Source organism: Lycorma delicatula, chromosome 6 (genome assembly GCF_047948215.1).
Source record: "Lycorma delicatula isolate Av1 chromosome 6, ASM4794821v1, whole genome shotgun sequence".
NCBI classification, from domain to species: Eukaryota; Metazoa; Arthropoda; class Insecta; order Hemiptera; family Fulgoridae; genus Lycorma; species Lycorma delicatula.
In genome coordinates this window covers 143,641,926-143,768,369 of record NC_134460.1, presented here as the reverse complement: position 1 = coordinate 143,768,369, position 126,444 = coordinate 143,641,926, and the positions used below count along the sequence as shown (strand labels likewise).

The 126,444-nt window shown below is 30.4% G+C and overlaps 1 protein-coding gene across 1 annotated transcript; it reads right to left on the bottom strand.

Moving 5' to 3' along the window:
* Positions 1-4,798: 4,798 nt before the first annotated feature.
* Positions 4,799-122,732, bottom strand: LOC142326317 (uncharacterized). The gene is made up of 19 exons (XM_075368720.1): positions 122,440-122,732; positions 113,101-113,214; positions 98,773-98,922; positions 94,127-96,877; positions 77,798-77,973; positions 71,153-71,262; positions 69,088-69,258; positions 63,267-63,373; positions 58,350-58,499; positions 54,722-54,818; positions 51,122-51,292; positions 49,947-50,080; positions 43,315-43,443; positions 37,089-37,228; positions 31,146-31,296; positions 22,790-23,049; positions 20,597-20,740; positions 19,437-19,632; positions 4,799-5,077 (listed from the first exon to the last, which is right to left on the bottom strand). Exons 1-19 carry the CDS (start codon positions 122,542-122,544, stop codon positions 4,958-4,960), a joined length of 5,376 nt encoding a protein of 1,791 aa, XP_075224835.1. The 5' UTR covers positions 122,545-122,732; the 3' UTR covers positions 4,799-4,957.
* Between the last annotated feature and the right edge of the window lie 3,712 nt (positions 122,733-126,444).

The following is a 126,444-nucleotide window of genomic DNA, read 5'->3' as shown; positions in this document are numbered from 1 at the left end:
AATATTCCATTTTTTATTTCATTTAATAATAATAATAATAATTAATATTAATAACACAGTGATACATAGATTTTCTCCTAAAACTGAGATGAGAACGGTTGTATAGAGTAAATCGCGAAGAGAAAAACCCCGTTTGAAAAAAGATTTTATCGGATAGTGTTAATTAGTTATTAACGATTAAAGTTAAGAATTTTTTGACTGTCAACCATATGATTTTTTGATATGTGTATTGGAATTTTATACAGAATATGAATTTCTGAAAATTATATAAAAAAAAAAAAGAAAACAAGAAGAATATTGATGTGTGAAAAATAAATAAATAAATCGAGAAAAAGTGAAATCGGGAAATACCTTCGAACAAGTGTTAACGATAAGCTACAAGGGTAATAAACAGCGGTTTGCTGTAGCATTGTTGTTACCTTTTATTGTAGGGATTACGGCGGCCCATGATTTGTTATAGAAATATCAAATCAATGTTGATAAAGTGTCAATTTAAAACGATGAAATTGGAATCATAAATCAAAATCATGAAATTGCTGTTTTTGAAAAGCCCGCCAAAACCTGCTTGACATGATAGTATATTCCATTGCACGATGGTTAGGCGGTTCAACTTGTCATTAAAACTTCTAAATATTTTTAAAACTCATGTTAAGTAAATCAAAATTCTGGTTAAAAAACATTAATATTCAATTTTAAAATATTATTTATAGTTTTTGTAAGTTTAACTTAAATAAGTTGTTTAAATATAATCATGAATAATTAATTATAGAAATAAACTGAAATCAAATCAATGACAATAAATTGTTAATTTGAAAGGAGGAAATTGAAAATATAAATCAAATTTATGAAATTGCTGCTTTTGAAAATCCCGCCCTAACCTGTTTGATAAAATAGTAGATTTCCTCGCACGGCGGCAATTCACGTGTAGGTGTAAGTTGTGTGCTGCCGCTGTCTCTCTTCTACTCGGACGCACGGGCCAATCGAGTGGAAGAGAGATAGATGCGGCACAAATCGACCGCTTAGGCCAATCGTGCCTCTCTTGCTCGTGCCGCGCTCTCACTCGTATGCTCGGCTCAGGCGGAACGGGACGATGAGTCATGCTTTTTCGTGCGTGCTGCCGGCGTTCATCGATTTATAAGACATTGTCACGTCAAAAAAATTCCTGTAATGAACACCCTAGATCCCCTGTTATTGTAGCTAAGTCTAGCGTTAAGGGAATTTTTGCCTGAAATAAGGGACATGTTCAGTGTTTAAAAGTTTAGCCTGGGATTAAATGAAATGTATAATAAGATTTTAATACTAATTTAATTTAATTTTTTTTTTTTAAATGCCTTATCTTCATTATCTTATGTTTCATTAGCTAATGTTAAAGTTCTACTTTAATCTTATTTTGCTGATACAGATAATACTGGGGAAAATTACAGCAGAAGAATAGAGTGAAATTAACCAGATTCTTTTTTTCTTCCCAAAAGTTGATGATTCCATAATATTAACAAATATCTATTCCTTTCTTATAATTACTCAGGGTAATAGGTATATTATAAGGTTTCTATGGCCTCGAATCCTTTGTAAGATTTGTGACTGATATGTATGTCTAGTTTTATTTAATCATTATAACTTTACTGAGGTGAGAATGTTTATAACTTATTTTTTCAACTATTGTTGTTAGTTTTATTAAAAAACTAATTAGTTTTTTTAATAAGCTTAAAGTCAAACACAAGTAAAATTCTCACGTGTAATGATTTACACATTTTGAATACCTCATAAATCCTATCAGATCTTAAAAGAAAGAAAAATAGTAATAAAAGCAATTAATTTAGTATACAATTATCGCAATAAATTAAACATGAGCATCCACATAGACAAAAGGCTACATAATCATAACCAACACTCATGTATTTGAAAGAAGAAACTTAAAAATTCTGAAAGGATAATTTGTTAAATTAAATTTACCTCTATTGCATTATTAGTCAGTAAAATATAGAACGTGTAGATTTCAATGATTTTAAATTATAATATATAACTTTTTTCACAGAAATTCCTAATCTCTTCACAATTTACTATTTATGCATAAAGAAAACCACATTCACTAGTCCTGTTTCTTCATAATGGAATTTCATTACATTATTAAAAACCATACAAACTTTTAAAATAATCAAATATAAAACTGTCAAAAGCAGATATATTTTTAAAAATTTTACAAAACAATAGCTTTTTCTATATGAAAATTTGTTACAGAAGGTTAAATGCATCCCTATTTGTGAGATTAGTTGAGAATCGATCAAAGATTTTAATGTTATCAGTTTTTTATTTTTCACCACAGCCACCAAGCTGTTGGGTTGTAATTAATTAGCATATCTTGACTGGAAATACATAGAACGTTAACACAGCTACAAAGAGGAACTCCTTTCCAAATAAAGCTAAATCTGGAGATTTCCATATTACTACATGACCAATCAATGACTCAATAAAATTTAATGTACACTTATACAGTAAAATAAAAATAAAAATAATATTAAAGAAACATTATAATTCAATAAAAATAAACAAAAAACACACTTTAAAACAAAAGAAAAAATAAATATATTATATAAAAATAACAACACACACACACGCACACACACACACACACACACTTTTATTTACATATAAACAATAAAACTTAATTTATAATCAGTCAATTATTCATAACACTCGCAAAAACACATTCCAACTTAAAGAGTAATAATTTAACATAAGTAGTAATTATATTACTTAAACTTTTTCTCCTAAAAAAAAAACTTTTTTTACACCTCTAAATATTGTAAACAAATTTTTAAACTTAAAGAAACTCTTATAATTTAAACTATAATAGTATCAATATGACAATAATAGTTGCTAATATTTCATTGAACATAAATCAAAGAATTTCATAATAAATTCTTTTCATGCTCAATATTTAATTTATTTGTACATACAATAAAAAATAATATTCTTCATCTTATCACAGTAATAAAGCGATTTCAATACAATTTTATAAAAAAATTATAAAAACAAAACAACAAATTATTATAGCTTACATTTTATTATGTGTTTTATTTATATTATATTTCTAATCAAAGTTTCATAATTAATCCTTCATGTGTTTCACAAGGTCATTTAAGTTAGTGTCTGTAAATCATCTAATAAATGTGTTAGTACACAATTAATTATTACATTTAAATACCTGGAGCCAAGCACACAGGAATTTATTTGTTTTTATATAAAAAGAAAAATGAAATACATGAATTATAGATAAAATATGTCTTTAAATTTTGGTAACAATGATTACAAGTAAATTACACTACAATTTATTATATAAAAGACCAATATTATCAATATTTTACACATATCAATTGTGTTATTTTACTATCCGTAAAATGTTTTTAATAACATTAACTAAATTACAACATATTACATGAAGGACTAGAATGAAATTCAAATACGGATCAAACATTGATATGGTAACTTTGCGCAACCAGAAATCACACAATTTAAAAAAAAAAATTAGAAATTTAAAAAATCTAACATACTACGATAATGTGCGAGATATAAAAAAAATCATTGCTAATAATAATTTTTTTCAGGGCTATAAAATGACTGAAAAAATTCACTGAATTTGAATATCACTGATAAAAAGCTTAACACTGTTACAAAAGGCACTTCCTCCAAATAACAGTACGTACTCAATATTCAATTACTTGTAAGTAATACTACTTTTAAAATGCAATATTGCAACAAAGAAAAGAGCAACTGGCTATATAGCGTATAACATAATGTAAGGTAAGAAGAGTAATAACAAGAAAATCAAGTTCACAAACTAACTACAATGTAAACGCGCCGATAATAATCAAGCAAAATTCATCACAGATATATTATGTATGTAAATTATATAAGATTCACGAATACAAGGTAATGGAACTCAATAACAATCTAAGATACCATTATATATAGTTAGGAAGAAATCCAATATTAGGTATTAATGCGATTCCATAATTCAAAGTATACCATAAGTCTTGCAGTAAGTAAAATTCTTACTCTTGGATTTTTTCATTTTCCAATTTATGCAATTTTAATACATAAATTACAATTTTATGAGTTTATCCATAAACTTTGCAGTATTTTTTTGTTATTAAATCTTCAATCACATTTTAATAAAATAATAATACATTTTTTTATAATTAATAATAAAGCTACATATTAAAATATGTTTTCAAACATATTAAAAAAATATATATATATAATAATTTCTTTTATATATATATATATATATATATATATATATATATATATATAAAATATATTCAAAAAATTTTATTTCTGTGATAAAATAGAGTTCACAAAATAACAATAATAATTAAAATAAATGACTTGCAGATAATTTTTTATCACAAATAAATTTCTGTGAAAAAATCCTGTTTTTTCTTAAAAATTCTATGGATTCATAAAAAAAAGAAAAAAGTTGTTTTCATAATTTAATGCAAACTTGGCAAACACATATTTTTTACACTGTAATTTATTGACCTAATAAATTAAAAAAGTATTATATTTATGTAAATGTTAATTAAAACTGAGTATCATAACACTAAAACAGAATCTAAGAAAATCAAAATATTTTCCTTGTAAATTATGGAATACCATTATCATGAATTCTTAATTATTAACTTCGTTTTAATAAAGACAATATTATTACTACTATTTTTTAGAAAATAAAATACAACAATAAATAACTATATGTACAAAATAAGGTCAAGTTATTATAAATTAGGAATATGCGATATCATGAAAGAATAAAATGAGTACAACTTTAATGTAACAAAAAACTTTGAATTTTTAACAGCCCAAAAATCATTTTCAAAAAATATGATAATATTGGTTTGGTTTTTCTTATGCTTTATGAATACTTAAAGGATTAATGATGACAGAAACAGAAACAAAATTAGTGGTGTATAATTCTTGAAATCATATTTCTTAAACTATTATCCTCATTTTCTTCATATGAAAAGTACTTACGTCTTTCTTTAGCATTCTGAAGTAGTGAATTCCAATGCTGATTTGTCTGCAACAAGATGACGTTAAACTTTAAAACATAATGTAACACAAAAAAATAAGATTTTAACCATGGAGTTGCATACAAATCATAAAAATGTGAATACACTGAATATAATATTTTGGTGAATATAATTCTAATCATTCAGTTCTTTTATTACAGTAATGAACCTAGACTTATAAATGGCTATGAAAATAGCACAATCTGTGTTTAATTACGAAGCTTAGATGCTTCGAAACAGCAACCCCTGATAATACTGGATTTACACCTCCTCACAATACAAATCTAGAATATTATAAAAAGCCTGAGTCAGAGTTTGTTTGTTTGTCCTGGATAATCTCACAAATAATTTAGTAAACTGTAATAAAATATCCCCATACTGTTTAAAGGTCCTTAATGAGAGTAACAGGTGACAAAACTTCCAAATTAGGCAGTTACATTAAGCTTACTTAATTTATTATACCTATAAATTTCTGTGTCAAATATAATACAATCATCTAAAATATAACATTAAAAAAAACCAGAACAAGTCTTCAAGGTATGGTACAAAAAGAGGTGGTTGTCAGTAGTTCAATCAATTTATTTTAAAAAAAATGAAGATTATTACTTACATAGTTTAACAGGGAAATTCTTAAGACTGTATCTGCAAGTGTTTTGTATGTGCACATATGAGTACATGGGTTGGATGACATATCTATACCATACTTAAATTTATCCCAAATGCGTGAAAATATATCCCACTAGATTCTGGCAACACGATCTGTGATAAGGTTTTAGAGCATCTAAATCAACAGGAAAGGGAAGGGCAAAAACTTTAAATTTTATAAAAACTCACTAAAAGTGACTACTTTTAACACAGGTTTAACACCTTCCGACTGGACTTAAATCATGACTTCCTGCCGGCCATCATAACATTATGTTTTAATCAGGTGTATAGCTGATAAAACTTGGAAGATGTTCATCCAGACGACTCAGTGCTAGTGAGTCGAAGCTTCGTCTTGTATGAGAATGAAGTTCACAGAGCCTTTGTTGAGTCGAGACACTGGATGTTCATTTAACATGTAAAGATAAATTTCTTCAACAATCTGTAAACCTTTTTTCAGAAAATCGCAAAAAATAGATTCACTTCAGGAAAACAGGGTAAATGTTTTATAGTTTCTCTAGGATTTTCTAGCTCTTTATGTTGTGTCTACCAATCTTTCCACTAATGTGAAACTTACACTCATCACCAAAAATTAGGTAATGAAAGAAACCATCTTCTAACTTTTCTTGTCCTATTTTTATATTCAGTTGTCCATCTACTACATTTCATTACTTTTGTTTAGTTCTTGTTTATGTTCATGTGGTAGTTCTTGTGTAGGACTTCATCCAATGCCATTCATTGTTTCTTCTAAATTTTTTTACTCTTGGCTAGAATCATTAGCAAATCATAGCATCATTATCTTTTCGGAGTAACAGTTGCACTGTTACTTCGGATCAAAATTGTTCTTTAACATCATTAACTGCTAGTTCTATGTAAAGATTAAAAGTAACGGGGATAGGGAACATCCTTATAGGACTCCCTTTTTTATTACAGCTTCTTTCTTATGTTCTTCAATTATTACTGTTTTTGTTTGGCTCCCGTAAATGTTAGTAACTGTTCTTCTATCTCTATACTTGAACCCTAAATTTTTTAAAATGCTGAACATTTTATTTCAGTCTACATTATCAAATGCCTTTTCTAAGTCTCTAAATACCATATATGTCTGTTTGTTTTTCTTTAATCTTCCTTCTACTATTAATCTGGGCGCTAAAATTGCTTCCCTTGTCCCAATACTTTTCCTGAAATCAAATTGGTCTTCTCCTAACATTTCTTCCACTTTCCTCTCAATTGTTCTGTACAGAATTCTAGTAAAAAATTTTCATGCACAAATAATTAAGCTAATTGTTTTGTATTCTTCACATTTATCTGCTCCTGCTTTTTTTGGTATCATTACAATAACACTCTTTTTGAAGCCTGACAGAACTTCCCCTTTTACGTAAATATTACATACCAGTTTGTATAATCCATCTATCACTTCCTCACCTGCACTGTGCAGTAATTCTGCAGATATCCCACCTATCCCAAGAGCCTTTCTCCCATTAAAATCCTTTAGTGCTCTATTAAATTCAGATCACAGTATTGCATCTCCCTTTTCAACTTCCTCTATACCATCAGTTTCTAATTCTTTTCCTCTGCGTAGCTCTTAAACATATTCCACTTACCTATCGACCTTTTCTTTCGTATTATTAATACCATCTTTATTTAATACATTATTACATTTTAACTTATGTACCATCAAATTCTCCTTAAGGTGTATGTTCTGTCTATTTCTTTGTTGTATGTACTGTCTTATATTTTATATTTATGATCATTGGTAAATGATCATTTCTCTTTCCACTTCTGAACACTTTTCTTCAATTGCTAATTGGCACTTCCTGTTTAAAGAATTTCTTAATTGTCGATAGGAATTCCTTCATCACTAGCATTCTTATACTTTCTGCACTCATCCATTAGCTGCAACATATTCTCTGTATCCAAGAAGGTGTTCTACCAGTTCTCTTTGTTCTGCCTAAGTTCACCTCTGCTGATTTAAGAATTTACATTTTACCATTTTTACATTCTTCTTCTTTTTTTTTTACTTTATCTTTATTAATTGAACCTCTTGCGATGTCCTCCTCAAAAATCTTCTTTGCACCTCTTCCTCAAGCTTCTCTAAATTCCACCGATTCATCTGACACCTTTTCATCAAGTTTTTAAACCCCAATCTACACTTCATTATCACAAAATTATGGTCAATATCAATGTCTGCTCCTGGATATCGTTTGTAGTCGACAAGTTGATTTCTAAATCTTTGCTTAACCATGATATAGTCTATCTAATACTTTGCAGTATCGCTTGGCTTCTTCCATGTGTATATTCTACTATTATGATTTTTAAAGTGGGTGTTGGCAATTATTAAATTATACTCTGTGCAAAACAAACTCAATAAGTCAGTCCCCTCTTTCACTTCTTTTGCCCAGCCCATACTCACTCACAATATTTCCTGCCTTGCCTTTTCCGATGCTTGCATTCCAATCTCCAACCATTATTATATTTTCATTCCCTTTTATGTATTTAAATGGGTTCATCAATTTCTTTGTATACACACTACCTCATCGTCCTGATGGGCACTTGTAGGCATACAGACGTTAACAATCGTCGGCTTACATTTTGATTTTATCCTGATTACAATGATTTTATCGCTAAGCTTTTTGAAATACTACTCTTTCCCTATCTTCTTGTTCATTATGAAACCTACTACAGCATATCCTTTATTTGTAGCTGAGTTAATTATTCTAAAATCACCTGACCAAAAGTTTTTTCCTCTTCCCACTGAACCTTGTTAATCCCTACATCTAATTTAACCTAACCATTTCCCTCTTTATATTTTATAACCTACCAAACCTTTTTTAGGCTTCTAACATTCCACACTCCCACTTGTAGAATGTTATTTTTTAATTTTTTGGTAGCCCCTTCCTTAGCAGTCCCCATCCAGAGATCCAAATGCAAGACTAGTTTACCTCTGGAATATTTTACCAAGGAGGTGCCTCCATCTTTGTTACATGAAAATACAGAGAGCTACATTTTCTTGGAAAAAAACCGGCTGTAGTTTTCCATTGCTTTCAGCTGTGCAGTAATCAGAAGATTGAGTGATATTGATATGGCTGTTTTAGTCTTCCTGATCTATACCCTTAACAGCTACTGAAAGAGCTGCTGCCCTCTTTCAGGAATCATTCCTTAGTCTGGCTCTCAACAGATATCACTCCAATATGGTTGCACCTTCAATCCAGCTACTCTGTAGTTTGAGCACACCCACCATCAGCAAGGTCTCATGATTTATAGAGGGAGTAATCACCTTTTAACTTATGAATATAATATTTACAAAAAAAAACAATAGTCACTTATTCTTAAAAAAATAACAATATCCACCTCTATCAAATCAGATAAGAGAACTGTTTTCATGTAACTCAATACAATGCTTCAACTTATGAGAAAGAGACTTGTTACACATCTTTAAATAAAACCACTAATAAACTAATAAATGAACCATTTTTAACAAATAAATGATTTAAAAGATCCCACTGATTTATTTAAAACACAAATTAAAGATTTAATTTTATAAAAATATACTGGGTGATCATTTGAAAAGTTACATTTATTATTCAACAGTTATCAGTCCCACTGTATTTCTGTTTGCAGGCATGTATATCATTCTCGGGGGAACCTTTTTAAAATTATTTTGAAAGGGGTGGAACACACCTTCTCCACTATACCTACCCCAATTCAAAAATCTTAAATGGCAATGTTAACATTTAATTACAATAATTGGCAACCCAAAAAAAAGATAATGAATTTTGGTGAAAAGAAAATAAAAATCTGCTCAGTAGGTGCGAAAAACCATTTCGGGTAGTACTTTTTTTAATTTAGGTCAAAAAAAAATAACTTACATGATATTACTTCTTAAACCATTTGAAATAATCAAAATCTGAGGATTAAAAATGTGAAAATTATTTTTTAGATTACCAACACAAAATTTTGCCCTTAAATGTTTTCTAATACATTATCAAAGGTTGAAACTTATTATTTTTAAATGAGACAGTTTAGCTTAACACCTCATCAGAAGGTCCTTTGAATGACAAATAATTTGGTATAAGTAAAATAAAACTTGGTTCAGTGGTATTGAAGTTATGATTAAAAATGTAGTTTTTTTAGGTTATGTTGGAATAGTTTTATTGACCCAAACCATTAGGTCTGAAATCACCTGTCCTTCTTAAAAATATAGGTTTCAGGTTTTCAGGTTCTCCAGCATTGAGAAAACGTAAAAGTAAACACCCTTATTCATCAGTACCCTTTATACATCAGTTAAACATACGAAAAATCAATAATACGGTTACTTACTCCTTTGCTGCAACATTGAAAAATTTATTACCAGATAAACTTAATGATTAAATAATTAAAAACTAATTCATAAATTAATAATTGTTAATAGTTATTTTTTGAAAAAAAAAAGCTTAAATCACTCATTAGCTTTGTTATGAAGGTTTTTAACAATAAGGGTGCTTAAGAAATAATAAATGAAACAGATTTTTTTTTTACCTCAATAAAATAAAAGTATCAATTTCATTTGTTCAAAATGATTCCCATTTTACTGTAAACAATAATAAAGTCTTTGTTGAAATTCACATCTTACTTATATTAAAGTTTCTTTTGTTAAATTTCTACATGCTCTTATAATTTTATTTTTCAATCCTTGTATGTTAGCAGAATTTCTTTATAAATTATTGATTTTAAATGATCCCACAAAAAAAATTCCAGTGGTGTACGATCAGCAGATCTTGCTGGTTACTCAACTATTCCTCTTCTACCTATTCAATGCTCAGCAAACATTTGGTCCAACCACTGTTGAACTGGAAGTGAACAGTGAGCAGGTACTCCATCTTGCTGAAAGTGAAGCGTGTATTCATTAAGTAACATGTTTACATTGTCATCTAACTGAATTTCTAAGGCATGGACTATTAGTGGGTGAATAACTTCATCCAGCAATTGCAAATACTTTTCACCTGTCAAATTCTCATTGATAAATACTGGATAAATTATGTTATCACTGTAAATCCCAGCCTACACATTTATTTTTTCAGGATGCTGCAGTTTCCAACATTGAAAACATTAGTATTTACATCGCTCCAGTATCAGGAGTTATGTTTATTAACAAAGCCATTTAGAAAGAAGATGAATTCATCAGAAAAATAAATATTTTTTTGTAAACACTGGATTGGTCTAATTGAATCATTTCTTCACAGAATTTAATCCTTCTGTCAGCATAATCCTCATTCAGTTCTTGATGTAATTGAATTTTATATGGAAAAACTTTATTCAGTTTTAATGTAATGAAAACAGATCCATATGAAATTCCAGTTTCACAGGATATTTTATAAACTGAGCTTTGGGGATTTGTTACTACATTTTCCAAGATTAGAACCAAAGTTGATTCATCTAAAACCTTTTACCCTGCACGTTTCTTATTCATGACAGATCCTGTTTCTTGTAATTTTTTTTACAAATATTACATTTTTATTTGGATGCAGTTCATTAAACACTTAAGCAGTTGTTCTAGCACATTTATTTTGTTTTCCATATGTAAAAATTAGTTCAGTCCTTTCTTCCAAATTGTAAGTCATTTTAGCAAGACAAATTTACTAAAGACAAACAATAAAAGGTCAAATGGTACATAACACAAACCAAATGCCAATTTTAACTGAAGAACACAACAATTTAAATAAAATATGATGATGAAATAAATACAATAAACACTTTTTGTCACTAATTGCATACAATATGAAAGAAAATAATTTTCAAAGATTTATCATAGAAACTAAGATTTCAGTAATTGGCAGAAAATTTTAACCTGTTATAACAAGGTAATAAATTTTTCAACATATTGCAAGCAAAAAAGTAGGTACCTTATTGTTGTTTTTCGTATATATAGAGTTATAATGCTGTGTTTACTAGTACGTTTTTTCAGTACTAGAGAAACCTAAAATCCATATTTTGAAGAAGAATGGACGATTTCAGACTTAATGCTTTGGGTCAGTAACTGTATCCCAACATAACTTAAAACAACCACATTTTTAAACATAACTACAATACTAATTAACCAACTTTTATTTTATTTTTACCAAACTACTTGTCATTCAAAGAGCCTTCCAATGACTTGACACAAGCTACATTCAATTTAAGAAAAAAAAAATGTCTACCCTTGAAAAGTTAGAAAACATTTAAGGGTGAAATTTTGTGGTTGTAATTTAAAAAATAATCTTTACAGTTTTAATCCACAGATTATGATTACTTTCAATGGTTTAAGAAGTAATATCACATAATTTTATAGTTATTTTTGTTGGAGCGAAATTTAAAAAAAAAGTACTATCCCAAATGGTTTTTCACACCTAGTGAGTGGATTTTAATTTTCTTTTCACCAAATTTATTCTTTTTTTGGGTTATCAATTAATGTGATTAAATGTTACTATTGCCATTTAATATTTCTGAGTTGGGGGAGGTGTAGCAGAGAGTGTTCCACCCCTTTGAAAATAATTTTAAAAAGGTTCCTCCCAGGGAATGGTATACATGCCTGCAAACAAACATACAACGGGACTGATAGCTGTTGAATAATAAATGTGGTAACTTTTCAAATGATTACCCGGTATTACTCTACTGATGAATTTTATTTTTAAATAATACTAAATTAAAAACAAAAACCTGAATTCTCTACACCTTAATTATTGTATATTTCCTCAAATAATTTTCATAATGCCTTTAAAATTATTATTTATTCTGCAATTATTTTCTTTATTTGGTATCTTCACGTATTTAATTTACTAGGGTCATTGAGATATAATCCAGAATTTGTTTACATAGCTTTATCGATATTAGATAAAATTACAGATAAATTCTCTTACGTTTTTAATCATTTCCTTCATCAAAAATAAATTTTATCCACCGGATAAGAAGCTTCGTGAGCCCCTCATCAAAAAAACATGATGGCTGTCCCAACAACCAATTGTGCACATAATGCTCAACTGTGGCAACATCTTTAAAGTTTTCCTTCCTAAAGCTTCTTTCAGCAAACCAAACACGTAGAAATCACACGGTGACAAGTCTGGACTGTATGGTGTGTGTTGAAGAGGTGTCCAATGAATTTTACTGAGTTTATTGCAAGTCTGCCCTGCTGTATGCGATCATGCATTGTCATGGGGAAGGATGTTGCAAATTGGTTGCTGGTGTCATTTGTTTCAATAAGCAGCCCCGACTTCATCCAACAACTGGCAGTAGTTTGCCACATTTACCATCCTTCATTCATGTAGGAAATCAATTAGCAGCACACCTTTTGAATCCTAAAAACAGTTCTCAGAACTTTTGCAGCTGACAAGCATTTCTTGGCCTTGATTAGTACCTCTTCCATACTTTTCCACTACTCCATACTTGTTCTCTTGCTTTTCAGGGTGTAGTGGTGGACCCATGTTTCATCGCAGGTCACAATATGGTCCAAAAATGCCTCTCCTTCTTCCTCAAAATGATTCAGAAGCCGCGGACAGATGTCTTTTTGGATATTTCTCAGTGCCTTATTGAGAAGACATGGAACCCATCTCGCCAACACTTTCCTGTATCCAAGAGTGTCTGACAATATTGTAAGCACACTCCCAACACTTATGCCGACCTCTGATACAATTTCAGCGATGGTCACTTTCCACAAGGTTAAGAACGGTATGAATATTGCCAACATTGACACTGATCCACAGACAACAATTGTGACTTTCTTTTTCTATTGCATCACAGCCACTTCAAAAAAAATTTGAAGAGAAGTTTTTGACACGGTAGCATTTCTACTCTGTGTAGCATTTCTTCCTGACACAATCGTGCCTGGAAGCAAGTCAAAATTTTAGAGGTTTTACACCTTCTTTGGCAAGAAATAGGATTGAATCTGTTGCATAACAGACAACGATAACTCTTGCTCAGACATTCTACTACTGACTTGGGAACATTACCTAAGGATTGGATGGCCAGTTGCTCCCCTCCACACATATTAACTAACTAACCGCAGTGTCCCATCACATTCTTTGCTCTTCCTCAGTCCATGCAGCAAAATTTCAGTTTATATTTGAATGACCCTTACAGTATTATTTTAAATATTATAAAATATAATAGTCTAATCATTCCTTTTTTTATTTTATGATTAAGTGACACTGCTATAATTTAAGTACATTTTGTGATGGTCTATGATCAATGTTTTACCACAGTTTCCCTTGATCTATTTAGGCCCATACTAGGACACTTCCATTTCGTCTGTGGCGTAGCAAATTATCCGTTTAGGAAACGATCTGTATAATGCAGGATTATTATGATCAGAATACAAAATGTATTACTTTATTTACAAGCATGGAAAAGTTATAATGGAACATTTTTCTATTTTATTTTCCATAATAATTTGTAAACATTTTATTTTATTTGATGTTAAATTTAATTACGATAAGTTCATTATTTTAGAATTTACTTAAAGTTTCATTTATTAAAATTTACTTTATTATCAGATTCTCTGTTGCATGTTTTTCTTGTTCAGATTTTTTTATGATATCAATTTAGTTTGTTTGTTTTTATATTTGTGATTATAATGTGAATTTTATATTATTACTCCATTATAAACATGTGTATTGTATAATTCATTCATAAAGTCATGCAACCCAAAACAGATACTAATCCTACACTTACAGGGTCAAAATGCTATGTCACGTGGCTCGTTATCCCTTCCTCTATCAGTTGCAGTTAAACCACTGGTTACAGGAAGATGGTGCTATATACTAATTTGATTAGCAAGTTTTTGCATGAATTTTTTTATGACTATGTAATATTTTTGATTTCATATAATGGTCTATGGCCTCCACAATTCTCAGATCTCTAATTATCAGATTTTTTTATTTGATAACCTAAGCACTTTGAATTAAAAGAAAATACTGAAGTACAGTAGGCTTAACAAAAGTTGCACTGAACATGAAGAAAAGAGTTGATGCCTGCATCAACATTCAAGGTGAACATTTTGAACATTTATTATGTTATCAAGTGAAAAAAAAGAGTAAAAATATAATTTGTTTTACACGTGGGTTCCATGACTTTAAGAACACTCTGAATAATTAGTAAATATATTTAGTATAATTTTATGTTGTCAGTGTCATGTATTAGCTTTACAATTATTCCTTTCATATTTTGAAGAGAAATTTCAAGGGTATAGTGGATAGCTCACAATTAACCCATCTTTCTGATCATGTACAGCTCCATTAAAAGAAAAATAAATTATTTAATGCTAGCATTTACCAAATTATTAACTTCTTCATTTTAGTTTTATTTAAAGTAACAATATTAATATTACTTTTTTTTTAACTAACAATATTTTTATTAAAACAATTAATAAATAAAATTAAAAAAATTGTATCATTTAAAAGAATATTAGTGCACATGTCTTTAATGTATGACACCATTGCATATTATTATGAAATTTAAATTTTATTTTAACAATTATTTGTATTTTTTATACAGCAAAAGTTCTATTATTTTATGGAACATTTTATATATTCTAAACACACTTGAGCACACACATATACAAACATTAATAAAGCAGTTTCAAAATGTTTTAAGCATTACCACCTTTTATTTGAAATAATAGTTGTGACAAGAAAATTATTATTTAAGAAATTAACAGTTTCATGACAACATAAGATGTCTTCATAGGTTTTTGTTTTCTTTACAATAAGAGTAACATTATGTGTAAAAAATATTACAATTCAAAATGACAATCACTGAGCAACAAATAAGTATCAATTTTTGCATTTAACATTAAATTGTATCAACAGAGACACAACATTGCTTGAAAAAGCTTACAGGGTAATGAAGTGTAGACGAAATATTATATTATAAGAATATAAATCAATTGATCATCTCTAGGACAGAAATTTCATTTGGAACAAAGGAAAAATAAGGTTTTATTAGTTACTTTTTGTTTTACAAGGATACATCTGTAATTCATTGCAGAAGGCCACTCTGAATAAGTTGATATCCTTCTACATCAGTGGAAAGCAAAAAGAAAACATTCTAAAAAGTAAAATATACTGAATTCTTTAACGTGACAATACACCAGCATGTAACTTTTTCTGGAGTGCCAACCATACACTTCTAACTTGATTCCAGCCAATTAATCTTTCTCAGGGACAAGTAAAGATGCAGAAAGCAGCAGAAGGAGCTTTCTAAGAATGGATTTCAGGCATGTTCCCAAAAAAATTATTCATTAAAGTGTGCAGCTACTGAAACTAAATGCTTTATATTAATAGGAAATAATAAATCAATAATAAAATAATAATAAATCGAAATCAAACCTCTTTGGCTAAACTCCAAATTTGTAAACTCGTGGGCTTGCCCACAACACAGGAAAGAAACATCCTAGAAAGTTCAAGTATGGAAAGTTCTTTTATTACTAACTATATCCCTTCTAGTAATAACCAGAGAAGTTCACCATTGGATTGGGGAGGTGGACAAATAAGAGAAACTTCTAAATCGGAGCGTCGGAATACACCCAAAAAACAAACAGTTAAAACAAAACAGTTCCACTACTTTGCGACATTAAACATTAATTCACTAATGAAAACAGGGAAACTCAAAAACCTCACAAACATACTAGAACACCAGAAAATAGTAATATTAGCATTACAAGAAATCAGAAATACCACACAAGAACACTACGAATCACAAGGGTTCAGAATCTACCAAGGAATTCCTGGCAAAAAAGTCATGAAAAATGTCCCGCAGTTTAGAACAGGTTTCATCGTCAAAAATACAATACTCGATTCAGTCATAGATTTTCAAGCGTACTCAGACCGAATCGCAACATTAACGATAAAATCAGCAAACAAATTCTACACACTAATCAACGCATATGCACCAACAAACATTAAAAACAGGACTAACCCTATGGAAGTGGAAAACTTCTGGAACCTATTGGACCAGATAACTACCAAAATAAACAAAAGGTATACCAAAATTCTATTAGGGGATTTCAATGCACAGTTGGGAAAGGAAAAGATACCAAGATATCATTGGTAAATGGCCTGTACAGAAAAGAACAAACGCAAATGGCCAAAGACTGGTGGATTACTGTAGAAATCACGACCTTTTATCTAAATTCACCAGACTACCCAGAAAAGCCAAAAGAATGAAAAACTGGAAAAGTCCCAACTGGAAACTAGGAGAGTTTCAACTCGACCATGTCTGTATGGAAAAAAATTCACACAAAGAGATCTACAATGTAAAAGTGATGAGAGGTTTGGAAGTAGACTCAGATCATTACTTAATCAAAATTAAAATCAAAATGACACCATGGAGAAAATCTGCAAGGGACAAAAGATTTAAAAAGCAATATGACCAGAATAAAATTACAGGAAATGTCACATACACCGAAAAAACAGACAAACTAGGGACTGAAAACAAACTAGAAGCCCTGGTGGAAAAACTAAAAGAAATAGCATCAGAAATTGCACCGCCAGATAAAAAAAGGAAACACCAGTGGTGGAACATTATCTATGATCAAGCACTGGCAAACAGACACAAGGCTTGGTTGATCTTCCAATCAAGAAAGACAGAAGAGACCCAACAAAAACTAAGAATGCAAAGAAGACTCGCACAAAAAATAATCCGAAATCAAAAGAGGGAATATCACAAGAAATTACTAGAACAGATTAAGGAAGACTTCCATAAAAATAATACAAGACAATATTACAAAAACTTTAAACTGAAGAACACTACATTTTATGCCCCAACACTAATGTTCTGAAATTCAGAAGGAAATCTGGCACACACTGATAAAGAAAATGCCAACATCATGAGAGAAAGCTTTAGAAAACTTCTGAATTGTGAAGAACCAAAAGAACTTCTGGAAATAAACACAAATACCCAGATTAAAACACCAAGAGAAAACATCCTTCCACCAACATTAGCAGAAGTAAAGATAGCTCTGAAGCAAATGAAAAACAACAAAGCAAGTGGAGAAAATTTCCTGACTGCAGAATTATGGAAGAACGCGTCAGAAAAAGTACACAGAAATCTCCACGAAGAAATGGTAAAAATATGGCACAAAGAGGAATTTCCGGAAGAATGGAAAACCAGAATAATCCACCCTTTACATAAAAAAGGTGATAAAACCAACCCTGACAACTATAGGAGAATTTCCTTACTAGATTGCACTTACAAAATTCTATCAAGAATAATTTACAACAGAATCAAAGAGCAACTGGAACAAGAACTAGGGGAATACCAAGGGGGATTTAGACCATGGCGAGGCTGCCCAGAACAAATTCTAAATTAAAAATTTATTATAAGGTATCATAAACTAAGGAATAAACAACTGGTAGTGACTTTTATTGATTTCAAGAAAGCATATGATTGTGTACATCGAGAATCCCTGCTAAAAATCCTGAGAAATTTAGGGCTTTACCCAAAACTAGTCAAAATCATCAGACTAACACTAACGGATACCAAATCCAAGGTTAAATTCAGGGGAGAAATATCTGATCCATTCGACATCAAAACAGGACTGAGACAAGGAGATGGACTGTCACCGCTTTTATTCAACTGTGCCCTTGAATTTATAATAAGGGATTGGAAAAAATTAAATAAAGACAACGTTAAAATTGGAAAAGGTATCTCAGTAAATTGCCTAGGCTTTGCGGACGATTTAGCCCTACTATCCCAAAATATAGAAGAGGCCAGATACCAACTGTCAACACTGGAAGAGATTGCAGGAAAAATCGGTCTAAAAATTTCATATGAAAAAACCAAAATTATGGTGAGAGACCCACTATGCATAAGCAAAGTAAAAATAAACAATAATGACATAGAACTAGTAGAAAACTTTAAATATTTGGGGGAAAACATCACGCACAACCTCCAAGAAAATCCAAACTGGAATGAAAGAATAAATAAACTCATCAAAGCCACAATAAAAACACAAAACATCTATAACAAAAAATGCATGTCCATTAACACAAAAATAAGACATTATAACTCAGTTATCCAACCAGAAATACTTTACGGATGCGAAACCATATTTGGACTGTACCAGACAAGGTTTACCGACAAACTGGAAAAGATTGAAAGACAGATTCTACGACGATGCATCGGGAAAAACATAAAAAAAGACGGGATTTAGAGAATTATTCCAAACAAAGAGATTTACAAATCTATCATCCCGATAACTAATAAATTTAGAAAGAAGAGAATTTCCTTTCTAGGACATATTTTCAGAATGGAAGAGACCAGACTTATCAGAAGGATAATCAAACTTTTCTGGAACAAGAAAAGCAGACCGAACTGGTTATACAAAGTACAGAAAGACATGGAGGAATTAGACAAAACCCGTGAAAACCTAAAAACGAAAAACCTAAAAGAAAGAACTTGCCAAAAAAAATGAACTAGTGATCCATTATGGTCTTAAAAGTAATAAAAAAAAAAAAAAAAAAAAATAGAAAATAATATTTTTTAATAAAGACATTTTTTGAAAATAATTATATTTTGCAACCCGTATGACAGTCACAAAAATCTTTTTAACTAAAAAAAAAGTTGCACAATAATTAATCAAAATGTCAGTCATAGGCAAGGGTTGAGGTTAGAGAATACAGCAAAAACAAATGAGTAAGAAATACAGAAAAACTAGTTTAACACAAACTACATGTCAAAGTGAATAAAATCTTGCTTAATAACTCAATAATAACTTACCTTGAAAACTTTAAAATAAGCACATATAATCAGTGAATGTCGTGCTCTGGTAACGGCAACATTCAATCTCTGTTCATCAGAAAGAAATCCAATACTTGATGACCGTACACAGGACATGATTATTACATCTTCTTCTCCTCCTTGATATCCATCGATTGTATTCACTCTAACTCTCTTAATCTTTGGATCATTACACCTGAACAATAAAATATGTTTTATTTTTATCAAAGGAAATGAAAATTACAAATTAACATACCTTTTATTAACAAAACCTTTATTTATGAATGATCTACAAACAGGTTATAATTGTATAAAAAATTTATTTAATTACTAATTGTGCTCACCCCCTCAACAACAAAAATTCTTTATCCAAACTTTAACAGAGTTTATGCCAACAAATTTTCTCCAAGTGATATCCCAATATTAATAATCAATTACACAACATATCTTTTTAAATTTATGGAAGTGAGATATCAAAACTGAGCTCTTGCAACACTTCTATAGTTAAAACTAATATGAGGTCTTGGAAGAAATAAACTTAGTTTCATCTTCTTTTTTACAAGAAGGTGATGGATGCATACTTCTGAAATGAATTGCTGGCTTCACCCTATCGTTTAAAATTGTACCATAATACTGCGCAGTGATAGTTTTTATTTTAAGAGAATGCTGAGGTAGTCAGGGAGCTATGAATCCCAGAAGAAGGTTACCGTAGTGTAGATAAGCTTGAATATCATATTTGCTCATTTTGACTAGGGTGAAATGAAGAATATTTTATAACAGATTGTAATAACTTGTGATGAAACTGTATAACAGTCTAAAATACCTGTCTCTTTCTATTACATACTGGTGAAGATGTTGTGGGATATTAAATAATCTTTCTCTGTGTTTGATCTGTAAAAGATAAAGAATCTATCTAGCACTATCCTTTGGTAAATCTGAGATGACATTTTTCTACTCTTCTGTAATTTTTCAAGTATTTCACAGGGTTTTGATATAATAATTTACCCAATTTTCTCAAATAAGTACTATTAGCATTACCTAGGACAACTAAGGAAACTGGATGTTACTCCCAAAATGTTTGCCTAAGGACATAGAAACTGAAAATTTAAACAGATTTTACATTCTTTTATACACATATGGTTTAATAAAAATTCACTTACCTTTCAGATAACTTATTGAATAACAATGTTCTCTGGTGCCTGTATGGTGTAATTATTCCCACTCGAAGATTATCACATTTACGATTATTTAGTATCGCCAACGTTATTTCTATAACTAAATTAGCTTCTCTTGTATTGCACTCTCTGATAAAAAAATTACAGCACATTAATAACATAATAAAATATTCTACACAAGATAATTAAAAAATTCCCTACATTCATCATGATTTGTTATCAAAAATGCATGAATGAAATTAGAATCCATGAATACAGAAATAAAAACAGTGTAGGAAGAAAAGAGTTTTGTATCATAATTATTCAATTATTCACATTTTTAAATAATAATGAGCATGTCTTCATTTTAAGAAAGCCAAGAAAAACTATAGGAATTGTTTTAAATATTTACGACAGCAGATAATTATTCCTAGATTTTTCAAATGAATTCAGGATGGTAGAATGGAAAATACATGATGGGCTAAAATCAATTTCCCTGTCATGCATATTTAATTTTTGTAACAAGTAGGAAATTTTCATTTTGAAGCCTGTAGTAATAAGCTAATATAATTAATATTCAACATTTGTTAACTTTGATTTTTGTAGCTTGAAAAAATGGTGTTTAAGAATAAAAAATTAAAACAAAAAAGAATGATATCTAAGGCTCCACTTTCTAAGGACTGTCAACATTGGGATAAGCTGAACTCACAATTTTGAAAGTACTGAAGAATAAGGTAGGTGTTTCACGGTCAGACATATCCAGAATGTTAACTGCTCTTTAGAAAATAAACTACTTGTTTTAGTACAGAGCTCTATAACATTAATTAGGCTAGAAGTTTATGAAGTCAAAGTGTTATCAGCAACCCACTGGGTTGGTCTAGTGGTGAACTCGTCATCACAAATCAGCTGATTTCAAAGTCAAGAGTTATAAGGTTCAAATCCTAGCAAAGGCAGTTACTTTTAAACGGATCTGAATACAAGATGGTGGATACCACACATCTCAGCAATGGTCAACCATAGACTGTACAAGACTACACATCATCTACATTCACACATATCATCCTCTGAAGTAATTCCTTATGGTGGTTCCAGAGGCTAAACAGAAAAAGAAAGTGTTATCAGCCAAGATTGTTTTATGCATTTTATGAATATAATTTTGACAGAAAGGTACAATTCTGTGAGGAATTTATTATTTGTTATAAAGCAGATTTGCATTTCTTAGCTGAATGGCATGATGTGATGAAGCTTGCGTCAAATTGTTAATTGATCTGATGAAAACCCTCACGTAATGACAGAAAAAACTTTTATGTATTGAAATTGTGTTTTCATGTGTGATATGGGATCAAAAAAGAAGTCTTGAGATTTTATTTTTTGACTAAAGGTATAACAAGAAATACATATCTTAAGATTTTATTCCTAAGCGATTAAACAATTTCGTGTTTGACATCGGCCATCCCTACGTCTGGCACCAAAATCTTCACTATAATGGGGCAGCTTCTTCACTATACTGTTCAAGTTTAAACTTGAGCCTAGTGCTGTCCAATATCTCGATTAAATATTATCTGTTCACTATCTGGGGATATCTTGATTAAACCTTTTCTGAATGGACAGGATACCAAGGTACAACCGAACAACAAATGTAATCATGTAATTTGGTGCCTTGCAATTTTCTGTTCTGGGAATTGTCAAAGTATTAATGATTTAGTTTTAGTATTTTCTTCAAATCCAAATAACTTGAACCGCCTGAACTGTCAATTAAAAACTCAGTTGGCTTCAAAACTAGTCAACTGGAACAAAACTTTATTAAATAAAATAATTCAATGGTTAAATGCTAAAATGAATACACAGTGACAGAAGAATAACACTGAACAATCTCTCTAATGAATATTAAATATACAACAAAAAAATCTATTAAATTTTTTTATCATTTACTGTTAATAATCAGAAAAACTGATTTTACCCTACACAGTTTAATTAAAACATACTATATAAGCAAGAAATAAAACTAAGATGCATTAAAATATGATTTAAATGAAAGTAAAATGCAAATAAAAATAGTTTAAACTTAATCAGATGTTCCATGATGTTCTACAGAAATGAATAAATTAAATTTAAAAAAATACACACACACACACATATATATATATATATATATATATAAAAAATATTATAATTAGAAATAAAATGTTTTTTACTTACTTGCTATTAGTATCTTCTGTAAAGTTATGATTAAGAACAAAATATGGTGCAAGTGAGTTACTTATTTTTGGTTCATAACATGTCTTCAGTAAACCGTTATAAAAGTATTTAGAAGGCCAACAAGCAATTGAAGAGTGCATTCTGTATTGAGTATCAAGTGTAATTACTGGAGATACTCTATTTGGTTTTTTACTACTTGATTCATAAAATGAGAATATACGATAAAATAATGAGTTGCCAAGACCTTTACGTTTTGAAAACTGAAAAAATAAAAAATAAATACATGTTAAAATAATGCAATAAGTTACTGACTGATTAACTGAATACATACAAGTCAGCATATACTACATATGTATGCATATGAATATATATGTGTATATATATATATATATACATACACAACAGCATAACGAAATTCAGCTTAAACCACCAAAGTACAGAATTAATAAGAGCTCTTACCTTATCTTATTACTTTTCTCTTTTCTCTCTTAGTGTTTTCGAGGGAATTACTCAACATCAGTTGATTAAAATTATAATCAAAAACCAATTACACATTAAAACATTCAAAAGATTCTATTATTAAACATGTTTGTGGCCAACGACTAAATGTTTTAATCCATAATTGGTCTTTAATTATAATTTTAATCAACTAATGATGAGGAATTCCCTTGAAAGCACTATTGATATGTAAAAAAAAGGAAAAAAATAAAGATAAGGCAAGAGCTCTTAATTCTGTACTCTGGTGGGTTACGCTGAATTTTGTTATGCTTTTGAATTAATTAGTAAGATATGGACAAAAAAGAATTTATTTTACTAAATATATATATAAATTAGAGCATAATATTTAGCTGACAAAAGTGTTATATATATATATATATTTAAAATAGACTTTCTTGAGGTACTCCATTTTAATTCAAAAAATGATCAGCACATTACTATTTTTGATTTTGGTTATATTTGGTATATGATAACTATTCCACCTTGTAGTGGCCAAAAAAATATTTTTTATATTTAAAAAAAACTTTTTAAAATTTTTGACCCTCGTGGAGAGGGTCAAAAAGGGCTTTTTGGAAAGAGTAAAGATGGAACTTCATCTTAGTGCACTCAAAACTCATTTTGTTACATAACCAAATCTTGTAATGTTTACTGAAATTATGTTTACAAATTTTATAATTTTGGGCCCAAAATAAATAATGAAGGGCTTAAGGTAACAGGCCTGTTTTGTACAATTTAACTCTTAGGTACTATTGCTACATATAAAAAAACCTGTACTGTTACTGAGTGTCCTTCATTAAAAAAAATGGCTGCCTAATCAGATTTTGAAAATGTCTCATTTTTGGGGACCAAAAGCCACATATGGGACAGGTGGCAAAAGTCTGAGATGCTTACAGCGTAAGTACTTTTTATATACTTTAAAACCATATAAAATTTATTTTGTTTCTCAAAGGGGTTGACGAGTAATGAAGCCATCAAAACTGGTAAAAACACTGTTCTTCTAACTGTAAACAACGTATCCCAAAATACTGATATTATATAATTTTTCCAGATTATAAAAATTACAACTAAACTCATTAGAATGAATAAAGGTAATTAGTAAACAGTCAATTAGTAAATGATAAATAGTTAGTAAACAGAATGATAAATAATAATTACAAAATGATAAACAATTCAAATACACTAACAAGTTGTTAAATTCACTTTTACCTTATTTTGCTCCTGCAAATGGGAGTTATGAATAAATCTTGCACTTTTTGATAACAAACTTAAATAACATAATTTAGTGCTCCTGCCATTTTTTTTTTATTGATTAGAACTGATGTCCTCATTTATCTTTGCTATAATGTGTCCTCTTCCAGAAGTAGATAGAAAAATCTCTGAAGAGATGAGAATCTTAAAAATATATTCCAGTTGAACCCATATTTTATTACCCTTCAATGATTTCTTGAATTAAGTATCAGGACCCTGCGAATGGAAAAAGTGTATTCAATATTCCTCTTCATTTTTATGTATTTTGATTTTAATGACTTCGCCTAACCACCACTTGCCATCATATTCACAGCAGACATAATCTTTACATTTTGGCTTTGGTAAACATATAAAGAAATCAGAAACACTAATGTACTTGTGTACCAACACTAACGTAAATGTTTCTGTTTCAGAGGTCGCCCGGACTTTCAGAATACATTTCTGACTTGGAACATAACTGTAAAAGGTTCTTATTTCTGGGACTGTTGTGATAATGTCATAATGAGAACTGAGGTATTCTTCAGTCTCTTGAACATCTTTATTAGAGCAGAAAATAAATGTTATATTTTTAATATTGTCTTTACAATAATTGTACATTTCAGAAGGTGTAACAATTTGACTGTTGACTGTCCTATGAAAGCTTGCTTTAATCACAATCCTTTTTACAGTTCCACCAATAGCATCACATGGTCCTTTTCCATGGTATGAGGCAAAAAAATGCCATTCAGCTGCAATTTCAAAATCTTCTTGATGGTAACACAAATTTATGATTTTTTTGTTCTTATACTGGGCTGAAGAGCCACCAGAAAAATAAAAAAAAACCTGTTTAAGTAGTGGTAACAGTGTTTTTACTTTATTTGTAACTTGCTTTTGGAAGCAGAATGATGTAGTAGTGACCTTCAAGTACTCACTAATCACTTAGTAGCTTTGGCTTTGTAATTTTCCTAACTTCATAATTTTTCCTTTTAGTGACAGCTAAATGGGTCAGAGCAACTTTTCCCATTATTATGAAAATATTTATTTAAATATTTGGTTTTATGAAAAGTACAGATATTTTTTGTTTCAGTACATCCACTTCTTAAAGATATCACTGTTATTTGCTGTTCAGTAAACTCTAAAATATTGTGCAATACTGAAGATCTATTCTAAGTCAATTTGTGACATACTGTTTCAGTGTGAAAGCCAATTGAACACTCCATAATCCGTTTTTATAAAATCCAAAGGTTCTTACAATAACAACAGTTAGTATAGACTTTAAAACTACCAACTGCATCTCACTTTGTCTTATCCCAGTTTCTCTACAGCTAAAATAAAAATTTCTCTAATTATTAAAATAAAAAATAAAAGATACTGCGTAAAAGAGAAGTTCACTGCTAATATAATTACTTTATAAACAAGTGTACATTACTTAACTTAAGTATTAACACTAGCAACAATACAACATAAAACATTGAAATCAAAACAGTAACTGAGCCTTCTACAATGTTTACAAAAATATTCATGTCCATGCATGTCTATTTACTTTTGTGTTTAAACATGAGTTTGTGTGTGTGTCATACTTTAAGTAACAAACTGTTTAGAATATTTTTAATATTTTTTTTAATACATAAAAAAATATTTTTTGGCCACTTCAAGGTGGGTAGTTACAATATACCAAACAAATATCATTAAAATCAAAAATAGTGATGCAATAAAATTTTTGAAAATTTGTTGAATTAAACTAGAATACCCCTCTCAGGAAATAGATAAAATTAGTTTAGAAAATAATAATAAATCAATTGAAGAATTAGACATCGATCATTTAAAATAAATAAAATAAATAAAAAATAAAATAAGATGTTAAATATGGAATGTGTTCCTAGTAATCACCTATTTCTAGGAATAATTATTATAGTTAAACCCTTGTCTTTGTAATAAATTCTATCAGTCTTTTTAAAACTCACTAAGTTAACATGTACATACATTTAACTTATAAAAATAATCATTAGCAGGTATACTAAATCATTTAAACTATTTAAAATATATTAAATAGAAACAATTAAAAGTTTTATTATAATTTTAAAATAAAAATAAAGATGTTTTTAAAAAAATGAATTGTTAAGAAAAAACCATAACTAGAGCAGTCAGTAGGACACTTCAGAATTAAATCAAAGAACATAATTTAATTTTGATGTTAATCGTTAGTGAAGTGAACTAAAATTTGGACATCTTAAAATTTGAGTTAAGGCAAATAACTTGGACTTCGGCACTGAATGTTGAATTGGACCTTCAACATGAAGAGAGTACAGGGACATCCCTCTACAATTGTATCAACCAGGACTAGTCTTCAGGAGTAGAGAAAATAATTCCTCATAGACATCCACCATCAACAACGGCAACGCAACAAAAAATTACCAGTGAAATTAAACATCATATGTCATGTGTGAAATAATAAAATTATTACTGTGTAGTAGAAGATTGATAATTAGCCATACAAGATTTAAAATTCATTATTTTGTCAATTTAAATCTGTATAATTTTTGTGTACGAAGAAATTAAAAATTTAATATTATTAATATGGCAACTCCCATGCTAAAGAAAGAGTATTTGACATGATAGCTGAGTTCACAGGTGATCCAACATTATTAAATATATTTATAACTTTATGTGATAAGCTAGTGGCAAAATTTTATGTAAATAACAATTCAGATCATTTTAAAGATGAATACTTGTTTTTGATAATATAGTCTAAGATAGAATCACCAGCGTTAGAATTAGTTATTAATTCAAATAATTATAAATGGGCCGATGTTAAGCAAAAGTTGAAAGAGATTGTTTTACTTTAAATTTAGAGATGGCAAAATTAAAACAAGAGTCAAATGAAACGCCATTCAATTTTTATGAAAAGATTCAAAAATTATTAAATTTTCAAATAGCCTATTTAAAAAACAGAGAACCTGTAATTGCAAATGTCTTATGAGAATATATTAAAAGATTACCATTAAGAGTAGTATTAAGAGAGTTGCAAGAAGTGTTATGTTCACTAATGCGTACTAAAAATCCAAATTCTCTTTTAATTTTGGTAGTAACAACAAAAATAGTGTCTGCAAAGAACACTTCATTGGAGCATTTCTTTACAATTTGGAACCCAAATAATTTTAGAAATAGTCAGAATCAAACATCACAATATCCTAATTTAAAGTAAAACTATATACCAAGAAATCCAAATTTCCTAAGATTACCTTATAGGAATCCCACACCTTTTGTTAGACCACAATTTAATTATGCACAACCAAATTATAATAAACAACTTCCCTACCAAAATCGAAGACCCCAATTCAAGCAGACACAAGAAATGCCAATGAGCATTACAACAAAAAATTCAGCAGAACCTCCAAATAAATATCCCAAATTGTATCAAATGTTGGGAAACAAAATTAAAAACAGACAGTACAATAAACTCTAGGAAATGAATAAAATTAGTTTAGAAGGTAATAATAAATCAATAGAAGAATTACACACCAGTCATTTTTTTAGGATAAATGAACATAGGAACCTTTTGCAATTAAGAATTTGTATTCAGAAGTAAATGAACTGCAAAATATTATAAACCCACGCACTAAGTTTAGGATATTAATCAATATTACTTGTTAAGAAAGTAATTGGATTTGAATACTATAAGCAATATTTAGGAGAAGAACCTTTCAAAGTAACCACAGCACATGGTACTTCAAAAGAAAAATTTTGTACACTAACTTCATTATTAGGTAATAAGAGTAGATATTATTTATTTGCTTTATATGAAGATTTTGACATGTTATTAGGATTAGATAATTTGAAAGAGATAAAAATGAAGTTAGATTTTGTAAATAATAAATTAACATATAAAAATGTAGAACTGCCGATATATTGCTTTAATACAAACAATGAAATGCAAACCGAAGGAACATCTGTTAGTAAAATTACAAGTTATATAGTGCAGGCACGCACAACTTGTAATATTAAATTTCATACAAGTAATATAAAAAACGGTGAAGAAATAATAGAATATAAAAATATAAATGGTCTTGAAATTCCACAATGTTTAGTTAAGGTCAAGAACAGTTAAGTCTACAGTAAAGTAATAAATCCTACATTAGTAAGTAAATAAAAAATTAATATGTAATAGACCAATTTTAGTAGAACTAATAAATAATTATAATTGTATACCTATGATGAATATTAATAATAATAAGAGGAATAATAAGAGTGGTAGTAATAATGATAAGAAGAAAAGGAATAGTAATAATTAAAAATATATATTATTATTATTATATAGTATATTATTAAAATTAAAATTAGTAATAAAAAAAATAATATTGATAGAAATAATAATAATAAAATGACAAACAGTACTAATAAGAATACTACTACTATTACTACTACTACTACTACTAATAATAATAATAATAATAATAATAATAATAATAACAAGAGAAATAATTGAAATAATGACAATGGTAATAATAAAATAAAAACAAAAATAAAAGTAAGATGAATAGTAATAATGGTAATAAGAATAAGAAAAATAGTAATTTTAATATGTTCAGTCAAATAAAAGAAGTAGATATATAAAAAATTAGAAGCACATGAATTAGAAAAAGAGAAGAAAAAAATATTAAAATACATACAGCAATAAGTTAGTTATTGATTTTAAAGGGCTTTTAAGATTATTAGGATACTACAGAAAAATTAATTTAAATAAGTTAATATATATAAACAGAATGATTCAGGAGGGAGGAAAGGGAAATAATAGGGAATTGATTCTAAAGTTTGAAGTAAGGGAAAAATTTGTACAAACAAATGTCCAAGAACAGTTTTTGTCAAGTTATAACTAGCAAAAAATTTCACCCAGATTTCAGTTGCCCTAGTGAAATGTCACTGAAATTTTTAAGGTGTTATATAAGAGATACACTTGATAACGTTTCTCATGTTTTTTGACCTAAAATTTGAAAAAAAAATTCCAGAACTGTATCTCTCATAGTTTCATATTTAACATAAAACAGATAGATTTGGCGATGAATTTGTAGAGAATTTAATTCTTAAAAAAATTATGTAATAAAAGTTTATGAAAAAAAAAATCAGTTTTATTATTAAAAATAAAACTTAACAGAAAAATGTTATGAATTTGAAAAATTAAAAAAATACTCACTTGGCTTATACTGTATTAATTTAATAAATTTTTGAAAATTCCACTACTGACATCGATGCACTTTTCAACTCGTTTCCTTAGATTTTCTGTAACCAACCTAATGTATCTTATAGAGATTATTTTGTTAAAAATTATTTTACCCAATTTCTTACCCTTCAGTATGAGAGCTCCCAAAATGATTTTATTTTTGTAATTTCAAATTTTCAATGCTCAAAACAAATTTTGTTTAAACAATAAGGTCACTAATATTTTTTGAAATTATTATTTTAATACTTTATTTTGGTGAGCATCTTAGCTTCAAAAATTAAAATTAAAAGATTTAAATACAATCAAACAAGTAAATCTATATTTAATAAAAGATTAATTTCTAAATCAATACCATAAAATGTATTACAATACAATTTTTTTTTTTATGTTAATGAAGAACTAACTAATGAAGAAAGAACATCTTTCAATTATTTTATCATAAATGCACTAGTGCTTAAAATGACTGAACTGAAAAATTAACTGCATAACTTGACCAGCATAGTAAGGAAAGTTGTGCATTTCATTACATTTTTTTTTATATTTTAAATTTTTATTACAATTGAATAAAATCTTAGTTGGATATTTATCAAAGGTTTTGATTCTAAAAAAAACTTTTTTTTAATTACTGGCCAAAATAGAAAGATTTGCTAATATATATTGCTCATATAACACAATGTCCAATGTCTGTTTCCTTTATAAATTAGTGCTGTTTTATTTTGGGGGTAATTCTTCAATTAAAAAAATCATAAAATTCTCTTTTAAAAAAAGATTTGAAATCTGATTATGAACAAGTAAGCTGAGAGGAAAATTAAATTCTCGACTAACAAAGCCTTTACATGATCCTGGGTGACCTCTGGTTCCATAATACATGAAATATACAACTAGACTAACTTCAAAACTATAAACCAAAATCATTGCAATACACAAAAATATTATAAAATATAATGTAGAGGAAAAGGACACATTTTGTTTGAAAATTGTGAAATTGAAGATCAGAAGTGATTATTTCTTTGTTCATTCAACATTTGCAGCAAATAAAAGCAAAGAATTTTCTTTATGTCTTATCTAACATTTTAAGTTTTATCAAATTTATTAAAAATCATACATATCTTAGTATATCATAAAAGGAATGATTAAAACTATCTATTGATAAATCAGGAGAAAAAAAAATAGAGCTAAGTAAGCTGAGGCTCCAAAAAAACAATGAATTTAAAAAAAAATAGACTAAAACCAACTGAAACGCCTATAAAATGAAATCTCTGCATTTAAAAAATTCACAATTTTTTTTTTTAAACTACTACAATATTTTTACAATTACCTTTAGGTATAAATAGTAAATGAACATCTTGCGTTAATATTATTACATTAACATAGATCAATAATAAATTTGCATGCAATAAACAAAACACTTACTTCACTAGTAACAGTAGCTGGAAGCTGTTTATGATCACCAACAAAAATAAATTTAGAAATTTTTAACTGTAATGGAATTAAAATCTCTGGCTCACAACATTGACCCGCTTCATCTACAATACAACATGTCAATTTTGGCTCATCTTCATCCCTGAAGAAAAAAATTTATTTTTTTAAATTCTATAATACAGACCACCTAGTAAAGAATATTGAGATAAGATATATCTTATCTGAATTTTAACATGAAAATACTTTCACGGGATCCTGCACCCTCAGTCATGATTGAAATTAAATTGCATATTAAAAATACTAAACTAAATTATGAACATAGTGTAATTTTTGTTAATGCACTGGCACTGTCTATGAAGTACTTTCACAATGAAATTGAGATAAGATACATAATACTATTCTGCACTAGGTGGTATTATAAAATTAAAAATATAATTTAACAATACTGAGGAATAACATGAATCTTAAAAACACTAATTTCAGTAAAATGCTTTGTTTGCGAGTTATGGCTAGTGAAAGATTTTGTCTGAATTTCAGCTACCCTGGTAAAATGAGGTCATACTGAAATTTTTAGGACATTAATTAAGAGGCAGAATTAGTGATTTCTTATGGTTTTTGACCTGAAAAATAGAATAAAATAGGTCCCAGAACCATATCTGCAGTAGTACTTTTTGAAAAATCTGGGATGAAGGTCAATAAATTGGTGTAAAAAACCCTGTTTTTCATGTTTGACGTATAGTAACTTTGTTAAATGGGCAACAAATGTAAAATTTTTAAGCAAAAGTTGTAGATAATTTAACTCAGAAAAAATTATATAGAATATATTGAATAAATTAAAAAAAAGTTAGAAAAATTCAAATTTTATTTAGAGACAGTACATTATGAAATTTGTCATAAAAGTACTTATTTAGTGTAAACAAAAACCAAATCCTTTTTTGGTGATGTGAAAAATTTGTAAAAACAAAATCTATTGTTAAAAATTAAAAAAACCTGGAAATTGCACAATTGGAAAATAAAAATTACTTACATAATAATTTTTTTATTAATAATAGAAATACAATAAATTATTTGAAAAATTATTTCAAAGTTGGCAATAAAATAACAACAGCTGATCAACAATGCGAAATACTTTACTAGCGTTTAAATCATTCTGTAAGGTACATTAAGTATTTTGGGTACTGTAAACTGTGCTGTCATTAGCGAAGGTTTTCTGTGAATTTTTGTTTGAACGGAATCAGTCTGCAATTGAAGTAATGTCATACTTATTTACAATAGAGGAATACGCTGATGTGATGTTCATTTTTTGCATTTGTAATGATAATGCTACAGATGGTGCAATAGAATGTGAAATACGTTTTCAGAGTCGCAGGATCCCAAATTAATAAGTACGACTTTCTGTATTGGTACCACCTACAAACGATCTATCCAACAAGATACTATTATTGATGAAATTATTATTGATGTTGTTCAGGCGTCAGTACATAACACCTTTCTAAGTAAATCTGAGTTTTGCATTTGATGGTTTGAAAGATACTTAAATAAAACAAGCTTTACCCTTATCATAAACAGCCAGTTCAACATCAACACCCAGGAGACTATCTGCTTCACTTGGTGGAATACAAATCGACAACTCTACAACTATGTTTTATTTAGTGACAAGGCAAATTTCATTCATGATAGCATCAACTTATGCTATCAATAATAGCATAAGTAAATCCTCAAAAAAAAAAAAAAAAATGGGCAGAAGCAAATCCTCATAAAACAGTTTAAGGCAATTTTTCAATACCTATTTAGTGTCAATGTATGGTACAGCCTGCTTCACAATCAAAATTTTAGTACACCCTCATTTCACCACGGTAGCTGAAATCCAAGCGAAATCTTTCACTAGCTGTAATTCATAAACGAAACATTTTAGGATATATGTTTATATAAACTTTTCCCATTATTTTCCTGACTAGAATAAGTTTTGAAAGTCCTAGGAGAACTTCTTGATATATCTTGTATATATATTTTATTTGCATATTTATATATTTAATTTAATAGAATTTAAATATATATTAATCATTTCTGGATACAAGATATATTCTGTTAAACACATCTGTATACATTTTTTAAGTTTTTTGAAATTAGTATGAAAACAGGAAAACAAAGTTAGTGGAAATTGTGATAAAACACAAACACAATAATAGGATTACATAGTGACATCCAAACTAATATTACATTGCTAATCTATGCAAAAGTTTGGTGGTAACAAGTAGGAGGCGATATTAGCAGAATTACTGAATAATTTAAATTATACGTATTTCTCAAATCTGAATCTCTTATTTAAATTTTACCCATTTAATAAGTATATTTTATTGTTGTTTTTTTTTCTATATAAGGGATTTAATTAAATCAGTTGCAATTGATTTCTATGCTTGACAATTTTTTATACTTCAAAATGATGGCCAGAGCAAATAGATCAACGGAATAGTTTATTTCAATGACTGAGACAGTAAATCAACACAACATGCAAATAATATTTTTATTATTTTTTATAAAAAAAAAAATTTAATGAAGCAGATATATCGGTGAAAGTACTTAACAAAGATAATAAATAAAAATAGTAACTCCCAAAAAAATAAATAACTTTTAATAAAATAACATTGGTCTACAAGAATTTTGTTACACATTTTTTGATGCTGAATCCAAATACAACCTCAAAATTTGTTCTAAGCACTTCATTCTTTTTTTTATTTGCCCCTCATAAAAAATTAAAATTGTTATTACAATTTATTTTTTCTATTACGACTAAATACTGGTAAAGATTTGTTAAGAGTAAACATTTATATTAATAACGAAATATTAATGAAGATATTTATAAATGACTTAGAACGGAATAATTTTGAGGAGTGATCAGTATGACTAATGCTGTATTATCATTGAATGACTTCAATACTAACTGTTTACTATGAATCATTCTTTCTAGGAAAAAGAAATTTATCACAGCAATATGATTTCATTGGTAGCCTTTATTAATGATATCATAATTGATATAGTCATTCAATCACTTTGTCTACCATGCAATAACCCAAACTAGAATCAATTTCCATTATGAGTTTAGTCTTTTGTTTTATTTCAACTTTTGCTGATACAGGCTCTTTAAAATTACAGATTCTTTAAAAATGCTTTGTTTTGTATAAATTAGGCTAATAATTTTTGCTAGGTATGTGATGTATAAAATTTTTAATTTCAATGAAGAAATATTACTCCTTCGGTTAAAAAAAAATCAATGTCTCTATTTTGTGTTTAACATCTACTGTAATTATTGTGTAACTTCACTAAGCAGCTGGCAAAGTGGGAAGCAGCAACATATGCGTTTTGCTGTTCTTATGATAAGCAGAGAGCCAAAGGACCAATCAACAGACAATTATTTATTTATATCACAAAAATCACAGGCATCACACGTAAATTCAAGAAATTTATTGCCTACACTAGTCTTCTTTCAGCCATAAGACAAATCCACACAGTGAAGAGTTAGTTACCTTTACCAGTCCACCCACAAACATGGAGTTTAGAAGAAAATACTGATGATAAAAAGATTAAGTGATTAAGAAGAAGAAGAGGATCCAGATTTCAAACATGAGAGCACTAAATGCAACAGAATTACTTGAGCAGAACTTAATGATCTGGATTTTGTTTTTAGTTTAGCTAACTGCAAACTTACTGGCTTGAAGGTTAAAAGGCTGGAACCTACTCAAAGTGACAATAAAGTATGTTTTATTATGTTAAACAACAAAAATTTCAGCAACTGTTCTCCTTACAAGATAATAAATGTAATATAGTGTACTGCAATGATTAAATTCTTTATTGAAATTACTAGGACAGCAATACAATTCTAAGGAATAGAGATTGTTCATAAAATAAGTATGAAAGTCGTCCTCCTTTACAATGGAAAAGAGAAACCATGCAGCACAAATGAAGGAGATATGATAATATGAAATTTTTACTGATGACGAAGATGATCATACATACAGCATGAAAAGTATTCTTTGCACATGTGTGAGCACCTAAAGATGACACATTTTGCAAATAAATTATATTGCATTTTGTTAGGACTACAACTCGGTTATATTAAGTACTGTTGTTTCTTATGCGAGGCGGACAGTAAAAACAGAACTATATTAAAAAGGCTAGTTGAAGGAAGAAACAATCATTTTTTGGGCAGTAAAATTTATTTAAGTTCTTGTGAATCTGAAGAATGTTTATCTTTCCTCATTATAAATAAAACTTGGTTTGATGAAAAGTTGTCAATGTAATGGATCATAATGGCCAAGGTTTCTTATATTTACAAGTTTCCCAAGATCAGTGAGACAAAAATCAAAAAGGGAATAATTGTTGGCTAACAAAAGATTTGAGCTTTGAGACGAGTTTGAACAAAATCTGAGAAACCAGCACAGATAACATTTCAAAATAATTTAAATAATTCCTGGGCATAAAGAAGGCTGAAAACTATGTAGAATCTGTGAGTGACTTCTTAAAAACTGTAAAATAACTGGGATTCAATGTGCTTCTAAAAATACGCTTGTTACATCCACATTTGGACTTTTTTCCATCTGATCTTTGGCAACGTAAGTGTTGAACACAGTGAACGCTTTCACAAGAATATATCAATGATGGAAACATGCTGCCACGGAAAAAAGAACCCGGATATGTTCGTAGATTACTGCCAGTGACTGAATAGGGATATATCAGAGGCTGAATACAGGAGAAAACTAAAGAAAAACAGCTACTACGCAAGATATAATACTATAGACTAAATAATTCCTTAAAAAATGAGATTTTCTTTAAATCCATGTCACTAAAACTCTGACCTCCAATTTAAACCTGTAAGATACAGTTTATTAAATGTAACAGAAAAAACACTTTTTTTGTAGACTGGTGTCATTATTGTATTTTATGTGCAAAATTGCTAATGTCTTGAAATGATCTTACTTTGTTCCATTTGTTGCAGGATCATTATTATGGCTAGAGAACTCTGATCACTGCATTTTCAATGTCACCATAAAAAAACATTATTTTCTTTAGTAGCAGGTTTAAATTAATAAATAATTTACAAACACAAATCCAAACAATGAAAGCAATTTAAAACATCATGTTGAAATACACTGCATCTACTTTATGGTTGTTTACAAGTTATTGTTCTATAGTAACTAAAAAAAGTAAACTCACACTCATACAAAACCTGTACATAAAATGATTTTCTACAAAATTGCATAATTATTATAATTAGCTGAAATGAAATTCTACAATGAACCAAATAAAGGTACATTTTGACTATTACGGCCAATCTTAGCTGGCATTCTTCATTTAAAATAGTACTCCATAAATCATTATCTGGGACTTAAATATTATTATATTATATTAAATATTATATTTAAATAAGATTTAAATATCACAATTTATTACCAAAGATTTTTAACAAACCATTAATCCCACATTACTGGCATGAACATTAGGAAAAAATTTCTACTAAAAAATAATAATAATAAGGTATATGGTTGCCTTAAAATTGATATCTTATAAAAGGAGATGAGTAGCCTTCCAAAAAAAAAGGCTCATCTCTAAAATTGGATCCTTATCTTGGGGAGTCTCTACCATTAATAATATATCAACACATATTACTGATTAAAATAAAGTAAAAAAAAATATTAAGAACAAAGAAATAATGAATACAAACTATAAAAGAGATAAGTTATTTCTGAGATAAACTGAAAAACAAGATAATGTTCATAAATTATTTATAAGATATTAAATAACAATTTTTTAGTTTTCAATTTTTAACAAATTCATGAAATTTCATGTCAGTATTTATCATCATAACACTTTTAATCATACAATAAGTCATAGAGTACACATGAGCATGTGAACTAAAAACAAAGATTAAATAATTACCCAGACAAAAAAGCAGTTTGCATACAATCGCTTACAGATGATGATAAAGTAGCACAGATGATATCTGCCCCTCGTAAAATTTTTTTTTCCATAATTTTAAACTCATTTCTGTCTATTATATTTCTTCTTTTCTGAGACGCCTATTAATAAAAATAATAAATAGTAAATAAAATGCACAGAAAAATGTTATAAAATTTAAATATTTTTTATTACAAATATTAACTGCATTTTCTACGTGTAAATGTAAAGCTTAATTTTAAATTCTATTACTTTAAACAAATGATAATCCAGAAAACCAAGCAATTCATTTACAGAAACTATAGAAGAAAGATATTTATACATATTTATAGAGTTGCAGAATGTTCTGGATAAGGATTCAGAAGAACAAATAGTTTATACATAATCTGAGCTAATTACCGGTTTAAGGTATTTTATAAGGGTTATTTTTTTTCAAGGTCCGATCGGTCATGAAATTAAAACCATAGTGAAAATAAAAAATTTGTTATTTGTAACAAGTACTTATATAGTTACTCTATTTCTCTACATAGTCGCCACTCTGATTTAGACTTTTGTCATAGTGTGATACCAACTTTCCAATACTCTCATCAAAGAATGGAGCTGCCTGTGTTTTCAGCCATGTTTCTACACTGGTCTGCAGCTCAATGTCTGTGCCAAAATGTTGTCCTCCTAGCCAGCGTTACATGTGAGCAAAAAGGTGAAAATCGGATGGAGCCAAGTTCAAGCTGTATGGTGGGTGATCAAACACTTCCCAACGAAAATGCTGCAGCAGCTTCTTTGTTACAGCTGCAGTGTGCAGCCGAGCATTGTCATGGAGAAAGACAATGCCTGATGACAACACTCCCCTCCGCTTTTTCTGAATTGCCTTCATAGACGTTGAAGAGTCACTGCAGTGATGGTCGTACAACGTTCAATGAATTCCACCAAGAGAACTCCATTCCGGTCCCAGAACACAATAGCCATACACTTTCTGTTGGAGAAGGTTCACTTGAACTTCTTTGGTTTGCTGGAAGAATGAGAATGCATCCACTGTTTGGATTGGTCTTTTGTTTCTTCAGTTTCGAAATGGACCCATGTCTCGTCCCCTGTGACAATTTTGTTCAAAAAATCTTCTCCTTCATTGTGGTAGCACTGGAGAAATGTTAGGGAGGCGTCCATTCTCATTGTTTTGTTGTCGGACAGCATCTTGGGAACCCATTTCGCACACAGTTTGCAGTACTTAAGTCTCTCACTCACAATGGTGTAGAGAGCTGGCCTTGAAACAAATCACTAAATACAGAAATTGTGAACTGACGATTTCCTCGAATTGCCTCATCCACTTGCTCAACAAGATCATCGGTTGACACTCGCTTCCTTCCCTGACCGCCTGTATCATGAACATCTGTACATCCTGCTTTAAAGTTCCTGCACCATTGTTGCACTTTGCTGTCACTCATTGAAGTTTCACTGTACACATTACTTATTCGTCGATGAATTTCAGCTGCATTACACCCCTGAGCCTGAAGAAATTGAATTACTGCACACACTTCACTCTTGGCGGGAGATGCTATTGTTGTAGACATGTTTACATGCTAGCTGCATGTTCAGAACTAAACGAAGTGACGCAGCATGATTGAAGGCCATACTAGAGATGCTGCGCAACACATATGCACAAAGGTTCATCTGATTTTTGCGTGGGTTTTTATTTTGTGACCGATTGGACCTTGAAAAAAAATAACCCTTGTAATTAAGTTTTTGATACTTAAAAAGGAAAACATCCAAACATACGATTTCCCATTTCACATAAAAATTAAACATATCATGCAGTGCTTTGGGTATCTTTGACAGATGTAAATCCTTACCAACAATCAAATTGATTTTGTCTGCAACAAAATCAAAACATACAGTTTTACTTTGAAGCATCTTCATTAAATAGTAAGCCTGTTATTAAATATTAATTCGCAACAATCTTGAATTCTCTAAGTACATTTCTAAAATATAAGTACTTACTAGTCAGTAATAAAATATTAAACCTATAATTCTCCTTCAATGAATCAGGTAAAATTTAAGGGTTACAAATGAACAATCACAATTGCTGTCAGTTACAATTCAAAATTCAAACCTTAAAAAAATTTATTTACTATTAAAACCCAACCAGACAACAGAACTATTTTCACATAACACAACACCAGCACCATTAGTCTTAGTAAAGGGACCTTTTTTCTTTTGATGCTGTTTTAAATAAATTACCCCAATATTTAAAGATTTTCTTTTAATAAAACAACATTACTTTGGAGGTGGCTTTTCTAATAATATGACACATATTTTTTAAGTAACGGCTGTTTTCAATTTGCCGCCATTAGATGCGGTGGAAATTGATGGCGCTAGTGTAACATTTATTTATATCAATGATAATCTGTTTGCAATGACAAGTTAATACCCTGTTTGCAATACAACAGGCTATTCACGTTAGTTGCTGTGTATTGCCTGGCTGAAATGAGTGCTAAAATAAGTAATCCTTCGAGTTGTGAAGTGCAATTAGTAATATGTTATCTATTGGTGAAAAACATATCTGCTGCTGATATTCATAGAAAAATTGTCGATGTTTACAGATCCACTGTTATATGTGAAGGTAAAGTTTGTCAACAATGTCATTTTTTCATGGAGGAAGAACTAATGTTCATGATGGAGAATATAGTGGTTGCCCAACTGTCATCACAGATTAATTGACTGAAAATGTAAATGCAAAAATCTGTGAAAACAGAAGGCTTACTACTGTTACTCAATTATTAATTGAATCCCCTTTTGTTTTGTGATAGTAATTTATGGCATTTTAACTGAAAAGCTGGGTTAGAGAAAGTTGTGTTCCACATGGGCCTACCAAAAATTGTTGACAGAAACACACAAAGAAAAACATCTTGCTGCAGCTCAAACATTTTTAAGACGCTATGAAAATGAAGATGATGATTTATGGAAACATGTGACCAGTGATGAAATGTGGATTTCTTATTCAAATGTTGAGACAAACATCAACAATGTGATGGCATCATTTATCATTTCCGAAGCCCAAAAAAGTTCAAAGAAAAAGCTTATGGCTACGATTTTTTGGGATGCCAAAGGGATATTGCTGATTGAATTTCTTGAATGTGGAAGAACTGTTAATGCAGATAAGTACTGTGAAACACTTATAAAAGTTAGACGTTCCAATTCAAAACAAACGGTGCAGGAAGCTAACTGATGGAATTTTGTTTCTCCAATGCACACAAATTTGTTCCTCACATGGTAAACAAAACCGCTCAATAATTGTGACGATTTCATTGGGAAATCTTCAAACATCCGCCTTACAGTTCAGATCTTGCACCAAGTGATTATTACCTTTTTCTCTATTTAAAACAATGGCTTGCAATACTACAGAAATCTGAAGATGATGATGAATTGCAAAACAGAGTAATTAATTGGTTTAAATTGCAGGCGGGAGAATTCTTCAGTAACGGAATAATGAAGATGGTAAGCCAATATAAAAAAAATATTTTAGTGAATGGCAAATATGAAAAAAAATAGTATATTCATGTAAGTTTATTTTGTTATAATAAAGTTTTTTCTATTTTGCTTATTTCAATTTTTATAACAAAACTGCCCTTACTTAAAAAAAACATGCCTCATACTCTTAGATTAAATGATAATGAATAATTTTTAATGCCCATTTATTAGGAGATAGAAATAATATATAAAGACTTTTTCAATTACATCAATATCTTCATTTTGTACAGATTTTATTTTTTATCTTCGTACTCCTACACACCTCTTAACATAAAATTAGCTATACTAAAGAGAATTATTGGAGCTAACAGCTATTATTGCAAACAGCTGACTATTGATTGAAATAACTGAGCTACACAAGTGCCATCTGTTTACAAAATGAATATAGATGGCAATTCAAAACAGATCTTACTTTAAAAACATGTTTTGTATATTACCTTTTAGGTACTTTTTTATTGTAAAGTTTTATATTGTTTTTTATTAGAAGTGGAAATAATAATGGTAAATTCAATATAAAAAATCCCTTTCGGCACACCAGAAGGCAGAGGTAGATTTCACAGGTGCTAAGTAAGGGATATAAAAGATTTCCAACTTAAAGTTAAGAAAAACTTCAAATTTACTCAACATGACAATGGTTGCTTGTGAAAAAAAGAAGTTTCACATGTTTACCATATGACAAGCCCCATCTTCTTACAATTCCAGCAACATTTTGGTCATCCTTGTTGTTTGAGTTGGTCATATCAATAATTGTTTTTGTTTATGTATGTAACTCATTTTTTTTTTATACAGTATAATAAGGTAAATAATTTTTGTGCCGGTAATTTTATGGAACAGATAAATAAATTGATTACATAATTGGTTTTAATTTTTTACTAATGAAGCTGGTACATAACTATACAGGGTTCTATATAAGGGAAAGTATCTGATTGGTAAAATTTTACGTGTCAAGGTTTTTACAGCTCTTTACGTATCCATGAAAAAATATATACCTAAAATACTTTCTGATGAAGAAGTATTCTGTTTGATGAAGAAGTAGGTTATTGAGGGTGAAGCCCTCAGTAACCAGAGTTGCACATTTTTTCTAGCTTGGTCAGGAAAGTTATGAAACCCTTTGTTAGCTTTATGTTAAAATAAATTTATAAGTATAATCTTTAAAGAGATCCTGGAAACCTCACTAAAGTATAAAAAAACTTAAAAACTAACATTCAATCACAAATACCCTTATTACTGATTAGTCCAAAATAACATTACCAAAAATAGTAATTGGTTTCTATGAGGAAATGTGTTTATCATATCAATTGAATAAAACGAAATTATTACATAAAGTTATACTAGAACACATTGTTTAAAATAACAGTTTGCCTAGAGCAGTCAGAGTTCTGTATTTACCACATCTATAAGAAAACTTCATTTTTTTACTTCCTTGTACAAAGTAAATGAAGTATTGTAATAGTGAAAAGTTTCAGTTTTCAGATTTCAACGGAAATATCCATTTTGACCATCCCTGAATCAAAATGGATTTTCAGCGTGGCATCTGTACACATGTATCTTGCATAATTCAAAAATGATTAGCCGTAGAACATTGAAATTTTGCATTTACAACTGTTGTAACATCTACTTGTGCACCTCCCCTTTTGATTGCAATTGACTGGACCAAAAATGTGTATAAAATCAGACCTCTAAATAAATTTAGATTTTGGACTTTTTCTTAATAAGCCCTCATTGAGAGCTTTTCAACAATATATCATAAGTGGTACTTATTTTCATTGGTTCAAGAGTTATAGCCAGATAAGATTTTAATTAATGAAATATTTGGATCTTACAAGGGGGAAGGCACATCAGTTCAAATCAGACATAATTTTTTTTTTTAATTTAAATATGTTGATTTATTAATAATTATTAACCAATGCTTGTAAAAAAAATTAGCAATAAATAATAATTCAACAATAACAATACAAAAAAATCAGAAGTTATTAGTGAAATAAGATTTTATGTACATTTTATTCAAATCAAAAAAAAAAAATATTTATATTTATTAAAAAAAAAATCAATATATTTAAATTAAAAAAAAAAGTATGTATATGGAGTCGGATTCGAACCAATGTGTGCATAGTTACGAATCCAACATGTTCTCACTTACACCACATAAGTACTTAAGCAACATAAAACAAAATTAATATGTAAACTAATAAAAAATGCTGACACAGACACCACAACAAAATGTGATGCAATGTGGTGTCCAACATAATGCATTGAGTAACTTTTCATTTCATTAAAGAATTGGAGGATCATATCTCACTTTGAATTGAAATAAGTTTAAATCAAGTGCAGCAAAAAATGTGTATATGTAATTTAATAGGTGTACAAGGAAATCATGTGATGTCCACATCAGAATTTTTAATGCTGTCAACATATAATTTAGAAAAAATCTCTGATGAAAATTAAATAAAATAAGATTTAAAATATTTTTGATAAAAAAAAATGTTTTAACTTTTGAATAAGGAATCATGTCTCTCTTTGTAAAACTTATCAGGTTTATCTTGGATGCATTATTTTGGTTTTAATTGTAACAAAGGCATTAATAAGACAGCACCAAAATATAAATTAAATGTTACAGAAATCATCATTACTTATATTCACAATTAAATATTTTGGTAAAAAATATAAGAAAAAAAAAGTAATCACTTACTCCAGCAATAATACTTTCAAATTCTACCTTTCTTCTCGACATTTCTGCAAACTTCTCATCAAAATCTTTCTTTTTTGATTTTGCAGGTATCAACTTTAAACTATTTAGTTTTGCATTAACAAGTGCTAGCTAAAAAAAAAAAAATATATATATATACATATTTATTAATTAAAATATAAAGAGCAATACTTAAACAGTTATTGGAATAAACTGAAGACAAGATTATGCTTGAAACCATTCACAAAATTTCACTTCAAATTTAAACCTTAGATTGTAAGACACATCAGCAAATACTGCAAAATAAAATATAATTAAAAAATAAGTGAAAAAAAAACCCAGAAATAACGATAAAAGATATTAATTGACAAATAAGCAGTACATTCACTGATTGCCTGAAATGATGGACGGTTTTATATGATAACAGCTTTGTAGTGTTTTCTAAGAAGCTTACTGTTTTTATTGGTCAATTAGTATTAGTATTATTTTTTTAATCTATTTATTTACATATCTTTTTAATTTGTGTCTACTGATGATTTTTAACATCTAGGTTTAGATTTTAAGTCAACATTTTCTAAACACTAAGCATAATTTTGTCATGAATTCAAACCTTCATGAATTCTATTTGCCATATAATCCTAAACTAAAACCATATATTTTAATATACTTCATCCATTACCCTACTTGTTTTTATTTTATGTCAAAAGAAAAGAAAATTCTTATCTCTTGAAGGTTAAGCCAATTTTGTACATTTGTTTGTATTTACTTCTATGTTGCTGTGACACATTGAGATCATGTAATAATGACTCCTTGAGAAGTTCTAACAAAATCAAGTCTGATGAAGCAGGATTCTGACAAAAAAGAGCATCCATCCTTATTTTTCATCGGTTTCAAGCATTATGTGTATAAACAATGACTGGCAAAAAAGATTCTTTTTCTTTTTAAACTGTAAGTTTTTTTTCATTATTGCAAGCTTTATTTTATTAAAAAAAATTGTTCTTTAGGATCCAAAAAGATCATCACTTTACTGAAATGAATTTTTAGTGAACTTTTATCTTGAACCATCAAACTTTAGATACTTCCAAAGCTTTTTTTTTTTTACTTCCAAAGCTAATTCAAGCTTTGCTGCTTGAATTCCAGCTCATAATGATAAGATTAAGACCTCAACAAGTGACACCATATTAATAAAATTAAACTTCAATCAATTTGCAATCGATTGTAAATTGCATAAATGTGAAGTTTATTTTCATTGGCTGCAGGTAAGCTGTTAGGGAGTCTACTTTGCAGAAGTAATAAAGTAGCTCAATTTGTTATAAATAAATGAACAAATTGTACTGCTGTTTACAATATAATTTTCAGCAAAAATTGTACTGTAGCGCACTTTTCTTCTTGAATAGCTTCATTGATGTGATTCCAGAGATAAAGTTGAAACTTCAACTGGTCATTCTTCTCATTAATAACACATAACATGATTTAAAAGTAATTTTGAAACGATAAATTAATGTTCCCAAGAAGCTGGGGCACTGGCGTTTTGTTACAAATGAAAGATCTTTTAATTTGTATAAATGGAAAGTCAGTCATATCTGCAGAAGACACAACTTAATTACTGTTGATTCATGCAAATTTATCATGTTCGATGACCTGAGACAGGATCTTGAATATGTGGGTCAATGATCTGATGGTGACAATTTCCATCTCAATAATACTAGGGTCATTCAGAAAGTTCTCGGCCTGACACAGAAATGATGCAAATATCACCAAATGACTACGTTATTTGTTGAGTATAATAAATTAGATGGCATACTGCAAAGTTTCACACATGTGTGTTTAGTTATCTTGTTTGTGGAGATTGTGAAAAGCGAACAAATTTGACATGTTTTGAAAAATGGATAAAAGTGAAGTTCAAGTTGTTATAAAGTACTTAATTTTAAAAGGTTTAAGAATTATGGACATACAAGAAGAGTTAGAGCCCACTTTTAAGGATTCTTCATGTTTGTTTTCAACAGTAAAAAAGTAGGCTGCTGAATTTAAATGTATTTATACATCCGTTCAAGATGATGAACACTTAGAATGCCCAAAAACTGCTACAATCAATGAGATTGTCACAAAAATTCACAATGCTATATTAAATGATCACTGACAAGGTACACGAGCTTGCTGAGATTGTAAACATTTCAAGAGACCACATCTGATACTTTTTTTTTTTTTTTTTTTTATGTTTACATACATCTGATGTTTTGGGTGTGAAATAGGTTTCTGCTTGATGAGTGACGTTAACAGTTGACAAAAATGCATTTGTACAGTTCTCAAGGGTGTATAGACTTATCTAAACTTGATTCTGATGAGTTTCTTTGATGTTTTATTATAGTATATGAAACATTAATTCACTATTACATGCCAGAGATGCACCATTCTAAACAGTAAAAGGGAAAAGGGAAGAGGCAGAAATGCACCAAACAAAGTAAAAATGGTTCTATCTGCAGGAAAAGTCATGGCTAAGGTTTTTTTGGGATTCTTGTAGTGTGGTGCTCATAGACTAGTTGAAAAAAAAAACCATCACCAAGCATTAATATTCTTCTCTACTGCACCAAATTTAAGGATGCTGTTTGAGCTAAACATCCACATCTGGATAAAAAGAAAGTGTTATTTCACCACAATAATGCTCTTACAAACATATCTCAAGCTATTGCTGCAAAACTCCACAATCTATGCTTCCAATTGCTTCCATATATGCTGGTTTTAACTCCCAGTGATAACTTCCTTTTCTCAAGCCTGAAGAAATAGTTCACTAGATGAAAATTCACTTCAGCTTATTTTGCAGAGTTGGACAAATCGCATTAGACAAGGTCAAAATATATTAAGTACGAAGTTGGTCTAAATGTATTGAATTGCAAGGTGACTACCACATTAAAGAAAAAATATTAAATCCTAAAAAATTTTGTTTTTTCTTTGTCAGGCCAAGATCGTTTCGAATGGCCCTTGTAATAACTCACACAATCAATCTTTTATACAGTAATTAACAAAGAGATGCAAAAATGAATCGTTCTTATATTAATAATATTCACTGTAATGACCAGGTTTAATTTCTTGGTTTAAAACCAGAGCACTCTCTAACTCTAACTTTCAGATTGAATTTCAACTGTAATGAATTAACTATTCAGGATTTACTCTGTACTTCTCAATTTAAATTAATCGAAGAACACTGATCATGGCTTATTTACGGTCATGTCTATCGTAGTTTAACAAATGGTGCTATCTTCCAGTGAAACAGTTTTGATGCACAACTTACATTTGATAAGCAAATACATTGTTTGAGCTACGTTAATCTTTTCTTACTGTTCCACTTATTGACCAGATATTAAAAAACATAGAATACTATCTTTTCTGTGTTTTTATTTGAATCTCTATTTTTTGTGCAAAAAGAACCATTCTAAGTTCAAAAATCTGTTACCTATCTGGTATCACAGTAAGAAATAAACGTAATTACCCTGAAACATACAACCTCACTACAGAAGGTTACATTATTAATTTAACTGAAGGCTACATTAAATAGTCAATCACTCTTATGTTGTTTTTATTTTTATAATTGTAATACTAACTTGTTTTGATTTATATGGCTTGTTGATTCAGAAATATGGTTGACAGAAGAAAAGTTAATAAGATTTAATAACCCCTAATTCCAGCAACAAGAATGAAGAATAAAAATGAGAGTTTTTTTGTAATCCTAATTGCTAAATGATAAAATAAAAATAGTAAAGCAGTTCAAAAAACAAAAAAGCTAACAAAATTTTGTTCACTATTAATAAGATATAAAAAATACAGTAGTGTAACTGAAAATATTGACAAAATTCTTCATGTATTTCGATATCCTTTTATCAATTTATATACAGATATATTTATTCCTCTAGTATACTTAAAACGATAATCAAAACAATGCAAATTAATAGTATTTTGTACTATAGTGTTAGATCTGATAGTTAAGATCACTACCACATTTTTTCATTTATAACTGTAAAAATCACAAAGGGAAATTTTAATGTAATGATAGATAGAAATTTTATAAAATATCAAATTTTGTAACACATTAAAACCATCAGTAATTAATACTGAACACAAACATATTAATATGCATCTACAAGGTGATGTCACTGAAACTATATAATCAAACAAAAATTATACATGGTTTAACAAAATTGACCAAATTGGAAGATCTATTGGAATTAAAAAAGAATAGACTATTTTAATTTAAAACAACCACAGTAGAAAATATTTAAGTATGTAATGTGCACAATAATGAAATGTGATGATTTTCAACAAGCAGTAGGAGCTAATCGTGAAGGGGGTAGTGTAGCTTGACAGAATCACCTAGTCAGGCAGTTTGTATTGAGCATCATATAATAAACGATAAAGACGATTGGTTAGTATAAGACACATATTATCTGTGAATCTATTAACTGAATGCAAAACAGCAACCAAAGCGCAAAGAAAATTTTGGCATGAATTAATGTGAATAAATATGGCAAAATTCCTTCAATAAAACGCTATTTTGAAGTGGGATGAAACATGGAATATCACCAGCACTGTTTGTGATTAATTTTTTGATAGTATATGAATAGTGCATACCAGATTTAGAATGATGAGATATTTAGGACATCAGTTATTCAAAGACCAAATCATTCTTATACACATCAATCAGCTTTTTTATATATATCAGCTAGAAATTTTAGATGTATTCAACTGTGACTTAAAATTTCAACTGTATAAAATTCAATCTGTTCATACACTTTTAGATACTGATGAAGAAGCACAATTACAATTCTGTATTCAGTTTAATGAAATTCTTAATACAAATCCTTGAATTTTAAACAGCCTAATCATATCAGACAAGGCACATTTTTATCTTGGTGGTAGTATTCACACACAAAATTTTTATTATTGAAATGATGAAAATCCAAAACAAGTGCATGAACTGCTAAACAACGACTAAGTTACGATATGATGCGGTTTATCTTCATTTGGAATTGTAGGTTCATACTTTTCAGCAAAAGATACTTCAACCATACTAAGACATTTTTACAGTGATAGAAATGTCTAATGAGAATCATGGAGAAATTTAGCTTCAACAGGACAGAACTACAGTACATAAGTTACTGCTTGAAAAACAATGAATGTTCAGTGAGACATGTTTCTTGTTTTGGACATATAAATTGGCTACCAGTTCTCCAGATCTAAATGCTCTAGATTTAGATTTGAAAAATGATATTATTCAAAAAATTAGACAAACTGACAATGTATTGTTACTATGAGTTATGAACAGTTTTTTGATACAATTTAATGAATATATTCTATGTCACGGAAAAAACTTATTTTTTAAATCACAAACAATCACTACTAAAACAATTTATTTTATACACTCCTGGATTACATTCATTTTTACTATTTTGATTTATTATGGTTTTGTTTACATTAATAAATTTGTTTAATTTTTTGTTATTCATTTTACATGCTATCCTAAAATCCTTTATTGTCTTATCATACATGATGTGATATTTTTGTTATATGTAATCAGAAAATATTTATTATCCTTATGCATTTTATTTAAATTTATTAATGTAAAAAGTAAATATAATGTAATATAAAACAAAGGCATAGGAAAAATGACATATAATTAAAAATAGTAATAATAAAAATATTATAAGGAACAACTGATATTTAATAAGATGAGCGGATAAAAAAAATTTAGATTAGTTTTAAATTGCACTACTAGGTCAATATTGTACTATACTGATAACACCCATTCAGATTTAATAAAGTGACAGAGAGTAACATATTCTCTATAATTTTTAATTTTTTATATGTTTATTCCAATAAAAATACCTGAAAAAGCCATGGCTACATCGAAAGCGCTTGTGTAAGTTTACAGGTTAGAAGAATTATACCAGTACTTTATTACAACCGAATTTATTGTATTAAAAACAACTGCTTTTAATATTTATAAATTCATAACATTTTTGTATTACATTTTGTTTTTAATAATAAAAGTTGATTTTTGTTTTTTTTTGTTTTTCAGAGACTTTATTAAACCAATTTTCTCAGAATTAAATTCTCTAAATATCTTGATAACAACATTTAAACATTTATTAGTCATTAAATGAAGTTACTGTACTTCAAAACTAAAAAAAAACAAGTCTTTTGTTACTGAATTTTTGTGTTTTACGTTGGATATCATGAAAAGTTCAGGAGGTACAGCTCTGGAACTGTTTTATCCAATTTTTCAGGTAAAAAACATAAGAAACCATCAAGTTTTTACATAATTATGCCTTAAAAATGTCATTATGACCATATATCACTGGAGGAACGGAAGTATGGATGAAATTTTTCACTAGCTGTAACTCAATAACAAAGCGTTGTTGATCATATGTTTGTATGAACTTTTTTCCTTATTCAAGCTCTAGAATCAGTTCCCAAACTATTTTACCTTTCCTCCTGAATCACTCTATATATCAGAAGAACTAAAATAAAAAGCAAAGATCTGTGGTGACCTTTTTTTTTAAAATAAATTCTTATACACTTTTTACTTAATTATTGTATTTTTATTCGTCACTGCCTCATAAAAATCATTGCTTAATACTCACTTCAACAGGTAAGTCATCACTGAATTCATCCCTTACACGTGCATTGGTCAACCTTTCCAGTGATACAGAAGCAACTTTGGAATTTTCTTGGACAATCTGTCCAATACGAGTTATTGAAAGCCGAATTTTAGTAGCTGAAAATAAAAAATATTGCATTATATACCACTGTATTTATCTAAAGCACATTAACAAACAAATAATTTCCTTAATAAATAATTTCAAATTATAAAGGAAATCCTAGAACTAAATTTTAAAAAAATCATCAAATGGAAGATAAGTAAAAAATAAAAAAGAAAGGTGGAAATTGATGAATGATAGGAAACATTAAAAAATAAATTAATATTTCACAAAATTAACAAAATGTTAACAATTCCTCAATTTTTCTTAATTAAAGGTAACCTTCAAGCCAAAAAGCATTTATTAATGTTATCATGATGGGGAATTAAAAGTGGCTAACACTGGGGAGAGGCAAGCTGGATCAATTCTTATATAACTTATATTGAGCTGTCAGAAATTCTCAGATCGGCCTGAAAAATTCAGGTCGATGGCCTCAGTAGTTCTGTAGTTCCTGATTCAGTAGTTCAGGTTCCTGAACTGGATAATTTTACCATCAATATTTGCAACCTAGGCAGATACACGGTCTGCCCAAGCCTATAAACAGCCCCTGGTAGTTGTCTACAGGTTTCATTACAATTTACAGCTTGCTAATAAAGTTAATTTTTATTCTTTCTATAACCCACTTTTGCTTACGACCTTGGAAATGTTTCATCCATATCTCAATGAGGAAAATGAGTTGAATGAAATATTAGAATTTCTGCAAGAATTCAACCTGGACTGGCTGAGTTCAGCCTACTTCTAAATCACTGCTATGACGATTGGGACCCAATTTGTCTCAAGAAACTTGGTATTCCTGAAGACTAATTTAACAATTTTAAAACACATGATTAGTTACTTCTAGAATAATACCGAGTAGAAAGGTATTTAAATTCAAACCATTTTAGTGTTATAATTCCTGACTACCGTATAAACCAATCATTTTTTTTATTAACATGTTGTTAATATACTGTAATTTTTAGCTAAACACTTGATTTTCCATGATCACTTAAGCACCATGTTGAAACTTCTGCTAATTAATATAAAATTAAAAAAAAAAATAATAATAAACTAAAACATACCTTTAAGTTCTTCCCTTAAATCTAATAAATTCTCTACCAGATGATCAACAGCCAGGTTTGATGGAGCACAAATCAATACTTTGGGTCTCTCTTTTAATCGATTAGCCTTTTGTCTACTAATCTGAAAGAGGTGATCAATTAAATGAATAATAACTCGCGATTTACCAGTACCTAAAAGAAAGGAAAAAAATTAAAATTACTCTTTTTTTCTTCTTTTAAATATGTATATGACACAAAGTCATCAAAAATATGTACAAAAATTTTAACATCACTTAATGAAAAATACAGAGTGTATAAATGAGATTGATAAAAATATCAGAGTTCAAACTGGAAATTTAACCCAAACTCTACAGTAAGCCACTAAGTCCAAAGTAAACACATTGTTCTAAAGCTTTCCTATTTACTTAATAGCTAAAGGAATAATTTATACCTTTAAATTAACTAATATAATTTATTACCATTTTTTTAAGTTCCAATGAAAATGACAATAACCAAAAAAATAATAGTAATCCAAAAAAATGTTTTCATTAAAATAGAACAAATTAAACTGATTTTAAAAAAACAATATTAAAATTATAGATATTTTTCACTACAATATTATGATCTGAATTTCAACTGTGTATATAAAACTGGTTTTTAACAGACAAATTTTAATGGATTTTACAGAATCGCCATTTCCCAAAGTTTTTCTCCAGATAAAAGTATTACATTGGTATTCAAATTTTACACAGTTCAGAGAACAAAATAATTCATTTTCTCTGTAGGAATAATAACACATTAATCAAGAAGCTGGACTGCCAATGAAGGAACTACATAAATAAATGGGAAAATTTCTTACTGACTTCTAACTAACTATCATTAATTATTCCACTTGACTAATTATTCCACTTTCCAAACGGCTAGAAAATTTTAACAACATAGTTACGGCTAAAAGTCTTTCAGGAAGGAGAGCAAGTTATTTTATTGATAACCCCTAAGGTATTAGAAGTTGAAAAATGATGCAGACCAGAAGAATTAGAAACCGTGAACATAAGAGAGTAGTCTACCACTAAGAGAGTTTTATTGCACTGTATGAGCCATTATGATAAATTCAAAATAAAAAAAGCTTTCTGTGGTTTTATGAACAGAATACATATGTGCTGAGTTAAAATATAAAAAATAAAAATAATTTTAACAATAACATTATGTTATGTTTTATTTTATATATATTCCAGCAGAAAATACTCTTAAGCTAATAACTTTTATTTAAGAATAATAAGTAGCTTGGCGATATTTAGTGATAATAAATTATTAACACGCATCAGTTAAATAACTGAACGCTTCAATGCAGATTATCTATAATAGATATTATGTGGTAATATAAGATGTAGTATTCAAATCTGCCTAAAGTTACAGTCAGTATTATCTAGATCTTATTGTCAAGGTTTAAACCAGAAGTTTTTCATAAGATTTTCTCTAAAAAAAAATGTCATATCAGTAATTTATTAGCTACCTCACAAATGATCAGGTAAGATACTGGACAACACTACCTGAAAAACTGATATCAGACTTTTTCTCTACTTTTAGATGAGACATATTAGATCTGGAGGATCAGAATAGGAGAAAAAATTTTCCCACACATGAGACAAAGAAGAAAGGGTCCCTAAAGGTATGTAGATTAACATATACAAATATCTTATCCCTAATTTTTTTCTATTAACAAATTATTGTAAAAAAAAAATCATTTTTTTTCTTTCTTCTTTATATATCAGTTATTTATTAAAATAGCAAAATGCTGCTGGTACCATCAGAAAGATGAGAAAATCTTATACAATTTTTCTAGTGAGCACTTTTTTCTATGGCCAATAGATTCAGCAGTATTTATAAACAAAAAGCCACTCACTAAGTAAGCCTACTTAGTGAGCGGCTTTTTGTTTTGCCAAATCTGTTGGTTGTAGAAAACAGTACTCAGTAGCAAAATTGTGTGGAATTTTCTCAGCCTTCCAATGGCTATTTTAATAATTAATATACAAGGGTTGTCTGTAAAGTTTTGAGCCTCAACATGAAGATGGCAGCGTTCGTTAACAAAAGTTAGGGAATGTATTCATACATGTGTTGAAAGGCACTCACTAAAATTTCAGCCATTTTGGACACTCAGTTGTTGTTTGATAATCGTTTGAGTAAGTTATTGTGAGTGTTTTTGTGAAAATAGAAAAAATCAAATATTGTGCTGTGATTAAAATACTTACATTTGAAAACCAATAAGCCTACACAAATTAAAACCAAGCTGGATGCTATTTAAGGGGACTACGTCCCATCATTTACCACCATGAAAAGATGGGCAGCTGAATTTAAACATGGTCATACCAGCTTGGTTGATGATGAGCATTCGGGCCAAAAACTGCAATCACCACCGATATTATTGAAAAAATTCACCTAATGGTACTGGACGACCAACAAAATAAGGTTACAGATAGAAGAGTTATTGGCATATCGAAAAAACGTGTTTGTCATACATTAACTGAAGAATTGGATATGCATAAGCTATCCGCACGTTGGGTGCCGTGTTTGCTCACTTTGGACCAAAAACGATTCGAATGAACATTTCCAAGGCCCAGCTGGAGCAGTTTAAGAAAAACGAGTCAGATTTTTTTTGCATTGATTCATAACTGTAGATGAAACATGGATCCACGACTACACTCCTGAGATGAAACAACAGTCAAAATGGTAGATTGCAAAGGTTGAACCTGCTCCGAAAAATGCTAATATAATTCCATCACTGAGAAGGTGATGACAACTGTTTTTTGGGATAGTAACTGAATTTTGTTTATTGATTATCTTCAAAAAGGTAAAATAATAACGGGACAGTATTAGGCATCTTTACTTGAAAGTTGAGGTCAAAAATTGCAAAAAAACAACCACACTTGAAGAAGAAAATGCTTTTCCATCAGGACAATGTACCTGCTCACACTTTGACAGTCGCCATGGCTAAAATTCATAAATTGCACTTTGAATTGGTTGACCACTCACTGTATTCATCAGATCTGGCCCCAAGAGACTTTTTCTTATTTTCTAACCATAAAGTTTTGCTTGGAGGAAAGAGATTTTCATTGGACAAGGAGGTTATCGCATACGTATTTTGTGGAAAAAGATGTCAGTTACAATTTGGAAGGATTAAAGAGGTGAGGGCACTGCAAAAAAGGTGTATCGACTTGAAAGGAGTGTTGAAAAATAAAGCTATATTTGACAGAAAAAATATGTCTTTCTATGTAAGGCTCAAAACTTTTCAGACAACCCTCGTGTTAATGAAAAATCAAATGAAAGCTGAAAAACCAATTTTTTTACAATAATCTTTTAATAAAAAAATTAGCAATAGACTATTTTTATAAACAGTTTCATGCATTAATCCACACACCTTTAGGGACCCTTTCCACTTGGTCTCATGCTTAGGAAAAGCTTTTCTCCAATTTTGACCCTACAGATCTAATATGCCTCATCTATTTGAGGTATAATTGTCTATTTGAGGACAATTTGAGGTATAATATACAGTTATAATTAAAAATGTATAATGATCTTTTCTTAACTAATTTTATTACAGACAGTTTTCACTATTTAATTTACCAGGTGGTCCATGAATTAAAGCGATATTAGGTTTAGTTCCCAGACACAATTTTGTACATTTAATAATAGCTTCTTGCTGTGAAGAGTTCAGAGAATTCTGTAACACAGAAAATAAAATATCAACGCATTGTAACAAATAAAATTGTAAAAAATGAGAGCACAGAAAATAATGTAAGAAATATAACACAGTAACTTCTTCTTCTTCCACTTTTCCACTTTAACTGGAGCGAAGTACATCTTTTATAACAATTCTTTTCATTTCTTTGTTGCTTTCCCTTACACCAACCAGTCCTCTTGTACTCAGTTAAAAATTTCTTATATTTTATATTCTTCTTTTTCTATGTCTTAACAATTTTTTTCACCCTCCGTCAGCTTACTAGCTAAATATTAAAAACTTTTAACCACTTCAAGAACTTTATCTTGTACGTTTGGCTTTTTCTTTTCTGGTTACCATTAATGTTTTTCTCTTTTATTTATTTACTTTCATACCCAAAAACTACAATCCTTTCATGCCACAAAAGAATAATTCTCTGAACCTTATTTTCATTTCCATCCCATATGAGGTCATTAGTAATCAACTATACTTTCCTTCCCTCCTCTTCTCCTAGTCTTACCTCCATTTCAACACTAATTCATGTCATAAACAGAATTTTAGAAAGTAGATTCCCCATCTCAAGTAAGTTTAACTTAAACCACTCTCAGAAACCCGTCTGTTTTCACACTTTTGGCACACTGTCTTGCCCATTCTTATTACCTTCTTTCCTACTCCTTTTGGAGGAAATAAGGGATTCGTTTACAGGGCTTGGTAAAACCTTCTAAATTAATTTTATTGAGGTGCTGTCACATGCTTTTTTACATCCAAAAATGCTATTAACAAATTCTTTACAAAAATTATAATTTATTTCATGAGAACTCCCCACCCGACTTTCAATCAGTTGTACAGTAAATTGATAGGTAGGAACATTAAATTATAAAAAAAAACCTTTTATATTTACTTTTTTTTTGACCAATAATTCTATAATGCTTATTTGGCTAAAACAAAAATTCCATTTAATCTGTTTTCAATTTATTCAACTTTTTTTCAGATTTGATTGACGTAAATCATTATTTTTTGTTTTTATATATTGTGACTTAGTATAAGAAGACATGATCACCATCAGAAAGACTAGTTTAATCTGTTATTATGAATAAACACTCCTTAACATCTACCAAAGTCACAGCATTTTCCTTAAAAATTCTTTAACCCACTGGTGACTGAATATTTAGATTTTTTTTTAACTCTCAAGAACTGAATATTTTTAGACTTTACAACTTTTCTCTTAATGCTATGTATATTAATAGAATAATGGAATGTAAATGTAAAAAGACGCTTTACTTACCTTTTCTAATTGATGAAACCTCGTACTAAATGGCATTTTTAAGTCTAAAATTAATGTTTTTTTTTTTATAATACACAGTTCTAATAATTTAATTTGGTGTGTACACTTTTGAAACAATTGTCATTTTAAATGTTATAGTACACAACACGTTTTACACTGGTACACTACTTCTGAGTGTTTACTGTGAGCTGCACAAACTCTACATTTTCTAGATAGCCTCTGTTTTGTTGTAGCTGAGATTTTTCAATGAAATGACCCCATTGTTTGGCCTGCAAGCGTAATGGGTTATCACCTGATGTGGACAGTCTTCCAATCCCACAACTGTGTTCACGAAGCGTTACAGATTCTAAAACCTGTTTCGCTACATTTAGGTGAAAATCAGTGAAGTTTTGCTTTTTACCAGTAGCTAGATTGTGAATGACACTGGCATTGTGTAAACAAAGATCAAATAAATAAAAAAAACAATTTTTTGCACCCCTTTGCATAGCACTGCATTACAGAGTAAGCAAAGAGTTTCTGGTCTTACCTGTCTACACCACACAAAAATTGGTTGTAATTAGTTACAACATTTGGTTTTAACACTACCTTGGGGTTTAATTTTCATTTTCCTCTTTGTGGAACCACTTCCACAAAATCTGGACAATCATGGAGGGAAGAAAGCATTACTACATCTTTTCTGTCTTCCGTAAGTCACACAATGAATTATTGCAAGTTGAAAATGTGATTTTACCTTTTTTCAATTTGGTCTTCAACATTTCCTTGATTACAATTTTTCTTTGCAGTACCAACAGCAAATGTACAAACAGCAGAAGTTGTTGAACTTCTGCTGTTTGTACATTTGCTGTTGAAAAAGGTTCGGGGAAGAATACCAACTGTCCATGTACAGAACCCGGCCTTCATTGAATAAATCATTACATAATTGTAAAACTACTGATTCACTAACACTAAAATTACTTACAGTAGGTTCTGGATTTTCTTTACCTAATTATTTTAAAATTATAACAATATCCATATTCTGCATCACACATTTTATAAATCTTTATACCAAAACAGGCTCGTTTGGAAGGATTGAACTGAATATAAGAAAGCCTCCCACAAAAAGCCAATAGGCTTTTACCAATACAAATATCTTTGTTAGGAGTATATACTTTTTTAAATTTATCTGCTAAATAATTATTTATCTACAAAATTAAATAATTATTGGACAACCTACAAATTAAGTCATTGCTCAATTTTTTGTGAAACAGTTACCTGAAACAAATACAAGTTTATTTCTAAAAATCTTTATTTTTCTTCTTCCAATGATATGACAGATAAATGCAATAAAATAAGGCCTATTATTGATTATTTAATAAATAAATTTAAAAAGTATATACTTCTAACAAAGATATATGTATTGATGAAAGCCTATTGGCTGGTTGTCCAATAATTATTTAATTTTGATTTTTTATACTGTGACATAAGAGAAATAAGAGAAAAATAAGTTTTTAGTTCATCAGGAGTTACATTCGCCCATTTATTGTTATTGTTTAGCCTAGCATAAGCATTTGATTCCAAAACAACTTGGTGCCAGAAAGTTTCATCTAAAAATTGATTGACTACATCTAATTCTTTACTTATATTAGTAAGACAACTCCCTCTTATAGGATTAACTCCCACATTACCAGTAAATGGAATTTACATTATTTTTTTCTTGTTTCCAGTACCAACTGGATTTGTTTCGGTTAGAAGAATCTTCGTTTATTTCACTGCCACTGTCACTACAATCTTCATTATCAGAACATTCACTAATTACAACACTATCATTATTGGATTCATTCAAAAAATTATCTATAAACACATCAAAATCATCATTTAATGGGCAAATGTGAGCAGAACAATAAGCCGCTACAATAAACACTGTGCACTTAACATCAGAATTGTAAAAGATTAGGTTCTAAGAGGATTGTATGTGAGGGAAAACATTTCTCTGCATAGATAAAAGAATAAAAAATACAGTAAATCAGTTTGTACAACAAAATCTGTTGGTAAAGTTAAGAAATATATCTTTAAATATCAAGATGGGCAATGCCCATTTTCCGGCATATCAATTCGCTAAGATTTAGGACGGGCACTGTCCGTCCATCTTCACCAATGGGTTAAAGAAATATAAAATAAATTACAGTATTACACTCAATTTTCAGCAATCAAATTAAAATTACTAACACATTAAAATTTAATTTTTAAAGTTTGGGATTTTAAAAACTTACAATACATGGTAGTTTTTTAAATTCAAGAGGAAGTTCTGGTACAGAAAAGTCATAACTTCCAGGATTTAATATTGCTGGTAACAATGGTGTTTTTGGTAAAGAAGATATAGATGAAAATAACCTCAATGTTGGACGGATGAATGAAATAACCTGTAAAAAAAAAAAATAATTTTTAAATTATTCCATTTTTTCCAGTTTCTCCATCATTTCTGTGAAATGTTGAAATCTGTAAAAATTTCTATACCATTTTTTCTTCAGTTTTCAAAATCAGACCATAAACTGAAAGTGTATAATGTTTGTTGCCAGTGAAATAATTGAGAAACTACTTCAGTTAGATGGCCATAAACTGATACTTGAATTTATTTTTATGTTTGTGATGTGCCTTAAATAATATTTTCCTTTCTTCATACTGTTTCTACTGTAGCCAAATTTAAGCTTACAGCAAACATCAACTTGCTTATTCCCCATCTTTTAATGCCAGACTAATTAAAATATTTTTTCAAAGAAATAATTATACGTTAACTAATCTCAAAAAAATCTAACCTCAATTGAAGATCATAATGTACGTATAGTGTACTGCAGTTACACTACAAAAAATAAGAACTGCTGTTCTGATTCATAGATTCAGTAATAATGGTAACTTTAAGAGTGAAAGTTACATTCAACTATCTGCTATTAACTATTCTTAAAAAAAAAATTCTCTTCAAAAAAAGTCCTATTTTGAAGTTTCATTATTAAACAGCTCTTTTACAGAGTTACACACTAAATTTCTGTATTTAGTAACAGTTACTGCAAGATTATCTGAATTGTGCAAAACCAGACATCTTTAAAATGTTCACCACAGATCAGTACACCTGTCAGCTGAAGCAATGAATTTATTTATATACATCGCTTTGGTACACCAGTGTGCCACTGCATATTATGTTTGATAGGCATTTCAGCATATCAGTATACCAAATGATTCGACTGAAACTTCTGGCAAGTGGCCTATGCCCATCAACATAAGAACTGCAAGAAATTTTCTCATTTCATTCACATTAGTATCGACCTGTTTAAATTATTTTTTATTTTTTCTGGCTTCTTTACTCAAACACTGACTAGTGAAATGATTAGTTCCAGTAACAATAAAATCTAATATATCCTCTGATAAAAACAGAAAACAGCTCAAATGGATTTTCCGTTGAACTGTCAGATCTTAAGTATTGTCATCATCTTGAAATACCTTCCAGGAATTTACATATAAATTAGTAATAGGAGACCAATCAGGCTAGTTTATTGTTGATTAATTTTCACTTGATTCTGATGTATGAGAGTTAGCTGAAGAATACAAATCACTTACCACGTTGTCCTGATAATCCTGGTTTTCGTCAGTGTTATCAAAAAAATCTTCTTCAGTAGATGTATAGACAAAAGTACTGGTGCTCAGATTAACGGTTGAAGTGCTGGTCTGAGTAGTAATTGTAACACATGGCTGAATAACTGATTACTGGGTTCAGAGAAATCTACAGAATTATTTTCTGCTAAATCAAATGTGAACTTGACAGATTCAGTAGATAAATAAGAAGTTGGTATTACAATTGGACTATTTCCAATGTCAGGTTCTTCATCACTTGATGCTGATAACCCTAATTTTTTCATCATCAGTACACTTTGACCAACAGGAATAATTTTTTTTAGGTACTTCTATTCAGTAAAATAAAAAGAAATTAATAAAAAAAAATCACAAAATAAAGAAATGAACACTGTCAAAATGAACACAAAGACTAGTCACATCTGGTAGACAAATACAACTGACATTAAGGTTGTCAGTAAACAAAGGTTCGACATGTAGGTGTGCAGCTCCACCACCATTTTTAACTATTCAAGCCAGTAAGCCTGTATACCTAAGTGACTCAGTATAACAAATAGCCAGCGTAGCACACCTGAATACCAATGCAGTACTTTTGTAGATCAAAGCTTAACACAGGTGTCCAGAGAATTTTTTGGGAATAAAACAAAAAAGTTTCACAAAACTAATACAAATAACTAATAAATATACTATTTCAAATGCATTTTTTGAAAAAACTAGACATCTGTTGGGAACCCTTTGTGACATCAAACATCTTTCTATTAAAAGCAGGGGAAAATGTGCTGATGGGAACATGTTAAATACAATTGGGTAAGGATTTTAATACTTAAATCAAGATTGCAGGACTTAAGAAATGTTGTAAGGCCACAGGAAAATTTCATTTACATGTCACAAGGCTAATGGACAAAAGAAAAATACAATTTTCCCCTAAAACTACATATTAATCTTAAAAAATCTGTGAAACCACTCTACTCCAAACAAATAATCTCACTATGTCATAATATCAGTTAATATCATATTTCAGTTTTAGTATTAGCAAGTTCTTTTATTTTATCGTCTATCTCACTTTCTACTTTTGTTTTTTTTGTCTATTTCACTCTTGTCTTTTTTGTATTTATTTTGCAATGGTTAGACTGAAAACAAGGAGAAGACCACAAGTATGAGAAAATGTTTGATCCATAGCAAGGATAAAAGTATTATTGGTAATGTTACTAAATACTTTAATGAAGAGAAAAACACATGTAGATTACTCCATCTACTTCAATATACTATACTATTTTTACAACATGTAAAGTCAAGTTGATTATGCTGTAGATTAACATTACATCTGAACTTGATTAGCACAGCACTGTGATCATCACATCACAGTGCTGTGTTGATCAAGTCCAGATGTAATGTTAATTTGGTCATGAAGAAGCTCGGCAAACCATTCCGCCTATCTTCCATCAACTTATTCTCGCCCAATATTCTTACTATTTTATTGTTACATCTGACTGCCTTTCTTTTTTTTCTATAAGAATTGCTTTGCTTCCTTTATCAGATTTTGGGATCTATTTCAAACGATTCTCTTTTCTTTTTGTAGCTACTTATATTCTTCACTTTTATGGCATATCTGCATTCATCATCAAACTATTTCTATTCTGCTGCTGCTTTTCTTTCCACTGTGGTCTATTTTTATATCTTCAATCAGTCATTTTGATTTGTCTTGTACAAATTTATTATTTTTAACTTGAGTCTATTATCATCCATTACTTCTTCTCTTAAGTGGCAGGCTCAAGTGGTAGCTCTTAAGTGGTCACATTAATATGATTAATGCATTTCTATACCTTTATTTACACATTCTTTTAGGCAGACTTTACATATTTTTTTTATTCATATATTTCAACAGACCTTTCTGGCTTTCTTTGAAATTATAAACTCCATTCTTGCCTGCTCTTTTTCCAGACTGCTATAGTGCACAGGGTAAGATTTTTGGTTCTAAACCTTACCATCAACCTGGAGAACCAGGTGATTTTATATCAGGATTGTCTCACTCTACTTTTGATAAACCAATACTTAGTTCCTAGGTAGTAGTAGTATTAGAGTGATACTTATTATTCTGTGAAAGGTCATTTCACATTTCTCTTCTAGCACCCACATTTATGAGGTAATCCACTATCTGCCTCCTGCATACACAACTTTCCCAAGGAAAGTTAGGAAAGTTGTGTATGTAACTTGGCTATCCCAAGGAAAAATACTGATAGCAGATGTTAAAAAACTAATAATAATAATAATTTAATTTTGATAATTAAGTGTCTGAGAAAGAGAATTTAATTTAATCTAGATGGGGAGTGAGCGCAACGTCATCTTTTATTCGTCCATGAACCAGTATACTTCACCTACTAATTAGTTAATAGAATATATATGATTTTACAAAATATGGAACAAATAAGAAATAGCTAAAATATGAAACATAGACCTAACATTTCCAACTTAAAGGCTTATGCATGAATACTGTTAAAATTTATCAGATTCCAGTGAATTAATGGCAGAGACACCTGATTAGAATGGAAGAAGGATGCCAAAAATAATTTGGAAGAAAAGCAGCTGCAATCAAAAGGAGGAAGAAACAACCAAAAATGAGGTGGATGTACATGAATGATGTGATGTTAAGAAATATCTTGTAAGGATAAATGCTAGAGGACTGTAAATTACTTCAAAGAATGAGGGGAGGGCATTTAGACAGATTGCAAAGGAAGATTACCATGAACTATAGTGGTCTGCATACTCAGTACTACTTCTATAAACATATATAAGGAAATTGGAAATCCATCAGTAATGTCAAAATATTTTGGTAAATAGATAAAAAATCAGCTTTTTCCACTTTTCCCTGTATGTTTAATATTTTCACAACATTAAAAAGAAAATAAAATTTAATTGAGAACATAATTTAGAACATGAAAACGATATGATTATCACCTCAAATGCTGATAAAAATAAAGCATTCTATTGCAACTACAATCTCTTAATGTATTATGAAACTATTGTATTTTACACTGTAATTTGAAAAGACATTTTTCAGCAAAAATTTCAATAATTTAAAAGCATTATTTCCCTGATGCAATCATTTTACTAATTATACTTGTTTGTTAATTGTATTTTTGTTATTGTTTTTTATTACTTATGTAACTAAATCTTAAATTTATTAAAATTTAATGTAGCATAATTAGACTTTTGTTTATTGTTTATTATTCTGTATAGAACTTAATAAAATGTTACTACCTGCATTCAACTTTACATACTCTCTTTATAACAAGTATTAACTCTTTTGAAAGACATGACATGATTATTTAATTAAAAATTATGATCAAATTTACATTTTCAAAATGTAATGTTTTTTTATATAAAATAAAAACACTTCCAGAATTGTAAAAATATATTGAATAAACAAGAATTTTCTTTTTTCTATTTAAATCTCTTGAAAACCAATCTAAGTTATAACAATATTACAGGTTTTTCATTAATAAACTACCAGTAGAATGTAATACTTTTCAACAAAAAAAGTGAATAGATAAATAAAAGATACTTACTTTTAAATTAATATCAACAGTCCGATCAATAGTTCCATCATCACTGAGACACGATTTTATAAGAACACTAAGGTTCAAACGTTTCATATTCCTGCTCCGTCCATTTACTATAAAAAAAAAATATAAGTGACCACAAATTGTCAACATTACAATAAGATACAAATAATACTGACTTTGTATAATAGGGTCAATAATGTTTATAACAAGCTTGAAGTGACTTTGCTTGTATTACTAGATTATATCCAGCTTCCAATCGCACCTAGTAATTCAGAAAAATTAAAACTTTAGGTAATCCTTTTGAACATTAATGAATTACATGTGATTAATGCAATAAGTTTATTTTTTTCATTTTTTACTCAATGAAACATGTACAAAAGAGTACCCATAAATAACTGGAAACTATACTTGGTGCAAAATCTACACATAGTTGCAAATTCCATCACTAGGTGTACTAAGTTTACAGTATTCTGTGGCAGTCTAATGACTGGCATTGATCATAAGTAAGACATTCTATGTCAGTTTATCTTGGTGCTACTTGAAAACAAAATTCTGCAATTTTTATGATGGGTACATACAAATTATAAAGAGCAGAATGTGCAATAAATTTTGTTTCCTCTTAGCAAAAATGGTTGCTGAAGCAATAGTTATGCTAAAAAATTCTTTAAGAGGAAGCATTAAGTAAAACACTGGTCTACAAGTGCGTTTTCACATTTAAAATGAGAAAAAATGTTGCTTGAAAGATTAATAAAATCTGGCTGACCTTCCACAATTAGGAATGATGAAAACTTCAAAAAAATTTGCAATGCAAAGGAAAACCTTTTGTTTCATGGAAAAAGTCAAAAATAAATTTCTTCTGAAATCTACAAAATATTCACAAAATGAAAATAGTAAATATTACAATTGTATTTAAGAGTAAAATATCATATACTAATATTTAATATTAACTACTATAAGGTGGCAGTAATATTTTCAATTTTTTATAATATAATGTCTAATAGTTTTGGATACTTTGATAGATAAAGTAACTCAGAAATTTTATCTTTTTAAATGTTTATCTTTATTCTTGCAGTTTGCTTTGGACTGTAAAACTGATACACTTACAGGATCTTTTGTGAATGTCTTTGTTCAAACCAATATTATAAGCATATTTCAAATCTTGATATTCTGATATGTAAATTTCTATTGCTCTTGGAATTTTGTTTTTCATTACAATACTCAATTTTCAACATTATACAATACAATATTCATATTGTATTTTAATTACATGCAATATTCATATTAAGTAACTGTGCTTGTTTTTCCTCATCTCAAAGTTGTTACTAGCCATTTCTAAACGTCAAATAATGGTTTTATTTCTAATAGAAAAAGTTTTTTTTTTTAAGAATAGTAAAAACTGTTTTAATAGCAAACAATTACACAAACTGTATTTTAAACAGGTGAATTGTTCAAATGAATTACAAAACATATTAGACATTAATTTAAATAAAAACTTATGAAAAAAATCGTTATGCAAGAGTAAAATTAATGGAACTTCATAAACTACATTCTATAATTTTTTTTTCTTAAAAAATGAATTAATAATCTGAAGTAATATAAAATCTGAAACAAAATACCAGATGAAAAAGTATTATTATTAAAATAGTGGACAAAAGCAGTGAATTATTCATTTTCTTAGTGACAAACTACTTTTAATCACAACACTGATAAACATAATTTTTGTTTCCTAACATGCGATACATGATTTTAATCTGTTTTTTATGCTGAAAACGAATATGAACTCAGAATCTTTCTATCACCCACCATTTTTGAAAAAATTTTTAATTTTAATTAAAGGATTTTTTCATTTTTCAATGTGTAGTTAGCATTTTATGCTCCTATATTGTATTTTGTTAGCTCATTGTTTATCATTTAACTTCATTAACATAATTTGTAAGCTATAAATAAACAATACTAGACAAAGAATTAAATCATATCATAGTCAGATATTATGACATCATATCTAATACTGAAGAGAGCCTTCATGGACAAGATTAATCATGCCTGTGCAGGTCAAAACATGTAGTTAAAAACACAGCTGTGTTGTTTATATTAAGCACTGAATTTAGGAATGAATTTATTTTGTTCAGTTTTGTTGTCTTAAGTTTGTTAACAGTGCAGTGTCATAATATCTTGAAATTGTGTAAATGATGCGGATGTCTTTTGTTATTATCTGGTGAGTTTACCGTAAAATAAAATAGAAAAATCATTACACCTTTAATTAAAAATGCATATCATTTGTACTTTCAGTGTAAAATTGGTGATCAGGATAAGATGTGGGCTCCACATATAGTACGCAGTAATTGTTCTGTATATAAAGGTACACAGAAGGCTTTGCCATTTGGTGTACCTATGGTTTGGTGTAAACCAAAGGATCATGTAACCGATTGTTACTTTAAACAAGTGTGTCTGGAATTTCTAGAAAATCTAAACATACTATAAAACATCCTTCATTGCAGTCTGTAATCATGCTTGTACCTCACAGTGAAATTATTCCAGTTCCTGAACCACCTGTGAATGTATGTTTCAAAAGCAGCGATGAAGAATCAGGCAGTACTGAAGAAGGCAACAATGATTTTGAATTATCTTCCAATAAACTACATGTTATATCACAAGGTGAATTAAATGACTTGGTTGGAGATTTAAATTGATCAAAAAATCAAGCTGAACTGTTAGGATCAAGACTGCAAGATTGGAATTTACTACAAAAAAATACAAAAATTTTGGGCTTTTGAAGCTGACAAAAATAACTTTCATAGTACTTTATTGATGAAAATAATTTGGTTTATTGCACAAATATTGATGAGCTTATGTTGCACTTAGGACAAGTTGGTGCCTTTTCATAAATTCGTCTAAGTATAGTTTAAAAGTGGTTCTACTACACAACAGTAACAAATAACCTTCGATATCAATCGCTTACATTAATTTGAAACACATATGATGTGATGAAAGATGTTCTTGAAAAAATAAATAATAAAAAACATAGCTGGAACATAAGAAGTGATTTGAAAGTTATAGCTACTTTGTTACGCATGCAGTAAGGCTATATTAAGTACATGTGTTTTCTTTGCAAATGGGACAACCAAGCTAGGAATAAACATTATTTACTAGAGTGGAAGAAACAAGACAAGTTAACTCCAAATGGGAAAAATATTATTCATGAGCTCTTCGTTAAACCCAAAAAAATATTTTTACCCCTTTTCCATATCAAGCTAGGGCTAATGAAAAATTTTTTAAAAGCAATGAAGAAGGACAGTCCCGTTTTTTTGTACATCAGGCAGAAATTTCCAAATGAAAGTGAAGGAAAAATTAAAGAAGGAATATTTGTTAGTCCTCAATTAAGAAAGTTGGTCAAAGAGGATGTATTTAACTCAATGTTAAATACTGTAGAAAGTGCAGCTTGGACTTCATTTAAAGATGTTTGCAAAAATTTTCTCAGCAAACAAAAATCTGACAATTACCACGATATTGTTAATCAACTTCTTACTTCATACAGAGCCATTGGATGTAATATGTCTTTGATAATGTATTTCCTCCATTCACATCGGGATTTTTTTACGGGCAATCTTGGAGATGTAAGTGATGAACACTGGGAACATTTCCACCAAGACATTTCAGTGATGGAAAGCCGCTATTATAAAGGGAAATGGAATACAAACTTGCTAGCCGATTACTATTGGACATTAATTTGGGATGTGCCTGAGGATATTTATAAAAGAAAAGCATAGCAACATTATTCTAACACAGGTATGGTTAGTTGAATAACCACAGGTGTGGTTATTCTAACACAGGTATCGTATGTATCTAACCATGCAAAATTATAATTTTTACACATCTTAACTACATTTTCCCTTAAGTTTTTTGAAGTGTAATTTATTTAAAACCAAAGGTGATAGAAAAATTGTATTTACAGATCTGTAATGTACACAAAAAAGCAATTCAAGAAATGGTATCATACTTACAGAAACATTAAATTTTTTTTGTTGTTTATCAGTGTAATCGATCCAATTTTCTTTATTAATGAGATAATGCATTCATAACTGGTCGAACTGTACAAATTGACACTGTTTTAATATAACTAAAGTTACGATTGTTGGAACAATTCAGTTTGCTAAATATTTTCACTATAATTAATTTCATTATAAGCTATAGCCACTGTATTTTTTTACAGTTTTTAATTGTAAATATAAGGAATTACTCTAAAGAATGTAAAGCTTTTATTCAGATGTCTAATAGAAAGTTTGTACCTTTAACCAGGGATCAGGTTAAAGCACATCCTTATTACCTGAAAATGGTGGGTATGGGAGATCACATTTGTGACCTATAATAAATAGATATAGGCTTATAGTTAAAATACATATTTGTCTGTCTTATTAATATTACTTAGTCTTTCATTCTGTCCTTCCTCACATTCACTAAGTAATTAACAGATTTTTATAAAACTTATTGAAAAAGCATTTTATGATCTCAGGATTAAATTTCAGATATCGTTCATCAGAAAAATTTGATGATGAATCATCCACTCATTTGAGGAATCTGGGTGATGGCAAGTCTTAGTTAATATTTAATGTACATTTTTATGTATATGTATAATGTATCTATCTCTGTGCACCCATGCACACATACAAACTCAGTAGAATTTGTTAAAAATAATTCGGTAATAACTTAAACAAGAAATAGTAAGAAATAAACTTTATTAAATATACATGCAGCAGACTTGGTTACAAATTATGTATATTGGTATATTGTTATATATTAGTATATTATTTCATAAAGAATAACAAACATTTTGAGCTGCAATGTAATTCCTGAAAATGATTTCATAAAGACCTTTAGCCACTACTAATCTACATAGTTCTACAATCAGAAATCACATTGTTTTTTACTACTCATTTTTTATATTTTAAGTATATATTTTATTTTCACAATATTTCACATTTCTGCTATGATTATCATAACTGATTTGAGTGTCATTTTCTGTCCTTCCTAGCACTGTCATGCTAACATTTGCAGTTGACACATTGCAGAGTACCTCCATTCTCAAAACTACTTTTAGTCTTTATGAGTTGGGATCATCAAAAAAATAGCAATGTTAAGCTCATTCCATTCCTCATCCCTACTGTCATGGCCTCTTCTGCTTTGTCCTTCTGCTCTAACCATCATAAAACTTCTTGAAACTGATCCTTTTGATTCTTCATTTAAAAAATTTTAAATATTACATCGTATTCGGTGTTTATTTATTCATTAATTATTTCCTGTCCTTTAGTTTGAAACATGGAAATATTCAAAAAAAATTGACAGGACATATTTAATGAGGACAGGAGATATTTAAAGAACAAATAAACACTCAATCTGATGTAATGTTAAAAAATCTAAGACTGCTAAAATGAAAAATCAAAAGGAATACTTTCAAGAAATTTTATAATCGTTAGAGCGGGAGGAACAAGGCAAAAGAGGTCATGAAAGTAGGGAGGTGGAGGAGGAGGAGCGTAACATCACTACTTATTTGATGATCCCAACTCAGGAAGACTCAATGCTGAAAGTAGTTTTGAAAATGGAGGTACTCCGACACACGTCAACCATGAATGTTAAAAGTTACAATGCTAGGAAGGGCAGAAAATAATACTCAAATCAATTATATTTTATTTCCTTGAAATATTTACACAGCCGGGTTTGAATCAGGTCTAAGTCTAAATTGACAAGTGAATTTCACTAAAAACAGTTAAGCTGTTTAGGACTGATGTGTAACATTACACGCTTTTTTTATTTTAAAAAATATACTTACAAAATCCATCATGATAAAGTTCTTGAGGATGAATTTTTATTATATCGGCACTTTCAATATAACAAAAGTAAAATGAAGTGTGTTTCTTATCCTTACTTTTTGCTGTTATGACACCTAACTCAAAAGCTTTTGGAAATACCTTTAATTTAATATCTTCTTCTGTTATGTATCCTATAAATAACATGCATCATACAATTACAAAAAATTCAAATAAAATATACTATTTTTAATAACTCTTCCTAAGATAAAATTATAAACAACAAGAAAGTTTTGAATAAGATGGAAAAAATGGGTAAACATATCTTCACATACCGATGGTTTTGCAACAGCTGGAGTGTCTCATGGAATAACATTTGAGAAATTGTAAGAAATGAAGTAAGGTAAAATGCCAACAGGCAAAAATGAGTTTACTGACCAATTTCCATACATAGTCGAAATTGTAATTACTGGGTTCACTTCATTGTTAAATGACCAAATAATTGACAAAAATACAAAAAAAAAATTAAAAATCCAATTTAGTGAACCATTGAGTTCCAATTATAACTTGTAATCATCCAAAATTCTATTTTATTTGATTTAATGAAGAATAAAATAATTTATATTATTAGGTATCCAGCACTACAAACTTTCTAATAATTACAATTTTCACAAAAGTAACAGTGGAAAGATAAAATATTTACAAAAAAAAAATCAATGGTCTTCTCATTAATTTTGTTTAACCGTGCAACAGATGCAATAAAAAATGCATTACAGTGAAAAATCAACCTAACTAAACCAGGTTTCTAATAGAAAAGTACACTCTATAAACTAAAAATAGGTGTATTCCAAAATTGAATCCTTTCTACATCTATAATTACCCATTGCATCAGATTGTTGAACCATTAAGATTCTATGTTATTCCAAATAATAAATATCCTATTAGGATACTATTCTTATGGTCTTTATGAGCTATTACAATAACATTTTACTTATGGGCATTAGTTATTACAAGTACGAAATTGTTAAAACTGATAACATTAAAAATGAGTTTCATGGCATAAGGGGTAAGCAAAAAGTATACACCACTTCAATACTTCGACAAATCTGGAAAGCCTGGACCTGAAAAGAAATGATTTATTCATTAACATTCATCATAATGAGATATCAATTTCTATATTTTTTCATTACAGAAAAAATCAACTGGTGAAAAAACCATTATCGTATTATTATTCATTTGCTGAACCAAAGATATGATTTGTCACATCTGTTGAAAAAAGTGACAGCAGAAACAAACCTCTTCAAATGAATAAACACTTTAAAGTAATAAAACTAGATATTACATGCAATTCATTGTTTCAACCCAAATAATACAATGCTTCTGGTCTGAAAATTTTACAGCTGGCTGTATATCATCTTGAAGTAACATTATCTTGCTAGTACGCATAATGTCCCTTTTTTTAATATATTCTTCAAGATCTTACAGGAGAAGGCCATGTATACAGATGTGCCTCGAAACATTGTAATGGGTAAAAATCCTTTTAGTACCAAAAAATTATTTATGCATATGACCTTCTGACAAAACTGTCAGCTTGAATTTTTGTTGTTTCAGTGATAAGATGTGCCTCCAATCTGTGGACTGCCACTTTAATTTTACAGCAATAAAGCACCAAGATATTATCAACAGTCTCATTATACAATTGAAGAGATTGATTAATTCATGATAGACTTCATATATTTGATCAAAAATCAACATCAGCCAATATCATATCTTCAGAATTCAAAAATAGATGAGACTGTATTTCATTCTTGACAAGCCATTAATTTTTTTATATTCTTTAAATCCACAGATGTACCCACTTACTAGTAGTATTCTCATAATAAATGTGATTTCCTAATAAATGAGGAAAGTTAACACAAATATTTGTATTTTTACACAATTTTCAAACTGTAAAGGTTTGAAAATTTAAACAAATAAGATTTAAAATTATACTAATACAAGTTTTTAGATAAACGTTTTTTGATATAAAGATAAAAATAAAATAATGTAATCAAAATTTATATTTATTATTAAATATTTATAACTTACTGTGACATTTTAGAACTTGAAAATTATAAGGTCTATCTAGTTTTGTTACAGAACCTTCTAATCTTTTTAGCAAAACTGAATCGACTGTACAAGGCACTCCATGCACTTTCCTAAAACAATATAAATTTAAAATATAATAAATAAATAGATAAAAGAATTTCAGTAATACAATTGATATGATGGAACAAAACATAAATAATAATTATAAACAAAAAATAATTTATTTACTAAAAACCTAAATTGTATCAAACATAAAAATAATAAAAAATGAAACATCTTGATAAACCTTTACAACAAAAAAAACTTGATTTTCTAAAATTTTTAGAACAATGTTAATAAGAGATAAATTAAATACTGCGTCTTAATACCTAAGACGCAAGGCTAAATACCTTAGCCTTAAAATTATTTGATAAAAAAGAATCATAATCAAGGTTTTCATAAGACATTACCGATAGAATAAATCATCAAATTTCTTTGGGACATCGTAAAAAATCTGTATAATCAATTTTATACAAAAGAACCATCACATAAGTATGAATCACCATACTTCTCTGAAGCATCTATAACAGCTACTCCAAAACATCATGTTGAAAATAAATGTTACCATGGTGACACAGTGAGTACACAGTACTTACCTGGTATTATTTTACCTGCTATCTATTACAACAATACATGATTAACTACAATCAATTCCATTTAGTGCCAATAAAGTAGCAGTCAATGAAACAGATGCTCACTAGCTTTTTCATCAATTCTCATGATTTTAACTAAATTTTATTTAAAAAGTTTTTTCTCTATTTCAGTATATGTGCATGCTCATTAAAATAATTTTGAAGATTAAGGGGAAGAAATTATTCTTATAATTAAGTAAAAATTATTATTATTTAAAGTTCATGTAGTGTCAACTCCATCAGTCAATTATAAATCTCAAGGGAAATTTGATAATTCTTAGTTTACAGATAGGATCAGCTATAAAGTAATAATTTGCTGGACATTTCACTACTGTTGCTACTGAAGATACTAATAGAATAAGTGAACAGATGATGTATTTAAAGATAAAAAAGATTACACTGAACTAACATAAGATTACATATAAACATGTTTTTCATATGTTGAAAATTATGATAAATTTTCATTTAAAACATTTTTTATATAATAAATTCACTGTAAATTATAAGAAAAAATGGACTTATTGTTCCTATGGCCTATTTCAACTTATTATTTTATTTACTTGGAAGCTTTTATTTCTTTTTAAAAACAGTATTTTCATTGGGTTTTTTATAAGAATGCTTTAAGTTAAGTACAAAGTAAGTTATGTGCACTTTATTATGTCAATCATTTTATTCAGCAAGACTATAAAAAAAATCTTTTGTAACCTTAATTACAAATTCATTTACAAAAAAAAAAAAATTCACTAAATTTTAAACATTTACAAAAAAGATCTGTGATAATCTGTTAAATTTAATAATTAACAAAAATTTACACATAATTATTGGAAATGAACTGCATGAATGCTTATATTATGAGGGTCAATCGGTAATTAATAATTAAAGAAACAAATTACTAAAAAAAATTATTTATTCTATGACACTGAAATTAACACTAGTTTCCAACATAATCCTCAGAACTACAATCAGGCAGTTGCCCCATCTTTATGTGAACGTTCTTATTCCACTAATAAAGAACTGTTCATCTCGTATGTCTGAACCATTCTTCTACCATATTCTTGACCTGCTCATTGTTACTTAACTAAGTGCCATGTAAAAACACTTTTTTAAAAGGAGCAAAAAAAAACTGATGGTGTAGAAATGAGACTATAAAATAGATGTGAAAAAACTCCCAACCCGACATTTGAATGACTTCCCATATTTTTTAACACTATGAGACAGTCATAATGTAGAACTACTAAAAAAGATCAAAGCCATTTCCTTCTTATTGCAGGTTTCACTTTATTACAAGTTTCTCAATAGTACTAGTTGGTGATTGTATGCTGTTCTACCAAATAACACTAATAAATTGGGCTTTTATAGTTCCCAGACACAACTAGGATCAATTTACTGGTTGACGCATAGGCGTTGAATTTTCTCCTGGTGGGCAAACTCTTATATCACCATTCCATACTCATGACATTTGGGTCCATGCACTAAATGATGAATCCAAATTTCATCACAAATTATTATGTGATCTAAAAAAGCATCATCTACAAAAAAAAAAAAATACAAATGTGAACCTGGTGTTTCTGCTTTTGTGTTGACCATCTTGGAACCCTCACTACGAACATGTTTTGCAGTATACAGATTATAGATAATGGAATAGACAATACCAATACAAACACTATAGATTTCACCAATTTCCCAAAGTTTTATGTGTCTGCTCTTGCAAATAAAATCATTAATGCAATTTTGCAAAACTTCACTTGAAACATCCACCATTCTGCCGCTATAAGGGAAATTGATAACCCTTGTTCTGCTTGATTTAAACTGTTCAATCCACTAATAAAAATTTGCACAGTCAATAAACTTTTAATCATATTATTTTAATGCCAGTGAATTTTGGCTGGTTTTACACCTTCAGAAAATAAAAATCTTATCAGAGCATGGTGTTCTTTCACAGCACATGTTTCAAGTAAAGTCAACATTTTGAAATAAACAAAAGAGACTATAGTAATACATTTTTTTTTCAAACAGTTAATATTTTCTTTGTCAGGAGTGCTAATGTGAACTTCAAACAGTTTCAGTTTATTCCATTAAACAGTTTTTCCACTAATGCCATTTTTCTCTTTAATTATTGAATAACCCTTCTATCTTAACTTATTTTTTATTTAAACTTGAATGCTTATTATTTACATAACTTTGATACATAGGTTATTTATATAACTTATTTACCAATTTTATTAAACTAGTATATAAAATTTGTTTAGTAAAGAGAAATATGTGTGCATATAATAAAACAACTTAAATATCTATTGCTACAAAAGCTTTCAATATTACCTTATTCCAATTATCTACAATAGTCTTGGAACATACCATTCATATAAGTAGAGAAAGTACACAGTCATATTGGTTGAAGTTAAATGAACCTACTTCAGGAGAAACGCTTCAAATAAAAAAAAAACCAAAAGTATAACCCAAAAAATTCTCAAGTAGAAAAAACCCTAAGACAAGTGGCAAGTGGTATAATAACCAAAAAAACATTTGCGGGGTTTTTTGTTTGCTTCAAAAATCCTCAAATTAAAGAAAGAGATAAAGCATGTTAAAACTAATATTTAAATTTCACGTGCATTGATCTTTTCAGTGCCATACTCAATATTATATGGTGGCTCGATATCCAAATCATGTAATTAAACAAATCTATGGAACACAAGTCTATTATTATACAAAAACTGGATCAAGGTTGAATTATTTGTTTAGAAAGTATAAGATGGAATGTAGACAAATGTAGAACTTAAGAATTCTACCATGGCAGTTTAGCAATATTTCCCTTACTGTATAAAACATAGTAATAAAAAAAACTGTACATATTTTAATTTTACTTTGATTTGTTTGTAACCTGATGGTACTTGTCACAGCTGACTGTAGTAATGATCGAATACAGTACTCAATCAGCCTGAAAATAATAATCACAGGCAACTAATGACATGGCACAAAACTCGCTGTTAAAACAACAACACAAACATTCTCAAGATTAACAACACAATAGAATTATTCTTCATTCATCTTATGAACAAGCTCGGTACATTAAATAGTGTCAAAAGTACCTTACAATAAATTTTTGCAATAAACTGCATCAAATAACTGAAATAAAAAACAAATCATCTATTGAGTAAAGTTAAGATATCTACAAAATATTTTGCTAATTAGTTTTTTAAATTGTTCACATTAGTTTCATAAACTTATTACCTACCACTGACTGTGACTTTCTTTTCAAACAGTTGTAGATGTTTAGTTATGTGCCCTTCCCTCATATTACATCAATATGGAATCTATTTGGGTTCAAACATCTCCCAAATACAATACTGATTCATGAATATATTATCAACAAACAGTCAAAAATCCTATATTTCTAAAATATCCCTTAACTGAGATCACATTATTTAGATTTAACAGCTCTTAACTGCTTTCTTTAGTTTCAAAATTTGACTCTAGTTTTTCTACATGTTACCTCCCATACACGTTAATATCATAAGAAATACATGATTATATATGGGCATAGTATATTATTTTTAAAATAAGTGTTATGCAAATAACCCTTTCTTCTTAGTTTATAAACCAAAGAATTAACATTTTTACATTATTGTCCCAAGTTAGATATCTATTGCTAAATCTAAAAGCTTTGAAGTGTTTATTTGAAAGAACAGGATTTGAATTTATAACTGCTGTATTACAGGAGGATTCTATTTGTATTTTGTATAATAAACAGATAAAACAACCTTTTTAAAAATAAATTCTTCATGATAAAGCTGTTGAAAGTTTACAAATTCTCTAAACAAGTCCTCAGTTTCACGTTGAGCTTTAGCTGATATTCTTAAATTAGAGTAATCAGCATAAAGCATAAACTACTTCCCAGGCAATAGGTAATACTTTGGGACATCTCTTTTAAATAATATAAAAACAACATCGATGGTCCAAAAACTGAATGATGTAGTACTGCAAATTTTACTTTATTTAACACATTGCATGAATGCTTACTGACGTAAATGCTTAGTGATTTTCTATACACTTCTTCACGTAGATACATATATTTTTTCAAATCAGTATTCTAATTTCACTGAACTGCATGTGACATTCAGCCTTCACGTGATATTCCATTCTCCTTATTATAAGAACTTACTGTAAAGAAAACACAATAGTTTTTAGAGAAAAGAATTCTGACTGGTGCTTCTCTTTACCTCAGGTATTTTAAACACGTCATGGGCATAAAAAAGGTCAGAACAGATAGTGCACAACAAATTAACTTCCTTTGCTAACATACATTTGCATACATACATACACGTACATTGCCTCCTCTCAATAGGAGAAAATTATTTTTTTTCCAAAGGTCAAATTAGATGTAATCGAATTCAAAAAATGTCATCTCCAAATTCTATTACTATTAAAAAGAAAAATCAGACTATCCATTTATCACTGTGTGAGAACAACAAGAATTGTAAAATTCAAACCACTTTCTTCTTTGATCACAGTTAAAGAGTAATGGTGACAAGTTTTTATGTTGTTAGAATTACTAAAATTTCCATATTAACAAAACATGAAAGTGGTAATAGACACCAAACAATTAGAGGCAATAAAAAAACAGATTTCCACAATTTTAACATAAGGAATAACAGGTGCATTAATCAGATCAACACATTTAAAAAGACAACATCATAAAGACAAAATAAAAGTAAATACTTAATGTATACATAACATAATGTAAATCACTAGAAAAAATGTAAATTTATAAGATATGACTAAAAAAATATTAATCTTGATAATAACTTTTAATCTGCTGATGAAGTCCTTTCCTTATCAACATTAGTAACAAATATACTTCCCCTGTTGAGTTAAAAAAAATAATTAACAGATTTTTTTTTAAAAACAGAAGGTAGTACATTAATTTATCACTTTAACCACCTGTCCAAATGTTTCTTATGGGTATGACATATGTGAAGCGACTGAGAAAAAAGGCACCATCAGGGTTGCTTTCTCTGATGTTAATGATTTTGTCTGTACAGTCAGTCCCTGTGTTGAACAAAGTGATATGTCACTTGTTCAGCTGAATACTACTTACATTTTGATGTGCTCAGAATACTGATCAATAACATTTTCATCTCGATGAAGAAGGCAATACAAAACCATACATTTCTCTCAATTTCTCATGCCTGGCATTATAGTGTTATTCCTGAAAATGGTAATCCTTACCAGGATGACTCATGTCAGGCTGCCTACAACCTTTACAGTTGTGATACTGAATACATAAATATATATTTAAAATCTGTTTTCATATTTTTTTCAATAAGGTACAATATTTTTATAATTAAATGATATGAATTTTATATGAAAAATTTTTTCCAAAGGGGGAGAATTTTTGTAAGGGTGCTTTTTTGCACGCCATCAATCAGGGTATGTCCACAGGAGGGGCCACTGCTATCAAACCACAAAAATCCCAATAAATCACAATGTCCTGACATCCTAGCATGTTAGATGAGCATCATGACCAAATCCAAAGATTACCACCACAGATATGGGATCAAGGATAAAGGAAAAAATTGAATTAAAAGAAAGGGATAATCTATCTCCAAGCAACTGTACCATTGAGTGCTACTATGATGGACTGACCTTCCAGGTACAACAATTCTTTAAAAGATCATCAGATGTCTTTACACAGGTAGAAGCAGCACATTATTGATAAATTTTTTTGTGATACCACCTCAAATATGTGCTGCAATAAATGCCTTTCTTCTATCTGCTAAATAACACTAAAGAAAAAGCTCAGACTTTCTTTCTTACCTCTAGAATTGTTATTGTAAGCACGTATCTGACTGAATTATAAGCTTAGCAAGCTCAGCACTGAAAAACAATATTATTATTATTCTACCAACAATTTTTTCAAAATAAGAAATAAATTATCAGTGTTATAAACACTATATACATTATTTTAAAAACGAACCTGCTTGTAGTAAAGAATTCTTCCCTTATTTGACACCATAACTCATGAAGAAGTAATTCTTGATAAATATAAAAGTAATCTTCAAAATTCCTATATTCCTTTTTAACATTTTGTACTTTAACAAGACCTTCTGCATTATGTGATACATTTGGTGGTTTAGACATTCTCTTTGATTCCTGCAAATAAACAAACTCTAAAAGTAAATTTGATATTCCTAATATCTGCTCGCAAAATTTAATTAATTTCCACCTGATCACCAAATTTCACATTACACAAAAATATTATTAAAAATGAAAAATTCTTACACACACATATTGTGATTATAGATTATAGAATACTTCACCTACCTTAACACAAGAAAAATGAAATCACAAAATGGGATCTTGAATGAGAGCCAAAAGGAATAGATGGAAAAATGATTTAACAAATATTTCAGAGGCAAAAATGATTTTCAATTATTATGATGTTCAAAACGATTTGCAAAGGGGATAATCCAATGCTTTAATGATGGGCTGATGCCGATGATCAAAGCACTGATCATTACGGCGATGATGGTAGCGAAAACCCTATGTAGCTGTGGAACTGGCCAAGGACTATTATTCCTATCTGATGATCGCTCAAAAGCTAAACTTGTGACTGAGATGTCTAATGGGATAAAGCAGGCCTCCAGGATACTAGATCGTGGATACCGGTGTTCTTTGGTGGTTGGGTTTCAATTAACCACACCTCTCAGGATTGGTCGAACTGAGGATGTACAAGACCACACTTCATTTACACTCATACATATCATCCTCTGAAGTATTATCTAAAAACGGTAGTTACCGGAGGCTAAACAGGAAAAAGAAAAAAAAGGCCTCCAGGATAGGAAGCCTAGCTTAATCCAATCATCGATCTATCAAATTTTTGGAGAAGGCATATCAAAATCCTATACATCTGATAAGAGAAAGATAAAAAACATATAAGAATTGTGTAACGAAAAATTTACAGATTCAGATTATTTTCCTTTTTTAAAAGTTATACACCTCTATTTAAGAAAGAATTAAGTGACTTTTATGTTCAAAATGGCACAAAAGAAATCAATTACAATAATACACCCAACATAAGAAATAAGTTTTACATCCTAAAGAAAAAAATCATAAACAATTTTATACTTTTACTGGCTGCAAAAATATATACTAAGAAACAATATAATATGGGTAACAGGACAAAAACTTATGCATTTATTAAAACTAATTACACAAAATAGATGATAAATTAAATATCTTTAACAAAATCAGTAATTGGGCAGTAGTTATTTAATATAAAGAAAAAACAATAAAAGAGAAAAAATTTGTCTATAAGAGAGAGAAAAAATATTTTTGAGAGAGAAAATATATTTTTATCATATAATTTTCTTTGATATTGTGTGAGATAAGACAAAATAGTATGAATTATTTTAGTATAATACTAATTTCTTTTTTAACATAGTGAATTATTTTTCAACAGCTTGAGGGTAAAATGTAAGATTAAATTCCTGAAATAAATGAAAGTCACTACCAATTTATATATGGTTTTGTTAAACATATTTATGAAAGATATCAATACTCTACCTTAAACGGGAAAGATACAAGGAATATATTGTTATCTTAATGCATTTTTTTTACCAATTATGAAGAACACATTTTATGACATAACAGACTTAAATCTTGCTTACTACTCTAATATCTTTATTTATGAAAACGAAAACACTGTAGCTTTTGGTACATTGTACCACAGAGTAATTATTCCAGAGCTCTAAGTGGAAGGAAGAAACTGCCTGCATGTGTTACAGGCTGATAAGATAAAATGCAATTTTTCTGTTTAGAGTGTTTACCAGAGTCATTTTACAATTTATCAGTCAACTCACCAGAACATACCAATATTAAGATCGTATTCAAAAGTACAACAGTTATTTTCAAACTACATCATTCAGAGGAGAGCATATTAAAGAAGATGATGGATTTATGCCAACTTTTAAGATGCAAGGTTAGGTGTATCACTTAGTAGGAGGTCTTCTACCTGTTCCAAATCTTAATTCTTTCAATCTTATTTTGTTGAGAAGGATGAATGAGAAGCACATTTGAGATACAGCAATAGACCAATTTTCCACAATGCTCACTAAAACATCAATATTTAATTACAACATTATTAAGTGACAAAAATCTGATTCTTTTGAAAACTGTAGTACTAGTAAAATGCAGCTTTCCTCTTTAGAGCATTTACCTGAGCCATTTTACAGTTTGCCAATGAACACTTATTCGCCAAGAACATACCTATACAACAGATTGCATTTAAAAGTACAGCAACTGTTTCCAAATAACAACATTCAGAAGAAACAAGATTAAAGAAGACAGATTTATGCCAATTGAAAAAAAAAATTGATTGTTGAAGAATCCCTAAAAAAATCCCATGATATCATCATCTATATCTCTTCATCAAGCTTTATCAAATGCCACTCCAAGTTGATTAAGACAAAATGGTGTTTATACAAAGAATAAGGCATTCTACACTTCTGATGTAAAGAAGAAGTGGTCTTCCACCAACTGGTGGAAGATCTGCCTTATTAAACCCTACACTGTTCTGTTGCAATAATAGTTTTTTCTCCAGCTACCACACCAGATTCCAGTTCAACATTCTATGTATCTATCAACTTACACAAGACACTTTTTAGAAATACTGGGCAGTAATTACAGAAACACAAGTTGTCATTTCCAGACACAGACTACTTAGCTACCCATTATCACAAAAAAGAAAAGTACCCAATTCAAACATTTTGTTATAGATTGCAACAAATTAACACAAAGATTGGAAAACGTAACAATATAGACAGACAAATACTGCCATTTCCAGGAGCAAAACTACAATATTTTTATATAATGTTGCTATTCTTAAGAGAATGAAATGTAAGTACAATTATTCTTAAGAATAAACACTGTGTAATTTATTATAAAACTTAAATTTCTGAAATTCTGGGCTATAAATGTTATAAGGGAGGTATACAATACTCATAGCAGTGTGGTGGACAGACCCTATATTCCTAAAATCATATGGTTAGTACTGGCCACATATGAATTGTAATTTTAATAGATGTAGGATTAGTTCTTCAAATGAACTTAATACACTTTTTTCATGAACATATTCTCAGAAAATTTGACAACAAAACTGTTTTAACATTCAAATAGATTCTGAGATATTAAAAGATATGTCTGTAACTGAAGGTTTGCAGAGCCCTCCAACAATTTCTAAGTGGCTTCTAATTCTTATTGCATTATTGTTAACAAACAAAAACAGGTGGATACTTAAATTTCCTGGATTATATTGGAATGGGTATGTGAACATAACTTTCAGCACCGACTAATCATCTAATACTAAACCTGCAGCATCAAGAATTAGATGTGTAATGCAAATCATTTAAAATCTCATTATCACCATCCTAAAATCATCAATATATTTAAATTTGTCACCAGAGATCTCTGGATCACCATCTGATCCTGATCAGACTTTAGACCATGAGTAGTATTCTGGGTTGAAAATCTTGTCATATTTATCCCCGCTAGCTTTTTCCACTATCTAAATTCTTGGTCATTAAACAACTACAACATTTTGTATGTATATGAACATCCTGACTCCGAAGGGAAAGATCCCGCATGTGATGATTCTAGTTGCCATGCTACCCGCTCTGTACTTAGCCCTGATGGAGTTTACTGGAAGTCATCTTCTGAACCCACAGACTGAATAAAATCTCTCAGTTAACAGTTTGGTCTCAATCAAAATCCCACCGATGTAAAAGCCACAAAAGACACTTCCATCAATATAAGAATGTACCATCAATAAACACAAAACAAAACCAAAAACAACTACTCAAACAAACAGAACTGAGTAGAAATAAAATATTATTTAAACATACAAATAAAAAAAATATACATTTCATAAAAATTGAAATGTATGTGAAAAACAAACTTCTGTGACCACCACCTTATAGATCAGCACTCACCCATACACCACTGAAGACATACAAATAATAACAGAAGAAATATAAATTTACCTTGTACAACATATGTTAGAAGCAGTTAGCTACTCCTACTTGGTCACTTACCCATAACTAGAAAAAATCTAAAAAAAAATTAGTATTTTTAATGAAAATTTTGTCTTGCCTTTAGAGATGTACCATCCACAAACAAAAATTAAACAAATTTAAACTCAAATTAATAATTACACATCTTCTATTTGAGAAAATATACCTTGAACATACCTTATATAACATTAAATTTTACTTCCTTGTACGAAGTAAAGGAAATATTATAATCATAAAAAATTTCACTTTTAAGATTTCAACAGAAGTATCAATTTTGACATCCCTGAATCCATTTTGACTAGTTTCGACATGAGTCTGTACGTATATATGTATGTATCTCACATAACTCAAAAACGATTACCTGCAGGATGTTGAAATTTTCGATTTAGGACTGTTGTAACATCTAGTTATGCACCTCTCCTTTTGATTGCAATCTACTAAATCAAAAGTGTCCAAAAAAGCCCAAAATAAAAAAAAAATTGTTTTTTTTCTTAACTGCAGTAATAAGCCTTCATGAGCTTTTCAACTATATATCGTAAGTGGTGCTTATTTTCATTGGTTCCAGAGTTACAGCAAATGAAATATTTGGATCGAATAAGGGGAAGGCCATCAGTTTGAATCAGACTTAATCTCCTTTTTTTAACATTTTTTTAAAATTTAAATATTTTTTTTTGTCTTCAGTCATTTGACTGGTTTAATGCAGCTCATCAAGATTCCCTATCTAGTGCTAGTCGTTTCATTTTGGTATACCCCTACATCCTGCATCCCTAACAATTTGCTTTACATATTCCAAACGTTGCCTGCCTACACAATTTTTTCCTTCTACCTGTCCCTCCAATATTAAAGCAACTATTCCAGGATGCCTAAATATGTGGCCTATAAGTCTGTCTCTTCTTTTAGCTATATTTTTCCAAGTGCTCTTGCCGCAACGTCTCTTCATTTGTCACTTTATCCACTCATCTGATTTTTAACATTCTCCTATAACACCACATTTCAAAAGCTTCTAATCTTTTCTTCTCAGATACTCCGATCGTCCAAGTTTCACCACTATATAAAGTGACACTCCAAACATATACTTTCAAAAATCTTTTCCTGACATTTAAATTAATTTTTGATGTAAACAAACTATGTTTCTGACTGAAGGCTTGTTTCGCCTGTACTATTCGGCATTTTATATCGCTCCTGCTTTGTCCATCTTTAGTAATTCTACTTCCCAAATAACAAAATTTTTCTACCTCCATAATCTTTTCTTCTCCTATTTTCACAATCAGTGGTCCATCTTTGTTATTTCTACTACATTTCATTACTTTTTTTTTGTTCTTGTTTATTTTCATGTGGTAGTTGTTGCGTAGGACTTCATCCATGCCATTCATTGTTTCTTCTAAATCCTTTTTCTCTCAGCTTGAATTACTATATCATCAGCAAATCGTAGCATCTTTATCTTTTCACCTTGTACTGTTACTCCGGATCTAAATTATTCTTTAACAACATTAACTGCTAGTTCTATGAAAAGATTAAAAAGTAACGGGGATAGGGAACGTCCTTGTCAGACTCCCTTTCTTATTACGGCTTCTTTCTTATGTTCTTGAATTATTACCGTTGCTGTTTGGATCCTGTAAATGTTAGCAATTGTTCTTCTCTCTGTATTTGAACCCTAATTTTTTTAAAATTCAGAACAATTTATTCCAGTCTAAGTTATTGAATGCCTTTTCTAGGTCTATAAATGGCAAGTATGTTGGTTTGTTTTTCTTTAGTCTTCCTTCTACTATCGAACTGAGGCCTACAATTGCTTTCCTTGTCCCTATACTTTTCCTGGAACCAAATTGGTCTTCTCCTAACACTTCTTCCACTCTCCTCTCAATACTTCTGTATAGAATTCTAGTTAAGATTTTTGATGCATGTATAGTTAAACTAATTGTTCTGTATTCCTCACATTTATCCGCTCCTGCTTTCTTTGGTATCATGACTACAACACTTTTTTTGAAGTCTGACGGAACTTTCCCTTTTTCATAAATATTACACACCAGTTTGTATAGTCTATCAATTGCTTTCGCACCTGCACTGCGCAGTAATTCTACAGGTATTCCGTCTATTCCAGGAGCCTTTCTGCCATTCAAATCTTTTAATACTCTCTTAAATTCAGATCTCAGTATTGTTTCTCCCATTTCATCCTCTTCAGCTTCCTCTTCTTCCTCCATAATACCATTTTCTAATTCATTTCCTCCGTATAACTCTTCAATATATTCCACCCACATATTGACTTTACCTTTCATTATAGATCGGTGTACCATCTTTGTTTAACACATTATTGGATTTTAATTTATGTACCCCAAAACGTTCCTGTATGCTCCGTCTATTTAAATATATATAAATTTTATTTTAAATATATTGATTTATTAATAATTATTAACCTCAGATTGTAAAAAATTACAATAAATAATGATTCAATAACAACAATAAAAAAAAAACTATGAAAAAATATGAGAAGTTATTAGTGAAATAAAATTTGATGTACTTTTCATTTTAAATTAATGTGTACAGGTAATTTAATAGGCGTACAAGTAAGTCATGTGCTGTTTATATCACATTTGGTGAAACATCTGATTATTCGTTTTTGTTTTTATTTTATTGACGGTTACATCATGATAATTTAAAAAAAAAACATTGTATTAGATAGACATAAGACATACATTTATTTAAGTAGTAATAAAGGGGCATTTACTCTATCCTAATATTTCAGTTATTTTCTAATTGCTGAATTAATAACTGTTAAATATTTAATGTTAATAAAAAATATGAATAAATATCAGAAGTTATTAATGAAATAAAATTGTATATACTTTTCATTTTAAAATAGCGTATACATAATAGACGTACAATGAATCATGTGGTGTCCACATCAAATTTTTTTTATTTATAATATATTCTCTTTTTCCAAGTTTTAAGAGAAAAGATTGGCTAAGGAGAAGAAAGTGTAAAAGAAAGATGGACTAAAATCTTTAAGGCTTTAAGATAAAGAAAACAATTCTGATTGATGACTTTACATGGACCACTTAAATCTTATTGCTTTTTCTACAGATACTAGACAGCTATATGAAAACACAATAAGGCTTCCCCAAAAAAAAAAACCTTGGTCACCCATCCCCAGAATTTTAAAGCATATGGAAATATTCAGCTGAACAATAAACTGTACTTTTTTCTTGGTGCACAATGAAGTATCATCATCAGCACCTGGACATGTTATTTATATAGTAAATAAATAATTAAAAATTAACAATTAAACACTAAAACCCCATCATATAAAAACACAGCATAAATTGACAACACCTATGATGTATGCTAAAAGCAAAATAAAACCACAATGAAATATTACATTAATAATTTAAATTAAAACAATAACATTACTATCTGCCATAAACCAAATGGGATAAGTAACCAAAACATACTACAGTAAAAATCAAATATTTGAATGTAAATAAACGTCCTTAAGAAATCTTAAAACATTTGATAACATCATCTCATTGTTTCTCATGATATTTCAGAAGTTAATCCCTAGTTTAAACTTCCAATGCAATGCCACATAACAGACACAATCCAAAGTATGTAGTGTACAGTTAGTTGGCAGTCGCAGCGAACACAATCGGTTGCATCAGTCTGAGTCATTAGATATCCATACGTGAGCCTTGAGTGCCCTTTTTGCAAACAGCAAATAATAACCTCCTCTTAACAGTTATTCCTGCATAAGGAGCTTCACGGAGATATAGGTGTTCTTAACAGGACAAACTTTATGGCTGATTAGCATTCTATTCACTTTCCCACATATCCTAGACCACACTCTTTAGAAAACAAATAGATCATAAAAAACAACATAATTATTGAAAAGAGGTTGGAAACCAAAACTCTTTTTCTGCACTAATAGCACACTCATTGCCTGTGATTCCAATATGACTAGGGATACAGCAGAAGCTTACAGTTGTGTTATGTTGAGTCATTTGAAAAAACACACCGAATTTTACAAACAACAGGGCATCCAGAGTAGTATCACTAATCACCTGTAAGGCACTCATGGAATCTTAAACAGATAAGTACACGTCAAAATACTGGGCTAATTACATTTAAGGCCTTATTAATAGCATAAAGTTCTGTAATGATAACACTGATGATGCTGGGAAGGCTAAGCATGTATGTTCCATTGCCAACCACAAAAGCACAAATAGAATTAATGTTTTTAGAGTCATCTGTATAAATTATAGCATCAGTTTTCACTCTATTTATAATATAAAATTTTTCTTATAATATAACCAGATTTGTGTTCTTTTACCTGCAAAGGATAAAGCAGCAATTTAGGAGAGAAGGCTGCAAAGGAGGGTAATATCATGGAACAACAATATGAACTGGAAATAATTTATTCAGAGCTAAGAAAAGGTGCTGAATTCTGATACCTAACACAGCGGTAAATCCCTCCTGTTCATGATATCGATTAAGATGCAGGTTGGAGAACACCGCATCAAAGGTTGGATGATTTGGTTGCGCTTTAATGCAAGATATATAAGCATTTGGTTTCATATATTCCAAAGTGATGGCCCAACCATCCACCAGTAGATTTACCTCAGGGCTTGAACAAAATGCACCTGCAGCAAGATGGATGAACTACATTGAGCATTCTAAGAGTGGTGGAACAAGCAGATGAAAAAGCCATGCAGCCATAGTCTACCAGAGCTCAGTAAAAGCGCAACATGCATACGTGATCATTTCCCTAACAAGTATTAGATAAAACTCAGCATGTCTAGCAATTTTAAAAAGTTTATTTTCAGCTCCTTTAAAAGTATTACCCACGTCAGTCATTGGTCAAACCATAATTCAAGAAATCTAATCTATGTGCATGGTTCAACTGGATCACCATAAAAACAGTTGATGGTCAATACTTTCCCTCAAGCTTGAAAACCAAATGCATTTCGTTTTCTCAGGAATTAATGTGAATCCACTTGTTTTGCATATTTCTAAATGGGTTATAGTATTTATGAGCAACCTCTCATCAGAAGCTAAAGTTCTAGATACAACAGAAAATGAAAAATCATCAACAAATAAAGAACACATAACAGGTTTTCGCATGCAGTTTGTTACACTATTTATTGCTATGGCAAATAAGGTAACACTTAGGACCTAACCTGTGCTGTTCCGTTTTCTAGTGTAAAATTTTTGGATACTGTTATAACTCGAACTTGAAAGGATTGACTACTGAGGAAATCCCAGATAAAATGCAAGCAAATTTCTTTATATACCCCATTCATGCAGTTTATTTTGGATTCCTTTCCTTCAAGCCGTGTCATACACCTTTTGGATATCAAAGAATAGAGCAACAAGACATTGGCGAAGTAGAAAAAAGGTGTTTTGAATGACAGATTCAAGAGATAATCTACATGATCAACAGACAATCTATATTGCCAGAATCTACATTGTTTGGGGGCAATTAGAGTGTTTCTCTCAAAGTACCACAGTAGACAACCTTGGCAGGGTACTGGTCAAAGAGATAAGACAATAACCTGAGGGGCATAGCTTATCTTTATCAGGTTTCACTACGGGAATCAACAATGCTTCTGATCAAGAATCTGCAAAAACCTCATCAGAAAATATTCTATTTTAGATACACAAAAGATGTCGTAATGCAGTATGTGGAAGATGTGATAACATACTGAGCCTGATATTATTATTTCCAAGGGAAGTGTCACAGCTATTATTCAAGGCATACTTTAGCTCATCAAAAGAAAAAGGAAAGTTTAATCCATTTTGCAAATCTCCAATACCAAATGGCACACTTTCTATGTGCAACTATAACTGATAAACTCACGACCATATGATAACGTAAGTGAAACTGCCATAAACATATTTCCGAATGTGTTCACCACATCAATTGGCATAGTTATGAGGATTTCTTTGTTTTCCAGTCCAATTGGCTGCAAAGATGGTCATGATCCATATATAGCCTGAACTTTTCTCTACACAACTGATGATGGAATTGTATGAGAAATGGTATTGACAAAATTCAGCTATGATTTCCATTTAGCACATCAAAACACTCGACGGCAAACAGCCCTCACATTGTAAAAGACACAGAGCAATTCAGTCATAGAACTTCAATTGAAATTACGTAAAGTCCTGTGAAGATCCAAAACTGTACATCTACAGTCCTTGTCCCACCAAGAAACAGAAGGCTGTTTCAAGTATCAGGTGTGTAAACTTGGCAAGATGATGGTGAATCGCGCTACCATTCCTGTCGTAATGGCTAAATGAATCGTTGTATCCGTTCCAATTCACTTTTCAATCTACCAATCTGCATGGCTGAATCTGAAGCAAATCAGTATTACAGACTGAGATGTCAACCAGTCTGTGATCGCTTCCAAAGAAGTTTTTGGAAACGTTCCAGGTAAGACATGGGAATAGGGATGCTGAACCACAAGACAGATCGAAAATGAACCTGAAATGCACATAATGCATGTAATCAAAAATGTACCTGATAAAGATGGCAAAGATGTACAATCAATCATTCAATAAGCAGAGATCTAAGGTCTGCTTCAGCTGATCAACCGTAGTGCCTCGGGAAGAACATGCTGATGAGCTCCATGAACAGTGAAGGGCATTGAAATCGCCAATTATTAGGCACAGTAAAGGAATCTGTGAAAACAGACTGGACAGATCATCTTCACTGACACTGAAATTTGGCAGAAGATATAAGTTGCAGATATTCAGCTTAAGTGGCACCAATATCTTCACTAAGACTGCAGGGATGCTTGTCACTACCGGAATACAATTTTTAGTGAAAGTGGCTAATAAGATTTCCTTCAGGAAAACAGCCACAGTTTCACATTATCTGCCTCTGGTGGTTACATCTGTCGCAGATGTAATCATGGAAAAGACACATCATCCAGGGGACAAAGGTGAGTTTCCTGCAGACACAGCATTAAAGGATTTTCTTCCTTTAAAATGATTCAGACATCTTGATGGCGAGTATGGAAACTGCAAACATTCCACTAAATATTTATAACCATAATTTTTTTTTTCTTTTATAACCTCAATGCACAAATTATTTATCAAATACTACCCAGTTTTTCTTTTTGGATTTTATAATATTTAGGAAGTGCTTTGCTTCTTCGGGAACTTCATTTGGCCCCATACTCTCGAAAGACCTCGAAGATGTGGAGGGGATTTTGAAGTCTGGCAGGTCGGACACACAATACCACTTTTTTGTAGATCTCTTCATTGGGATCTTAGTAGTTTGCTGTGCTGTTGGTGCATCAGGAGTTTTATTTGGTGGTGTACCAAATGAAGATGTTTTCATTACACCATGGTCAGTCTTTCCACCAAAACTATCCTTCTTCTTGCCAGTACTCAACACTGCAATAGAAAAGGTGAGAGATGTTACATGGTCTGACAAAGCCTGAACAAATTTGGTTAGTTTGCATAATGCGCACTCCTTCTTTTGCACATTGTTAGAAAGAGCCTGGAAAAAACTAGCACCAGGCAATTACAGGAATCCTCATGTTGAGGGATTTTTTATATTCCCAATGAGCCACAGGAAACAACACTTTCTGTTCAATACAAATTCTTAACAAAGTCTGTTCCTCCTTATAAACACGGCATTCTCTTGAGATCTTGCCAAAGGTGAACCCTTCCAGTTAATACATTTTCAGCTTCTATGCATGAGCTATCATCATGCTCATTACAGCTACAACAAGCAAAAACTTGCTCTTTGGTGCAACTAGTTTTCTTGTGACCAAAACCCTGACACTGAAAGCAGCATCTCAGGTTAGGTATGTTAGATCGCACACAGACCAAGAAGGAACTAATTTTTATTCCCCAGGAACAGTTGAAGCAGAAAAAGGTTCGAATAAGTGAAGATGTTGGTACATAACACCATTCTCCTTCCTCACAATTCTCTGCACAGAAGTCACTGACTGCATCTTACTGAATCTGACTGAATCGTAAACATCTTACGGACATGACATTACATTCTTATTGGCATATAAATTATTTTATAATTTTACAATCAACTATTATGAACAAAACAATTTTAACTTACATTTAATAATAATTAAACATACAGTGTTTATATACATTAATATTAAATTAACAACTTCAATAAAATCCCTGATGATGGAGAAGTGACTCTGAAAGCGCTAGGACACATACATTGAAAATTGTTGATAAGTGGAAACATTAATCTATACAAATTGTATTAATACTAACGATGCACAATGGTTAGAAAATTAAATCTACAAGATCAGTCCCTTGCTGAAATTTAGTGTTTATGGAACTGACCCCAAAGGGGAGGACACCTACCATGTGACAGATCTAAACACCACACCATCCTCACTGTGCCTAGTCCGCAGGGGCTTTACTGGAGGTCATCTTCAAGGGCCTCAAGACATGATCCATCTTGCCTGTCAGGATGCCACCAATGCAAATGCCACACACATTCCCATCGGTGTAAGACACCTACACAGATCCTACTATTTACACAAGTTTTAAACAAGACCTTACCGATTCAGCTGATTCGCAAACCCACCCTGCGGTAGAGCAAGCCCAAGAAGTAATGCCAACGAGCATGCAACAACTAAACAACACAAACACCAATTATACCAATAAAACAAAAACATAAAAACAACAAACTTCAAAAACATCACACATTACAATAACCAGTGAAACAACAATTAAACATAAACCCAAACAAAAACAAAATAACAATTAAACTAACTAAACACTATTAGACCAAAAACTTACTCCATAACCCACAACAAAAACAAATCAGAAAAGAAATCAATTGAAGCCTAAACAATAAAACAACTCAAACAAGAAAACAACTCCAGAGGCCTCCAGCCTGTGATCCACACAGCTGTAAATCTAAAAATCAATTTTCCTACACAACATATCATGCACACACGTATGCAGGACATTCATCCAATCTACAATTGCATACGCCGACTTCCCAACTAGAGTACACAGTTAATACAGATTGGAGACCCCCCAAACTGCTCAATAGGTGTTGTAACACAGAATGAGGAAGATGTGACAGCATACAGAGACAAATGTTGTCAAGTTCAGGGAAGGTGTCACATGAGTTTATAAATGAGTGTGACAACTCAGTGAATGAGAATGGAGCATTTAATTCACGACCGAATCACCAATGTTGAACAATAATACTTCCATATGTATCTTGTACCTATGAAATTCATTGCTATATGATGAAGTGAGAGACACTGAACGGAAAGAATTTGCTAAGGTATTAGCCACTGCAGAAGATGATCTGAGGTGTTCTCTCCTTCATGAAGCCCTAGAACAGATTGAAATGGTGATCTGTAAATTGCACAGATCTTTTTCCACACAGTAGACGAGGGAGTAATACGTGAGATGGTGTCCACATATTTCCTCCATGACTTCCTCTTAGTGTCCAAGAATACCCGATGACATATCGCTCTAGCTTTACGGTACAAATCTAGATTCTCATACGTGGGTCTGCGGTTAAATTTACGCAGTGTCTGCCGTCGTCTGATAATAGCGCAATGCAATCAGTCCACAAAGGAACAGAAGGATGTCTAGGGTTTCTCGATGTTTGTGGGATGTACCTGTTAGCAGCCTCAAGCATCATAGATGTAAAAGAGGAAAGCTGATTAAAGATACATGCACCATCATCGTACTGTGATGGGAAGGCTTCAAGGTAACCGTTCTAATCCGCCTTGTCAACAATCCACCTTCATGGCCTTCTCATCATATCGCAATCGACATTAAAAGCAATAATAATATGCCTGTTATCACTGCTGTGAAAGTCCTTGCAAAGAGATTAATTAAGACGACGAAATAAACTCAACAGGCACACAGAAAGGTCGATGTTGGATAATGTATCAGATGATAAGGACATGAATGTGTGTGACCCATCATTCAGTACACATGTCTCATCATGTTTATCATATTTCCTCGAGAGGAGCAGAAAGTCGAGTCCCAGGAAATATGGTGGGCATTAAAGTCTCTTACTATTAATGATGGCGATGGGATTTGCGCAAGGAGATTTGACATTTCTAGAACATTGAACTTCAAGTTCGGCAAGAGATACAAATTGTAGACAAACAATCTGAAGGGTAAAGGGACCTTCACAGCAAGAATAAGAATAGCTAGTGGTATCCTCGTAGCCGACACCTCATTCCACAGGAAAATAGTAACTTTATTACTCTCTCTACTGTCTATTTGACAGTTGTACCTCTCACAGAAATAGCCTCTGAGCATTACTGCATCCCGTTGTAAGAGATGCGTTTCTTGGAAGCACATGATTGGTGGTTCATAAGTGTCCCCAAATACTCTAATATCCTCAAAACAGGACCGAAGATCTCTATCCACTGAATGTTCATAAATAGAGGTTATAGATAGAGAAATTCAGGAAGATATATAAAGATTAGTTGTATATGATCCAGTTTTTTTTCTTCATAGTTTTGATGGTAAGGAAGTCTGATACCCTGGCTTCAGGTAGTTCCTCAACCATATCTTCCAGTATACAAGGTGATGGAGGAGGGGATTTTGATGAATGGGATGTCGCAGACGACATCCAGAGGGGATGGTTATGAGGGCTCCCTTAACAGTGAGCTTAGTAGATGGCTTACCGCCAGCTGTGATTAATCCTGCCCGCATGGGTAAAACTCTGGGGACATGGACTTTCAGAGGGATCCCAGATTGGATTCACTAACTGCGACTAATGACTTCTTGTTCATTTTCATCAGCTCTGAAATAGTGGGTGTAAGTGAAGCGACCTGATCAGATAACATCTGAACAAGTTTTTTCAGCTCAATGCAGGATCCGCACTGCTGAATACCTAAATTCATGTGAGCTTGTTTGACGCAGCAGTGGCAAAAGATACATTTGGTTTAACCAGGTTCCATGAATTAAACGTTTTCCTGTATTCTCTGCGTGCAGCCTGAATAGATAGCTTCTACTGGTAGAGAGTAAGAATCACCTTTTCCAAGAGTAAGTTGGGGAATCTCAAAAGCAGGCTGCATGTGAACCAGTGCAGTTCACATATTTTTCATCCGCTGGCAGTCAGTGTCGTAGTGGCCTTCCTCAGCACATCAAGCACAGATCTCAATCTTTGAATAAGATGTTGATGTGTGAACATAACCTTGGCATTTGAAATATCGACACGGGTTGGGTATAAATGGTTGCACCAGAACTGACAGGTAACCCACTTTAACTCGCTGTGGTAGTACCAGATTAAATGTTAATATAAGAGATAGCATTGGTTCTTCCACCGCTCAGCTGTTTCATGATACGATTCACACTTATTGGGTTCGAAGTTCATCAGCTATTTCTTTTACGTCCAGCTCCAGAAGGTCTCAGCAAAAAATTACTCCCCAACTGGTATTCAAAATTTTGTGGCACATACTACTTACATGTGTACTGCCCATATTAGTAATATGTAAGAGAGATCTACTCTGTTCATCGTTATGGGTTTCAATTAATACTGATCCATCTCTTAATTTTTTTATGATCTTTGGTAAACTACACGATCCTGTTACAACCTTGTTGATCAGGAAGGGCGAGACCTTGTGAAGTGAGACATCTCCCTGATTACTTCGCATAACAATAATCTAATATTTTTAACTGTGGATGGTCTGCTTCATAATCCGCAATGGTTACTCCACTACTGATATCCTTATCAGACAAAGCTGATCGAGGCCTTTTCACAAGACTGGATTTGGTGGTTTTTTCAGATGGACCACCAACCATCACAGAAGTTGCTTGTAGGTCTGTAATTTTGGTCCCACAAGTATCAGCGATATAAAGGACCACTCTAGCAAAGCGCACGTGTACTGAAGTTTGAGCTAAATACAACTGGGTTCGCCTTCGTGCCCAGAGATTATTCAAGACTCACTATGTAGAGCCATTCACCCACCAGCACAGTAGTTCACACCTTGGATTACAGTTGCGCTTTGTAAGGTGTCACAACATCACCGAGTGTATGTGTAAGAAGAAATAGGGTAGAATGTTGTAATGTAGTTGTGTAAGGGTATGTCAGTAAAGCTGACACATAATCATGATACCTGACCAAGAAACAACAAAAAAAAAAAATAAGAATGAGTAAAGGAAGTGGCAATTAACTCATAAATAGACTGCCATTAAACAGCTTTAACTCCAACATTCAGATACACCCAATCAATATAAAAATAGTAAACATAAAAAAATGAAACATTACCTACCTCTAGCCACACTACTCTCCATCTCAACATTGCACACAAAGCTTCTTCAATTGAATAATTAGGTGCAGATCGAATAAAAGTGATCATTTCATTGTCTATAAGCATTTTTGGAACCGGAGCATCCTTTTTAACAGGAAGAAGTTTTGAACCAGGATTTAACTGTATATAATATATTGTTGGTTCATTCTGAAATGAAACGGTACGTTTATCTTTTTTTTTAACAATAGTCTTTTCTGATGTAGAAGAATTATCATCACTTACATCAATTTTTTCAAGAGAAACAGCACATCTTAAATTTCCCACAATGTCAGAAATGCTGCTATTAGTAGATGTAATATTCTGATCTGCAGAATTATCAGCGGATATGGACTGAACACTTATATCTGTATTTATTTTATCATTATTATTATGGTTATTATTTTTCACAAGTGGTATTTTATAATTACTTCTTAATTTACGACTCACAGTTTCACCTTTACTTTCAGATTCTACCAGTAAGGCAGCAAGAAAATCACTACGTGATTTAGAAGTTATTTTGCTTACACAAGTTTTTGATAAGACTTTGGTGGTTTCCTGTGTTATATTTTTTTTAACAGCTATAGCTTTTAATCTTTCCTTTCTTGTTTCTTTAACAATCTTCTTCATTTCCAAATTAAGAGGTTCTTCACCATTCACAACTGCCTTTGTTACTGGTGTAATATGTTTTGTAGAATCAATGGATTTATTTTTAGTTTGTTTTTTAGAGCCACCTCGACCACGTTTTGATACTGCCATCGGTAATGCTTCTGGAAGAAGTATAGTTTTCTCAGGTTTCTTTTTAAAAAATTCTGTTTTTTTAGAATGAGATGAAACGGAGTTATCAACATCTACGGATGATCTCTTTTCAGCTTTTTCATCACGGTTTAATTCTTTTTCTGATATTTTTTCATAGTTTAGCTGTTCTTGTTCTTCATTAGGTTCATCATCTTTGATCTGTGAGAGGACTACATCTTTAAGAATTGGTTTTTCATCTGTTATACTTTGTGATAATCTTTCGTACCAAATTTGAACATCATCACTAACTTTGTGATCATCATCATCATCATCCTCTATTACTACAACATCACTGTCATCGACTCTCTCTCGTTCTATTACTTCATTTTTAATAACAGTTTCTTCTACTTCATCCCCTTCTGGAACTTCAAATAACTGAGAACAAAACAATTCCTCTTCATCGCTATCAACAAAACTTTTATCATCATCCATAGAATATTCTGTTCTTGATGTATTTAAAATACCAACAAATTTTTTTTTATTCTCATTTTCATCATCCTTTCTATTAATAAAATCATGCTGCAACCTGCAATCAGCATCATTATGTCTTCTCTCCTCATCTTCATCTTTTTTGTTCAATGAACTTTTAATTTCTTCTTCTGCCTTATTTTTACTTTTAGAATTATCCATTAACTTCTCTTCTTTACGAAAAATTTCATCACCCTTTTGTTTATCATCACTGCTCTTTCTTCTACTTAAATTATGTTCAATTTTCAAATGACTTTTCTTTACAACATTTTGTTTTATTTTTTCATCTTTACTATTTTCGTTTCTCAGATCAGATTTACGATCAACCATTTCAAGTGAACAACTTTCCTTCAATTTATCTGTTTTAATTCTGTCAACCTTTCTCTTACTTTTTTTTGAAACAGATTTGTCTACATTCAATATACCATTTTTTCTTTTCCCCTTGTTTCCATTTACGTGTACTCCAATACTGTTTTTCTGATCTGTAGATTCTGCTTTTGATGTCACACTGTTAGAACTTAACATAACTTTATTTATTAATTTCTTTTCTATTTTATCTGAAAATTCTATAACAGAAATAACTGATTCTCCGCTTAAAGTACTATTTATTTTATTAACAGCCTTTCTACACTCTTCATGATTAGATTCATTATGGTTTTTAGATGGTACTTTCCCATTGCAAGATAAAATTTCATTATGTGCAATATTTTTTGATCTGACACATCTTAAATCATCACTAGATAATTGTACACTAACATCGTTTTCATTCATTGATTTTCTCTTGGTTCCTATTTTCTGGCAAGAGCCATCCAAAAAACACACTACAGGCTTATCACCACTACTATTAACAGATTTAATTTTATTTGTAACTTCTGAAACGATATCTTTAGCAAAATTAAGTACTTCCTGTTTATTATCATTTTCATAATGAACAAAATTATTGCCAACATGCAGTAGCTTTGAACATGAATCATTTAAACCGGGTACTTCAGTTGAATTTAAATTAACAGCATCTAATTGACACTCACTTCTTGTACTTGAACTTGATATTTTATTAACACTATTACTATCTAAACTAGTTTTTAATAACTTTGCATGAGGCTGCTGAATTTCAGTAACATCACTTTTTCTCTTTAAACTGATGGCACTCAGTTTTTCTACATCATTATCAAAATTATTATTACCAAACTCAAATTTATTATTTGTCTCAATATTTTTAAAAACTTTTGAATCTCCATTTAAATGATCAGTTTCAACAAGAATACAATCAGAATTGTCAGTATCATTAGTAAATTTGACAATATTTTTATTAACAATACTACTAGAGACATTTGATACTTCATGAGGCACAGTCACATTATTTTCTAATACACTGTTACGCTCATCCTTCTCCACATTACATAGATTAATTATATTTGTTTCTTCATCATCACTCAACTCAATTACTTCATTATCATTGTTTTTAGTAATCTGTTAAAGAAAAAATATATATATATAAATAAATATTCATAATATTACATAATTAAAAATTTAGATCATCCAGAAACTAAAAACCATTCACATTGCATGCACACAGCTTCACTCACAAAAATGGGTCAAGGCCAACTGTTCTCAGTTGTTCTGCTAGCGATGTACAATATTTCACAACTATACTACATCACAGAGCGATTTTGCATGTATTTATAACAAATAATAAAAAAAACTGAAAATTCCACAGTCTAAGGTATGATCAGTCATACATTTTTTAAATACAAAAGGTATTCGTCCTGTGGAAATTCATCATCAAACTACTGCCATATATGGTGGCAATGTAATGAATGAAGGAAACAAAGGAAATTTTTGTTTCATGATAATGCATGTCCACATGCTACAAAAAAATATTTGTGAACTTCTCAAAGGTTCCAGATGGGGTGTTTTTCATCATCTGTCATTAGCGGGAACCACTATAAAAGTGACAACATCAAGACAGCCCATTCATGAACAGCTTAATGGTCTGGCTGTAGATGTTTTTTGATGATAGCATACAAAAACTAGTGCCATGATTTGACAAATGCTTGAACTTAGGAGGCGTTTATATAGAAAAATAGCTTTAAAAATGTAGATTAAGATGCATATTTTAAAGTTAAAATAAATACAATAAATTTATCACAAAAAAAAATGGTATTAACCTTCTAGATGATCCTTGTACATAAATTCAGAAATATTACTTCTTGTAAATATTGGGATTGGGGAAAAAGTTTGAATACCTTTTGTAAAAATATGTAGACTTCTGCTTATGTAAATATAAAATTTAATTTAACAATTTTTTTCATTTCATTAATAAAATATTAAATGTCTCAACTGCATTTAGTCTAACTAAAAAAATTCAGTTTTAATTGCTCATCTAGCACAACATATTAATTTACACAAATGTCATTCTAAAATTAGAACATTTTATCAATTACCATTTATCCTTCTCTGAAGCCCTGAAATATCAACATGCCTCTCTTCATTAACATGAAATGTTGAAATTCTAGAAATATTCCCACTACAGCCAGGTTCCTAAAGGCATCAATTATTTAAAAAAAAAAATACAACCAACATTTGCTATCTGACAATTCTAACTTATTTGAATTAGTCTAATCTTCTTGGAACTCAATTGACAATCATCCATTTTGATTTAGCATGGATAACTTCCTTGCAATCCCACTGATTTTCACATAATACACACATTATTGATATACACATTGATATTTGACACTATTGATATTAGACATCAATTTATTAATCCTCTCTTTACCTAACAACCAAATCTCAACTCTCGTCTTCAAAATAAAGTCTTATTATTAAGAACATAATTTAAAAGATGAAATGAAAGATCAGAGTTTCTCTTAACCAAATCGGTCTGTAATTTTTTTAAACGTTCAGAATTTGTACTCTTTTAGTTACATATCTTAACTGATCCAGGTTTCCTTATCACTTTTTCTCAAGGACTTTAGTCCACTGATCAGTCAGTTTATTGACTCACCTTCTCACTACTAACATTTTTTATCAAGCTGCCTTTATTCTATTTATACTACACATATAAACTAATAATCATAACATTAAAATGTTTATAAAGTTTGTCATTAAAATACAGTTACACCATTAGCATTGTTTATTATCGATTGTCATTTTAAAGAAAACATACATTTTTAACTATAAATTTGACGTGCTTATATTTGTTTAAAATAAATCACTTTTGAACTCATACCTCAAAATGATTTATTTGATTTTCAATTGATCACCTTTAAAGCACAGATGGGAAAAAAGGAAGCATTAAACAATTTCAATAATGATTTCGTACCATTACTCCACTACATCGACTTTTCTATGAACTAACTTACCAGTGAAAGTTTATAAACATGATATCTATCAAAACCATTAACATCTTCCTCATATTCAGTAACACCAAATCCAATTACATCATCAGGGTAAAGTGGAATTTTTTTTTCTGCAGGCAATATTTCACCATTAATAAACGTTCCATTTACACTCTAAAAAAAAAACAAAAAACAATATATACATTAACATGGTTGCAACATGTAAGCACTGTAACTGTGACAATAACAAACTTGATAACATAAGGGAGCTAATTGCATGCATACAAACTCAGAAATCTCTTCTAGTATAGTTCTTTAAACTAGAATACTAGATTCTGTCTCGCAGTTAACCTATTTTTACTGTTACATATCTTTGATAAGTGTCATAACCTTTTGATCCAGACCTACACTATCGATATATCTAAATGAATATGGTTATATACTTCTGAATTTCATTCTGTTAAAAATAAAGTCCAATTTTCTTTTGGCAAAAACGAGCTATGTGTAATTTTATTTTTGTAACTTTCCCCAACAGTCACTATAAGACCTAAGACTAGTAAGGGAGAAAGATACTTCTTTTTTAGTAAGCGTATCGTCTCTCCATTGCCATGCAAAAATTTACCAAGTTTTGTATGATACATATGAAGAAAACAACTGTCTTTACCTACATAGATAACAATAATTTGATCTTTCTTTTCAATAGAATCTAGTAAATACCATGTAATAATCAATATAAAAATACATGGTTACTATGATGTCCCCATGCAAATGGAGTCGAAAATCAGGCCAAAACTGGAGATATACATATATAGTGAATTGAAGTTCTCCCATAACTTTAATAAACTATTCTACTGGAGAAAATAATGAAAAAGTTTTTATAAACAAATGTCCTAAAATGCTTTGTTTGTTAGTTAATGGCTAGCAAAAGATTTCACTTGGATTTCAGCTATCCCCAATAAATGAGATCATACCAAAATTTTTAGAATGTTAATAAAGAGGCAGAGTTAGTGGTTTCTCACCAAACAGTAACTTTGTTAAATGGGTAATAAACACATAAAACTTTTTAACAAAACTTGTAGAGAAGTTAATTCTGAAAAAAAAATGGTTTAAGTTGAATAAAACAAAGAAAAGTTAATTCAAATTTTATTTAGAAACAGTACAGTAGACCAAATGCGCTATACATACCAGTTTATAATAAATATTCGAAAATAAGCCTGCCATTTTCAACACATTTCCTGGCTGCGGGCTTCTGTAATGCTTTTTTCCCAAAATTCAATGCCACCCATGCCCCCCACCATAAATAGAATTTTTTAAGCCAGCCACTTCGGAAGAAGTTATGTTGAATCAGTCTCAAGAAATTAATCAAAGTACAGGCCTATACATGTAAGTACATATGTCCTCCAGAAACTTCTATTGTTTTAGGTAGATTTCATAAGAAAGCTACCTATTGTAACGGGTACCATGATTCAACTTCCAGAAAATTTCAACATATCTTTGTGTTTCACAATCCCCAGACCCCAAAACAACCGTCAGCTCAAAAGTTTATATATACTCATAAAGTTTACACATATATATAAATATATATATATTTCACTTTCTTGTGGGCATAATAAAACTGCCGTAATTTTGCATTAATCACTTACAAATTGTTCCTTAAAAATAACTCGTCCCAAAATCTTGGTAGGTTTGTTAACAGCCAAAATCAGACCCCCCCCCCCCCCATTACCACAGAGTGGAAACAGTTTTTAAAAAAAAAATATTGCTGTAACTTTCTTATTAAGTAAGATATCGAATTCGTTCCTACTATTTTTTGGATAAGGGCCTAAAACTTATGCAAGTAATGTTTTTTTTTATATCACCAACCACTGGCCCAGGAGGTGGAAAAAATGGGATTTGGAAGGCAAAAAAAATTATACCTCCCTTAATAGGCACACAGTATCGAATCAGTTTAAAGTGGTCATCAGTCCTCTAAACATTACCTAAAACTTTTGTATAAAAAGTTTTGATATGACCAACCCTTACGCCAAGGTATGACCAAAATATTGCCTGAATTGTAAGGCTTGTCATGCTAAACATTTGAACCTTTTTTCACATGCAACCATTGTTGTATTGAGAAAATTTGAAGTTTTTCTTAACTTTAAGGTGGAAATCTTTTTATCCCCTACTTAGCACCAGTTTAATCTACCTCCGCCTTCCAACATGCCAAAAGGGATTTTTTTATGGTTTTTTGGACTAAGATGGTTGTGAAACACTCATCTTCAAAAAATCCAGACAACAAAATTTTGGACCAATCTATTATACTTTCCATTCATAGCTACGAGGTGTGGCTATGACCAGACCGATGCTGTAAAATATTTTATTTTAAATTTATATATATTTAGTTACTATCCCCTTCTCAATCATACCCCTCCTCTATCATATAACGCTCCATGTGAATTTTTCATTATTCAAAACAGTGCTGGAAGTCTTCTTCTGTGAGCTCTTTTATGACACATGCCCGTTTTTCTTTCACAGCTTCAACAATCTGAAATCTTGTTCCTTTTAATGCAGATTTGACCTTGGGGAACAAATAAGTCACATGGTGGAAGGTCAGGCGAATAGTCTAACACTGGGATGTTATACTTGACTAGAAATATCTTGACAGACAATGCAGTATGACCTAGTGCATTGTCCGGATGAAGAACCCATGATTTGTTCTTCCACAATTCGGGATTTTTTTTTCTTATTCTTTTATGGAGCTGAGCAAGGACCTCAACGTAGTAATGCTGATTAATAGTTTGACCTTCAGGAACTCAGTGAAAGTACACAATCCCATGAATATCGAAAAAACAATCATCGCTTTGCATTTTGATTGGCTCATTCAAGCTTTTTTAGCTCTCGGTGAAATTGGGGCCTTCCAATACATAGATTGACGTTTAGTTTCTGGATCGTAAGTGAAAAACCAAGAAAAACCATCACATGTTATCGCTCTTTCCAAGAAGTTTGGATCATTTTCAATGGCTTAAAGTGTCAGAACAAACATTTTCATGAGCTTCTTTTTGTTCATTTGTGAAAAGGTTAGCACCATTTTCACGCATACTTTTTGCATGTTAAAATTGACATGTAAATTTGCCTTATGCATTCTTTGTCAATTCCTGCAGTTTCAGCAATCACACAAATAGTTAACTGATGGTCAGATTGGATCAGTTTACCAATTTTTTAAATATTTTTATCAGTTTTTTAAGTGGAAGTTGACCTAGGCGAACTTCATCTTCAACATCTTCTCTACCATCTTTGAAACGCTTAAACCACTCAAAAACCTGCACATGTGATAAACATTCATTGCCATATCCTTTTTGTAATAAAAGATAAGTGTCAGTAGCAGTTTTTCCATGTTTCAAATGAAATTTCACAATTCTTTGCTCTTATAAAACACTTATCATTTTTTGGCAACACAAAAAACGTTTGGAACTTATCCAAACAAAGGCCATGACTAGACTAATATGTCTACAGAAACTGGAGTGGTAGCAATTGAAAGAGAAGGCTTCATGCTACACAGCTGTCGGTTGTACAAATTTGTCGCATGCGTAGTTCTTCTGTAGCAGTCTTGTTATTTAATAGCCACACCTCGTATAGCTGCTACATAGTAGCAATACAGCTATAGCCAGGAAAATAAAAACTTGAAACTGAATTTATTTTCTCGCAAAAATATTTAATTCCAAATGAGATTTTGTTATTAAAATTTACATTTTCAATTAGTCTTTTGAGTGCTACTTCCTTCAATATAAACCAAAAAATGTTCTGGACATAAAATTTAGTGTTTTATACAGATTAATGTTGCTTTTGTTTGAAATTGATATCTTTGAAACAAAATTATTAAAATCACCACACACCTAAAGAAAATGTAAATGATTAACACAACTGTACAAAATAGTCGCTCAAAAAAATTACAAACATCCTAAAAACAAAGTAACCCTTGTTTTCAACTCTAAATGTAGTAAGATTCTGTGATAAAAAAATAAATCAGTTTTATCAGCAAATACCTTCGGGTGATCTGAAATTTACTCACCCAAATAATATGTAATAACAAATAAAGAAATTTTAATGTTTTTGGTATAATCTGAATAATCTTTTCTTTTATTAACACGTTAACATCATTTAAGTGTAATTATATAAACAATAAGTACAGAAAAACAAATGCACAAACACATGTTGTTCACTGTTAAGTATATATATAAGTACAGAATTAAATTAATACTTTTTTAAAGGCAAACAACCAGGAACATTATTTTGTTAAAAAAAACCCAAGGATAAAATTTCCTTGAATCTAACTCACATTTATTAAAAGCACAGCAATTGAAATGAAAAAAAAAACAAAAGCTATAAAGAGCTATAAAGAGTCATTTTAATTACTAAGATTAAAAAAAATAATCAATCATATTGACAAGACTTAGCAGATATTTAGTACATTCTATGTTTTTTTTCACAATTGTCACTATTAATATATTAGAAATTAATAAAATCTGAATTTTTTCTTGGTTACGTGTTTGTTAATTTAAACAAAATTTTATCTAACATACTGTTCTTTGATTTTATTAAATAAATAACAAAATAGTTTAACTTCATTTTTCCAGATCCCACTCATCTGAATCATGGAAACTGATTCAAAACACATGCATGCACACATTCATTCATAAAAAAAAAATTTTATGAAAATTAAGAATTTCCTTTCATACTTTTGTCCCTTTTTTTTCAATTTCAAGCCTTACAGTATTATGAAATACATAGTGTAGAATGAATTTTTTTTAAATAGGAAAATTTAAATAAACAAAAAATGTTGAATTAACTCATCATAAGTTAGACTAAAATTACTGACCTTTAAAATTAAATGCATATGTTTACACGTAAGAGTGCAGTGTTATTATAATAGGACATTGAATTCACTCATCATTTGTTTGAAGACATACAAGTGTATACTAATTGCATTGCAGCCTGATTTCCTATCGTGTAGGCCTATTTTTTCTTCAAAACTGTAATTTACTTAGTGTAAATTACATTTGAATTATGATTATATATGACATTTCAGGTTTATCTGGACTTTATTCATTCAAACCATATCCAATAACATCTAGTCCAAATTAGTAGGATTATACCATACAAAAAAATTGAAGCAACCTCATCAACAAATAAAAAGTCCAAGTATTTTTGGCAAGTAATTAAAGTAGAAGAATTTAAGTAATTCAGGGAAACATGAAATTATGAAATATGTTTGGTAGCCCTGGGTTATAGAAGCCAGTTCAAATCATCTTGCAATCAAAGCTTTATATAAAAATAATAGCAGTGTGGAGGCCGTGTATAGAGAATTTCACCACCTGGAGGTTTTAGCAATGAAAAAACCTCCAGCCGGTGTGCACACTGTTCATATGCCAGACAATATCAAAACTGTTTGAGCTGCTGTCATAAAAAGCCCACACCATTCCATTTGTAATCATGTCTTTAGTCAGTGTCTTTACAGTTGCACAGTTCAAATGACTTTACAGTGAAATCACAATAAATAGAAAAATGTTCAAGTGTTCAAAAAGTTGTAGGACTTACTTTACCATTGGTACAAGTTGCAGATCATCCATGAACTGAAACCCAACAATCACATAAAGTACCAACAATTCTGTGAACGAAGGTCAGTACGGTAAAAGAGGACAATGACTTATTTTTAAAAAAATATATGGATGCCAGAAGAAATCTATTTCCACTTTAACAGAAATTTTGATAAAACTCAGTTAAAAAAATACAACGTGTATTCATATGGTATCGACCATTTGGTCATTAAAAAAAATTAACTTGTGAGAAAAGGTTTTTATGTACAGTTTTAGTTTACTACAAATCTACTTCATTTTTCCACATAATCAATTCTAAGCACTTTTCATAATGCTGCACCAGTTTCTTTAACCCCTCTGAATAGAAGTTCATCACCTACAAAGTGAACCAGTTGACAATGGCAGTCTTTAGTTCCTCATTCTTTTCAAACCATTTTTCACCAAGACACTTTTTCAAATTCAAGAGGAGGAAGTAGTCACTGGGTGCGAGATCAGGACTACATGGAGGTGGCCAAAAAGTACCCAACAAAAAATCTTGAACCTTCTTGGTTAAGACAGCGGTGTGAGGACATACGTTGTCATGAAGGAGAATTAACCATATGACAGTTTCTCACGTCATCAATTTTGGATTGCACATCTCAGTTTGGTGAGTGTTTCACAGTACATATCGCGGTTGTAATTGTTGATCCACGTTACATGAAATCAACCAAAATGATGCCATTTTCATCCCAAAAAACGGTAGCCAACCATTTTTGTTTTTACCATTTTACAACTCAAGTACAGAGATTACTTAAACTTTTTCAGTTCTGGGGAAATTGAATGGTGCCACTGCATTGACTATTGTTTCGATTCTGCATTGGTGTAGGATATCCACATCTCGTCACCTGTAACAATGTGGTAAAAAAAATCATCTCCATCTTGTCAATAGTGGTCCAAAAATGCTCGTCCACTGCACATTCTTTGTTCTTTGTGTTGATCGATAAGCATTTCCAGTATCCACCTTGCAAACAATTTGTGATATCCGAGTTTTTCTGTGACAATTTTTTAGATAGAGGTGCATCCAACATATGGAAATTCATCAGTCAGAGCATTAATTGTCAATCACCGATCACATCGCAGTTTTTGATTCACTTGTTCAACAATTTTGTTGAACAAGTGTAAGTTTTTGTTGTGGCCATATTTAAAGTCTCAACACCACTGCCTAACATTTCTTTCACTCATTATTGTAGGTCCATACACTAGGTACAACTCCCAATGAATTTCAGCAGCTAAAGATCTTTTTGCACACAAAAATTCAATCACAGCATGCACTTCACCACTGGCAGGAGAAACTATTGTTGCAGACATTGTTATCTGCATTCACTGGCAGGCAAATGACTACTAAATCAAAACAACTGCAGTGGCTTAGTAAATAGCCAATAATGGCTCCACATGCATAAAACTGTGGCCCGTTAATATTTAAATATAAGCCAACGGCCCTTACTTTATGAACATGCCTCATAACAGGCCCTTATTTTTTTTTTAAACAAGGATGTCCTCATGACTAATCACATTAGATCAACATGTCATTGTGCTGAAGTTACATTAGATCAATATGTCACTGTGCTGAAAACCTTTGGTGCACAAAAACTGAGATATTTCCATATATTACTGAAATGCTTGGTTTCAACAAGATGAAACGACATCACACACAAACAGATATCGATGACTGTGTATGCCAATCTTTTGGCAACCATACAATTTCAAGATATGGAGACATTCCATGATCTCCTGATTTGTCGGTGTGAGATTTCTTATTTCAGGGTCACCTTAAAAGCAAAAAGTGTCAACCTGCTATGATAGAAAAACTAAAAGCCAAGATCAGAACAGTAATTTCTGAAATTCCTGCTGAAATAATACATCAAACCTACAGTTTCACTTCAAGATTGCAGGAATGTCTATACAGAGATGGGCTCATTTACAAGATATGATCATTAGAAAATAAATTTTGTGTTGTATTAATTTTGTTTTAATGTATTCATAAGTGGCACGTTTGTTTTTTTTTTTTTTTTTTTATTTAAATGTTATAAATAAATTTATTTATTTATTAACATAAATTTATTTAATTTATTCTTTTTTTTAATTTTTTCAAAGAATATTCATTTTAAAAATTTCCCCTCCTAGAATCACTTGTATATTAATATTTTTAATCACAATAAAAATATTTCATTAAAAATAAAAAACCAAGAACAACATTTTTATAAACATATTTTTAAAACTTTTCACAACATAATCTTTTTTTGTGCCACACCACGTGCTGAAATTTTTCACAACATAATCTTTCAACCATGTAGATTGGTTAAAACAGACAGTTCTACCATGTATTTTCAACAGCACCATTTTCTGTTGAAGGTATAATTTTAAAGTTCTATAATGTAAGAAATATTTGTGTTTGTCTTCCAAAGTACACAATAATAAACTGAAAAATCATATTATTGGGAATGTATTTTTTCTCTGGTCAAGTGGAAAATCTTTATGCGATTCGTGGAGCTGTTTAGGATACGATAAATCAACTTCTAAAATATATCCCATCTCCGCATTATTTTTCACATAATTTAAATTGTTTAACAAATATTCAATTTCATTTTTGTTACACCATCTGAATCCGTCTACAGGCAAATGGTTCCATCATACATTTCCTGTAAAGAGATTGAACATCACAATATTTAATTATTTTGACTGGTTTGTTTTCATTATAATTACTTATGTGCTGATCATTAGTTATAGTGTAACAATTGGGAAACATTGACCCACCTCCACGAATATCTTTTTCAAAAAACAAATACACATCAGGATCTGTAACCAATTCTAATTGCACTTTGGTAGCTTTTAAAGCGGCATGCCATGATAAACGCACCGCAGAAAGATAATGGCACAAATCTAAATCGTTTATTTTCATAATTTTATCAAAAACTTTCAAATACGATCAGCCAACAGCATGATATCCAATTTCATAAAGAAATCATGATAATCACTGAGCGTATTAATTTTAAAACAATTCCAAACATTTTGCGCATGTTCATAATCTGATTCAGAGATGTTTTCTCTTTAAATCACTATAAAACGCTTCGATGGGTGGTAGTCATGTTTCATTGAAAACTGAAACAGATTTAATTAGTACACCTTTGGTTGAATTAACAAGTTTAACATATATGCATTTCTTTTATCATGATTTTCAGTATATCAATTCAAAATTGTGAGTATGTTGATTTAAACAACGATGTCTTTATTTGTTGAAATGTTATTGAATATCTAGCAGTAAATAAACTTTGCACCAAGTCATCTAGACTATAACCCAAAAATTGATATGAATTTATAAATCGATACAATATTCTATTCTTGAGCGTTATCGATTTTCACTTTGTTATACACAAAATTTCAAATTTTTTTTTTTTTCAACTCATATATCGCCAATACATGATGTGAATTGTATCCCCACAGGTTGTGGAATACAAGTGGTATATATGTTATGCGTCTACAGTTAAAGTTGCAATTTTCATGTGCCACTCTGATAAACTTACCGCTAATATGAGAATGGTATCTTACATGATTCTTGCTGCCGAACTCACCACCACATATAACACAGTCAGTGTCTTGATGAAATTTTTTATCAACTTCTACCATCATATTTAAGACTTTTTCAGTTAACAATTTCTTTTCAAAATATTCGTACTTTTTATATAAATAATCGAGGAAGTTTTCAACTACTTTATCGTCATCTGTATGAGCTCTTCGTAGTTTTGTTTCTACAACCGAACTGTTTTCATTGATTATAACATAACAATAATCGGATGGTTTATGAATATCTGTTTTAGTTGTATAACTAGTGCCAGGTTTAGGATTCGTGATATGATTCAGAATAATAAGTCACCTAGTCCTGATAAACCGTTATATCCAGTATTTTGTATTTATTAGAATATAATGAGATCAATTTTGTATAAAAATGGTTAATAATAACAACCAAACCACTGTTTTTAGATTATTATTTGCACATTTTAAATATATATTTTTAGAATTAAATGATTTATCACCATCATGTTCAATATCATAGTACAACACATTTACACCGATATCAGTGTTTTGAGTTTCAGATTTATCGATATCTTTAACACAAACAGGATACTTGATTCCTTTCATGTTTAAATGATATTCCAATTTTTTATAGAACGAAACTCGATAATTCCTTCTGCTATCAAATAGGTGGGCTAAAATGCATCATAAAAAACATTTTTGATCGTCGTTCTTTATATTAATTACAGCTTTTTTCTTACTTAAAGCATTCGATAATAGTAAATTTGAACTGTTTCTACCATAAAGCAGATCGAATTCAGATATTGAAAGATCCAATCACAATATTTTATTCATCACCCAACTGCTACCCATTTAAATAAACCTTTCAAAAGATTCATTAATTTTATCATATTCTTCTAAATATTGTTTGTTCCAAGTCGGATTGATTTTCACAAACATCAAGAGCTTACCTGTTACTGCTATGAAAACATGCAATAAAGAAATCACATTTATTACCTACGCATTTCTTAATTATTCAATATTATTATTTCTTCAATATATTTAATATTGTTTTCTTTATATTTATTTGCTTGAAATCTTATAGCAATTAATACCTTATTTTTCATATCCATTAAAAATTCATACATATCTATAAGATTTTTATTGGTGACATTCCATGTTTGTTTAAATACAGATCCATCTAAAACTTGTTTATTTTCATTTGTACTGATAAGCAACAACAAACCAGAGGCAGATATATTTTTTCTTAGCTTTTTTTTCAATTCAAAATACTGTTTAGTTATATTTTCAAAAGCGCAATTAATAGTCGATTCATTTTGAACAAAAAATTTATTTTTTTCTGCTTTGACATTTTTAAAAATTTTTTACCAGTAAAAACAAAAATAGGTTTATCACATTCACAGTTTAATTCAATAGAAATTTCAGTAGGAGTGTAATCTTTCTATAAGTTTTCAATGTCATCTTGCATGTTTTCTAAGAGTGTAATTAAACCGTATCTGTTGTGACAAATATTTTTATAACAGAATGCTGTACTATGGGGATCAGATAGGTTAAAATCATTTGATAATTTTACTCTATCAAAATTGAGTATATTTGCTCTCTGATTAAGAACAATTTTTTCACATATAACATTGTATTTATGTTATCACTAATATGTTTTGCACAAGAGCAAAATATTACTTTGATTGACAGCTGGGCAATCCCCGACTAATGATTGACATCATTGACAATCTATGATTAAAAAGTTGACAGTAAATGACTAAAGAGGGTTCTGTTTCAAAAGTAGGCTCATCTTCCTCCACATGTTGAACTTCAGTGGCTATCTCATATTCCAACTCATCCTCTAATGTTAGATGTGTTGGGAGAATGCAACGTAAATTCTCACCATGGATTAGACTTACAGAAAATTGTTAATCGGGGTACTGACTGTGTTTGGATTTACTACTTTTATAATACAGAAATAACAGTTCACAAATAGTCTTGTGGTTCATGCCAAACCATCAGTATGGCAAAACTCATTTGCCAACCCAGTCCAGACTGTGCCCTTGCCCAGTCTGTCAGATGTTTCATACAAATCTTAACAGTAGATGCAAAAGGCCGAGTTCTTATATTGATCCCCAACTGACAGCCAAAATACTGTTCATAACATTTATTTAACTATAGTCAAACATTTTTGTTGTTCTTTAAATGTCAAATCCCTACATATGTAGAAGTTATTATCTGGATCATTTATGCACTACCTTGGCATATCTATTCATCAACACAACACAGTAACTATAAATTACAAAACAGAATGAAACCACAGTACATGCATACACAGTGAATGTTTAACAATACCGGTGTGTTAATTGTATGACTCAAAAGACTGCTGTATGCTGACAATCAGAATTTACAGTAAATGAATCATCATTTATATGCAGCTATTGCCTTTAGATTTTGTCTGTACCCCCACCCCCTATCAGAAATCGCTTAAAATATTATTTTATGTTCCAAATTATTTCTAAAAAAAATAGTAGAATTCTACAAAAGTAATACTTCAAAAATTTTATCATAGAAAAACTGTAGGTGATGGAAAACTTCTGATTGCATTTTGGAATTCATCATAAAACGTTACATTAGGAACACAATAAAACTTCAAATGCCAAAAACTATTTTTCAGCGTTATCTGAAATCAAGAAACCTGTTAATAAATTAAAAATTGACCACATACAACTAACAGGTAAATGTAAATTAGTTAGCAATAAATTTTTCTAGTCCTCCACACATACTCCCCTTTAGCCCTCCAATCCTCTCAACGGAACAAAAAAGTTACGGTCTCTCTCTTATGTAATTTAAAAAACCTTTTAAGCCTAGAATATTTGTTGTATAATAATAATCACATATAGGTTGTAACAAGAGAGATGTGTTTATTTTCAGATTATCAAAATGAACAAAGAATTTTATCTAAAAAAAAATGGCAATTTCCCCTTCATTTTGTTTCTGTCTGCCAATTTGTATATTTATTTAAAAATTATTATATATTTCAAGAACAAACTGAAAAACCATATTTGGTACTACCACCAACCAACTGGTGGTTATTTACACAAACCTTTCCTAATAAGTAAAAAAATTAAGTGTAAACACAATCACAAATTTTTAAATGCTGTCAATGCTATGTCAATTCTTTAACAAGTTGGTTACAATACCAGTTTTACATATGTCCTGAATAAGCATTTACAATGAGGCATCTTTTTCTCCCCTCAATTTCCCTTCCGTGCAGCAGGCGTAATTTTTATTTATCCTCCTCATTTATTTATTCATGTCATACTGAGTAATTCTAAAGATTCAATTCTAACATTGGAAGTATTAAATTCATACTGGATCCGAGTAACTGGTACCGCACCATTTGAATATAAAATTCACAAGTAGTTCTATCAATAACTATCTATCATTGATAGCGTTAGAAAAGGTAAAATCTTATGAAATGCAGGTGTCCTATAATGCACCAGTAGAAAGGCGAATACCAGAAAATGGGGACTTAATATGCATTAACAAAAAATACTACAGGCAATCTATAAAATTTCAACAACTTCAGTAATCACTAGCTTCAACAAAATATGTTTTACTACTTAGAATGTTAAAGCTATTATTATAAACAAAATGACCTCATATTTGAAAACTGGTTGACAAACAGTTATTGCAGAAAACTGACACAATTTTCAGCTGGATTTAATCTCCATCACTATTAACTTATAATTAATTTGAATAAGCTTAATTTTTTTTTTTCAATGTTTAATAACAGATAATTAAACTTAACATAAATAAATTAACTTGTAAAACATTAACACTGCAAAATGGCACTATATTTATTTAAAATGATTAAAAATCAAAATACTAATTATAACACTATTTATGTATCATTTTACAACATACGTTGTTAACAATGACTAAGTGAATATTATTTAACATAGGAAAATAATAAAATTTAATAAATATCAAGCAATTAAAATAAACAGCAGATTTATTTAAATTTGAACAGACCTTAAATAATGTAAAATTGTTAATATAATTAATTTCATATCCAGTTTCACTTTCAATTTCCCTAAAGCAATTGTTCTTAGCCACCTCCATAAGTGGTATACGTTATAATAGCTGATGATTTAATAACTGCCTTACATTTTCAGAAATCCCTAGTATAGCTGATATATCAGATTCATAATAAGAATTAAAAGATTTTTTTATAAGCAGCAGAACATCTGCTTCAATCAACTGTTCTGCTGCTGCTACTACTGCAATTTTTAATGTGTTTTTAATCATGTTTTACAAAAATCCAATATAACAAAGTAGAGATGTCTGCAAAGTATTTAATAGAGTCAATGAAAAGATTAGCAATTGAAATAAATCTTCATAAAATATTATTAAATAATCTTAATAGATATTCTGTAATTAAAATGCAATTTGCTAAACTATTTATAAAATACAAACTTTAATAAAGAAATAAAAAACTAATATAGACGTAAACAAACGATAAGACTAACAGATTACAAAGAATTCATCATATTTTTTTACAGCATAAAATCCACTTATTAAAGTGGATTTTATGCTGTAAAAAAAAAATACTTATAAGCATCATTAATTTTAACTGCACAGTATGGTATAATAAACAAATTTTATAAGTATTCTACCAAATCTTAAATACCAGAAAATAACATATATATATATATATATATATATACATTTTTTTTAATACTCTTATTTATAGTCACATTAACAATTAAAGTCATTAGCAACTTCTCAATGAAAATTGATGTACACTGTGTACGAGAAAATTTGTAGTCTTGAACAAACTCCGGTCGACTACTCCTGAGACAAGTGTTTAATTGAAACCCAACCACCAAAAAACACTGATATCCATGATCTAGTATTCAAATCCAAATGAAAGTTCAATCATAATCACCTATATTAGGATTTGAACCTGAGAACTTTAATTTCAAAATCAGCTGATTTACGACAAGTTTACCACTAGACCAACCCGGTGGGTTGAACTAAATATTAGATCAGTTTTTAGTGAAAAAATAATAGTAAATTAGTGAGACACAAAATTCATATGACAACAATCATGTGTGAATAACAATGGTCAGACAAGTACAGCAATTTTAACATTACTTACTCTACTTTAAGTCTAATGGAAAATATTATAATTAACTATAAAACTACTACAATTCAATACCTTTTTATCAATAATACAGAGCCGATCTCCAGATAATAAAAGAATTTCAGCATGTTTTTTTGAAACATATGGACTCGCACATTCCAAATCACAATCTTTTCGACCGACAGTTATCTGCAATAAAACAAAGAAGAAAATTTTTAGTAAATTTAATAATATTACGACCTTCTAAAATATCTTTAAATCATAAAGTACAAAAAGAGGATAAACAAAACACTTGTCATTTTTCAAGATCAGATGACAATAGCAAAGGAAAAAAAGCAAATGAATGTGCATGCATATGCACACTAATTATATTAATCGACCTCTTTTTTCTTTAACCTTAATTTTAAAATTTTATACATATTTCAACATAGAAAAAAGTTTCACCAAAAAATTAACCTCTCAACTTGCATTGACAAGTTGAGAGGTTAGGATATCTACTATAGTAATAAAGATGTTGAAAAATTTATCTAGAAAAAAAGTGATAAAATAATACCAACAAATATAATAAACTTAAATTACCAGTCAAACAAAATAAATGTATAGGCTTGTCTCACTGAAGTCACAGGTAAACATCTTTTTCAACTGAAAACATTTCCACCATGAAATTATAAGCAAAACTAATGGCAATTTTATCAAATAAAAAATTTACCAAAAGTAAACTCCAGTTGGAAATCCAGCTGAAAATTTTCATCACCTAAATAAAATTAAAGAAAAAGTAGTTACTTTAAACTCGATATGAATGCTCAAATAACATGTTTTTTTTTTTTTTTTACTGATAAAATCAGTTTAAATTAAAAACCAGGATAAGGCTAATACACCATCCTCAACACATTTACATCATCCTCATCCTCAATCCCGAATCTAAATATATCTACTGCGATGATGACTATCAAAAATATCTGGATTTACACCAAACAGTTCGTCATCAGGACTATAAGCAAAATAATTCAAATTGTTTAACTCACTAACTGAGGCCCATGTGTACCTATGTATTGCAACAGGTCAATTCTTTCTTCCGCAATATCTACATTTTCAAAAGGCTACTCAATGTCTTCTTCATTATAATTTTCAATTCTGACTTCTAAACTCCCAACATCATTTTCACTATCAGTATCAGGTTTGTACAACGGGTCATTGTCACTATAATATCCCAAACCTTCTTCATCACCACTATCATTTAGTATTCTGTGTAATTCATCATCAGAAAGTTTTTCAATTTAAGTAATAAAAACAAAACAAAGCAAATTAAAGACCACACTTTGAAATTGAAACACACTATTGAGGTTATACAGCATTCACTACCCTTAGAGAATTTTGATCCCAGCATGTACATTTGAGTGGCAGCAAGACATTTGCTGCCACTGCCTTATGGAAACTATCATAAAATGAACTTAAAACAGATAGCAAAATAAAAAATTGACACCAGAAACAAAACTTTTTTCAGCTGAATACAAGGAAAAAACAGCAACATATACGCAGGCTAAAGTCATTTTGCAATTCTCAGAGGCCATGGCTTTCAATTCATATAGAAAAACATATTTTAGAGTGAGTTGTTAATGCACCACTCAACTTTTAAATTATGAATGTAATATGAAGCAGTTTTGGCTCAAGCGGCCTGAGTAAAAGTTCAAGTGTGATGCAAAAATGGCTCATATGGTAGTCTACATGTTAACTGGGTGAAATCTCAAGATACTGAGGATGACCTTGCTGTACAGCCTCACCCCCTTGACCTTTTAAGTTAAAAATTTAATGGTATCAATACCCCACATATGGAAGTAATCTGACCAAGTTGGTCAAAATCGTTCCGGTAATTCTACAGAACCCACCGGATTGATCTAGTGGTGAATGAGTCTTCCCAAATCAGCTGATTTGGAAGTCGAGAGTTCCAGCACTCAAGTCCTAGTACAGGAAGTTACATTTACACTGATTTGAATACTAGATCGTGGATAGTGGTGTTCTTTGGTGGTTGGTTTTCAATTAACCATACATCTCAGGAATGGTCGAACCAAGACTGTAAAAGACTACACTTTATTTACACTCATACATATCATCCTCATTCACCACCTGAAGTAATACCTTAACGGTAATTCCCAGAGGCTAAACAGGAAAAAGAAAAGAAGTAGTTCTAGAAACATAAGGAGTGCAAAACCAAACACACACACACACACACACACACATACACGAACATCTGGAAAATTTCCATGCAGTTTTTTTGGTTCCTTAGGTGTTGAAACATCAAGATCTAATGAAAACTGCATATACCCAAACTGGACTGATTATAATACTTTGCCTTCTAAATAGCTCTGCTATAATGCTAGGCAGGGTGGTAAAAATGAATTCTCAAATCACAATCATGAAATCTAAATTGTTATTTTATCCTTACCAAGTTATGTTTACACACTTGTATCATTATTGTTTTGTACAATCATTATTTTCACCTACAATCAACAATTTCTCAGATCAAGGTTTTCCCATGGTTTCTCTAGATATATTCTGGAAAATGATGAAGATGTTCCTTTTTTTAATAATAAACCTACCACTCATGATACAATCTACATAATGAAAAATTATAAACTGATCTAGAAGGGTACTTTTTTATTTAAATCTTTGTCAATTTCATATACAATGAGACCACTGTTTATGACACTTAAACAAAACTACTGCAATAGAAAAGCCTAAAACACTTCTAAGATAAAGATCTTGAAAACTAACAGCAATCAGAGAAAAAAAACTGCAAGATTTCAGCCTACTTATTTGATGTGACCTTTGATAAAAGTTCAATTGTAATTTTGATACTACACAACTCAATATAAATATATACTTTAATTATTTATTTCTAAAACAACAAACGTGAAAAGAGCAGCTCTTGTTAGACCAAGGTTATATCCTGGTAAACGGTTATTTAAAGAATTTAAAGTACCTACTTTGAGATAAATATGTGTATTAAAAAAAAAAAAAGGCCTATACTTCTACCAAGGCTATCCATCACAAAGTTCTATACTGAAATTGTTTAACAATAATTACCCATTACACATTAACACAAAAAAGCTGCAAAAATATAAAACCATTTCTGCTTTATCATGGCAATACTTTTTTTACTGTCTTGTAACCAGTAGCATTAAGTATTTTCCAACTTTAAAAATTATCATTATTTAATGTCAGTGATCAAATAAGAATTACATATTTTGAATATGCTCATTCACTTTTTCAATATGGAATCGAGATATGGGGAGAAACATATGATATAAGGAGATAACATATGATATGAGTTGATATGGAGGAGATATGGGGAGGATGGGTGCCAACCCATCTTAACAAAATATTTACACTCCAGAAATATTTAAGAAGAGCAGCTCTTGGTAAACCAAGGTTATATCCCGGTAAACGCTTATTTGAAGAATTTAAAGTACCTACTTTGAGACAAATATATGTCAAGAAAGTAATACTGTACATAAACAAATATATAAATGAATTTGGATTTAAAAATACACTATACAATACTCGTTGCAACAAGAACAAATACTTATACCGCATTCTTTTCAAAATTAACTGTTTGCAAACATCAATTTTCATATTGCACCAGTATATTTTCTAACAAAGTCCCCAATCATTTTAATTTCCAAATAATAAATAGTAATCTAATAAAAGAAATACATGAATGGGTGAAACACAATATATATTTTAAATTACCAAACTGGAAGACAAAAATAATCCACACTAATAACAATAAATTTAACATATTGAATAACATACAACAAAATAAATTAATATATTACTTAACATTAAAAAATCTACATATATAAAATTGTGAATGTTAAGTGAATGCTGGCAATACAAATTCATAGTAGTATTCAGTTGTCTGATCTTATGAATATTTCTTGTCTCATACGTTATCTTATAATGTATTTTTTTTTATTTCTCCACAATGAAATTATTTTTTTCTCTTATTTTTTCAGATTCTGAATTTATTGTATTTCATTTCATTTGATTTTAGTGTAACTTATATAATTTTACATTTTGATTCTATATACTTTTTTAAACTTAATTTTTCAATTAAAATTTTTATTTTTATATGTATCGTGCAACAAAAATCATGTATTTTTATTTAGTTATATTGTATTTGGAATTAGTTATTATTTTAAATTAATTCTTTTATTAATCATCCTATTATAATGATATGAACTCACAGGTAGCGCTCAAGGTTTCTTTTGCTACCTGCGTCATGGATAAATATGTAGAAAAAACTTTATATGTAATTTTCAATTGACAATAAATACATATTATTATCAAACATAACTTGACAAGTCCCTTTTGCAAACACAACAAGAAATAAATGTAAAAAATTAAAAAAACAAAACTAGAAAAAAAACATTGCTGACAAATACTGCTCTTTAATGTAGGATAATTGAACAGGGTACAGGTGACAATTTTGTATATATTTCTTTTGTCAAATTTTTTAAATCTATTTAAACATATATGTATACATATAAATATTTATGACTAAGATATATGTGTATATATACATACTAAGATCAAGAAAAGAAATTGGAACGCTTTCTACACAGTAAAGGACATGAGGAAGAGGATGAAATTTTACGGACACAAAGAGACTTCCACCAACACGCCTGACCGGAAGAATTTTAAAATACATCATATTTTAGAATCAATCAAGAACATCCTGTGGAGCACAAAGGTCCAAAAAGACCTAAAGAAAACTGAAATTACACCAAATGATATAAATGATGGAAACATCTACAAGCATAAAATATACACATGGGAGGTAAACCAGGAAGAAGGGAAAAAGAGGATTGGAACAAAGTAGACATAAGAAAAAAAACAGCAAAATGGCCCAGCGTTGAAAGACTAAAGGAGCCACCTGATTAACTCGCAAGATCAGAGCACCCACCGAATTTTAAGATTTGTTTTTCCTGACCAATTTAAAAAAAATTTCCTGACTCAGAATATGACACTACTGCTGTTTTTCTGCAAAATATATACATATTTTATTTTTTTGCAGCTTCCTACATCTCTTCAGCTGCCCAACCCATGCCTTTTTTATTTATTATTAATTAATTTTTAAAGTTTATTTTTTAATGTTTTTTTTACAAAATACATTTAAAATTAGACTATTTTCTGTGATAAATTGTTTCAGTAAATTACATTGCAGTACAATAAAATACAAGTACAAAAAAACAACAATATTTAATAAGTCTCTTGTATAAAAACGAAAAATCAAGATAACTAAAAGTAACATAAATAAGAAATAAAAACTAACTAAAGCAATTTTTAAAAATCATTGCCTCGCACCTAAGATTGCTTAAAAAATTTTCACAAAAACTAGGCTAAATTAGTTTTCAAAATAAATAAAAAACAATATTTAATAACTTAGTTTGCCCTTATGTAAAAGTTTAATTTTGGCGGCTATCTGTTCTTCTTCTGCTAAGGTTGTAGCTCTCAACTTTTTCCTTTCTTCCTTCAGTTTTTAATTTCTCCTTACATTTTCCTTTTCAGGGCTCTATTCTGTTCTTCTTGACAGAAATTTTTTTACAAGACATTCTTGATATTGTCTTCTAGAGCTTCTCACTGCAGTGAGCATTTTTTGGGTAATGAAAACATTATCCTTGCCCCCAGCATCTATAACTGCATCAAAACCTTTTTATTGATTAATTATTGTCTCTTCATGCAAATTCTCCACAAGAAGAGATTCTTTAATGGAAAAGTCACCTTTGACTGTTGCGTTTCCATGTAAAAAATTAGGCATAGTTTTACTATTTCCCACAGGTCCACATATTTTGGATTTTTTGCTAAAATAGATGAAAAAAAATTTATCCAATTTTTCCAATAAAGAATCTTTCAATTCTTTATTGTCATTGTCTTCAGTAGCTGGTGAAAATATTTTGAACTCGCTACTCAGAGCTCCTTTAGCAGCCATACATAGTAAAGAATATTGCTTTTTAGCTTTTTCAGCTATATTTTCAGTAAATCTATTAGCTTCATATAATACTTCCAATAAACATGTCATTTTGTCACAACCAAGTTCAGACTCATGAAAGATCACAGCTGGATCTAATGATGATAGACCCCAACATTAAAGGACTTCATTCAACAAGCTTTGAAATGAGTTTTAACTAGTTAGGCACTCTTTATGAAACCTTAATTCATCACCTTCTGATGTTTTTATTTCTTTCAGATATTTAGTAGTTTGAAATTCAAGATAAATTTCTTTAATTCACATAAATTTTCTTAGTCAGTAAAAACAATTGATGTAAGTTTCGAAGAAGTGTTCAGAGCGGCTTTATTACTTGATTTAATTGCACAGCTAAGAAGAATTTTTTATAGCTCATTAAGATGTGAACATAAATAAGGAGCAAGAGGAACTAACTTAGGCTCTGACACTGCCTTAAAAAGGGTTCACAATCAGACGAAATCAATTTGTAAAACAACAACAATTTATATTTTAGGAATCTGTCTTTACAATGCTCAATAACAATGGTGTATGGCTTAGATTGAATTTTCCTTGATTTGTTAATAAATTTCTTTACATCATCAAAATTAGCAAGGCTCATTCTAAGCATTTCACATTATCTAACTGTCTAGTTGTGCTGTATTTTAAAGGAAATTTATTATTGTCTGTGAGTGGGATAAATAGCCCAGCATGCCACGCTGGGAGATCATTTAACAAAATGAATACATGGCTTAAAAAGGTATGAATACTCCATTTGACAGATTCAATCCGTTTTTGTAGCTCCACTTATAGCATGTAAACCGCAAACACTAATACTTACCAAATGCTTTCCTTCAAGGCATTCCTCTATCAGCTGGTGACTGAACATTATTAAAAAGCTTAAATTCACATTTGGTTCATCCATAGATATTTGTAATATTTTGTTTTATCCATAGGGGAGATACCTTCTATGAAACCAATCAGATGTTCAGCAGTAGGCTTTCCCAAAAAAATATGTTGTTATACCTTTTTCACAGTTTATTTCTGTATTAAAAAAAATGCACAAATAGTCCATTTGACTTGTCTACAATTTTATTTAATGTTACATCAATGCATACCACATAATTAACACAAGAACGCAGGTGATTTACAGAGTGTATCAAAGTATAGTGCAAGGCTATGATTGATGTCATAAGGGTATTCAGTAGTTCCAAGCTGAAATTTTGACACTGTACAACTATCAGTAAAAATAATTTTTAAAGTTGCACCAATATCTTCACAGGAACTTAAGGATAATGTATTTTGTACAACACTGGGAACCCAAAAAATCTCCACCTTAGAAACAACATCTGTATAACAAAAAGAAATAATAGTGTTGTCATTTTCCGTAAATGAAGTTGAGGATTCAAATGTATCATTTGCTGCTGAAATGCTTTTACTCTAACTGAAGATCCAGGCAAAAAACATACAGCTGAATCACAACCACCATTCTCACAACTGTTGATCAAAGTTTTAGTCTGCTGTGTTGATGTACCACTGGAAGATAAAAAAGTTTTTCAACGAAAGCTGAGAAGTCCTTATTATTTCATTATGCTATTTTCCCTTACTGGGCGAAGTCACTGCCTTTTCGTCCATATTGCCCAGTCTAAAATGTTATTTACACACATTACAAAAAGCATGACATAATTCTCTACCTCTTCTCAACCATCTGAATTCTAGATGTAAGTTTATATCTAACCATTGGTCATTGGTCTTTTTTAGATATCATTTAAAACTAATTAATTACCTAAAATATAAAAAAATTCATGCGGTTGGAGAAATTCCAAGAAAATAGTTAACCTTTAAATTTTGCAATGGTAACTTTTTGTTAAAATTTCACCAGTAAAAAAATTAACTGCAATTTGGAATATTCCTCTTTTAATGTAAAAAAAAGATTAGGGAATTTAAGTAAAAACAGGACATGTTTTTACTTAAATTATTAATTGGCTTAATAAGCCAATTATAATGGCTGCTTGCAGCATATAATTGAAATGTGCTGGATGATAGGTCGCTGCTTCCTAACACCAAAAATTATATTAAATATACTTTGGCATTACTTAAAAAATACTTTATTAATGCACTTATTAATTTGGTAACAAAAAAAGCCTCTGAAATTTTTTGCAATTTTTCCTAATTTTTTTCTAAAAATTCCAGACTTTTCCTAAGTTTATATTTCCTGATTTCTACTGCCTGTGGGAACCATGTACATAGATGTGTTTTCTTTTCAGTCATTAAACTGGTTTGATGCAGCTCTCCTAGATTACCTATCTAGTGCTAGCTGTTTCATTTCGGCATACCCCCTACATTCCAACAATTTGTTTTCCATATTCCAAGCATTACCTGCCTGCACAAATTTTCTCATCTACCTGTCCCTCCAATATCAAAGCGACTATTCCAGGATGCTATAAGATGTGGCCAATAAGTCTGTCTCTTCTTTTTGCTTTTATACACAGATTATCTTAGTTTTTTTTTATATAGAATTCAGAATATAACGTTATTACTTTCCATGTTTAATAAATCATGTTATGTTTTGACAAATACGTATACAAATAAAATTAAACGCCTCTAAAAATCATAAATTGCAACAAACCAGATAACACATATATATATATATATATATGTACTTACACTCTTGTCACTAATCTCTTCTTATAGATATTACTGACAACAACGATAAAATAGAAATTTTGACATTTGCAAAAGATATAATGACAGGATACGATCTGATAGATAACTGATATAATGTCTCAATAGAGCTGTTCACAGCAATATATTAAAATACAAGGTAAACATACGGCACGGTATCAAAAGAAGTATACACTACACATTGTATATATCCTAAAAGTAGTATAGAAATCAAATCTTGAGTCATTAATTATGATAAAAATGACTAAAAATTAAACTATACTTTTCAAATGAAAGTAAACTGAACACCTTACCAGACAAACCAACCAATAAAAATTAATAATTTGTCTAATATTCAGAGATATGTGGACTAGAAGTCAGACACACTCAGTAAGTAAAAAAACAAGTCAATTACTAATAAAAATTAAAAATCCAATACATAGTGTGAAATAAATTTTACGAAAAACTACTACCACTGTATTCAGTAGCAAATGACTGAATTGCTTTAAATAGAATTTGCTGCCTACTCTTATTTAAGAATGTAGTATAACAATTACAATACAATGGACCTAAAATAAAAACTCGATCACTAAAAATAAATATATAATATAGTAATTACTAGACTGCTACTAACGATTGAATTTTTTACCCTAAAACTACAATATTCATTCTTCAAAACGTTAAACGTAATATTAAAAATCAAATTACAAAAAAATGTAGGTTTAAATACACAAAGCGAAACTTACTCTGTTTTTATTTATAACAAATTCGTAGTCATTTCTTCCAATCCTTTTTAAAATATACTTCGGTAGCACATTATTAATCATTTCATTAATTCCCTGAGATGACATCTTCAATTTTACATAATTCTATACTTTTAACTTTTAATATAACAAGTTCACGTAACATGCAGAATGCAATATAAAAATGTAATCTAATAAGAGACAATATTGCTGTTCAACATAAAATTCTTATGCTAAAATAACTAAAATCGAAAGAATGTAGAATTTCAAAATACGAAACTATACATAACCAAAATCTCGACACCAACATTCATGCCGCTCAAATGAAAGTATTTATTATTAAAACATCGTACCACTACAATAAATGTTAACATAAAAAGCAAAATCAAATAATTAAAAATTGTTTTTTTTTCCTTACTAAAACAAGATATAACATAGATTTTATTTCACATGTAAAATAAACAAACCAACCAGTTTTTGTCTATTACGACAAAAACAGCAAACTGAAAAACCGCTAAATGTTGGCATAACTGCGTACAGATTTGAATGCAATAGATTCTGTTGATTAAAACTTTTACTGCAAGGATTCCCAAATTTTGTTTCTGGGCGCTATGAGGAGCCACGAGTTTCTTACAGCAACGTCTCGAAAATTACATAATTTTACTTTAATTTTCAGTTAAATTTCATATGATTCGCATTTAAGGAGCTGGTGTAAACCACTTAGGTATTGTACTAAACTATCTGCGCGCAAGGCCAGGCCAACCGACTAATGGCCTTGCGGGGGAGGGGTCTCTCTTCCAAAAAGAAACGTGTTGACTGTCATGAGTTCATTAAATAGTAGTACACCGATGCGAATGCCACGGCATCCTGGGCGAGGCCCATTGGAATATGTCAAAAGCCGACGAATTGTCAAGGCTGTGACAATTCCTTTATCAAAAGCTCGAGGAAGAACTGCTGCAGCATGTGATATGTCTGAGTGTGTGGTGACAAAAATTAATTGCGAACTGAAAAAAATAACCGATAGTGATGACAACGAAACAAAATAATTTTCAACGTCAGGCAAACGACCAACTTCTAAAAGGCGTATCACAGAACTGGACGACTTCAATAAATGTATGGTAAGACGAACAGTTTATAATTTTCACCTACAGAAACATTGTCTTTCTACAATGAAAATTCTATTACAAGAGCTACGAGAGAGTATTAACTTTCAAGGGCATCCTGACCCCGTAGGGGTAGATACCTTCCATGTGGCAGTTTCAGTCGTCACGCTATCCCCTCCGTATCTAGCCCTTATGGACATTACCGGAGGTCATCTTCAGAACCAAGGCAAAAGACTTCTCTCAGCCTTGTTCTTGCCTCAGTCAGGGTCCCACCAATGCGAGTACCATGTAATGAACTCTTTAAAACAAAACACATCTATGTCGAGTTTTTAACAAGACTGAGTGACATGAAGGAACTGTAATTAAAAACGCAACTACCTACCCGATAGGTTAGAAGTTGAGTTCAACACGTAATGATAACACAAAACAAGAAATAAAAATAAAACTAAATAATCAAACACAACAAAAACATCAAACCTTATAACACAAGAACAACAAAAACAAAACAGGAAAGACCAGTCAGAACTGTAAATTCCCTCGGCAAACTGTTCTCTTGCCAGGTACCCAATGAAATTTTCAACGATTACCCATTCGGCCCGGTTTTTCCAATTCTCACGGGGATCTAATGTCGAGCCAGCATTGATGCGCATATGTTCGTAATTTGCGCATTCGTAAATTATATGGTATGCATCATTTAGTTGTCCACAATCTAGATACACACCTGAATCCACCAGGCCAAATCGCTGGAGTCTGTCTCGGAAGGCACTATGACCAGAAAGAAATTGCATGACATACTTTTTAGGGTGAACCCAAGTGGCGCTTCACAAACCAACAACGTCTGGGAAGAGATCATGCGTATAACGCTCACCATCTGCCTCACCCTATCTGGCCTGCCATAAAGCATTGCCATTCCGTTCTATCTCGCGAATTTTTTCTGAATTCAATTAACCTAACATTTTAGTAACATAACCCTGCTGCTTTTCTGACGCAATTAGATCTATCGGTTTCACGCCTGCAATCTCCAAGATTGCCTCCCGTGAAATAGTATATATAAGTATAATATAAGGCGTTGTGAGCTCTTAATAATATATCCTGATAGCTTTTAAATTTTAACTTATCCGCCCAAACAGGCGCCGGATACAGCATAATTGCCTCGCACCCGTTCTTATACAGAATACTCATAGTCTTAAAATTAAGACTCCAATCAGGATTGACCACTGGTCGAATATCAAACAAGCCACGACAGGCCTTCTCCACGACTTAATTAAGGTGTTCTTGAACAGCAATATCTTGTCAAGAAACACCACGAGGTACTTTTGAGCTTGAACATATTTAAAACGAAGGCCTGACATCGACACCTCACTGCCAAACAGCCTTTAAGAAGTAACATCGTGGTCTTCTCCGGGCTGAACGTCACCTTATGTTGATGACCCCACAACTCAAGTATCCTGCATGCCTAGATGGCTCGGAGCTCAACCTCCCCCTCCTCGAGTTTCCTTCCACCAGCAGGAACCCATCGTCGGCATAAGCCACGATGAGACACCTACCGGGCAATCTCAGCCGCAGAAGGGAATCAAATTCCACCACCCACAACAATGGACCCAACACGCTGCCCTGAATACAACCCTTGGGCATCGTCTTGCCTACCTCATGCCTCCCCTCGCGAAGCAGCACATCCTGATGCCTGAAGTAACTTTGCATTACTCGCAGTTCACTATCAGTGCATAGTCTCTTTTGCAATTGATAAACGACAGAAGGCCACCACAGGTTCTTAAACACACCGGAGATGTCGAGGAAAATTCCCAGGACATATTCCTCCTTGCTAGCTCCAACACATCCATCCCAACCCAGTAGGGGGAACACACCCACCTTGTGACGTTACCGGTCGCCACACCACTCCCTCCGTTTCAAGTCCTGAGGGACTTCACCGGAGGTCGTCTTTAGACCCTCTAACTGACTAAATCTCACAGTCATCAGCCAGGCCTCGGTCGGGTTGCTACCGATGTAAATGCCTCGGGCAGACATTTCCATTAGTAAAATACATATCAAATTTCGATTTCACGTAGGCCTCAAACTGACATCTTCACATCCAACCTAACATGATTCCCTGAAACTAATTGACCGAAACCGCGGAAGCGCGAACCCTGCGCCAAGATTCAGATTTGATAGCACCGTTCGTGACTGTGACTGACTCCGAAAACGAACGAGTTTAAAGTTAAAATTATGTCTTATGCAACATAGAAATTCAGACCTATACCCAAATAAGTCGACCAATTTAGGTCACCTAACAAGGGGAACGCAACCTCATTCCGATCCGCACAGGAGCCGGGGACAAACCCCGCACTCCCACCCGGTCCCATCATGGTGTCTCGCGTGGCATTACCAAGTCACGATCAGGACCACTACCGTCGGAGGGAAGCCGCACTCCCGGTCGCACGGGTTAACATACCCCGGCGATCCGGCCACCCCCACCAGCGGAAGCCCCAAATCGTATCACAAGCAATACCAATATAACCGTGAATCGATGCCAATGCGCCTACCTCCAACCAATCCAATGCCTAAGCAGAAACCCTGGTCACCCGGGATCCTACCATGGTCGAGTACCTCGATTAAACTCCCTCTGCAGACCTACACACTGCAAGGACGCCGAGAAAACCAACCACTATAGACCACTCCTCGCGGATCATCCAGTTAATACGGAAATCCAGAAAGGAATGTATTCTCTCAAGTTCCCTAACAGCTCGTGAACGTACGATCTCTTATCGGGGACAGACGTACAGGACGTAATCCACTGTATCATCAGTCTCGCAATCCGGGCGTTGATTCGATCCATCAAACGTAACCTAGCCAAACTCGCCCGGAGAGAAACTATGTGATATTCAGATTGGGGGAGACCCATCCAATC

What these genes read in the sequence shown, in the direction of transcription:
- LOC142326317 (XM_075368720.1), bottom strand. Translation starts at nt 122,544, where the DNA reads ATGTCATCTCAGGGAATTAATGAAATGATTAATAATGTGCTACCGAAG. An exon ending in ATGTTTATAAACTTTCACTG is followed by an intron (nt 96,878 to 98,772) that starts GTAAGTTAGTTC and finishes TTTCTTTAACAG; the next exon opens with ATTACTAAAAACAATGATAA. An exon ending in CAGCTACTGTTACTAGTGAA is followed by an intron (nt 23,050 to 31,145) that starts GTAAGTGTTTTG and finishes TTATTTTTTCAG; the next exon opens with TTTTCAAAACGTAAAGGTCT.